At 38.5% G+C, this 123,608-nt stretch overlaps 8 protein-coding genes across 19 annotated transcripts; 2 read left to right on the forward strand and 6 right to left on the reverse strand.

The window, feature by feature from the left end:
• Positions 1-24,454: 24,454 nt before the first annotated feature.
• On the reverse strand, positions 24,455-32,721 carry rhbg (Rh family B glycoprotein). Its single transcript, XM_085291287.1, has 10 exons — positions 32,388-32,721; positions 30,017-30,203; positions 29,098-29,248; positions 28,806-28,953; positions 28,348-28,514; positions 27,236-27,373; positions 26,806-26,939; positions 26,080-26,201; positions 25,714-25,787; positions 24,455-25,155 (listed from the first exon to the last, which is right to left on the reverse strand). Exons 1-10 carry the CDS (start codon positions 32,563-32,565, stop codon positions 25,063-25,065), a joined length of 1,392 nt encoding a protein of 463 aa, XP_085147413.1. The 5' UTR covers positions 32,566-32,721; the 3' UTR covers positions 24,455-25,062.
• A 12,625-nt stretch (positions 32,722-45,346) lies between these two features.
• hapln2 (hyaluronan and proteoglycan link protein 2) lies at positions 45,347-61,673 on the forward strand. 2 transcript variants are annotated; one of them, XM_085291295.1, is made up of 7 exons: positions 45,347-45,526; positions 45,682-45,786; positions 46,475-46,831; positions 47,202-47,318; positions 47,409-47,591; positions 60,209-60,353; positions 60,948-61,157. In XM_085291295.1, exons 1-7 carry the CDS (start codon positions 45,493-45,495, stop codon positions 61,003-61,005), a joined length of 999 nt encoding a protein of 332 aa, XP_085147421.1. In that variant the 5' UTR covers positions 45,347-45,492; the 3' UTR covers positions 61,006-61,157. The 2 variants fall into 2 exon arrangements, with proteins under 2 accessions (XP_085147421.1, XP_085147420.1); XM_085291294.1 differs by lacking the exon at positions 60,209-60,353 and having other exon boundaries at positions 45,351-45,526; positions 60,948-61,673.
• Positions 47,853-58,471, reverse strand: LOC146563914 (uncharacterized). 2 transcript variants are annotated; one of them, XR_014894380.1, is made up of 3 exons: positions 57,795-58,471; positions 48,707-57,563; positions 47,853-48,475 (listed from the first exon to the last, which is right to left on the reverse strand). XR_014894380.1 is itself a non-coding variant. In XM_085291288.1 (2 exons), exon 2 carries the CDS (start codon positions 55,281-55,283, stop codon positions 49,182-49,184), a length of 6,102 nt encoding a protein of 2,033 aa, XP_085147414.1. In that variant the 5' UTR covers positions 55,284-57,563; positions 57,795-58,471; the 3' UTR covers positions 47,853-49,181. The 2 variants fall into 2 exon arrangements, 1 of the variants encoding a protein (XP_085147414.1); XM_085291288.1 differs by having other exon boundaries at positions 47,853-57,563.
• A 1,895-nt stretch (positions 61,674-63,568) lies between the features above and the next one.
• bcan (brevican) lies at positions 63,569-94,544 on the reverse strand. Of its 4 annotated transcripts, none has more exons than XM_085291293.1 (15): positions 94,353-94,544; positions 81,419-81,501; positions 78,468-78,860; positions 76,109-76,283; positions 75,548-75,675; positions 74,126-74,419; positions 73,031-73,903; positions 71,629-72,369; positions 70,044-70,283; positions 68,932-69,036; positions 68,662-68,820; positions 67,029-67,111; positions 66,710-66,854; positions 66,411-66,593; positions 63,569-64,779 (listed from the first exon to the last, which is right to left on the reverse strand). In XM_085291293.1, exons 1-15 carry the CDS (start codon positions 94,355-94,357, stop codon positions 64,664-64,666), a joined length of 3,723 nt encoding a protein of 1,240 aa, XP_085147419.1. In that variant the 5' UTR covers positions 94,358-94,544; the 3' UTR covers positions 63,569-64,663. The 4 variants fall into 4 exon arrangements, with proteins under 4 accessions (XP_085147419.1, XP_085147418.1, XP_085147417.1 ...); XM_085291292.1 differs by having other exon boundaries at positions 70,044-70,286; XM_085291291.1 differs by having other exon boundaries at positions 78,468-78,875.
• LOC146563916 (uncharacterized) lies at positions 89,942-92,915 on the reverse strand. 5 transcript variants are annotated; one of them, XR_014894287.1, is made up of 4 exons: positions 92,545-92,915; positions 91,490-91,632; positions 90,624-90,735; positions 89,942-90,546 (listed from the first exon to the last, which is right to left on the reverse strand). XR_014894287.1 is itself a non-coding variant. In XM_085290334.1 (4 exons), the coding sequence occupies exons 2-4, from the start codon at positions 91,538-91,540 to the stop codon at positions 90,379-90,381; spliced, it is 300 nt and encodes a 99-aa protein (XP_085146460.1). In that variant the 5' UTR covers positions 91,541-91,632; positions 92,545-92,910; the 3' UTR covers positions 89,942-90,378. The 5 variants fall into 5 exon arrangements, 3 of the variants coding, with proteins under 3 accessions (XP_085146460.1, XP_085146457.1, XP_085146459.1); XR_014894286.1 differs by having other exon boundaries at positions 90,624-90,788; XM_085290334.1 differs by having other exon boundaries at positions 90,624-90,704; positions 92,545-92,910.
• A 5,137-nt stretch (positions 94,545-99,681) lies between the features above and the next one.
• isg20l2 (interferon stimulated exonuclease gene 20-like 2) lies at positions 99,682-105,346 on the reverse strand. 2 transcript variants are annotated; one of them, XM_085291298.1, is made up of 4 exons: positions 105,292-105,346; positions 103,355-104,082; positions 102,154-102,354; positions 99,682-101,752 (listed from the first exon to the last, which is right to left on the reverse strand). In XM_085291298.1, the coding sequence occupies exons 2-4, from the start codon at positions 103,958-103,960 to the stop codon at positions 101,633-101,635; spliced, it is 927 nt and encodes a 308-aa protein (XP_085147424.1). In that variant the 5' UTR covers positions 103,961-104,082; positions 105,292-105,346; the 3' UTR covers positions 99,682-101,632. The 2 variants fall into 2 exon arrangements, with proteins under 2 accessions (XP_085147424.1, XP_085147423.1); XM_085291297.1 differs by having other exon boundaries at positions 105,020-105,340.
• Positions 105,347-105,742: 396 nt separating this feature from the next.
• On the forward strand, positions 105,743-112,285 carry mettl25b (methyltransferase like 25B). Its single transcript, XM_085291296.1, has 8 exons — positions 105,743-106,068; positions 107,236-107,354; positions 107,639-107,855; positions 107,940-108,002; positions 108,217-108,354; positions 109,240-110,054; positions 110,916-111,100; positions 111,188-112,285. Exons 1-8 carry the CDS (start codon positions 105,967-105,969, stop codon positions 111,274-111,276), a joined length of 1,728 nt encoding a protein of 575 aa, XP_085147422.1. The 5' UTR covers positions 105,743-105,966; the 3' UTR covers positions 111,277-112,285.
• A 7,793-nt stretch (positions 112,286-120,078) lies between these two features.
• On the reverse strand, positions 120,079-121,250 carry s100a1 (S100 calcium binding protein A1). 2 transcript variants are annotated; one of them, XM_085291299.1, is made up of 3 exons: positions 121,175-121,250; positions 120,527-120,680; positions 120,079-120,418 (listed from the first exon to the last, which is right to left on the reverse strand). In XM_085291299.1, the coding sequence occupies exons 2-3, from the start codon at positions 120,665-120,667 to the stop codon at positions 120,281-120,283; spliced, it is 279 nt and encodes a 92-aa protein (XP_085147425.1). In that variant the 5' UTR covers positions 120,668-120,680; positions 121,175-121,250; the 3' UTR covers positions 120,079-120,280. The 2 variants fall into 2 exon arrangements, with proteins under 2 accessions (XP_085147425.1, XP_085147426.1); XM_085291300.1 differs by having other exon boundaries at positions 120,527-120,677; positions 121,175-121,228.
• Between the last annotated feature and the right edge of the window lie 2,358 nt (positions 121,251-123,608).

The following is a 123,608-nucleotide window of genomic DNA, read 5'->3' on the forward strand; positions in this document are numbered from 1 at the left end:
AAATGCCAAGAAAACATCCCCAACAATGTCGGCCACTGGTACAAGGCAGATGGAGACTTAAGTTCTGCTGAATACCACAACAGAAATCAAGTCTCATCAGACTAGACAGCCCTTGAAATGTTTATGTGAGAAAATCTCAGCATATCAGCAGCTTCTGAAATACTCAGACGACCCCATCTGGTTCCTACAACCACCTTCAAAGTCACTTAAATCATCTTTCTTCCTGATGCTGATGTGTCTAAATGCACTGGTTTGTTCTTATGTGATTGGCTTACTGGATATTTGCATTAACAATCAGTTGAACAGGTGTTCCTAATAAAGTGTCCAGTGAGCATATATATTAGTGTCATCACTTACTGATGCCTGTTCAAGACATGCTTAATAGATTTATTTAGATACATTATATTTTAACAAATGAAACAACTTTTTAATTAGTGTGAAAGGAGCTATTCCAACCCAAAACCATGACACAGTTTCCTAAACATTACCAAACAGTGACTGAAAAGGAAAAATGAAAAATAGATAAAAATCAAAACCAACAGTTCTAGATGGGATACAAACCCATGTTTGTTTGTTTCTGTTTGTTTGTTTTTTTAGTTGGACTGTGTGTGAGATTAAATTTTTCTGATACATCATTATGATACCCATCATGTAAATATGAGTATGATACATGCTACCTCTACAGTTAAGGTGGGTCTCCCCAGCTCACAAACCACGACAGTCAAAGAAAGTTTGTTGGCATCTCCCTTCATTTTCATGTTCAAAAAGATGTCAAGCTTGCAAGCCAGTTCAGACATTGAGTTTAAGTTTGCTCCTACTCTTAGATAACACACTCTTGTGATCCATCCTTTTTTTTTATTTTTTATAATAGAGTACCTAAATTGTCAGCACTCTTGTTGCCATGCAAGATGGTTTGGACAAGCTGCTTATCAGAAAACCTACCCTCACGTTACAGAAACATTTCAGTAATTACTATTATTAAATCTAAACAGTGAGTAAACGTGGACGTAAAAAGCAAGTTTAAAAATAAAAACGTAAAAAACCAGCAACAGAACAGAAAATGGAAAGACAAAATATAACAGAGCATGTACAATTTTTCACTTAAAAACCAGTGACTCATAAGATAAAATAAGATAAAATGTATTTTAAAGGTTAAGGAAATTACTGAGTTACAGCAGCTACGATATGAATAGCCAAACTAGCTCAGGAAAAGAAATTGAACATCACAAAAAAGTTTTTAAAAATATAAAGAGCTCAATTGATCAAAATCTATTGCTAATCCAAGTATAACTGAATAAAGAGATCAGCAAGTTAAATCAAACAGGTTATCCATGTATTTACAGTCAGTCGATGTATTTAATTTTACATAAATCAAAACTGAATTCAACCAGAAACTACAATACAGATTAGAATTTACTTGACAAAAATGGACCCAATCCACCTGTAAAGCTATAAAGCCAAGTGCAGTCACACTGTGGTCCAGCTCCTGGAAATGCTGTGTTCCCTCTGGTCTTTATCACCTTACCTAGCTCAGGAACATGCTGGCATTTTTGGAGGTTTTAGTGTCCTGCCCAAAGGCACAAATAACCGGAGAAGCCAAAGATCAAACCACCAGGACTGGGGGACAGGAAAGAGAAAGAAAGAGAGGTTGGGAAGAAGAAGAAGAAGAATAGACGAGAAGAGGGCTAGAAAGAGAAAAGACACTGAAAATCTGCTTGATTAAACCACCAACTTTCCGACTAGTGGAATCACCTTCACATGTATGCACATGTATGCATGATTGTGTCTTGAAAACAGTGAGAAACGTTGGATGTAGACAAAGAAACATAACCTTGGAGTTATGCAGTGTTGTCTCAAGCATTGCGAGCTGCTCTGCATAAAGGAATGCACTAAAAGCCCAAAACCTAGGACCCTCACCAAAACCCAAGGTCAAATCTACAAGGTTGCTTGAGCTATTTTAAGTCATTACTCTGCTTCTCTCCTTCAAATCGGCACACATATAAAGGTCTTAAGTGACATTTTGCTCTGGGAGTCATGGCAACCATTTTACTCTCAACCCCACCATTACCACCTGAACATATCAGGGATGAGGCACAGAAAAGAAAAAGGCACCCGAGGGTGTGCTCTGTGTCTGTTGTTCCTCTGTGAAACATCCTTAAATTACTGGGACAGGCTGTTAGAAATACTTACTGACCTCAGAGAGCTAATGTTTGCAAGGAATTTGGCTGCTGTGAATCAACCCTCCCAGGTTAGAGATGTGGGGGCAGGAAGAGGAAAGGAGGAAAGTTGAAGCTCGTGAGTTGACCTCTACATGTGTGTCTGACTGTCCCCCTGGGAAAAGAAGAAGGCAGAGGACCTTTTGATGGCCTCCTACAGCCAGCTCTAGTCTTGCTGAGGACAATGAGCAATCAGGACTAAGTGTTGATGATTAGGGAGACACTCAGAGCACACCTGGCCTCCACTGAATCTACTGAACCCCCAAACAACAGACTCCAGCAACCCTTGAAGAACCATGTCTTCCTGTTCTTTCTAAAACTGAAAATAAAGCCTTTTCTTCTTGTTTCCCACTTCCACTTGCTAGTTTCAGACCTTTTTCAGAAAATAACTTTTAAGTTCTCTTACAAGTGGATACGACAAAAACTTGTGCTGGCATTATGATGTATGAGGTAAGGGATTTTGACAGCAATTACATAAACTTGCACTCGATAAAGTGTGTAGACATTTGCTCTTTCTTTCTCACTCCTAATTTATTTTGTCAGGAGGATGCTCAGTTTTAAATATTGATTTAATAAATATCACCTTGCTTAAAAGCATGACCAATAGGCGACGAAGGACCAACAGATCCACTAGATTCAACCAGATGTAATACAGCAGTCTATCTAAACTATGTATGTATTATTCTTGTGAAATAGTAGCTGTAATAATTTAATCCATAATGGAAAGAAAAAAACAAAAAGAAAGAAAGAAAATGAAATACATTCTTTCGGGTCGAGTGTAACCATATATGGATGGGTGGTAAACGCGAGAGACAAAACAAAGTCTAAATCACATACTTGTCATATATAGTGATACTTAGTTCTCTCATGGTATACAACCGGATATTCTTACAGCATCACTTTTCAAGGTGAAGGGCCCCACTACAACATGGCAAAATAGGGATGTATAAGAACCAACAAAACTCCAGGTTAGCAGATAAGTGGGCCCACACTGGCATAAGCCACAGGATCCACAAACACATTCATTAATGTGGAATCTAAAACTGGTGATTATGGATTTCTGTTGGACCACGCTGACTTTTCACGTCTCACTATCAAATCTGCTTGGTGAAGTTTAGAAACAGATCACATTTTTTTGATTTGTTTCACAGCTTTGATCATATATCTACTTGTAAATCCTTCCTACTGGCACCGGGCTTCTTCTTTTTCTTGGTAACAACCAAAGGGAAGCGCAAACAAACAAGATCAACAAGTTAAGAATGAGCTCTCCATCCTTAAACTTAACTTGAAAATATTTAGCTGTTTAATCTTTCTCATGTTTAATTGTTTGACACATGCTTGGCTCCATTTCTAAATGTCAGCCCTTGTGTGAGATCACTAACCTCCTATATTTGATTGGAATAGACCCTTTGATTTGTTGAAGGTGATATTTTGGGCTCTAGAAGCGGATTTATCTATGTGATATTTTTTTTTTTTTTATACATTTTTAGATAATCAGCCTCTTTTTTAAGATTTACTCTCAGCAGTGTGAAAGACTCTGAAACAACATTGAGACCAGAATGGAATATTAACATTTTCCATTGAACATCAGACTAATGAAATTCTTTCATGGTTAGCAGCTCTTTAAAGCTACATGACCCTATGACACTCACATGTATTCAATAGCTGGGACCTGGATGTCTAGAATAAATTACTGCATTTAAATGAAGAAATAATGTCAAAAGATTGTTGTAAATGAACAGTTAAAATGCGGAATAAAGGCTGCCATAAAATACCAGTTCAGTGAAGGATGTCTGAATGTGGATTTAAGATAAATTAAATAAGTAATGTACAATCCTAATTGATGTAGCGTAACAAAAAAAAACTGACTTCAAAAAAAGCAACCTCTGCAACTGAGGGAAAAAAAATCCACAGTTGATCAAATATTAATCTTTGCTGCTCTAAAACATCCTCACCACCTTGTCTGGATGATAATTAGGTACACATTTTTGAAAATAAAACCCACAAAAAAAACACATTTCAATGGTGCTACAAAAATTTAAAAACAACATCATTGCAATCAAAACTGCTTTAGTGTTAAAAGCAGCTGTGGTGATTACCATATGGAAACAGCAGCGCATACAAAGACATTCCTGGGCTTTGATGTTAAAACAGAGGACACCATTGATGCTGCCGTGATTGTGACGCACTCATAATATGCTGCGTATGTTTCTCATCCCGTTGCAACTCTGTGGGATTAGGCCTACAAAGCTAGACACGTGGACGCATGCACACACACATACACAAAGATATACACATGCAACAGCCTTGCAACTCAGGGTTTCCCTAATCATGTTCCTTCCATGGGTCCCCCTGTCTTCATTAAAACGCAGACAAGAAAAGGGGGTGCAGACAGGAGCAGGGTGGCAAAGAAAGGCTGCTGAGACGGAGTCCTCCAGCCTGTCTGGTTAAGAGTGTGGGAGCGTGTGTGACGGTGTGTGTTTTTGGAGAGAAGGGGGTGTATGGGAATTGACTTTGGCATTAAACAACTTGATTGAAAGACACCCACCCACTCTTCTTCCCCGGCGCGAGGACCGGAGGGGCTGTTGAGCACTGAGGGACCCGCCACTACCACCGCAGCAATTTGCCGTCTGGGAGGCACAAAGGGGAGGTCAGAGGTCAAATAAGTGCAGTGAGACGGAGGTGCTTTCTCATGATAATGCACTCACAAACAACTCTGCATCATTCCAAGGCTGTTGGAGAAGAACAGCAGTGCACAGAACGTGGGGGACTCTCGAATATTATGCTGGCCTGATTATAAACGACACCTTTGAGGAATCTATGTGAAGTAACAGACAGCTCTACACCAAGTTAAGCAAGTGACACACGAGCGTGAATCACAGTTACATATTTAAAATCGGCGAAAATACCAGCCGCAGTTTATAGTGGAGGTGGGAAAAACACACTAACTTCACCCGGTCGTCAAAGCCAAGTTATTCGTTTAAACTTTGTTTATTTAATTTATTTAGGTGAGAATAATTATATCATAAGAGGAATAGGTAATACGCAGCAGTACAGTGGTCTTTCAAATACAGAAGGACTCAGAAAAAGAAATGCTTTAGTGGTAGCTGTAGATTTACTCACATGCTGTTACCATTATTCTCTCAAACCAAGCAGCAATACTGTGACCTCCAGATAGACTGCATAGTAAAGAGGACAGATGTGTCTTTATTGAAGTTATGTGGACCCTATCACAGTTTTAAAGACTAAAAATCACAACTTGATCTAATACTCCAGCAGTTTGGACAACTGGAAACTTTTCCTGAAACTTTTGTAGGGACTTTGCCTACATTTCAGCTACAGGCTTTTGGCTCAGCTCTGTTCTTCCTGGCTTTATCACCTCAAAGAACTTTAGACTGTATTATTGTAGGGTCTCTACCTTACAATATAAAGCACCTTGAAGCGACTGTTGTTGTGATTTAGCGCTACATAAATAGAATAGAATTGAATTAAATATTGCTGTGGACATACAAACATCTGAAGTAGTACTACTAGCTTAATTTTTGTTCATTAAAAAAATTGACTAGACTAATATTTCAAAAGCTGAAAAATGCAACCTCTTAAAATCTATTGTATAACTGTTTTCAGTAGACACATCATTATGATAAAGTAAAACTATTGTCCACATCTGGAGACATTTTATTTCAGAAAATGCCGATTTAGAACACGTGACCCCGAGCACAGCCACTCACTTGGTGTTTATTTTCGGGACAGTTACTACTCTCTGTATTCTAGTCGTACTGGACTCAAACAGCTCAACCAGGAGACATCTAAAAAAGCTCAGGGCTAAAGTTCTTAACTAGTTTTCAGTGTAACGTTTATTCAGCACTCAAAGACAGGATTCACTTTAGTTTCTTGTTTGGTTTAGGCAACATGTAATTTAGTTGAGATATTAAAAAGATTTTGATTAAATGTAAATAAAAGTGGAGTTTTTTCCTCTATTAGACGCAACCACAATCTCTCACTAAAATAAACTAAGTGTTTCCAGTGCATTTGCATAACCATAAAAAGGTTACATAATGGTGTAATTTAAAGTGGATACTTTGGCTGAAAAATGTGTTTTTACTGATACATTCAGCGTGTGCTTTAATTTGCCTTATAGGTTAATAATGTTTCCCAATTACAGTGATAGAAAATGTAATTTTGTAGCAATTACATTTTCTTTAGGACATATTTGCGATTGCAGTTTAGTTCTATAGAAACATAAATTGTAGGGGACAAGTTTGAAAAGTGTTAGCAGATCCTTACTAATACTATCTATCTTGCCTGCGTGATCTATACTCTTTCCAGCATATATTTAACATTACAGTTACTCAGCAAATGGCAAATACATGAATGATATCATGATTACTACAGCATCATAATAAACCATTGCTCTTGGCTAGCTCAGTCTGTAAAAGCAGAAATAATTTTTCCAAAATTTTCCACTGCTTCTTAAAGACTCTGAGTGTAGCTCCTGGGACTAAAATACAAAAATACTTACAAGTGGTCCTAAATAAACACAAAGATGCAGCAAAGTCAAGGAGCTGATTCATCCCACCCCTGCACTTTTTCACACACAGAGAGACCTCCACCCTTTTGTTGTTGGCTGGCTGCCTCTCAGGAGGTGGCTGTGGGATTGGGCCTGACTACAGAACCTCCTTCCATCTTGCTCTGAGAGACAGGGAGGCCCCTCCACAAGCATACATGCAGTATTATATTTGCAGCCTGCCTTGTTGTCTGGGTGGAGAGGCTGTTCAGACAGAAGGGAGGAGGCACCTCAGGCCTCATTACAGGGATGTTCATTAAAGCTGTCTCGGGTGTCGACAAAGACTGAAAGCATACTCTCCATACCTGAATACTTGTGTCCATGCGTGCTCGTTTCATGACGTCTCTAGCAGAGGAAGGAAGACATCATTAGAATCAGCCCAAAAATGACAGTATAGGTTAATTGTTTGATGGCGGTTAAAACAACCAGTGTTTATTTATTAAGGTGACCTCTTGTGGTTGTGTGAATAAGTACAGTACTTGTAAAATCTCCAAACCTTTCAAATAAGCGATTTCATGGTAACTCATTTCCTCACAACCATCCATATATTGAATGGGATGAGAGAAGGATCTAACATGTGGTCAAAATTATGAAAGGGTCTGTTTATATCCAAACCATTATCTCCTTCTAAGACTAAACTAATTTAACGGCCCCCAAAATCAAAAAAGCTAATTAAAAAAATATCATAATATTAACTAAAAATAATATTGTTCTCACATGGGGCACATAGCCACCAGCAAAGTAAAAAACTGGTGATCATAGCCTTGAAGCTTGGAAAATGGATTACTCTGGGTTTATTTTGTTTGTTTGTTTTTTTGTTGTTCGCTGATGGTATGGTTTCTTTTTGTTCAGTGCAGTAATCTTCATGAATACAATAAAATACTTTTTAAAATACCGCTTCCCCGAATCCAAGATCTACAGGCTGATCGCACGTGTTTTCAGATCTGTTGATCATGTTTTTTCTTTCTTCACAGTGTGACTGGTGTCATGCTAACATTTCAGCCAGGGGAGGATCCCCGAAAGAGCCTGCCAGGCACAGGCCCAAGGGCCTGAGGTTAAGAGATCCTTGGACAGTTCTTCTGTTGACATTTCCTTTTAGAAGTTTAATCAACCAGCTACAAAGAGGGACAAGATAACTATAGCTGCCTTTTTAACTGCCTCCTTTTAGCCTGGCAGTGCCGTACAAACGTGTAAATGCAAATTGACATTTCTCTTCAGTTTCCATCAAGAGCTGTTTTCACCAGATCAAAACGTATTTGGACACAATGGGCTCAACATACAACCACACAGTGCAATGCACCATCTGAATGATATAAAAATATATACACAGTTCAGCAGGCTGAGATTTTGGTAACAGAACAGTTACGATCAGCCTGGCATAAGCAGAGCAAGTGATTTGTTTTGAGGTACATAAACACGGTTCTTTGAATCAGCGTCAATTAGGGTTATGTGGGAGGAGTGAAGGGCCTCTTACATATCTGTGCCCAAGATCCCATTGTCTCATAGGCTGTGCATGGTGCCAGCTAGATAAAGAGTATAAAGACTTTTTTTCTTTTTTATATGTTGTTAGCGTACAACAATACCTCATTGTGAGTTGTTTTAATAGGAAATAATACTGATTTTTTTTTTAAGAAAAGAAGAAATATAAACATTTCAAATTTCATAAAAATAGCAGTTTGGGGGGGAGGGGGGGTGGAACTTAACTGACTGAAGACCACGCACTATAGAAAGTATACTGCTGCTACTAGGTTATATGGCCTTGTACAAAACACACTATTATTGTTATTATTATAATTTACTTATTTAATTAATTAATGTATTTATTTATACAGAATCGGTTTTGACTCATATTTACCTGATTTTGTCACACTAAAAGACTGCCATCCGTTCGTATTCACATGGGTCCTGTTTTAGCGGTTGTGGCATTCATATGTTGTGAGTCTCTTGAGTCTTTTTAAAGCGTGAACTAATCCAATAATAACCAGAAACACATTCGTTATGCTGATCACGACTCATCAGCAGCACCAACCTGCTCCATCATGCCTCCTTAGCTAAGACGACGGAGGGTCGTACTTTTTGCTTTTGTGGAAAGTTTAGCGTATAATGTTTTGCGCATTCATGACCGGAATTGACTGATTGGTTGATTGATTTCTTTCCCCCCCCCTGTGTTTGTTTATTTAGTTATGTCCTTGACCTTTATTCACTGAAACACTGAAGCCCAGAAGTGATTTGAAGAAGGCATTTAATTTTTATTTATCATTTCAAAATAAAGTACCCGAGACTTTTTATTTTGAAATAAACTTTTAAACGATAATAAGGATTAATTCCGTGTAGCAACCCAAATGTAAGTAGATCTCCAGCCTCCTCGTTTTATTCAGTCTTAATTCCTATTTTGCATCATCCGATAGCTCATGTGTTGGTATAATATGATATCGATACTTCAGAAATATAGTAGCAGGGTACTACAAGTATTAAGATTTTTTTTTAACTTAAATAGAGGAGAAAAAACTAAAAGTTTATCATAAATCAGCTGCTGGGATTATGAAAATTCATCTAGAAAAATGAGTTAACTCTGTCCTCTCTTAGGTTGGGAAATAAGTTTTTGTCCTCCATTTTTCAATCAGTAAATGTGCTTAAACTGAATTTGCGTCACATATTAATTTTTATGATGTTACAGTGACTGTAAAAGATGAAAAGATGAAAAATGAAGAAAATATACATTTTCCAATGAGAAAAAGATAAACTAGAAAATGATCATTTTTTATTAAGAATAATGATGAGTGAAATCTCCTGCTTCGGGCAACAGGAGTTTCAAGCAGCTCCTTGTGTACTAACAGAGCTGATCTGTGTGTCCTGTAATCTAATATGGCTGAAATAATCACAAAGATGTATTCAAATGTTCAAAAACGAAAAAGCGGGCCTTTATTTGTGATGGTCACCGGACAGGAGCTCTTCTCTCAGGGCCTTTTCTTTCTCTTTGCAGGCCCCGCACTCTCCCCATCTCTCTTTCTCTTGCCCTGTCTGCTGAGGGGTGTCTAATCAGGAAAGACAAGCGGCTGACGGAATGACGATGCTTAATTGGCATGGAGTCGTGGGAACGCGTAAACAAACAGCTGCCATTTTCATTTTGCTTGTTTCCCCCTCGTCCCTCTTCCTCATGAATAAAAGCCGCCGCAGAGAAGAAGTGGAACAGCAACCTGGCAGCTGCAGAGAGGCTGAACTGAAGGAACGAAAAAGAGAAGAAGAGGAGGAGGAGGCCCGGATTGGAGATTAGCTTCACTTTAATCCGCCCTCAACCTCTTCCAGTGATGGGAGGAAAAGAACACCGCACAGATATACCTTTCTGAACAACAGAAAAATCTCCTTTTTACATAAAGGGGAACACATTTCCAAGAAAAGTCCTGGATGTGATTATCCCTCTTTTATACAAGCACAGATATGCCCTGTAAGGAAACAAAATACCCCTCTTCCCCCCCCCCCCCCCCCAAAAAAAAAAAATCAAACATTTTTCTCAAGAGCCATAAATTGCTCCATATAAATATAGCGTATTGTCTGTCCTCATGGCGCTATATTCCTTTAATATCTCTGTTATAATGGGACACACAATTTAAGGTCATCTTTTTATACTACACATAAAGATTTTAATTGCTCAGACAACTTCAGTACACAAAAATTACTACAATAAATTAGAAAATAACTATAAAAGTTTAAAGATGCATAAATGAGGTATACATGAACAAAAATGCCAACTTTTCTTTCACAAAAAGAATGTTTTGTATGTTTTTTTATTTATGTATTTTTTACATTGAATACATTTTATTGGCTATTTAACTATAGTGTCCACCCAAAATCTGTCAATTGATTTATTTTGTGCCTGTGAATTGATCACACTAATAAACAACAGCCAAAATGATCCCATAACAGATCAAAATGTACAGAAAAAAGTGTACAACTTAAAAAAAGTTTACATATTACAACTGTTAGATTTAAAGTTCTGCATCAAAGGTAAGTAAGTACATTTTATAGTCCTACATAACTCTTAAAAACAAATATTTCAAAGTGCTGCATTGAAAATAAGAAAAACACCAGACTAATAACAGATGCAAGTGCATTTCACCAAAGAGATATGATGTAAGCCAAAAGACCAAAGAATCATATGAGAAAAATAAGGAATTTAAAAAAATATTTAAATATTATTGTTCATGGTAATGAAGGAACATGCTGACCAGTTCAGCAGTGGACCAAGTGAAGTTTTTAATTGTTCTATGCTCCTCAGGGACAATATATTTCTCTGTGGTATTCACTGGCAATTAGAAAAATAAGGTAGATCACCGATTTAAGTTTTCTTTGCATGACTTCTTGCTTCTGTGAACTGTTGTCCCTGATGTGAACTTTAGCCATTATAATGCAAACATATTAAACTTTACAAATAAATGCATGTTATCCTCCAGCACTGAATATATGAAAAGGACCTGTAAAGGTCTGACCTTCTATACATGTCTCTTTTCTGCTCTTCAAGCTTTAAATCACATTGGTCAGTTAAAGAAGAAACATGCATTATTCATCTGAGCAAAAGTCCACTAACATGTCCTGCTTACTTAAATTTATCAGCATGAAACCAGCGATTGGAGACGTCTTCAAATTCATTATCTCCATTAACAATGCCATTCATTCGAATGGAAGCTGCCTGTTTCTTTTCATAATGTGTTTTGATGGAAATCCTGTAATTTCATCAACTTAACTGAACTCTGAATAAAGCCATAACCGCATATTAAAGTTAAAATGTCACATAAAGAATATTTTACCATCCATGTCTTCTGTGAGCCAAACTGACAACTGCACACTTATGGCACTAATTTATCTCTGAAACATGTTATTCAACAGTTAGTATAAATCTCCACATTAGCTGCTCTTCTTCTTTGAATACATTCTTATTAGCATTTCATTTTCAGCTATTTAATCCCCGCATATGTTCTATCAGAACGCCATATAGTGCCGAGCAGACATTAAGATTAAGCCTTGATTAAAAATGAGAATTAATTAATTCTTTTGAAGTTACACATGTTCTGATTGGCTTTTGTAGTGAAGCAAAACTTCATCCTGAAATGTGAGATCTGCTCTGACAGGGCTCTGCAAAGGTAGTACAAACAGGAGAGCAGTGCACTAACACAAATGTGATATGTAGACTGTATTTATAGAGAAAATCAAAGCAGAAAAGAGATATCCAAAGTTTCTCCTTGCTTAGCAGTTGATGCAGTTTTACACAGCTTGTCTATCTTTGATAGTGCCAGTTAATTAGCCCACTTAATATACACAAAAAGGGAGCTTGTGCAGTGAGATGGTCGAGTTAAAAGTCATCATGACTGATTCCTTTCTTTATTTTCTATCTGGATAAAATCAGAGCGAGAATCTGCACCTTCAGGGTTTGATTCTAATGTCTTAACAAGCTTAATGCATATCAAACTTATCTTCCTCAGCAGATGGGGTTTGCATAGCTTTTACTTTTCTGAACACTTAAACAGCTTCCAATATTTTGTTTGTAGTAGTTAGAAGTGTTTTACACAAAGAAATGTAACGCTTACAACATGCTGCATTTTCTATTACTTAATTTGTATATTACTATTACATGAAATTTCCCCTGTCAGAGGGGGCGATTAGAAATGTGACTGTATGTTTGGGATAAATGCTGTTTGGCTTGTCTTGTAGTGTACTATTCATCTCTGAAAAGGCTTATTGGTGGACATGAGAAATGTTTTTGAAAAGGAGTCCAATCAGTAAGCGAACTCCCACTGCTTGAAGCCAATGATAGGTGGGATGAACGGGGAGGGACCGTAAGCAGAGCTCTTCTTGTAAGGATTTAAGAGTTTGACGCACCTTTGATATGTTTCTTTAAATATAAGGGAGCATTTTCCTTTTTTTGTTTCCCGGAGTCGTATAATTGAGTACGGAAGCAGAAAGGGGACACCTCTGCAGAGACACAAATTACACCATTTGCAAAGCTGTGCTGTATTTTCTGCTCATAAGAACATGAGGTGGTGTTGGGGGTGCAATAGGAGAAGAAAAGCAACACGACCACAATTGGACCAATGAAGCATATCACGCGCATTCACTTTGCATTTGCCACTTCCTTCGAGACTTTTCTTTCTTTGATTTCTTTGATGCACTGCGGCACTCCTCACAAGCTAATAATAGACTTGTCCATCAACTGTCCCCACCCTTGGAGTTAATTGGCGTTGTGCAAAGGGAGCCAGTGTTGCTCTGAAGTCGGGCCATCATTAGATCAGTGGATGCTGACCATCCTCTGCTCGCATACATCGCTCTGATCTGCACACGCTCCCCCATCTCTTTTTCACCACCCCACCTGCTCTCACAGCATGCCCCCACCCCTGCAGAGCTGACCCTCCCTTTTGCCATCCCGTGGTGTCTTCTGAGAAGGTCTTGAGAAGGCCGACCTGGCTCTTTTCACATCTTCGTCTCAGATGCTTCTGATCTGATCTCACTTTAACTAGATAGCTCTCTTACAGTACCCCCACACCCCCCTTCCCCCAAAAAGCTAGAAGAGGGTACTCATTCTGCAACGGCAGCTTGGTTTTACCTTCATAAAATTCTCTGAAAATGCTCTGTGTTCGTCCGTCAAATTTTTCCATTCAAAGTCTTATTGGATCACTTGTTTCTCTTATTCTATTCTCCTTCTTATCTTACATAAAATCTTTTGCCAGTTTGTTGAAATTACTCCCACATATTCTTACTGGTTTGGTATGACTGGCTACTTTTTTTTCTTTTTTTTCTTTTTTTTTTACCATTTTTTTACCCTTTCATTGAAATGATTGATTAAAAAACGGATAGTTAGATTGATTTTTCTTCCCATGTTGAAAAGCAATGCTTACAGAAGTAGCCATGACATAAACACACTGACTGCCAAGTTCATGTGTGTGTGTGTCAGTGGGTGGGAGTGTAAACATGTGAACCTTTGGTGCACACAAATATACACAATGCATATGTGTGCCAGCAAGTATCGTCCTTGTTTTTGGCTTCTACTGTGATGTGTATGCACATCTCCAAAAGTGTGAATCTTCACTGGCGTTTCAGTGATTGATATTGGTGTTTTAGCAGGTTATGGTGGATCATTATTTAAACATAGAAGAGATGTGGTGGTGTCCACACAAAGGCAATGACTGGAGTAGTAAAACAAAACAAAACCCTCAGAAGAAAAACAGGAAAATGTGAGATTTTCATGGAGTGAAGAATTTGGACATCCAGCATAGGAATAAATTGTTTTTACAGTCGTTTATTTTATGATATTTTCTTTTTTACTCTCATTGGTTTATTTTTTGTTATTCGCCTGCCACTTTCATGAAAAGAAAGAAAGGAATTGAATCTATGCCAATAACAAGTATTTTATTTGTATTCAAAGCCTAAAATATCTTGCTTCTCTGTGCCATCGAGCTCCATTGTTGTCCAAAAGCACATTAAAAACACATCAGTGAACCATACTGTTGCATTGGGTGACATGATCCTTCATTACCATGAGAACGCACAAATCTTTTTCTATCCCACATGCACTGCGTTGCACAAAAACACTCCGTAGATCACTAAATGTTGATTAACGCAGCTGATAAACCCAACAAATGTCTTTCTGAGAAATATGTCACAAAAACTGCAACAAAAATGATTTGGATTTTTTCTATGACAATATATAGATTTCTGTAGAAGATGTTGGTCTTTAGTAAAATAGTAACTATTACTGGCTATTAACATGTTGTTGGTCCCTGGAATTTCATTATCAGTGTTTTATTCTTAATATGTGTGAATCTGTGGGGTTGTATTTAGATAGGCGGTTTTTTGAAAAGTTCCATAAGAAATGTGTTAATAAAAAAATTGTGCTGAATACAGAATGAAAAAATAATAATTCAGATCTTTGTTAGAACAAAACCTCTAACAGCTAATGCGTAAAATATTGGCACTAAACTTAAAAAGCCAGCAGTAGCTGAACCCTGCTACATACATGCAAGCCCCAATTTGTGCGTGCAAGAGAATAAATGTGTCCTTTTGGGAGTTTGTGTATGTATATGCACAGCAATGAGTTTCGAACACAAAACACTGCCTCATGCCCTCTTTGTCCCATCCTCCCCTGCCCTGGCAGCTCTCCCAAGATGCCCCTGCCCCCGGCTTCCTGCCTCTAATGGCCGTCTCTGTGTGCCATCTCGGGAAGCCTGACATCCCCTCCAGAGGCCGAGGGCCTGGCGTTAATGAAAGCCATTGACGGGCGAAGAAAGCCTCTTTTGTGGTGCCGGGGGCAGGCGTGGGCACCCGTTTGCTCAAACACAGCTTCCCCTCCGCACACACTGGGCCCACCGCTCAGAACTGAGTGCCAAGAGCGGAGATCGAAAGACAGGAGAAGCAAAGTGCCCCCTTACCAGGGAAATGGCAGAAAGCGATGGGTAAAGCCGAGGGAGAGAGGAAGGGAGGGGGAGTGCTGGTGAGAATGAGAGAGGGAGGGTGAAAATGACAGGGGGTTGCGTTGGCAAAGAAGGGGAAAGCAAAGAGGAAGGGATAGGTGGGGATAGGCCCGAGTGAGAAGAAAGGCCGAGAAAGAGCATTAGAGATTAGCCCAAGAAGACAAATTCAATTGGCGCATAGGAGGAATGAATAAAAAAGGGGAAATGGGGTACAAACCTCGCAACCAAACACAGAACACCAGAGAAAGGAAACCTGGAGAAAAGGGAAACTGAGCAGCAAAAACAAAGAAACGGAGGTTGGACTTGTCCATGTAAATGAAGCTGGGTGGCCTTGAAGGATAAAAAACAGTGGCAGGGTGCTGGAGGTCTCCCTCTGCCACTGTACAGCCTGTCAGCTTCTCACTAGCTCACACCCCTTTTGGTGATTTATAACACCTGAATTGTTCTCCTTTAACAGAGTTGTGAATGGGAGAGAAAGAAGAGAGCTGCCAGCATGCCAAACAGTCGCTCCATTATTGATAACCAAACAGATGTGTCCAGTTTGGATTTAACATCTGACGCTAAATCTGGGCTAACGGTTTTTGTTGTCAGGGAAATACTGTAAACTGGCACCCAGACGCTCAACAGAGATGCAGAGTTATAGTGTGTAATATTGGCTTCATTCAGTTCAAATCAAACCTGTGTTTGCTTGTACATTGCCTTGCAGGTGAGCTCCCTTCCTTGCTTCATTGTTGGCTGTGAAAAGCCTTCAGCAGAAATCTAAAATACACCTTTTTGATTACGTTTATTTAATGACACCTCAGGTTTGAATGCACATTTTGAGGTTTATGCATGGGGAAAAAAGAGCTTTTGTGCAGCTTTAAGCTTCTTTGACTCAACATCGCCACCTATTGGTTTGACATTCACCCCATCAGCCACCTCTTGTCTCCCTGCTGTGCAGCACACAGCCTACTGTATTGTTCAGGCCACTAATTCATCCCAACAGCCCCTGCTGCTAATTTCCAACCACTGGCAAAATGCCATTGGCGGAAGTGGCAGTGTGCACTGCCTGTATCCATGCGCCACCGTGGGAGAGCAGCAAGAAAGTAGTGCCATATTTGTCCCAGTATGTCATCTGTTTAACACGCCTGATTGGCTTTCACACCATAGCCTTCTAATTAATATGCAGTGGCCCCTAGCCCCGCCTCTCCTTGCCATGCCCTAAGACAAAAGCGTATTGTGTGAGCACCTCCTGTTTTAATTACGCTCAAAAGGGAGCTGTGTGAAGGTTTTCAGTGTGTGTTCGTGCTGCATTTATGAATGCATGAGCAGCACTTGTCCACTTGTTTGTGTATATGTGTGTGTACACACGGTATGAAAAAGTACAGTATGTGCACCAAGGGAATCATAAAACAAGCACATTCGTCGTCATGTCATCCTGCACGTATGCTCCTGCTTGTGTGTGTGCGTGAGTGTGTGTGCATACTAAAATGAGAAGAATTGCAATTCCATTGCTAGGGGAGGAGCTGCTGCTGTTCTCTCCCACAGGAGAGAAAAAAGTGTTGTTGCTTGTTGCTTTTATGCAAATAGGCATCCAATAAAGGTTTTTTGGGAGAGCCACAAAGAGGGTTTGTGATCGGAGCACTGGGGAGAATGGGAGAGGTTAGGAGGGGTTATGGGGAAAAGACAGGGACAAAATTCCCATCGGCGTACCCAGACCCATCATGTTACATCTCTTCTCTGACTTTCTTTTTCCTCCTCTTTCTTTTCATCCCTCTTTTCCTCACATCCATGACCCAGTTATTAATTTGGTTGAGATTAGTCACTCGTTAATTAACGCACCCCCCTCAAATCTTTTAGTCTTTCATTCTTTCCTTCTTTTGATTGTATCAGATTCTGGCTATTTTCTTTTCCCCTTTTTTGTCTTTTCGGTGATGAGAATGAGGTAATGCACGGTGTGAGGGGAGTAAGAGAAGAGGCTCCTCGATTCCATCAGGGAGCCTTTCCAACACAGATAGTGAACACTTTAAAATAGGATGGTCTGAACTACTGAATTTAAAATTTGATTTCATAGACAGCTGAGATCTGGACTGATTGCTTAGATCTTCAAACAAATTCACTGAATTTCATCCTGGAAAATGACACACAGAACACGTTTCCACCTCTAAAAAGACCTTGTCTTGTCTTTATTCTTTTGTAGCTCTAGGATTTAGTGAAATTGAGCTCAGGGGTCTCTAATATGAGGCATACAATAAGATATATGCAGTAGTATTGAATAAATCGAGTCTGCTGTGTAAACAATTAAACAGTGAATAGTATGACCAGGAGCAAGATTCAGCTTGGAAAATTTTTAATGCTGTTCTTCCAACTGTCTCAAGCTCTTTATATTCAGGTATTCAGTAGTTTTTGTTAACATGTGGCCAAGTTTGAGGATTAAATGCTGAATACTGAGCGTCATGATAACTTTAGACCGAGACCTGAGGTCAGCATTATTTACTTATATTAGCTTTTTACTTTGTTGTTAAAAGTCAGGCACAATAAAATGTTTATTATCCAACAAGGTGATGTTATTGATAAGGTCTCAACAAGAATGTCTTTACAAAGGAATTTCATTTAGAAAGGGCAGGTAAAAATAAATAAATACAAGAGTTTCTTTTATATCTGGATTCATAAGGGCCCAAATTAACATTAAGCTCAATACTGTAAAAGCAGACAAAACCAGAGACGTGATGGGTTCTGCTGTTCATTCATACTGTCATCTCTCTCTCTCTCTGAGCTTTTCCTGCTCTGCCAGCTAAACTAGCGTGACTTCATAGCTGCTCTCAGCCCCTGGTCTGGACATGCTGAGCCACATGCTCCCTCAGTGGCTCACTCAATTAAAAGGCCACAAAGCCCCCAACCTCTCCGACCTCTGCCGACCCCCTTGTGTCACGTATGTCCACAATGCAGCACAGTGGGATGCGTGCGGTGGAAGTGGCTGATCTGGAGCAGAGGGCTCATGAGGGGGTTGGAGGTTTGTGGTGCTGGGGTTGGTCAGTCCGCTTTTGTTCCAGTGGTGTCCAGCTTGCCCCCCCCTTCACCCCTGGTGTCTTTCATAAGGAGTGTGTAATAACTGCCTTTGTTGGTTTTTCCTCTTGTAATGGGTCCAGTGGGAGGCCTTGTTAGTGCACAGGGTGCTAAGCCAGGGGACCTCGCAGGAACTCTGGGATTAGAGGCTGCCCCATTCTGCCCTAAATGTGATCCTTCTCTGTCAGAATGGTCATTCAACCAGTGGATGAATGTTATTCTTTAGATCTTCCTAATTGCAAAAGCCTTTTTTGTTCTATCTAAAGGTCTTACGTTTCAGTTTACTTAGTTATCTAAGGGAGAATTAAAGGCCCAGTACGCAGCCTGAGGAAGGATAAAGAGAAGTATGAGTTATAGAGTGGCACATCAATGATATACTGACCTCAAAGAAATGAAGTAATAGAGACTTGTGGAATGAGGTCATAAGAAAGCTGTTTAGTAGCAGTAGCAGAAATTGACTTGCTGTTTCTGTGGATTTGAGATAAGACTTGGATGCATTTTGGTGTTGATGGGGGAGGGGGTAATTCCAGCACTTGGGTCTTAGTTTTAAAACAACAAGAAACTTTGGTTTCAACCACTTTTTATGTTTGATAACATTTTTTTCTTTTTTTCCATCTAAGCTTGCTTTAAAATGACTTAAATGCCTACTTTAATTGCATTTTAAATAGTTAGCAACACTCTCAACTCTAATATCTATAAAATGGTGTTGAATTGATACAGTTAATTTAATCGTAAAAACCAAGAGGATAATAGTATTAAAACAGTGCTAAACAATGCATCCCTAACAATTTGCAACACCTCTATTTTTGAATCAGTTGCTATTAAGTTGCAAGTGACACAGTGATTATAACATATATATCAGGTCTTTGAAGCTAATGATAGCTAAAATATTTATCTTGGTTGAGAAAATTTTAAAACACACTTCCCTTAATTTCCAAAATGCCCGGGGATAGGGTGAGATAGATAGCTACATGTGCCCTACAAATTCATGGTGAATTTCTAACCCATGTTTGTATGTAATTTGGGCCATTATGAGTTCAACAAATCTTGAATTTTGTTCAAGAGAGAATATCTTCAAATCAGTATTTGCTCATGTTGGACTTGACGGGAGGTCCAGGTGTGACGGGTTGCACTCTGCTTTCACACGCAGGATTTGTCGACCACAGGCAAGCTATAAAAGAGGCCCATATTTGAGGGGCCCGAAATTAACACTGCCTCTACTTTTGTTGATTTGGCATTCATACAGCTAGCCATTTTTCAGGGAGGAAATTCAAGTGAAGCACTCCCATGTACTTGTGAAGCACACTGAAGGCAATTTCCCCTCAGTCAAGAGGCTAAAACCCACTCAAACTGAACTACTTCCTGCATTTAGTCAACACCCCACCACCGACACTGCTGCTCCATCATCACCCTGCTTAGCTGGCATCAGTCATAACCTCTTACTGGGGCTCTGCTCTTTCCAGAATGGTGACAAGGAGGCTACAACAACAGCTTTGTTTCTGAACCTAAACCACAATCACAGACATAAATCTCAAATGTGCATTTAAGTTTAGTTTTTGCATTACATCCTATGGTTTGTTTTCCCCTGCGAAGATTTTAAGTTGTAACGCTCAAGCAAAAATGTTTTCTGTGGTGTGGTGATTATACACACAGCTGACAAGTGCTGATTGGAGAGCTGATATGGCTTTTGGGATGACTTCAAAATTATAAGTGTGTGTTAAATTAACATTGATGAGTGTACACTTCTAAATGTACCTACAAAGTGTTTATATTTGTACTTGTGAGTGCAAATCGCAGCAAGACGTTTGCTTTTGAGGGTCTCAGCAAAGGCCATAAGCAGATGGAATAATCATGCAATCAAAAGATTATCACTGTAAATTAAGAAGTTAGGTAACCAAAGTGCATGAAGTTTTGCACTTTTAGATTTTACTTTTTCACTCAGGATTCAGAATTCATCATGGAACAAAGAAAGCACTGCGGGTTATGAAGAGACTCATCTCTGTGCTTGTCGTGTTAGGCCTCAATGCAGTAGTGCTCAATATTGTTGATTTTAATACATAGACTAAAATACACTATTGTTATCAAAGTAAATGCACAACAGTGGTTTGAATTATATCCATCATTCACAGTTGCAGAGTTCCACAGGTTTCTGTACTGGGACCAATAGTTTTTACATTATACATGCTTCCTTAGACAGTATCATTGGGAAACAATGCATACACTTTCATTGTTTGCTGATGATGTCCAGCAATGTCTAGCTATGAACCCAGATGACAAAAATCAATTAATTTAATTGAAGGGTGTCTTAAAGACAAAAAGCCCTGGATGTCCCACTATTTTCTGACAAAACTGAGCTTCCTGTTCTTGGCCATAAATATATTACAAACATGATGTCTAACCAGGTACTTACTCTGCATAAAATTACTTTGGCTTCCAGCAACGCTGAGAAATCCTGGAATCATTTTTGTTCAAGATATGTCCTCCAGTGTTTACAAACAAATGTAGGTATCGCTAAAATTAGAAACATTGTGTGTCAGAGTTATGCTAAAGAACTAGTTCATGCATTCATTACTGCTAGGCTAAAGTATTGCAATTCATTATTATAAGGTTGTTCTAAAAGTTCCCTAAAAAGCCTGACAGAGATATACACTTCTCCCATACATGCTTCTCTTCATCATCATCATTACTGGCCAAGGTGGCTAGCAAAACGACACTCATCTGTTACGATGATGTCAATGAAGCTCATTTATTTGCTAATGCTAGCTGTGTTTCCACGCAAAGTGCAGATAACTGATCTCAGAGCAGTGAAAGCTGAGCCAGAGGCAGTTTGCCTTGCACACTTGTCTCCTATCAATTTACAGTCAAAGACAGGAGGTTTATCCACAACATGCATCTACAATCAACCAGAAAAATGCTACCTGCCAAGCAGCTTGCCCAGCTCTAATCACTGTTAACAGGAGACCGACACGCCCATACGACAGAGAGAGCGATAGTTCCTATGAGCGTGAAACACGTGCAGTTTCCAGTGACAATAGCTGACTGTGGCCACATGATGGCAGTATTTTAAAGGATGAACTTTATTGTAGCCCTGTCCGAGATAAGAGGAGAGAGAAATCAATTTACTTTGGTATGTTAATTTATGTCTGTTGTTAGATTTAGCAAGGCAAGTACTGCTTAACTTGCTTGTCCCAATGATTCAGAGAATTTGTAATTAAAGAATGGGAGGTAAAGCCAACAGCTATTAGGCCATTTCCTGTGACGCCAGCTCCCAGTTTGGATTAAAGAGACAGATATTCGTTATAATTTTCAGATTAAACTCAAAACTTTACTTTTTAAAAAAAACAAAAACAAACAACCTTATAGTTAGACCTGGATCAGATAACCCTAAACTATCCCTTGTTTTTCTGCTATAAACTGACCTGCTAACCTGAACCTGAATTTTTGTACAATTTTTGTATTTATTTTATTTTTTAAATTTACATTTAACTACACTGGATTTTACACTTTTACTGCTCTATACTTCTGGATGTATTCCAAATACCACATTATAAAATTATCAAACTCTGATGGCCTTGTTTGCGAAAAACATTTTGAATTTCATGAATTAATAATTTGTGGTTTGAGGTACATTTCATGCTATCCCTTCATAAATGATGTATTTTCTTATAAATCTTATCAGGGTCTGATATCCTGTCAGTGTGTCAGATCAATATAGCAGTGTAAGCCTTACCCCATTATGGCCTCCACAGGACTGCAAGCAGACTAAGGGCTCCCACAGGGGACCAGGAGATCCTGAGGGAGCCTATTAATCCATTATGTTCACCTCCAGAGCAGTGTTAAGGATAACAATCACATACGAGCCGGAGGCAGGGCCACAGGAGGCTACAGCTGCTTAGGATGACCCGTGCTGCCTGGGGGGACTGATCAGCATCATTCCCATGCTGTGTCTTGCCCAGTGACCACATGTAGAGAAGTACAGTTATAAGGTCAAGAGCATATTATTTGTAGAAATTTGGATGAGATGTTATACTGAAAAGTGAAAAATCATGTGTTTTTAAAATTATATTTTACTGCTATATCAGAAAAAGTTAATATATTTTAACAATTTTACCAAAAAAATTCCATCATAATAATAATTATAAAAATGAATGAAGACAAAGACCTAAAATGTCCCAAAAAAGGAGAAAATATGGCCTTTCCTGTCCAGGCTTTATTTAGATTTATTATATATTTATTTATATACCAGCTCCCTAAAGGATCTACTTTGGGCAGTAGAGATTTAGTATCACCATTTTTTTTCTATTATAATGATAGCTTTTGTACAAGCTTGACAACCTCAAAGGATCTTTACTTTTTTTTTTTTTTTGTCATTGTCTTCAACATATTGCAGGTATGATGCCAAAGAAGCACATCACCAGAAGACATATTAGACAATAGAATAATTACCATAATCATGATTATTTTTCCTTGCATTTTAATTAGCCCTATGAAGCTCAATTAAGCTCTTCACTATAAGCGCCTATTCAGTAAACAGCTGTCCACCTGTCTTCTAGTTCTTGGGAAAAGGCTGTGGTGCCTGTTCACGCCAAGGAAACCATCACCAAACTGGGTGGGGGGTAAAACAAGGCCCCTGCAGCCTGTAAGGGGCCTCTTATATGAAGGGTGATTAATGCAATACAGTGGCAGGAAAACAACAGGGACATGGACTATATGCATGTATATAATCCAGACTGAAATTTGATGTGACTGATCAGAAAAAAAAAATTATAGATTGAATTTTGCTTGTTTAAACAAGCAAAAAGTGTTCTTGGCAAAGTTATCGGTTTGAAGAATACAATAAAATAAAATACATATATTAAAAAAGAATTAAATATTTTTTGTGAAATAGTATATAATATGTAACAATATGATCCAAAAAAATAAAAGTTCCACTATAGTGGACATAGTTATTATGATTGGAGCAAAGGAGGAAGTTGGGATGTGGTCAAACATTGGACTGGAGGTGGTCAGTTACCTATGTCACTTCTTGTCTAAAGCATGACATAAAGCATGTTGTTCTGTTTTACTTGTAATGTTCTAACTTGTTGGAATAAAATCAGGTAAAGTGGTTATGTTTCTAGATATAAACCATACTGCTGGAACATCCATACTAGCATCTCTTAAATGTATTGATGCATAAAATGAAGGCAGAAAAAAACCCCATTGTAGCTTCTGTTTGTATTCTTCTTTCCATTATTTGTAATAAACCTGTGTGTGGTTACCATCAATCAGTCCTGCAAAGAAAATATAAGGTTGCTATTTTTGTATATGTGCATTGTGAAAAGACACGCTGCATTAGGTACAAGGGTTCCTCATTGCATTCTAGAAAAAGAAACAAAGATGTGTACAAGTATATCTTAGGCACTGTAGACAAAGTTTGATAGTCACAAGGCAACATTTAAAAACTGATTAAAAACCATACAAATAAGAAGAACTCTGTTTTTTACATGATATACCATAATTATATTTATGGACAGTCATCTCAATGGACAAAACTGGATACCAATTGATAACTGATTCTACTGACTGGGGGCTGATGCGAGGGAATAAGTTATTACAGTATGTGTCCTTTTTTAAAAGTTCTTCATCACGATGCAAATCCTGTCAAGTCTTTGTTGCTGCCAACAATAAAACAAAGTTTGCACACATGCTTTGTTTTTGATAGCGTTTCTGCACTTCTTTAGTGGCATTAAGCACCTCTCATACAGAGGTGACCATGTCTTGTGAGGACACCTGCTTTCTTTGGTTGTTTCATCCTTGAAACAGAAACTGTGTAAATTACTTGTGAGAGACAAATCCCATATGAATTGAAAGCATTAACCCATCCTGTCATTATTGCTATGCAGTCATTAAGCCTTCAAGACAAAAGAACTAATGATGACTGGCCTTCATCATAATAAGCAGAGACTTGATTACATAGCTCCTTGCCTTCCTACCATATTCTATAAAATTACTAAATCTTATAAGAGGCTAAAGAGAGCCAGACCTTTCTATGTTTCATTCTGATGGCCATTTTTTGATTATGATGATCAATAACTGAATGCAATTTGTTTTTATTCCTATTGTTTTTGACCCCATTAACAAAAAAGTGCACCCACGTAGTCATAAATATTAAATGAGACACAATGCACATTTGAAATATTTATTTTGCCAAAAATATTACGATATTGCTTTTCAAAATTATTTAACTTCAGATGTAACCTTCCTTAGGTCAGTCTCGTAAATGTTAAAATGTGTGTCATACTAACCAAATAGATGTACATAACTATAAAAAACAACATATTGTTGAAGAATAATAGTGGTAATAAGTAATGTTCTGAAGGTATTTTTTATTAGATGTCTGTCTTTGGTTTGGATTGTCTGTAAAACTTGTATTTTGTAACAATACCTTGCTTTAGGAAACAATTACAAAGCACCTTTCATCAAATGGACACCTCATTTGGAAATGCAGCCTTTCCGCAGGCCAGTAGCACACAGTGATGGAGCTCTAGATCAACATCTAGTGGTTGAAACTGTCTAGATTAAATGGACACTTGTGTTCTTTTTCGTTTTAGTTTTTTGGGGATTTTTTGAAAAGCAAAGATGTGAATAAAAATGTAAAGCCTTCTAAAACAGCACATTTTGACAAATTTACATTAACATTAGTACAACATAGGTAGCTTTATATATTTTCTTAGAAGGGTCTATAATCTCACAGTGTGTGTGCCTGGTTCTGTCTTTCTGTGTCTTTTTGTGTCTAGTTGAGCTTCTCAGTCTCCTCTGGCTTTGCGAACTCTTCTGTCTTCACAGTGGTCAACTGGCCCTCGTGACCTTCCTCGTCCCCTGGTACCTGACAGATAGCAGGAGATTATTGAGTTTCCAGACTTACGATATCAACTGGTCTCAAACATCCTTCCATTTCCCACTATGTCACGATTCAAGGCACTCATTAGTAGCTGCTTCTTGGTTTAATGGTATTAATTGTCTACTGGTTCACTGTATCTAAATGTCAGATGGATTGCAAAAATGGAACAAATTCTTTTAAACGTGTGGTAATTCAAATATTCATATACACAAACTCAAAAGCACCAAGGGCAACACAAATCTAAATGACGTCAGCCCAAAGTAATCAGATTCTGTGTAATAAACCAGGCTGATCATAAATTGTAGTGGTGAATTTGCTCCACCTGGTGATTCAACAGCTTTACTAGCTATGAACATATAACCGTCTTTGACATCTGATTGTTGGTGAAACACTCCCATCTTGTGGCAAAATTAGGTACTGCTCTGTTTGCAGCAGGGAAGTCTGAATCTTAAACTCCACGTAGCCTGTAGTATAGTTGCAGTGTTTCTTTGGCTGTGGACAGATACAGAGTTTAGAAGTTTCTAAAAGCTTCTTTGAACTTACTTCCCAGTAGATGCTGTCCTCAAAACACGAGGCGTCAGAAGGAGCTCCATAGATGGGCAACTTCATAATGAAACCTAAACAAAAGATTATCTGTATTAATCTTTTTTTCTTAATTAAGATTTTTAAGAAGTTATTAAGATATAAGTTGAAAGCAAGGTTTTGGGTTTCTGCTGACTATTAAATTATAAATCTTGAGATATCGTTTACATAACATTTTTTGTTTTTTACTGATCTGGTACCTCACAGGTCACAAAAGTCCAGTAGATTGTATTTTATGTTTTGTATCAGGTACTTTAAAAGTACCTGATATTCAATCAAAGGAGTATTAAAAAAAAAAAAAAAACTAAAGGAGGGATGTGAACCTACCAACAAGAAGCCCTCCCACCAGGGCCATGCCTAAAGTGACAGCAAGGGAGATGGCCTGAATCCCGCCTTGGGAAGATGCGCTTCTCCCATCAGGTGCCACCATAGGGAACACGTCTTCCAAACTAAAATTGGCACAGAGGAAAAATATCAAGTAAGTTCACATTTAATTTATAGAATGGCTGGATGGATTTTTCACTCTAAAAGTCGCACACCTCCACATCCAAAATATTTCCACCCCATTGCAATCCCCAAGCCTTCAGTTTTCTGCATGATGATTTCTGATTTGTAAATCATCAAAAGAATGATTAATATGTATATATGATTACATTTTATATATATATAACATTTTAAATCAAATATTTTTAATGTTCTTTTATATCCTGGTCTTGACAGTTCATAACTTAGAACATATGCTAAAGTACATATTTGTTTTGTATTTGTTCTTACAAAATTATGTTTCAAATTCTATTTTCACTCGTGTTCTTTGCCATATGCTCTCAACTCAGATCGCTTCAAGATGTTTATTGGTAGTGCTCCTTTTTTCTCTATACTAGTAGAAGTAAAAAATTAGATGTTGCTGTGTTCCTTTAAATCAACATTCTGTATTGTTATTTATGTTCTCCCTTATCTTTTATTGCAATATTCTTTGCGGGGGGAAAGGTCAACATAATATTTGACCTTACACCTTTTTCTTTTTTTCAAACAAATACAAAAAGAAATTTTTACCCGTCGCCATAAATCTCCTTGGTAGCCAGAGAAGCAGTGACCGCTCCCACAATAGCGCCCATAACACCGGGCATACCATGTAGGTTGTGAACCCCACAGGTGTCTTGGATCTTCAGCTTGCTCTCCAGGATGGGCTGATGGAGAGAAAACAAAATGAGAGGATTATGTGGCAGTGTTTGTTTTGTGGATGAAACTGTTTTGTGGATGAAACCCATTCAAGTTAATAATATTTTCAGTAAAAATGAATTCATTTTAGTGTTTTTTAACCCACTTTTTTAATAACCTGAAAACATAAATTAGCACATACATATTTTTGAAAAATTCACCAAAATTGTGTGTTTTAGCAACCAGTTTTTGTTTCTTTCCCTTCCACAAGTACATCACAGTTCCTTGCCTGATTTATTAAACATGAAAACTGAATCATCCTTACTGAGAGGTACTTGTAGCCCAGAACAGAGATGATACCAGCCAAGAAACCAACAATCATGGAGCCAAAAGGAGTCAGCATCATTTCTCCAGCTGTTCCTGCTGCCACTCCACCGGCCAGTGCAGCGTTTTGAATGTGGACCTAAAATAGTGACAGAAGGACTTTTAATAATGCATCACATAATGCAGAATGTAAAGATTTTAATATCTGTAGAAGAGACCTACAAAATAATAAATGAACAGATGAGACCATCAGACGTGAGCACCAAGAACTGTAAGATAATTCATCTTTCTCTAGCATACTGGTTTTGCACCACGTGCTAGTAAATAGGTGGACGATATTACAGACAAGCTGATTCCTTCCAGTGATTGGTTTGTCTTTACTGTCAGCAGGTTGTGTGGCATGTCTGTCCCCTTTGTCAATTTCACGAGCTGTTTATATTTCCCTCTTTGGTTTGATTCAAATCAGCACGGGAATGTCTCGCCTTGACTTCTTACTGTTAACGGATGGGCTTGACAACAAGCACATGTGACTAACTGACAGTGTCATCTTTGAGGAGGGAGTGTACCGTCAGCTGACACGTTTGTCAGTTTTTATCACAAGTGACTCTGTCGTGACCCGGATCAGCTGACTTTGACATTGCTGACAGGAGGGAAAGACCTAGTTCTTTCATTACTTTGTCTTGACCACACCCTCCCTTCACCGTGTTAATACTGATTGTGCACTTCTTCTGACCTCTACAGATGTTAAGAATATTTTTAATTATATTTTTTATTCTTAAACCTTTACCCCATAAAGAAGACATTTGACAACCTCCCCTAAACCATTATAATAAGTTTCACACCTTAGTATGGATCAATAAAAATGTGGATTGATGTCCACTAGACTGCTTTCTGTGTTTTACTAAGGGTAGCTGCATAGGCAGAGACCACCCAGGCTAACTTCTAATGCAATCTCAGTTCCACATCTTTGTTCCAAAAGGAGGCCTGAAATATGACAGTTTAGAAATAAGCTTCAAGGGAAACTCCTATTAGGCTTTCAAGTGGTAAAGAGTTAAGGTGAATTGCTTTTTGAAGCTACAATTCAAGTCATAAATTATAATTTTGTATCCTCACCATGTCCAGTTTGCCATCATGAGCTGTGAGGGCAGACATGGCATAAGTAGACAGAGTGCAGGCTGCCAGGGAGTAGTAGGTGTTCAATGCTGTACGATGCTGATCGTCTCCGTGAGCTGTGATGGCAGAGTTGAAGCTGGGCCAGAACATCCACAGGTAGAGAGTACCTATTTACAACCAGTATAGAAAAGACAACATTTTAATATTTCATCAATACAGTAGTTTTGATTTAAATATACACTTTGAAACTACTCAAAATATAACTGTTCCTGTTTCAAATACTATAGAGTGTTTCTATGTGTTGTTATTTGGGTGATTACAGACAGTTCATGATAATAGCGCCTGGCAAGCACCTGGCAGCACAAGTGACCAAAGAGTTACTATTAAATTAGACAACTATACATATAATAAGGAACATTTAGTATTTGTATTTCACAGAAGTAGTTGCAGGTGTTTACCGATCATAGCAAACATATCAGAGTGGTAGACTGAGCTGTTCTTGTGTTTGCTCTTGTCCAGCCTGGGTCGGTACAAGACTCGAGCCACCATCAGGCCAAAGTAGGCTCCAAATGTGTGAATGGTCATCGAGCCACCAGCATCTCTGGTCTGGAACAGGCCAGGAGTAATAATGATGAAAATAGGTGACAATTCAGATATGCATTGTGCATTTTAGGCCAAAGTCTTCAGTCCCAGTCTTTAATTATGTAGTTAATGTTTTCATAATATGAATATCTTTATACAGTAACTTACTCCAAGAAGGCTCAGCAGGATGAACTCATTGACTGCAAACAGTGTGACCTCAAACACAGCCATAACAAGCAACTGGACAGGACTTGTTTTACCCAGAACAGCTCCAAATGAGATCAGCACAGAGCCGGTGCAGAAATCAGCGTTGATCATACTGAAAGAAACAAAAATGTAAAAAAAAAAACCCCCAAAAAACAATTGAATTCATTCAAAAAATGAATTTCAGAAACATAAACTTCACAGCACAAAGACAACATAACAAAATACAATGCATCTCTTCTAATCCACAGATTTATTTTGTAATTTGCATGATGTGACATATTTTGTAGCATTCCAGTTTTTCTCAGCATTTAGAAAACCTTTTCAGTATGTTCATACTCAAAACTACTCTTGCTACCTAGAGTGAATACCAATTTTTTGTTTTGTTTTGGGGTTTTTTGCATTCATCAAGTGATAAGAGTATTGACAGTTTACTACATCCAGGTAACCAAAGATGTATTCAGGCTGCTTTAAATGCAGGATATGCAATTGGTCACACAGTGAAGGTGAACAATATTTCTAGGAATTGCTTAACCATGAGGCATTAACACTGCAAAAGTAGTTAGCAACTCCTATAGTTTTGACAAAGAATATTCTGTCCCCCTTGTCATAAGAAAAGGCTAAAATAAGACCTTTATTGCCATTATTTTATAGTACACAATGTGCCAGTCTCACAGGCAGAAATCAAGACTAGCTCTAGAATAACAAATGAAACTGATTTGTTTGTACATGTATTTGCACGGGTTAAATTGTTTGCACTCGTGTTTATGATTGTAACTAAGAGGATTAAGCGTCAAGAAAAAATTCTATCCTTATCCTATGTATTTTGCATATTCTGTATGTGTTTGGGTGCACATTCATATATGCATGGTTATCCACATACCTCTCCACTCCAACGTGGATTTTGCCTCCATGCATACCATGGAAGAAACCCTGCATAAGTGTGGCCCACTGTAAGGCTAAAGCTGCAATCAGGAAATTGAAACCAACACTGCTGAAGCCATAACGCTGGAGGAAAGTCATGAGGAAACCGAAACCAATGAAGATCATTACGTGTACATCCTGGAAACCTGGAAAGTGTGGATGAAAAGAGTTAAAAAATGAGAAACCAAGTGGTGAAATAACGAAGTACCTATGGCATTTAAAACATTTTCCCCTCATGTTTTTTTTAAATCAAACTACAATTAATTTTTTGTTGGTCAGAGGAATTTCACCAGCACTTCAGGGAGGATATCACTCGCTTGGATTGGTCTGGAATGTTTTCTTCAATAGCTACTCTCAACAAACTCACTCAATCATTGCCAGCGACACTATGACTCGAGGGCTTTGTAGTCTAGAAAAAAACACAAACTGAATGGCTACTTACATAAGCTTTGGTTAACTGGAACAACAGGTTAAGCTGTGAAACATCCTACTGATTCTTGGATCATCACTTTATCACTTGTATTGTGTGAAAAACTAGCTTTTGCGACAAGAGAGCATATGAAACTGAACTGTCTAAACTTGCACCCGGGTGTTTCCATGTATGTTTATCTATTTGTCTGATATTCCCAAACACAAAATTGCACTGTGCTTTGCCTGCTGTCACTATGGTAATGGTTAACTGGCAGGACCATGCAGAGGTGTTGTCTTCATTGCTGTTTTGGCCCAGATGCAGTTCTCAGTAGTTCCTAGTTGACGCCATACAGTAAAAGCAATAATACGCTTCACTGGGTTGAGTTAGATTCTATTATTTGGCTTCTGCTTAACCTTTAGTAATAACTATATAACCCAGCTTATTTGTATGTTTCCACATTGCATTGAATTCAAAACGCTAATATTGTCACTCATTTATTTATTTCTACTTTGGTTTAAAAAAAAGAAATAGTTCAGGTAAACTATTGCACAAGAGTTTGTTCAATAGCACAGTTCTCAACTATAGTTCCTCAGTTAGATCATTTCTGTTTTTTTTCCAAACCTACCCATGCAAGTGTTTTTCCAGTGAAACTTATATGTCACTGGTTTTCATAAGAGCATATTTCAGAGAAAGTCCACATTAGGTCTTCATTTTAACTATAAGTTGTGACCTGTGTGTTTGTCTTTCTGGAGGACAGTCCAGTAAAACACAGGCTTTGTACAGTGTAAACTTCTATGTTTACTGTACATTTTTTTTCCTAAGAATGAAATAAGGGTAAACCATGTAGGTTTTCCATACACACAGGTGAAGTTTTCTTTCATCTCCCAGGATATTGAGGGTGTCAGACTTCAATACACCACTATGAACCTTTTGTCTCTGCTTATTTTTCTTATTTTATGAATTTTAATCTATTAATCCTGTACTGTTTGAGGCAGAGCTGAAGAAAATAGTTGTTATTTGGTCAAAGCTTTGTTAAAAGTACAGTTTGTAATGTTTCATTTTGTCCTGCGACATTTCACATTGATTGATGTGTCAAAATGCAGTGGCTATGCTAACCAACTGATAACAGTCAAGTTATTAGTTTAGCTCACCAAACACATTTCCCACGTGTGGGACTAATAAAGGTGTATCGTCCAGTGCAAAATTAGAGGGTCATGTAATAACTACGTAAAAAAATATTGCTGACCTTGTGGCTTTATTAGTTCCTGTAATTCAGTTTTGAAGTCACATGTAACCTAATTCTGCTGCAGTGTTCTGAAAGGTGACTTACTAATAGGCCAGGGCAGGATCAACACCCAAGTTAGCTGCCTGCAGGTGGGAGGTGGCTTGTAAAGACGAGGGAATTCATCTCCCCAGATTCTCTTCGCAGAATGCTGTCTGATTTGTTAACACACGCCCAGCCTAACACAAAGCTCCATCTTAACGAATATGCCCAACTGCTAAGCTAGAACTTTGTGCTCCCTGACTTCTAAGAACTTCAGTGTTAAGTTTACCAATGTAAATGCTGCAATTCAGCAGATTTTTCCCCTTTAATGCAGATGAGAACATTTGTGTTTTGTTGAAAAAACAGTTGCATGCAATGATGAATTACGCAACAGTCCTAAAATAAGTGCACAGTGAGGCCATGTCTCAAAACAACAGGTAACAAAGAGAACCACTTTAACATATATCGGCCTTTGAAACTCTTAAATAAATTGCCGATAGGCTTAAGAACAAGGCAGAGGCAAGCTTACTATTACTACAGTATTATTTCGTTTTTTGGTTTACACTAATCTGTAATATGCTATGTGCAAAAATAACGTTATATTAAGTAGGAGCAATGCACAAATTTTCCTTTCCATATCTACAAAACACTCACTTGGGTAGCGGTAGTAGAAATCGTTGTCATATTCACTGTGGTTCGAATGGTGCCACTTCTTTGCATCTGTCTCTTTGTCATACTCCACCAGCACCCCAAAGAGGATGATGAGGATGATCTCCAGGATGAAGCAGGTGATCGGCAGTTTCAGCCGCATGTTGGTATTTGTGTCTGTCATGTTTTCTTTCCGGTGAGATGAAGACGAGAAATTTAATGAGGCTTGTTCTTCATGAAATTAATTACAGCTCTAGCACAGAGCGTTGGACACACTGTCTCTCTCACACTCAGGGGCGTCCTGCAGAGACAAGAGGATGTTTTGTGTGAGAGTGGAAGAACTAGCTCACAGACAAACACAAGCGCTGATGTGTTTTTCATCTCTTGGGACACACCTACCGGACCTAAAATGGCATAATTAATATTATTCCCGCCCCCTTCTACTTTACTTTTTAAGGTGGTTTGAAGTGCTGGAGTTCAGCAAATACGTTTATAATAAGTAATAATCCAGTACTTTTGATAGATACAGCTTGGTAATTTGTGTTTCTAGTGTTTTAGACACTAATTTATGGCTAATAAGTTTAAGCTAGTTTAAACTAGTAGCTTAACACTTAGTTAAACCACTAGTTTATGGCTGCTGGATTACCACATTTTAGCCAGCAGCATGAGATTTAAGTGTCATTTTTATTTTCTGTGTGCACTTGCCATCATATATTATTGCAATTTGGCAGCAGCCACTCCTTCATTCATACAGCATACAGTTTGAGACAGTTTCTGTTCTGTATTTGTGTTTCATGCTAAAAGCAGAGATAATGCATGAACAAGTTCCTGAAAGTTCCTGAGACAATTCACTCACACACTCACTCTGTTTGGATAGGTTTGCCCACAAAAACTACTTTGCTGTGGTTACTGAAAAAATATACCGTTTGGTTATGAAGCACCCCAATTAGCATTAAAAAAATTAAGCCACTGGAGTTCCTGAATTAGCCACTTAGGGCTGACTCATATGTTTACAGATGGGTAAAGAAAAACAAAAAACAACAAATAAGAGGTGACAAAAAGTCCAGACTTAACAAAACTTAAAGCACAGCTCTTTTACTCAGTGTGATTGTTTTTAATGTACTCTTAATTTGATCTGTTATTGTATATTTTACACATGTTTGTATGGGATATTGTATTTGTTTTAAATGTTATATACCTATGTGGTATGTGACTTTTGTTGCTATGATGCCAGGTCTCTCTTGTAAATGAGATTTTTAATCTCAATGAGATTTTTACCTGGATAAATAAAGGATTAATAAAAAACAGTCATCCTGTCTTTGAGGATGCACAGCGGATCTTCTGTTCTCTCAGCGATCAAAAAAACTGTAGCCACCACGGCCTACTACTCATACAACTGTCAATTAAAATCACACAGGATGAGTTCAGAAGGAAAGGGGCAAGAAGCCAGAATCAGCAAATACATATAGGGTTTTATCATTTAAAAGATTTGTAAATGGTAAATGGCCTGCATTTGTATAGCGCTTTTCTAGTCCTTAAGGACTCCAAAGCGCTTTACACTACATTCAGTCATTCACCCATTCACACACACATTCACACACTAGACCATTAAAAGAAAAAAAAACAAACTTATTTGCACAAAGTATTAACACCAATTGCCCTGATTTAATTACAAATCCACTATAAATAAATGGGATCCCACAGGAACTCAACACCTCCCCACTGCAACTGTTGCTAGCACTGCATGAGAAGAAGAAAATAGAATAAGTATCATATAAATAAATTACACATAATTATACTTAGTAAAAAGTATACATGACCTAAAACATTCATTTTGCACCTTAAACCTGTACTGAAAGGTCTGTATGGCAATCAAATCTTCTCTAACGAGTCTCTGTTTGAACACTGCTGAGATAAATGCACATAGTAGAAGCAATAATCGTGATATTCTCACGTGATAAAGCTACAGTTCTTCAGCTGCTGCATTGCTTATCATGACTTTGTAGCATCCCACAAGCACATTTGCGCATAACCACAGTTCTGCATCAGAACAAGAGAGAAACGATGAGCCTCGCTACTACTTCCAATATATACTATTCCTTCTATCTCCTGGTTCCAAATAGAGTCTGTTTTGAAAGGTCACTGTCCCTTTGATAAGTTACAGCCAGGGCTTAAATAAATGTGGGACCATAAAAGTACTGACACCATCAAGGATCAGTGGGTTTCTAGTTGGGCCATCTGCAGTTTTATTTACACAGTGGAAGATGAAACAGATTACAGTGGTTTCCTGCGTGGCGTTCTCACTTGGGGTTGGCTCTCACAGTGGTGTTTTTGTGTCTGCTTAGGTGTAGCAAACTTAATTAAAAACGTATAGATAATATCTTATTTCATAGTGTAATCTTCACATTTTTTTTATCCAAACACAATCTCTGTTGATTCACCCATTAATTATATTCACAGTATGGCCCCTATAGCCAGTGTAGCCAAAGGTAGTGTGGCCACTATTAACTCTTCTCCAGCAGATTGTACCAAGCAGCAGGAAAAACCTGATCACTAGGTGCCCGTGAGGAGGACGTGTAGTCCTAAACAGAGGCCCACAGCACACGACCAACCCATTCATGTCTCTCATCCTTGTCCCCCAGTCTGTGACACACCCACTGAAGAGACGGTAACCATCCTATTTTGGATAGAGCAAAATGTGACTAAATAGTTTAGACCAGGAAGCAAATGTAACAGTGTAGTATTATTCCACTTGCCACAAATGTTACTGCAGCCAGCCTCACCTAACTGGCCACACCCCCTGGTGTGGCCAGTTAGGTGAGGCTGGCTGCAGTAATCGCTGCCAGTCTGCCGTAGCCGTACGACAGTGTGCTATGCGGAGTGGTGTGGGGTCAGCCCTTTGATCTGATACAACACCGTTGTGCCCATTCAGGAAATAAAGTAGCAAGGATTGATCAGAGACTCCTTGTCTTCTTAAAAACGCAACACAACGCAGAGTCGAGGAGTCTGTTTGGGCTGAACTGTTGCAGCGGGGTGAAGCAGAAACCGGTTACACAAAGTTGCAGTCTTACACGCCTCTCTGCAGCTTCGTTCCTCTTGTTATTCCCCTAAAACCATATCCCCTTAGAGACTGTGTCTGCTCTGAATGTGTGCTAAAGAGTAAAACAGTAAAATGTGAAACATTAAGCATTAGGTCTCTTTCTTCTGAGTCCTTGTTAGTACAAAAACGAATAATCTCCTGTTACTGCTGCTTAATGCAATTTACCGCAACACTTGCATGCACGTACATTTCACACTTTAAAGAGGTCTCAAACAAAGACCTGCTAATTCACTTCTTATGCTTTTGGCATCCTACTTATGTTGCCAGACTTTAATCACATACAAAAAGACAAGATAAGGCAAAATGGCAATGTCCATCTCCGCCTGGTGAGACATCTATAAACTGGTGCTCCCTGCTTTGTACTTTTAATGGATTAAAGTTTAGTAGACTGCATCAGTTTGTTGGAAGATGTAATTACACACTAATCAATGTATGTTTATGGGAACAATATGACTGATTGCACCTAAATAGCATCATACCTTAAATTTATGGAGTGACCATAGATATCAGTGCTGATTTTTTCCCCCACAATTGCAAGTTTTCTTCCTTTTACAATAGAATGTCTGATATCTGAAATGAGAGAGTTCAACAGAAACAACAGAAAATTAATTCACCAATGTTGGTATCACTCTTTTTTATGTAAAAATCATTCCCATGAGTGTTATCACTCAGGCATTTTTTCCCAGAATCAGTAAACTAAAACCACAAGAGCATAGACCATTTGCTACGCTGTTTACACTGACAGAGCTGTGACAGACACGAGAGAAAACAGCTATATATTTGTGAAAGGACTGGACAAGCTGAGGTTGTACAAAGCTAAAGGAAAATTTCATGTGCCTTCTCTTCCTCTTGCTATAATGTTTCATAACATATGTCACTCACACCTGTATCTTCATCTTCTATCAGCACAGGCTGCTTTTTCTTCGGAGCTGGCAAGAATGCAGTTATGTTTTTGAAGTATTTAAACTATTACCACGAGACACCAGGAGAGTCAAAGAGAAGCCATAAACTATGCAGATACAGATAACTCTTTCTGCCAGGTTCCTGTCACAAAATCAAAACATCACTGATCGGTATTCTCCTGCATTTCATTCAGTCACATGATGTCATGTGACTAATTCAACATTATATAGTAATATAAGCTTTATGTCAATGAAAATATTTAAATTAACTGTGAATTCCTATGTGTGACATAATATTATTTGTTATTCCTCTGTACCAAAGATTTAATCTAATATGTTGCTTTTTGAGCTGAAGTCATAGAAAAAAATATTATATTCACAAATATGCACTCTTTAATGCGTAATTGAGTTTTCCAACAGCTAATCTTTTTGTAAATTTAGAATTAGTGTCAGTGTTGGCCCGCAATCTTAAATGGAAAATCACCATTCTATTTGGCTTTTATGTGTGTGGCACCACACACATAAAAGTTTTGAGTTTGTGTGCCATGGAGGTCTTTTTAATTCATATCTGCACCTCCAGAAACCAAATATGAAAGATCAGGCTTGCAACTACTGTTTCTATCTGTTCATGTTTCTAAAGTAGAATCACTGTTGCAGTCACTCTGAAGGCTCTTTAGGCTGGTTTCCAGCTTTGCTTTGCATTTTTGGCTTTATGTTCATATGTTAACAAGTACAAGAAAGATCGTATCCCCCTTAAACTTTAACTTCAAGTTTAATGTGTAATACATTCCTTTCTTTAATTTCGAGCCCAACACTGCTCTGAAATGAGCTTCATGACTCATCAACTTGGTTTCCTTTAAAGCCTCCTCCAGAGTAAATACCTAAATATCTCCTTTCGTGCCTTCTAACAAAAAACAGAAACATTTAATTCAACATTCAAGCAAGTATAGTGTTGTTTATGGGAAAAAAGCCCCATTAGATATGTCATGTTTTATGATTTATAATCCCAATGAAACATAAAACTTCAGAGGTAAGGACCTACATGCAGACATGCCTCATCTTGTCTTTGCTCTTGAACTGATCCTGTTCCTCATCGCTTTATCTTAGCCGTTAGAGGTTTACATTTAAAATCAACAAGCTTTCTAAACTTGAAGCTGAAACTTTGATTAAAGTTCACAACTGCTGCTGCTGTTTGCAGGAAAATGACAACATAGAGACCTCTCAGCTATATGAATGTGATGAGTGATGTGCAACAGTCTGAAACAGAAACTGAATGAGAAAGATCTTGTTAGAAATGTAAAAAAGAGAGGGTTGTTTAGATATCACAGGGAAACTGACATCTATCTCAACAAATGCAATCTAAACCTGGGACAGCAACAAAGAGACATAAAAGAAAATTAAAGTTTTATATAATACAAACAAGGAAATTATTTACAACCAATATAGGGAATGAATCCCCTTCTCTAATAAGCATCCATTACTTTAGAGAAAAAAAATCATTATTTATCATGGCAGTGAGATCAATATCAGTAAATCAGTATTTATCACATTACTGTAACTCCTTGTATGTCAGTGTTAGCCAGTCCTCCGTGTCTCAAAATGCTGCTGCACGACTTTTAACTAGAACACAGAAGAAAGAGCATATTACTCAAGATTTATCCTCACATCAATGGCCAGCTTTCCATTTTAGAGTTCATTATAAAATTATTTTCTTTGTTTTAAAGTGTATAAATGGATAATACAACGTGGCACAGAGCAGGTAAACCCAAGCTGACATATATCCACATATCGCTCTTCACAATCAAAACATCTTGATAATCCTTAGCCTTGCAACTTTCAGTGTTTATTTAAATGGGATTAACCTGCAAGTGATGCATGTGTAAATCTCACTCCAACAGGTGAATCTAAAAGTGTTGAGGGAGGGGAGCCACATGTAATGAATGTAATAATCCAACTATATAATGAGCAACAGCAATTATAAAACACAGTTGTTACCTTGCTCAGTCGTGGATCTAGAAAATTTTCCAGGTGGGGGGGCAAGACGTCTAGACAGGGTGGCACATACCTCTTCAGTGAGGTATGTAAAAATCCCCTTTAAGTAAATGGAGTCAACAAAGTACCCACAAAAACACTATTTCTTGAATCATTATCTCATCTAAGAAATGGTAAATGACCTGTATTTGTATAGCGCTTTACTAGTCCCTAAAGCGCTTTACACATTCAGTTATCCACCCATTCACACACAGGTGATGGCAAGCGACATGTAGCCACAGCTGCCCTGGGGCGCACTGACAGAGGCAAGGCTGCCGAACACTGGCGCCACTGGGCCCTCTGACCACCACCAGTAGGCAACAGGTGAAGTGTCTTGCCCAAGGACACAACGACCGAGACTGTCCAAGCCGAGGCTCGAACCAGCAACCTTCCGATTACAAGGCAAACTCCCAACTCTTGAGCCACGATCGCCCAAAGGTTACAAGCGGCATTTGTACAAACAAGCAATTAGTTATTAACACCCAAACACTTTTCTGACTGAAGTGAGTAGTAGCAACAGTGCTGTATAAATAAAAATGAATTGAATTGAATAGCAATAAATAGTAACTTCATTGTCTTCATGAGTAGATTTAAGCTAAATGCTAACTGTGGTGTGACAATGTGCCCACAACCAGCTGGCCAAGTTCAATGCCCTATCGTGTAGTTATAAGTGTAGTGCAGTGTAGAGAAGCTCTTCCTCAACCATGATTTGATCAAAAATGTTGGCCAGTTAGCTTTCCTGTCCTCTGATGTCAAAACAGACAAACCAACCGACAGACAAATGGGCACCAGACTTAAAAGATACCTCCGCTGCACTTCTTCAACGATAAGGCTGAAATGCTGCTGTGTGAGATAAATTTAGAATGTTTGATATCTTTTCCAGATCTTACAGGATAGAAATGCATGTGTGTCACCTGACTCATTGTGAATTAGCGGCAGGGGTTCAAGCGTGCATACCACATTTTTTTTTGGTAGTACTGTGTTACTATTGTCATTCCATCAGTGCAGTACTGGCTGCTCTGATGCAATGATAACACAATCTCCCCATCAGAGGCAGCATAGTAACAGCAAACAGAAAGAGCTCCAGGACCACATGAAAAGAGATAAATGCAAGCCTAAGCTTGCCTGTTATGTAAGACTGAGATAGTTGACAGTGGGAATCTATACTGGTACTTCACACTTTTATACTGTACTCTGGGAACTTTGCCAGGCCTATGTGACCTTTTAAGGTGCATCTATTAATTGATCTTAATAGATGCATAAAGTTTCTTGTTATAGCGTTTTTGTTATAGACACAGACAGTACCTGAAAAAAAAAAAATAGCTTCCTGTACAAAATGCCTTAAAATGGCATGAACACATATGAATTCCTAATGAGTTCATAGTGTCATTGCTGGTTTCACATCTTGTTGAACACAACACAATGTGCAGTTTGAAAAAGAGGATTCCAGTAAGAATAAAATAGTCGGCATAGTATGAAGCAGGGTATGCTTTAGGGTGTGGCTATTTTTGATGGACAATCCGCCGCTGCATGAGCATGCAGTGTTCCTTGGTTTCTCAGTCAGATCCACCTCTCACGCATCACATCCAGCTTTCGAGACGTCAAGGTGGAAATGACCAGAATGCTCAACTTGGTTGACATCACACTGGCTATTTTCATTGTTTAAATTCAGTCCATGTCACTCATCTGGATGTACAATGTCATATTTTGCAAAATCTTCAACGATTTTTTTCTTTTTCATTATAATACCATGTGTTATACCTGCAGCACAAAATGTCTTGTCGCAGTGTAAAAGTGACAAAATATATGTCTTTAAATAGTAGCAATTAGTGGCAATCATTGCAGGAAATACTTAAAGGTTAAAAGGTAAATGATTGATATTTGAGCTGAAAATATCGACTATATATATACTAGTTACCTAAAGAGTGTCCCTACACACACACACACACACACACACACACACACACAAATAACGATTCTGCACTTTGTTGTTTTTGGTTTCCAGTTCTGGCATGAAACAACCTGGAGGTGCTCCATGCTCAAAGGGGGAAAAACATGTATGGGAACGTTAAGTTCTCTCTCTCATCTTTGCTGTGAGATTCATATCTACTTCTATGACTGTCGTATGTGTGTTACACAACTAACTCAGCTTGTGCCTCAGGCTCATTATTAAATCACTCCATGTAAAGGACAAGGGGTCAAACAACTCCTGTCGTTTTTAATATATTTATATTTAATATATTTTTTGTTGTATTATGTACAATGCTGTACAAAAGTATCCCCCCCCCCCCTTCTTGATATAATGCAGATAAAATGATAAAATGTCATTTTTAAATTATTATTTCATTTATGTTTCAGTGGTGAGGCTTCCCAGGAGTGGCCAGCTTATCAAAATTACTGACACTGACAAAATCCAGTGCTGATCAAAAAGAACACCAAGACATATCTCACATTTGTCAAACAAACAAACAAAAAAACCCTTCTTCATCTTGATGGTCCTCAAGACCTTTGGGAAAATATTCTGTGCAGTGCAAAACCAAAATTGAATTTTTTGGAAGCTTTGAGTCCTATTACATCTGGCTTAAGAACATCACACCAACACGCAAACATGGTGCTGGTAGTGTGATGGTGTGGGGTTACTTTATTGCTTTAGGACCTGAATGACTTGCTCTATCAGTGATTGGAAACACATCAGCAAGTCTACCTCTTATTAACTTCAAAAAGCAGTGTTAAGGACTGTAACAGTGTGTGCAGAAACTTGAAAATGTCTTTATATAAATAAATAAATGTGTAGCAGTTTTGTTGAAAGATTTTGTTCATCAAAACTAAGGAATGTTGAAGTGTGATAGGGTATGAGTACTCTCATTAGAATGAGGTATCTGAGCAGCCAACCAATGCATGATCCGCATCAGTGCTTCGAGACTAGCAAGTGTCACATGTCTTATATCGCAATAATCAGCATACCATGAAAACGTGATTTGTAGAAAATAATGGACAGAGTCAAATGACACACCACACCGATAACTTGACAACCATCAGCGTACTACAGAAGTGGCATTACGGGAATGTTTAAATGCTTACAGCACGCTACTTAAATATGACACTATCCTATTGACATTCCAAACGCAACCTTACACAACGTTAATTTGTATTGATGTGAAACAGTAACATCAGTGATAATGTGAAAGGAAAAATAAAGACACAGTCAGCGCGACTGGCACAGAGAACAAATATCCTATTCAAAGTCAATGTCGTTTTTTTTTTGTTTGTTTATTTAATTTTTACACAGTGCAAACAACAAGAAAATGCTGCTAAATGTTCACTGGTAACATTTGAGTCAACTGAGCATGGAAAATGTGAAGGGATGTGAATGGGTGAATGATAAGTATACAAAGATAAGTAAAGGACTGATAATAATGACTGGTGTTTCCATCCGGCAGCCTGCATGGTGTAAAATGTGTTTTGTTTCATGTAAAAACATTTGCCCTTACTGATGAACTCATCTAAAATTACAACCTGACTCTGTAGTACACCTCAGCTCTACATCTTACAAGCTTGTGTTTGTTTTAAGTACCAGCAACTTCATTTTCAGTGTAACAGTCAGTTGACATTTCCTGATAACTGTTTTCTAAGAAACAGTGTGTGCCCATATGGGGTTTATGGTTACAAGGACGGTGAAAGTTTACAAGGACCTCTGAAAGTAACAGGGAAAAAAACCTACATTATTTCTCCTAACAGCTGTCTGTGAAAAAGAGACATGTCACTTTTGGTCTCACACATTTCTGCTGTAAACTTATGCACATTACTTGGTGTAAAATTATACTAGCGCAGGAAAGGAGTGGAAAACAGCTTTCACATTTCTTATAAAAGATCATTATGCATTATGCCTCATAAGAATCAAAAGGTCAAAAGGTTTTATTTCAGACTCCTGGTACTTAGATGAAATGCAAAGACAAAAAAGCCACCTACACACAAGGAAGACACGGGAAACCTAGTCAGACAAGGAAGTGCCTCCAGTGACTCCTTAGCATTGGATTTTTTTTAAACTGTAAGGAAGGTAAATCTGTCACAAACTGTCACTCTCTGCAGTGGATTCAAGAAGAAGGGTATTTGTAAGTATGTTAGAAGTTAGGATGATGTGTCTTTACATGAAGTTTCAGAAATGTTGGCAAAAAGTACATACTTTTACCATGAGGCACTTTCATGACCTCAGCACTTTTTCACAGATTTTGTCAACAGAGTCACGCATCAGTACTACATCAGGGCTGCAGGCAGGTCGACCAGCTCTCATATTAGCCCCACTCATCAACTCTAGATGGACTGAGTGGTTATCAAATGTGTAGAGATTAAAATGTTGAATGCTTTTAACTGACTCTGTGATTTGCAGCCCTGCTTAGAGCTTCAGAAGTAAATTGCGAAACACCAAAAACACATCCATCAACAAAATTGAAATGAACTGTCACAGAGTGCAAGAGCATTTACCTGCAGGCTTTAATAAGTAGCTTTGAGCCTTAGGCAGCTGCCGAGTATAAGAAAATGAGCCAAACAGTTGAAAAGTGAAAAAAAGAACAAAAATAGTTTTGTGAGGCTTTTTGAACTGTATATTTTTCAATAAAGAATAATTTAAAAAAATGTTGAAAAATATAGATCACAGTTTGGCGTAAAAAAATGTATTAAAACTACCACATGATGGCACTATGACAAAATAAAGTTACTTATTGTCGTTATTATAGTTAAACTGCAGAGGGCAACATTTCTTTCTATGCAACATAAATTCACACTAACAGCACAAAGCCCTGCAAGCAATATTCAGCTATCTGTTACAATGCAACCAGAATCTGAAGAACAAATATCCTGATGATTTTTGATTTTCTGTTCTATGATAAATTGGTGTAGCTGCCCCAAAATGGCATAACATTGTGTTTCTATTCATAGACAGGAGATCAACACTCACAAAGACCATGAAAGGCTGCATTTTCATAGGAGTCCATACGCTTGATTAGCTGATCATCAACAAGTGTGATCTCCTATATATACTGTAAGCAGGAGTATATGTAGTTTGCTGATCTGGAACATTCAGGTCTGTGTTAACACAATGCAAGACTCTTCATAGGCAGTTCACCCAAAAGAGGTTCTACAGCAGCGGTCCCCAACCCCTGGGCCTCGGACCGGTACCGGTCCGTGAGTCGTTTGGTACCAGGCCATGAGAGTTAAGGCTGAGGTATGAAATGTATGGTTTTCAGGGTTTTTATCGGTTTTCAGCGTTATTTTGTTATCGTTTTTATCGTTAACTCGGTTTTCCTGGGTCTTTTCACGTGTGTTATGAATAAATCTTCTTTTTTTCGGTACCGGTACTAGTTTTATTTTGTTGTATTTATCCGTGACACCTTAAAGGCCGGTCCGTGAAAATATTGTCGGGCATAAACCGGTCCGTGGCGCAAAAAAGGTTGGGGACCGCTGTTCTACAGGATTTAGTTTGAATGCTAAATATTAAACCTATGAGAGAACAATTATAAAACAAGCCTGAATATATTGGACTTGTTGGAAGGGTTACCAGAAGAAAGCTTCTCTCTATTAGGAGCATGACAACATAGCATAGATTTGAAAACTTTGATTTGAATAAATCAAAAGACTTCTGGAACAGTGTTGTTTGGGGACACCAGCCACAGGACACATTGAGTCAACCATGAACTCTTCTGTATACCAGTAGAATGTGAGGCCAGGTAAAGCTTTTTTTTCAGCAGGCAAAGTTACTGAAATAAGAAAGAATCAAAGAGTTGTAATCATCCAATCAAAGTGCAGAAGATAGCTGTGCACAAAAGAATACCTTCAAACCTTAACAAACTGAAGCAACGTAATGAATGCATTGGTACTGTATATGGAGAGAGTTCTGTAGAGCCACTTGGTTGTTGTCACCTAGAGGTGTTTGTGCGAATACTAATTGGAGGACATGAAAGAGTCCCATTGATGACGGAGCACAATAGGGAAGCAACACCAGCAAAAACAGAAGAATCCCATCATTTAATCTTTTTTTCCACATTGGACGCTGTTTGTGTGTCTCCTGCCTGCTGTCACTGTGTGGAGAACATAACCCTCACAATGCCGCCCTTGTGCCGAGGACCGTGGTGGAATAGGAAACTAGGTCCGACACAGCTTCCTCTCCCACTGCCCCCAGAGCCATGTGGGCAATAACAAAGATGGCTCAATGCGCACTATAGTGCTCTTTGGCAACGACCTTATGGGAAAGGTTAGAATACACAGGCTAACTTGTTGTCTACAGGGTTCAGAGATGGCTCATCACTCGGTGCACTTTATTGTACAATATGTTTTTTGACAGCACAAGAGAATGTAAGAAAAGTGTGCAGATTTGATCAAAGTTAATACTTTTCTTTGTTTTAATGTGTAATATTAAGGTTCTCCTTCTTAAGTGTTCTTAAGAAGCAACACACAAAACTCATCTTTGTATATATTCATTGTTTCTTCAGTCATCTAAAACAGGAATTGAATAAGATTATAGATACTTTGCTATCTGGTAATTGATCAATCAAGACATTGATGGACAATTAATAAATAATTCATTTATTCATGTTCTAAAGGTAACGTCTACCACTGACAGATTTAGTATGTGTCAGCTCGAACAAATCAGATAATGGCATGTTTTACAAATCAGTGTTTGCACCTTGACCTGCAACACCAAAATGTAGAATTTTAGGTGCTAATGCTGGTTTCATTCATAGTTATAATCCTCTGAGAAAACTTTTTGTTTTTCATATTTTGTCTCACATTTAATAAAAACAAAGAAAAAAAGACTATAAATGAAAACAAACACAAAAGCTTGTGAGTATCAGATCTTCGTATGGTTACAAGAGTCCAGTTTACACACTGTCGATTACAGAGTGGACCATATGACCAGAGCGAGGGAAGAGAGGGAGTAAGAGTTAGAGACCGATGACAGCTGAACATTTGATGATTGGACAGAGAACCCAACAGAGATAAATAGTAGAGAAACAAAGTCAAGCTTTATCCAGAGAATTTTCTGATTGGACACTGAAAACATCGTGCTGGAGGATGCTGGAGGATGACCGAACGGCTGTATCTTCTCAATTACGCAGGTTTTTGTCTTTGTCTTTGCCAATTTCTGATTTAAAATTTGGGAAACATATTGGACTGTAAAATGTACCACAATTTTTCTTAACTTAAAGTTTTATTGATGATGCCAGGCCATCTGTGACAACAAAATATTATTCTGTTTTCTCATGAAACACAGGAGGAGGAAGAGTGACACCCTTCATAATGAACTGTGCAGTGATTCTTTTATTGATATCAAGGTGCTTCACCTGGTCTTCAGCTTTATATACACCGGAGAGAGCAGGTAAAATCCCATTACTCTCACATGATGGGTGATGTTTTGGCAATGGTTTGCAGTTACATATTCATGTACTGACCTGAGATTACTTTACATACTTGTTAATTTACTGCCTAACGTACGTCATGTTTAATGATGCAATCTGTGAATTTATCTGTGTAACAGAAGAAAATGAATTCATATTTGATGATGTTACCAATATTGCCCAGTATTGAACTCCTGATTGGTTTGTCTTATGTAAAATGCAAATATAGGCTATATTTCATCTTCAGCACAGTATTTATTATGAGGAGAATATTTTTTATCAGTGCAGTGAAGTAAAGAAAAGAATATATGTTACTGTATACAATGTAGACGGCTACTTCTAGTCATAGATGGAGTGGAACTCAATCAGAGCACTTAAAGTGCATCAGGGAGAACTTGGGGGTTTAGTATCTTGCTCAAAGATACTAAACTTTCTGGTTGGTACTGACACGCTATCAATGCAAATATTTTTGCCAAAAAAAGTGTCTTGTGAAGAAAATTTTAAAGCTTTAACCTGAAAGGGTAAAAATCTAACTTTTGCACTGCAGAAAAATTACACTGCACTGCTCGGTGTAGTGCAAACAAGTTGTTCTTTTACCCAAAAAGGTTGTCACATGGGAGGTTGATGTTAGTGTTCTATTTATGATGTTCGATTTTCTTTTGCCCACAGCTTCCAAGAAACTAAAGTATCTTCTTGAGCCGCCTGTGTCTGCAGACGTCACTGGTCAAAGAGGAGATAATGTCACCTTACCATGTATCCTCAGAACCAAACCCAGCCATTACAAGGTTAAATGGACAAAAATTGAACCAGAGAAGGTTGGACCAGAAAATATTATCATGATATCCAATGCACATGCATTCAAGCCATACGGCCATCTTGGACAGCGAGCTTCTCTGCGGAAGGCTCATGCCATGGACGCCTCCCTGCACCTCGGCCGTCTTGAGCTGGAAGATGAAGGCACGTATCGCTGTGAGCTGGTCAATGGCATTGAGGATGAGAGCGTCACCATTACTTTGAGGATTGAAGGTAAAATATTTTTTGTATCTGCTTTTCAGGATTTCGGCACATGTCTGATTATTCAATTATTCGTGTGGTATACACTAGCTAAAAAAGGCTATTTCTGGTAAAATAGTGGTTTGAGCTATTGGTGGGTCATGGGACAAAAACACACACATGAGAATAAAACTGATTTTTTTGTAAAGAAAATAAGGTTTACCCATGTTTTTATGGTTCAGCTTGGATATTTTTTTCTCCTGCTTATCAAGAAAAATAGTCTGAGAACCACTGATGTGAAAGATATACAGGCTATTTTGAAATGTTGTCATAGCTTCATAGGGGCACTCATTTTGCATGGGCAGAGAAAAACCAGCACTGACAGCGGGCCTTCTCTTTGTAGGTGTGGTCTTCCCGTATCAGAGTAAAGATGGCCGTTACAGATTCAATTACCAAGAAGCAAAAGAGGCTTGTGCTGCACAAGATGGCACATTAGCCACATACAGCCAGCTTTACAGAGGTACCCCACAAACTGTTCAAAGCATTTATTCCGAATCAACAAATGCAATCTACTGCTTGTCCAGCTTTATTATTTTGTCTCTTCCTGCAGCTTGGACTGAGGGTTTGGATTGGTGCAACGCAGGTTGGCTCCATGATGGCACTGTTCATTATCCGATTATTCACCCACGACCAGTTTGTGGAGGCGAGTTGCCTTCAGGCATCCGCAGTTATGGCCCAAAAGATAAAAACAATGATCGGTTTGATGCTTTTTGCTTCACTTCGCAGACATCTGGTAAGTTAGGAAACAAACTTTTCTACTCTTCCAGTTTTTTGTGTGGTTAAATATTTTTCAAATCTCAAACTGTTTGAAATATAGAATCACTGATCCAAATGCTATTATTTATTTATGTTGTAATACACTTGTGTAACCCAGGTCCCACGTAGCTATGGTAAAGCTAGAGTATATAGTACAATGAGACTGGGCCTGGGTTCGTAGTGCTACTAATAATAATACCTGATACCCTCTAATTGCTATAATAAGGACCACCACAACTGTATTTTACACAAATTTATCCCTCACCGGGTATTTATTTAGACAAAAGAAATGAATAAAATAAACAGTTACTTTAATAAAATGGATTGAATTCAAATAAACAAACAAAAATACTGTAAAAATGACTACATGGATTTTAAATAAAAGATTATCAACCCAAAATACCTCCTTTTTAGGTATTTCAACTGTTATTTCAGCTACAACAGCTCACACCTTTAACATGGATGAATTTCAACCTTTGACAATAACTTTGATCAACTACACACTTACTCAATTTAAACCGATTGTGTAACAGTGGGCCCACACACACACACACTTTAACCTGTCCACACTACACCTGTAGCACGGTGCTTGATGCAGGCCTGATTCGAAGTTCGGGTGCGGTGAGGCCTAAAACTGATGGCCGCTTCACTCAAACTGAGCAATAAACAAAATATGTGCACTTTAGTTCCAGTTAGTACTCACGAGTCCAATGAGTTTGTTAGTGGGGCAATCAGAAACGGGCAGTTAGTTCACCAGTAGTGAAGACAGTCAAGGGTAAGAAAACAACAGTCAGGGGCGAGGAAACAGCAGGGTCCATCCGGGCAGAAACCTCTCTCTCCTTTCAGAGCGTCCCTCGGCTTCTAAACACATTAAAACACTTGAGCTACAATACCAAATGCTATCACATAACGATTTAGCATTAGCATGCTTTGCTGAAAATCACAGAGCTAAACATACAGCATGGTATCACAGCACATAACGCGGTAAGTTGCGCTAATTAGCAAGTCGCTAGTTAGCATCACATATCACGATATTATATCACTATAACGAATAGTTACAGTACAAATGTCAAGGCACACAGTCTCATTTACCTCTTGCAGATCACAAATAAGTACTATCAGGACCACGGGTAGTCGACCTCAATGACACACTTAGATGCAAAATCCACACCACGTTTGCCTTACGACATCTCTCTCTTCGGACTTAGCTTCTGTGTCCGCTCCCACAGATTCACACAAACCTTACCACTTGTCCCGCCCCCATAACAGAGAAGAGTGACATTGACTGGCTCGTCAGCACAACAACCAATGACAATACCATATTGAGATAACTGACACTAGATGGGTAAATAAACTTAGGTTACACCCCAACATATTTAGTGTGCACAGAAAATGAACTCTAAATCATGAAACCCTTTTACTTATTGGACTCTTAACTGTAAATGAAATACATTTGTACCCAAGCATATGATTTTTAAACCTTTTATCAACTATTTATATTTTAACCATTTCTTATAACAGTAGACTTTTTCTTTTATACTGCAAGCCCGAATAATTGCAGACAGGGCTACACCCTCCCCCTTCTAACCGTGTAGATGTCCTCATCACACCTCTGACTTCTCTTTAGCTTTACAGGGTGATGGTCATCCTCACTTCCTAAGAACTTCTTCGATGACTTAGAACGTCCCTTTGTTTCACTGACGTCTGGAGGGTTTAATTTTAGTTGAATGACCATACCATGGTGCATGATGGTAACAGGCTCACAAGATGGGTGACCTGGCTTTTCATAGGTCAATCTCAAGGGTGGTTTTGGTTTCCTGAGGGATTTTCGGGATGTGGAGAACTGTTCACTCTCATTTCTTGTACCTCTATGAGAATTGTCACTTCGGGTTCTGTTTGAAAAGGGTGAACTTGTTTCCCGTTCCTCCTCTTGCTCTCCCATAGACTCATTTGTCTCTTGAGCATCATATTCCAGCATAGTAGGTGTATCATCTCCAGATGAGTTTTCACTTTCTCTTACTGGTTGACTTTCTGCTTCTTCAAAATGTTCCTCCTCAGAAGTGTCATCCTCTTCCGAAGTCTGATGTGGCATTGCCAGTTGTCTCCTGACCTCTTGCACACCAAAACTTTGCGGATTATGGACAGCTTCAAACATTTCATCTGAGGATGCTGTGTCACTTTCTTCAACTGGATCAGGCGGTTTAACTGCTTGACTTTTCTGGGCACGATGTGCTCTGGTTACGGGTCTCCTAATGTGTCCTGTGTCATCCGATGGATTAGGCATCCTGACCATGTAACCAATGGGCAACAGGTGGTCTCGATGGAGAGTTTTGAGTACACCTGGACCATGTTCTGGTTTTACCTTATAAACAGGCAGGTTAGGCAACTTCTCCACTACAACATACGGTGTAGATTTCCAACGATCCTGCAGTTTATGCTTGCCTTTTATTCCAACATTCTGAATGAGAACCCTGTCTCCCTTCTCCAAAGGCAGATCTCTCACGCGTTGGTCATAATGTGCTTTGTTCTTCAAATGATTTTTTGTAGCTGCATTTGATGCAAGTTTGTATGCGTCCTGCAACTCTTTTCTCATCCGTGAAACATACTGTTGGTAGGAGGATTCACTTTCACCATTTGGCGAGATTCCAAAGCAGACGTCGATGGGCAGTCTAGCTTCTCTCCCGAACATGAGATAATAAGGTGAGTACCCCGTGGCATCACTCCTTGTACAATTGTACGCGTGTACCAGGTGGGTGATATGCTGGCTCCAACACTGTTTCTTTGCAGTGTCCATGGTACCGAGCATTGCTAGAAGGGTTCTGTTGAATCTTTCCGGTTGCGCATCACCTTGCGGGTGGTAGGGAGACGTTCGTGACTTCCGAATCCCCAACATGGACAACAGCTCCTTGATCAGTCGACTCTCAAAGTCTCTGCCCTGATCAGAGTGTATTCGTGCAGGTAGACCGTAGTGCATGAAGTACTTCTCCCACAGGACTTTTGCAACGGTAATGGCTCTTTGATCTTTGGTAGGAAACGCCTGTGCATAACGTGTATAGTGATCTGTCACAACTAACACATTTGCAACACCTTTAGAATCCGGCTCTATCTGTAAGAAATCAATGCAGACCAAGTCTAGAGGGCCATTGCTTGTTATCTGATTCAAGGGCGAGGCACGCTGAGGGAGCGTCTTCCTGGAGATGCACCTTCCACAAGTGCGAATATACTGCTCAATCTCAGCTGCCATACGAGGCCAGTAAAACCTCTCTTTAATCAGTTCTGTTGTTCGCTCTGCTCCCATGTGCCCACACTCATCATGCAGAGACCTTAACACCATAGACCTGTATCTTGCTGGCAAGACAAGCTGCCGGCTTTGTTTTCCAGCCATTTTTTCTTTTACTCTGTAGAGTATTCCATCACTCAACTCCAATTTGCGGCTTTCACGGAGGAGCATCACAGTCTCTGGCGAGTCAGTTTTAGAGCGAGCAAACTCTTTATTGCTCTTGATGGCTTTCTTCAATGGCCCAATGGTAGGGTCCATATCTTGTGATGTTTGAATGTCTTTTGGGCTCAGCTGATCGAGGATGTTTACGCTGAGATTCACAGGAAATGCATAGGCTTCTGGTACTGCAGAGGCAGGAGCACCAAGTTGATCCACCAATCTGTCAGGTACAACTGCTCCTTCCCTGATGCAGGCTCGTTTACAGAGAGCTTTAATGCCAGCAGGCGGGATGGAAGTCCATTCTCCAACTTCCTCTTGGGCATACTGTCGAGACAGCAAGTCAGCATCAATGTTGTGGCGCCCAGGGCGGTACTGTATGGTGAAATCATACGTGGCGAGGGCAGCGAGCCAGCGATGCCCTACAGCACTGAGCTTAGCCGAGGTCAATACATACGTTAAGGGGTTATTGTCAGTCCTGACACTGAATTTGGCACCATACAGGTAGTCGTGAAATTTATCCACAACGGCCCACTTTAATGCCAAGAATTCCAGTTGATGAACTGGATAGTTACGTTCTGAGTCTTTGAGCTTTCGGCTTGCGAAAGCTACCGGCCTTAGGCCCTCGGGGTGTTCTTGGTTCAAGACAGCACCTAAACCATTCATGCTGGCGTCCACATGCAGGATGTATGTCTTGGTGGGGTCAGCAAATGCCAATACTGGAGCATTGATCAGACATTCACGGATCTGTTCAAAAGCAGCCTGGCAGGCTGGAGTCCATCGTTCCCCAAACGGCTCGGATGCTTTAAAATAGGTGTGGTTTGGGTCTACACTCTTCTTGGCTTTGGGGTCTTTCCAAGTGGGTGCATAACCCTTGGTGAGTTCTGACAAAGGACGGACAATGGCGGAGTAGTTGGCTATGAACCTCCGATAGTAACTACAAAATCCGAGGAAAGACTTGAGAGGTTTCAAGTGAGTGGGCACTTTCCAGTGTTTCACCACCTCAACCTTCTCTGGATCGGTGGCTATTCCATTGGTGGATACAATGTGACCCACATACTTAACTTGAGGACGACAGAATTGACATTTGTCAATGGAGACTTTCAAACCAATCTCCTCTAGTCTGTCCAACACCTTAAAGAGGCGTTGCTCATGCTCTTCAAGCGTTCTTCCAAAGACAATGATGTCATCCAAATACACCAGGGCTTCCAGAAGATGCATGTCCCCAACAGCCTTTTCCATTAAGCGTTGGAACGTTGCAGGAGCTCCAGTGATCCCTTGTGGCATGCGCTCAAATTGATAGAAGCCCAGGGGGCAAATAAATGCTGTCTTTTCCTTGTCCTCCTTAGCCATTTCTATCTGATAGTAGCCACTACGCAGATCTAGGACTGAGAACCATCGGCTGCCTGACAAGGAGTCCAAGGCATCATCAATGCGTGGCATTGTATACTGATCAGGTGTAGTGCGGTTGTTCAGTGTTCTGTAATCAATACAGATTCTTATGGCCCCATTCTTTTTCCGCACAACAACAATTGGGGAGGCATATGGGCTACGGGACTCTGTTATAATGCCAGCAGCCAACAGCTGCTGTATGTGTCGCCTCACATCATCAATGTCGGCTGGGGCTAGTCTCCTTGACCTCTCCCTGAAAGGTCTAGGGTCATGTAGACGAATGTGGTGTTCAACACCTTTAGCCAAGCCAACGTCCCACTCCTGCATTGAGAAGACATTTCTCCTCTCAGCTAACTTCTGCCGAAGTCTACTTTTCCACTCCTCGGGGATAGGGGAGTCCCCAAAGTCAAAGAGGTTTGGATCTATTTTCTCAGTGGCCAGGTCAGAGGGTTGGACTGGGGTGACTGTATCCACAGCAAACATTTCAGCAATGACAGATCCCACTGGTATGGAGACTGTCTTGGTGGACTCATTTTGGAGGAGCACATTCAAGCTATTGCTGTCTATACCAGCATCTGAGAGCACACCTGGCTGTACCAGCACGCCGGCGGGGAGTAACTGGGTAGAGGGTGCATCAATCAAGATAAGGTCTTTGGAGGGGGCACTGTGCCTGTCTACTTTGCAGGTGGCATAGCAATTTGCTCCTGGGGCGATAGAAAGAGGGCAGGGCCCTTTCCATTTTATCTGTCCCAGCACATCATTTTTTGGCAGTTGCTCCTGTGCCCTAATGGGGGCATACACAGACTGAATTCTCATGGAATGAGCTGTGTTCTGGTCACCTTTCATTTGCACCAAATCCCATAGGCGGCGGAACAGAGACGTATTGGTGCCCACCAACACGGGGGTTTGTTGCTGGTTTTTCGGGTCAGGACAAATCAATGCGAGCACTTCTACTCGCCCAGAGACACCAGTGATCTCCTTGGTAAACTCCATCTCTACAACAACATAGCCTTTGTAGGGATACTCTGTGTCAGCAAGTCCCCAGAGTCCCAAGCGGGAGAGAGGTTTTATGGGGACATCTGCCAAGTGTTGGTTATACCAGCTTTCAAAGATAATAGTCACGTTAGACCCACTATCAATAAGAGCATCACAGGCCACATCATTGACTTTGACTGTGTGAATAAATGACGGGCCTACAAGACCCTCAGGCAGGCCTGTGTCAGTTTCTGGGACTTCAACCTTGTTGGTCCGAGCAACGCATTGCTCTTCTCCTGTAGGATTTGGGTCCTCCTTGTTAGGACCAGATACTCCTCGTACTAATCGTATGAGTTTTCTTATGACTTTCTGCGGGTTCTCAGGTGCAGCGCACCTTGTAGCTATGTGACCATTTTCTCCACATTTATAGCAGAAATATTCATCACTCTCTCTAGCAGATGATGCTTTAAAAGAAGCAGGCTTGGGGCAAGAAGCTGCTTTGTGTCTGCGAGACTGAGTTGAGTGTTCTTGTGGGGGGTCACTTGTAGACTTCACCGCCATCACACTCATTTTATGTTCTAGTACTTTTACTTGCTTTCTGAGTGACTGTATTTCACTCTGTGAATCACTTTTCTGTTTTTGCTTCTCTGTTGGGGGTTTGAAAGTGCAATCAGACAGTGGTTGACTTCCTAAGTGGGTTCTTTCCTCTAACTGTGCTCTCAACTCTTGAATCTGAGCTTGCAGTTCACTCTGAGTGACCGCTTCAAACTCTTTCTCCTTTTCCACCCGAACTGTGCGAACCCTTTGGTGACACTTAGATGTGGTCTGGCTTTGTTTGGCTGCTTGACGGCCTTCCTCTTCCATCACCTCTCTTAACAAGTTCAGGAATGAGGGAGGATTTTCCATTCGCTCCCTTATTTTCAACTGAAGCAACATAAGCTCAGAAGTGGATCCTTTAACTAACTGCTCTAACCGAGCTTTGTTAGCAGCACTAACTGGTAAACCACCTCCCTGGACTACTTTAACAAGAGACCTCTCTAATCTTCGCAGAAACTCAGACAGGTGCTCACCAGGCTGTTGGTGAAGGGCTCTGAATGACAGATAGAGCTCCTCTGCGGACTCTACTCTGCCAAAAATGGTCTCTATGGCCTCTATGTAGTCCTGGGAACTAGCATCAGGTTGAGTCAGACGCACGGCCTGAATGATCTCCAAGGCAGGCCCTTTGAGACTTTCCAGTATGCGTCTACGTTTTTCTTTATCGGAGCACTCGCCTTCATCTACTAGGAGTCTCGCTTGCTCCAACCAGGTATCCAAGACTTCTTCCCCAGCTGGGGTGGGAATGACCCCGGAAAATGTCCTTAGGCGTCTATATGGATGGCTTTCAGGCTGTTTGTTTGTTCTGACCATTAACTCACCTACTGCACGGATGATGGCTTCAGAATTACCATCCACTTCCCCTCCGTGGGTGCGTAACCCTTGGATATCCTCTAAGGTTTTCCCTTCATTCTGCAGAAAAGTGAGTAACTTTCCCTCAAAGTCATCTGGCTGAGGTTCAATGTAGTACACTGCTTTCCAGCCACTTCCACCACTTATTGGCATTATCTCAGGGGGGATTGTCGTGGGGTTTATCTCCTCACGACACTCACACAACACCATTAATGATTTTAGTTGAGAGTTAAACATTTTTCCCTTAACTACTACTTTTCCCAAAGCTTTGATAGTCCCTGCTGTTTCTTCTATTTCATCTCTCGAAACACCTTCCGGTACCCCATACAATAGTAGAGCATGTTTCAAATCTATTGATTCCCCTTTGCACCAGTTGACCAACTCAAGTTGTGATGGTCTGCTCCTTTGTTGTGTCATCATTGCTATCTGGTTTATTTTTTTTGTTGCACGTTTGACTACTTTAACAATTTGACAGTTGTGGGGTCGACCTGTTATCCTCTTGGTCCAAAAATAAATTTAGTTTACTTTAGTTAAATATCCCAGCGGTGCCTCCATTTATGTAACCCAGGTCCCACGTAGCTATGGTAAAGCTAGAGTATATAGTACAATGAGACTGGGCCTGGGTTCGTAGTGCTACTAATAATAATACCTGATACTAGAGATGGCACGATACCACTTTTTTATGTCCGATACCGATACCGATATCATAAATTTGGATATCTGCCGATACCGATATGAATCCGATATAGTGTTTTTAAATCAACAAAACTGTTTTTTTAAATATCTTGCTGCATTTTGCAAGTCTGCAAGTTCATACTCAAGTTTAAAACAACAACTACACTAAAGCTATTCTGTTATACCTGTATACAAAAAAATATTTCATAGTTCAGCAATACTGATCAATCTAATAAACTTAGACCTACACCATCCTCCCTATTCTGGTATTTTAAAGAGTACTTAGCGTAAATATTAAGCAACCTAACTAATAGGGTTCCAACTCCCAGCAACAACAAAAATAAATAAATAAAAAATAGGGAACCACCCCTCACGCTCCACCTCATGATGCTTAATCGACGTAATCAACCTTAATTTGATGCAGTGTGAAAAAAATGCACAGAAATCAATTATTTTTCAAGAAATATTAAATAGATTCAACATCTTTCTTCAACAAAATTGCAGACTGCACAGATGGTACCTTCCCAAAGTAAAAAGTACTATAGCTTACTAGGGTATATATTAGACTTAATAGTCACTATATACAGTAATTGACTTCTATTCATTTTACATCAAATTAAAACTTTGGGTGTCAGATAATTATTTATTAAAAGCTCGACATTTTAAATGAGAATAAGAAAGAAAAGTATGTCTTTGTGCCCCCTTTTCCCTGTTCATGCCCTATCGGCCCCCCTGGCTAAACTTTGCTAGATCCGCCCCTGCACAGTTACCAGCGTCAGCTACGTAGAAAAAGATCCTCGAGTAGAAAGTAATATTAAATAAATTCTAACAACAGCTTATCAAGCTTAAACGTGCTGCTGTTGTTCAGCCGCTGGTTTCCTCTTTCTGGTGCAAAGTGGGCCAAAAACAAACAAGAGAGACGGACTCGCGACAGAAAAGCCGATCAGCTGATCATTTAAGCAGTTTCACGATTGAAGTAGCAGCCGGAGAGCGAGAGGCAGTCGCTTGTTAAGCTTAACGTGGGAATGCTTTACAAACATTCAGAGATGGACTTACACACTTGCTTTACTTCTCTCGGGATAACTTTATCGGAGATGAAATGCCGGGTTGCTAGCGAAGCTCCACATGCTATCCAGACCACCGACAGGTCCGGCATGCCACAGCCGCTCTATCACGTGATGCATACTGCTCCGACTGCTAACGTTCTGAGGTGAGTTACGGCGTGTTGCAAGTTTTGTGAGGTGCTTTCGTGATATTTAATGGATCGGATTACATTTTTTATTTTTCTCCGATATCCGATCCAGTAATTTAGGTCCGTATCGGACCGATACCGATACGTAATATCGGATCGGTCCATCTCTACCTGATACCCTCTAATTGCTATAATAAGGACCACCACAACTGTATTTTACACAAATTTATCCCTCACCGGGTATTTATTTAGACAAAAGAAATGAATAAAATAAACAGTTACTTTAATAAAATGGATTGAATTCAAATAAACAAACAAAAATACTGTAAAAATGACTACATGGATTTTAAATAAAAGATTATCAACCCAAAATACCTCCTTTTTAGGTATTTCAACTGTTATTTCAGCTACAACAGCTCACACCTTTAACATGGATGAATTTCAACCTTTGACAATAACTTTGATCAACTACACACTTACTCAATTTAAACCGATTGTGTAACAGTGGGCCCACACACACACACACTTTAACCTGTCCACACTACACCTGTAGCACGGTGCTTGATGCAGGCCTGATTCGAAGTTCGGGTGCGGTGAGGCCTAAAACTGATGGCCGCTTCACTCAAACTGAGCAATAAACAAAATATGTGCACTTTAGTTCCAGTTAGTACTCACGAGTCCAATGAGTTTGTTAGTGGGGCAATCAGAAACGGGCAGTTAGTTCACCAGTAGTGAAGACAGTCAAGGGTAAGAAAACAACAGTCAGGGGCGAGGAAACAGCAGGGTCCATCCGGGCAGAAACCTCTCTCTCCTTTCAGAGCGTCCCTCGGCTTCTAAACACATTAAAACACTTGAGCTACAATACCAAATGCTATCACATAACGATTTAGCATTAGCATGCTTTGCTGAAAATCACAGAGCTAAACATACAGCATGGTATCACAGCACATAACGCGGTAAGTTGCGCTAATTAGCAAGTCGCTAGTTAGCATCACATATCACGATATTATATCACTATAACGAATAGTTACAGTACAAATGTCAAGGCACACAGTCTCATTTACCTCTTGCAGATCACAAATAAGTACTATCAGGACCACGGGTAGTCGACCTCAATGACACACTTAGATGCAAAATCCACACCACGTTTGCCTTACGACATCTCTCTCTTCGGACTTAGCTTCTGTGTCCGCTCCCACAGATTCACACAAACCTTACCACTTGTCCCGCCCCCATAACAGAGAAGAGTGACATTGACTGGCTCGTCAGCACAACAACCAATGACAATACCATATTGAGATAACTGACACTAGATGGGTAAATAAACTTAGGTTACACCCCAACATATTTAGTGTGCACAGAAAATGAACTCTAAATCATGAAACCCTTTTACTTATTGGACTCTTAACTGTAAATGAAATACATTTGTACCCAAGCATATGATTTTTAAACCTTTTATCAACTATTTATATTTTAACCATTTCTTATAACAGTAGACTTTTTCTTTTATACTGCAAGCCCGAATAATTGCAGACAGGGCTACACTTGTTTAAAATCACAGCATCCTGCGTTTCATTTACAATCCTTCACATAAATTTCTTTTTGGGACACTGTATCTTCAGAAAGAACCAATGAGCAGAAGCCGAGAGAGTCACATAACAAGGCGTGGAAGTATTGAGAGGCTAGTGTGTGTTTGGTCTTCACATGGGAGTTCTTCAAAATAGAAAAGGAATCAAATAATACTAAGTCTTTAAGAAATAATTTAACACCAGATAAAGTACAGAATGTCACACAACAGACTGTTTATAAAAGATGGACATAGACATTGTGACCATACCCAGTGGTTTTATATCCTCATTAGCCTTTTGACTCCTGGAATGTTGGTTTTGTGAAACCTAAAACAGCCTATTTTATTTGTGAGGGTGGAGTGTGAAGTTAATTTAACTCACCAAAACTAAAAAACAAGCTTCATGTACCACACAGCAACAAGTTATATTTTGTGTAATTCAATAAAAATGACCCAAGTTGTCTATATCAACACTTAACAAAACAAGTAAATTACTAAAATAGAAAAAAAAACTGTCACTCATCTTACAGCTGTTACCAGTTGAGAAACGGCCTTGTGTGACTTTTCCAAGAAATGCAGGTTTTAGCGCTTTTAAGCTGGCTTCCTCATCCTGCCTTAGGCACTCCTGTAGGCTGTATGCACTCTTGGTTACACTCGTAATTATGAGAAAACAATTCTGAACTTCTATGAGTCAAAGTGACAAAATAAACTGACTCAACCCACAGTACTTTTGATGAATCCTTAGAAAATATAATATTTTTTGTATACAGTTATACAGTGTTTAACAAAGTTATTAAACCACCAGAGAAAAAGTCATAAAAACAAGAAAATTCAAAAATCTATGCAGTGATCATTTTAAAAAAGAGTTCCCCCTTTAGAAACCCGAGCAGTGCACCTCAAACACACCCAGATCCCAGAAAGTCACCACACTTTGGATTTCTTGGTGACGCCAGTAGAGCCATGGTCTACAGGGTGTTGCTTCTTATTTTTTTATTGATGATTGTTTATGTTTGAGTGCAGTGATACTGAATCCAGATTCTCAGTAGAAACAATCTGCCCTTTAATACCTACCACACAAAAGCAGTATTGATAGTAGGTGCTGTTGTGACTAGTGATGGGTGAATGAAATGGCTCTTAGAGCCGGGTCTTTGAAGTGAACGATGCGAGCCGGCTCCTTATTGGGAGCCGTGGGTTTTTTTCTTTCTCTTGCCCTCTCTTTCACTTTTTTTTGCTTTACGCTGCAAGTCACCCTTGTGTTTGCGCTGAGCAGAGACGCCAAACAGGGACTTGCGTTTGCGCCCCTCTGCTCAGCGCTGAGCTGAGCTGAGGGGGCAGGGACGGTAGTTACACTCGCAACAGCAGTAGCACACAACAAGAGCAGGAGGGAAAGAAAGACAGCCGGGAGCAACAACAAGAGACAACACCGTCACATTGGAAAGGTACAGTAAAGTAAATGAGTGACACCAAGAAAAGAAGCAAAGTCTGGAACCATTTCAATCGTATTGACAAAACAAAGGCAGAGTGTAGAGTCTACAAGAAAAGGATATCATATAGAGCTCCACAAACAACATGCACAGGCACCTAAGAACTGTCCACCCATCAGTGCAATGGGAAGATAAAACGCAGTCAGTTGAGTGTGATATTAATATTTCTAAATGCCAACCTTTCCCTTAATTAAAGATCTGGGCGTTCTTTTTTCCCCCCTTTTTTCCCATATTTTAATTTATATTTTACTGTGTTGTGGTTTGCAGTGTTTTGTGTTGTTTCACTTTAAATTTGTTTAAAAGGAAAAAGCTGAAAATTTAAGTAGTTAAAAGTTGAAATGTATGAAATGTAAATAGTTGGTTTTTGTATTTTATAATTTATTTATTACATTTTATGTGGAGTGAATAAATAAAAGTATATTTACAGTGACCCCTAGAGACAAAGCACGTACAAACTCCAAAACACAACGGAAGTGCTCCAGGATGCTAGGAGCTGTGTTGAGCTTTTGTTACCTAGTGGCTACACAAGCCAGGAAGTACCAACAATCGGATTGGGTGTGTGGTAGTAACAGGTAAATGAACTTTTTTTTAAAAATTATTTGAATATATATATATATATATATATATATATATATATATATATATATATATGTGTGTGTGTGTGTGTGTGAGTGTTTGTGTATTAATATTGTGCTTTGGAGTTTGTACGTGTTTCGTCTCTAGGGGTCCCCATAAATATTTATATATAAACATACATAAAGAAAACCACGTTTTTTTACATTACTAATTCCTTTTGTGCATAATTTTATATTGTTGTTGATAATTAATTAATTAAAGCAACAAAACAACCTGAAGAGCCGGTTGGGAGCCGAAAGAGCCAGCTCTTTTTAGTGAGCCGAGCCGAAAGAGCCGGATCTCTAAAAAGAGCCGGAAATCCCATCACTTGTTGTGACATGATGGAAACATGTTCAGTGGGAAAATGCTTGTTTGTCTCTCCAGCTGGAAAGCCCTACTGATACTCCCACTCTTACTGTTGAAAATATGACAGACATGTTTGGACTTGTAAAACAACAAGGACATTTAAATAGTTGCATATTTTCTTTTTGTCAGCATTTAAATAATTACTTATTCTCTATATCTCCTACAAATGTTTCCTGCTCCCACAGGCTCCGTCTTCTACATAGCTGGGGCTTTCTCCTTCGAACAGGCCGGACACACTTGTAAAAATCAGGGAGCTGAGATGGCATTGGTCGGCCAGCTTTATGCTGCCTGGCATTTCCATAACTTTGACCAGTGCAATGCCGGTTGGTTAAAAGATGGCAGTGTTCGGTTTCCCATCAGTAACCCCAGGGAGCGCTGTGGAGGCATTCCAGAGGCAGGAGTACGGTCATTTGGATTCCCAGACAAGAACACACATGTTTATGGGGTCTATTGCTATAGGTAATCCAAAAGCACGAGCAAGAAAGACAGAGAGACCTGAGAGACCACAATACATGTGTATACAGCTTTATATACCAAAAGATTGTCCCAAATAAGAAAGTTCATATCTGAGGCTACAGACACGTTGCACTATTGTTATTTTCAACATTATAGTAAAGTAACTATGAGTGGGTATAATAATGATTAAAAATAACTAAAAGAATGAAAGTTCAAGGAAAGTTCAACAACTAGTAGATTGCAGGTAAATGTTATAAAATAATGTTTATATGCACAATCATCTATCACTAAGCCTTTAATAATAACAGCTCTGCAAACACGTGATGTGTCTACTTAACATAACTCTTGCTTTTATATGAGCATACTCTAATGAGAATAAACACAAAGGATAAACTGATTTATGTGTAAATTAATGACACATAATTTAATTTGCTGAATAAAAAGATGACCTGTTATCAGTTTGGATGTTTTTGTATATTTTTTTCCTTACTTTCCAAAAATATCTCAGCTGCTGGAGCCTCTGTCCTTATTTATCATAGAGTGCCTGGATGTAGCCTAACTTTAAAATACTCATTTTTGACATGCATCTAGATGCCATCAGTCGTTGGAATATAAATGAAGAAAGGAGTAGCCTCTTTCTAAACTGCACAGATAAGGTCATGATGTCAAGTTGTTAATGATTTAAAGTAGCAGCAACCAGTTAAATTGCAGTTTACTGTTAAGTTTTCAGTTTCAGTTTAGCTGCTAGGTTTCAATGTGGGTCCAAGGGTGCAAAGGAAAGCTTCCTGCCTCAACAATGCATTGAAAGAAAATATTAAAGCAAGGAGGGACTTATTTAATGAGCCTTGCAATAGAAGTTAAAATAACAGGAATTATACATTTTTACACATATTTATGAAAAATATATAAAATAAAATAAAATATAGCAGTGATCTGCTTTCCTATTAAATCTCTAATGAGTACCGAGACAACCTGGTAGCTTTATGCATTTGTCTACATGAAATTTCTCTCATTTCAGGGTTGGTACTTTCCCTCATCTAAAGAAATACCAAAATTAAAGGGAATCACTGATGTCCCCTTCAAGAAAACGTTAACATAGTTTCCACATGGTGTTTAAATCAGTTAGACATGTTAGAAAACAAAACAAACTGCATCTGATTAAATCTGGAGCTAGTGTGACTCACGCTTTAATGTGACCTTATCTACATGTAAACTGTATCTATACATTCTTAAGTGATATAAAAAGAAATTTCCAAAGAAGTTCCCACCTCTTCCTCTTATCTCTGCCTTCAAGCAAGAAAACAACAACAGATGAACCAGTCCTGTGAACACAGAAGAAAAGGAAGAGCCCAAACAAAAGGGTTACTCCAGGACAGTCCCACTGTCCTGGAGTAACCCTTTTGGCCCACAACATATTACCCACAACATAATCGTGTCCCACAACATATTACTCCATATTGTTTGGATCAATGGATAAATTTGTCATCAGTGGGCAATCCTATGGCTACAAATGAGAGAAACTTAAATATTCACACTGTTTTTGAGACATAACGTCTTTAGCAATAAACCACTTGACAACAACGCTGATCATGTTTGGGGGTTTTTTTTGTTGCTTTTTTATGTTCACTGTATTTAATGTTGTGGTTAGTTTCGTTTGCTATTATAACTAATATTACATGGAAGATATTTCTCAGTTGCAAGATTCTTCAAATTCAAATATTGTATCGCAAAATATACAGTTGACTCACAGTCAAGTGAGTAGCCAAGTCTAAGCAAAGAATTTCCAAATCTTCGTTGCAATCTTGCTTGTTGTGTTGACAATTTAATCACATTGTCTAAAGACTAACACTACACATTGCCTTGACTTACCATTTTTAAGTTTGCTTTTCAAGCCCACACATTTTTTTGTAACCTATAAGGATCTTGCTACAGAGTATACCACATAATTTCCTTTTATCTGAGATGCACTGCAATTTGAGATCTACTACCCACTTTCAGTGAAAACAGAACGCACATGAAATCCCTTTTTTAATAAAGGTGAAAGGTGAAACAAGATTGTGTGTTTGGAAATCAGCAAAGTTATAGCTTCAAGAGCAATTTATAAAAGTAAAAAAATGTGTCCATTTAATGAGCAGTTACATGCTCTTTCTCCCAGTAAAGAAGCATTGTGCTATATTAGAACAGAATAGCAGCACTTCCTCGAGTGCAGCTACTCTAAGACCTCATTTGAATTTCTTTGATCGTTAGATATGTGTGAGCTATCTTAGGTTTGACACATCAGGTGGAGTTTTCAATATTAAAATTCACAGAAAACCTTCACTCATAAAGAAAAACAAGAAATCCATCAGACTGTAAGAACAACAGATTTTAGTGAATGTCAGACCAGCTGATGCTGACAATCAATTCACACTTTGCTACATTTAACACCTATCAGAAACTCATCAAACTATCATGAACAGCAGTTTGTTACAAATATGTTAAAATTACAGTGTGTGGTAGCAGCAGTCAAATTCAAGAATTCAACATTGTCAACAGGTTGATTTCAATGTCTGCTATCGTCACCTAAAACACAACAAAGGCCAGCTACAGAACGGCTGATTGTGAAAGTAAGTTACATCAGTAACAGTGTTACTAAGTCATAACTGGCTACAGTTACTGGTTCATAAATATTCCTTGATCTCTTAGCCGCCCATATCGTATTAACAGCTTGGGTCAAAAAAAATCTTTCTATATCATCTACTTGGTACTTGGTTTCCATTTGATTTGGTGTATTTCAGGTATTACAGGCTAATCATCATACATAGATACGCAAGACCTAATTGTTTCCATAATCTACAATTATTGTTCTAATTATACAACAGATCTCTCATCTTCTAACTGATTCTAATTGATTTGTATAAAAGTTGTCCACCTGCTTAAAAGTTGTCCTTCTGTATTAAAAGTAAGAATGTATTTCTTCCATACATACGCTAGCAAAAAATAGATTTTTTTCTTTTCTTTTTAAACAGAAACCCATTTATTCAAAAAAGGAGGCGGATGATTGTTGCACCAAAGTGTCGTCTACTGATCCAAAATGCGTGTTGGATCCTACTTTATCTTTTGATAAGGTTCACTGGAAAATTATTCTGGGAATCATATTTTTTTCCATGCATGTCTAGATCGAACTGCATTTTTAAACAATATGAACAGATTTTCCTTGATTTCACAAACATTTTAGACACGCTTTGGTCAACACTGTAAAACGCATATTTAGATTAGAGCACTTTTCCAGAATTGTCCATTATTGCAGGAACTGTAACCTTGAGATGATGTTAAAATGAGCAACTTGTTTTATTCGGGGCAATTTAATGCAGAAACTGGGCAGGACTAACTTATAAGAAACAAGAAAAGTGTGAAAACAGGAGAAGGAATGTTTGATTTTTGCTTTAAATAAGGCAGGGTGGCTTTAAACATTCCAGTTAATGTCCCAGTAGAGCGGGGCTGCTTTCTCTGTGGCTGTACCCATGGCCTCCTCGCGCTGCTCAGCATGTACGGTAACTAGGTCCTCTTCTTCTGAATGAGCTAAATGTGTAAGGAAACAGGGAAAAAAGAAATGATTGCAGAGATTAAAAGACTGATTTACCATATTTTTAGGACTTTTTTCCATGTAAGCTGCTTTAGATTAGTTTGCTCTCTATAATCTTTGTATAAATGAGCTTCCTGTACTCAGCTGACACTCCTACAGCCTCATAATTAGGGATGGGTATCAAAAACCGGTTCTCGTTGAGAACCGGTCCCACTGTTTCAATTCCTTGGAATTGTTTGCCATTTTTGCAAAGGATTCCCTTATCAATTCCAGTCGCCCCAAATGACGTCACCACATTGCGGAGCATCATTTACCTGGCAGGAAACATGGCGGCTCAAACGCTCAAAAGTTTGATTATGCTTTACGAGAACAGATGACATCAGGGCAACTTGCAATACTTGTAAAGTAGATATTTCATTTAAGGGAGGAAACACTACGAATATGCAAAAGCATTTGCTCACAAAACACGTGATGACCTTAAATGAATGTCATGTTTTTAATTCCGCTCCGGACTCGTGAATCTCAACCCAGCAGCAGCGGTAACGTTTGCACGTCCTCTCCCGTTAATGTGGCAGGTAAATAATCAACTAACAGTGCATATTATGTTAGCGCGATCTGCCTTATTACAAGACCTGCCATTACTGTGCATTTAGGTGACCATGATGAGAGAGACAGACAGAGTCTGGCTCAGATGCTGGCAGTTCTCGCTGCAGTCTACCGGTAGCGTCTCCTTTCAGGCCAGGATAGACGAATGTCACCGAGCAGTGACTAAGTTTGTGGTAAAAGGCTTGCACCCATTTGCCACAGCAGATGCCCCCGATTTTCGGTAAGTGAATGTGTTTAATTGTAGGCAGGGACATTACTGGATATTCTTGTGTAATTGCTACAAAATAATTTATGTTATACTTTGTTATTGCTACAGAAGAATATTTATTTTATTATTTTACATTTACAATTTTTTTCCTGGGGACCCTGTGACACCCCATTGAAGAGCCACAGGCTGGATCTCTTAAGATCTCACTGTTGGGTTTGTAAGGCCATGTTACTCCTAAATTTCTATCTTATTCAAAGAGAAGATATAAAACAAAGTTCTAAGCTATTCGACCTTAGTGTTCTCCTTTTTTAAAAAGAATCGATAAGAGAATCGATAAAGAATCGAATCATTAAACAGAATCGAAAATGGAATCGGAATCGTGAAAATCTTATCAATACCCATCCCTACTCATAGTGGACAGTCTCAGCTGAATCTAAGATATTCTTTCTTGCCCAAAGTTGGTATGTTCAGTACACCTTAACACCTGCAGACACTTTCTTTTAGTCCCACTCTTGGCCATTATGTCACGTTACTTCTTGTACTACAGAGGTCAATACATGCATGTCTGATTTTCTATTATATTGTTCACTCAGACTGAAAAAATATCTTTTTTAGGGACTAAAAATAGAGCAATATTTCACTGATCTGATATCTGAAGATATTCTGTTGTAAGGCTTTTAGGTAAAAAAAAAATATCAGAAAAGTGCTTTTGTATGTAATTTACATTATAGTCACATATTACATTGCAGAAGCACGTGACTGTTTTATAGTAATAGGTGTAACTAATCATGCTCAGACATATGATGGACTTACTTGGCATGCAGGTAATTTGAGGCTCTTCCCACTGGCCACCTGGCAGGCATTTAATGACAGGATTCATTTTCTGGACAAAATCCTCTTCACAGTAGTATCGCACTTTGGTGTTTGTCTCGTAACGCAACCGCTTTTTCCCAAACACCTTGGCATGGGGAACATGGGGGGGCTCACCACAGGAGGCTGTTGGAAACCACTTTGAGTCTTAGATCTTTACTCTTTTTTTTTTCTTTTTTTTTTTTTAGAAAAGGAGTTTAAAAAAGAAGGAATTAGGGGAGATTAAAATGAGGTGAACTCACTGACGCCCTTCTTGCAGGTGTATGACAAGTGGTAGTTGCATGGCACGTCGCTCCAGCGGCCTCCATCATGCCACACCATCACCGCACAGTCCTCACCAGACAGGAAGTAGCTGTCAGGCTGCCCTTTGTACCAGTTTTCATAGAGCTGACAAAGAGAAGTGAGCAGATTTGAAATTACATAGTAATCTGGTTGATTGTGCTCTCATTCTCACAGTCATAAATCAGGTGACTAAACAAACCAAATGTAAGAAAATCATGTTAAACAGCTGATAAATCCTCTGAATCTCAAACATGTCAGGTCAAAACTAATAAAACTCACCAGTGGGTTTCCATCTGACCAGCGGAAATCTCCCTCAATGGTTCTGTCATTTAGTCCAATCCACTGATATTCTCTGTATTTTTCTAAAATTAGCATAAGAATATATGTATTATATATATTGTTTATTAAGTCATTGCACTTTTTTAGGACAATTTGTAGACAGTTTTCTGTTTGTTGCCATTTTTTTTTCAAATTAGTAAACCCTATTTTTACTTCTGAGAAACACTGCCACTCTAAGATGCTCGTCTTATATCCAATCACCTTTTGCCAATTAACCTAATTAAATTATGTTTGTCCAGCTGTTTCTGTGTTGTACTGTGAATAATGCACTTTATGACATTTGCAAATCATTCTGTTTTTATTTACATTTTACACAGCATCACAACTTTTTGTTGTGATAAAAAAAATGCTTCATGTTCCCAATGTAACATTTATCCACAGCATGTAAACAATATACTAATATATTTTCACACTTAAACTGTTTGTCAGCAACAATAATTTGAATTAAAGTATGTTTTGTGAGAAAATTATGAAAGAAAAAAATCTTTTGTGGTACACATTCCTGCTTTAAAGTTCTCTGCTGTTTTGGGAAGCCGGCTGCTTTTCACATCCTTACATAAGAGTATCAGTTAATAGGATCAGTGCCCACTGCCTGCCGAGCACAAGGAGCCGCCACCACAGCGATGTCAGATAACGATGTCATCGCCCCTTAGCAAGACAAAATACCAACAGCAGCTGTGAGTCACTGCCATGTTCTTGGAAAGAAAAACAAATTCCAAGTGATGAAAGACACGAGAGGTTATTGTTGTGTCTTGTCTGGAGAAAATCTCAGCGTCTCGTTCCTAAAACAAACTCATGACTTTTCATTTTTTAACAGTTTGACTCATGTTGAAGCATGAAAAGTGACTGGTTTGACACCTGCCTCTGCATGGCAAGGCACAAAACCCAACTGCACAAAACCCAAAGAGAACTCAGCTATTAGAAACAACAAAATTCATACTGTCCTTTGATTGGGAATGTGACTGTTTTTTACAATGAATTTTAGATTTTATGCGTGGAGAACAAAATATATTATGCATTACTGACCACTGTGCCAGCATCTACCAACGTTTCTCCACCTCGATTAGGTTACGGACATTTGAAACAAATGAACAAAAATATTTGTACTTATTTCAGTAACTAAACTTAACAAGTACCATTAAGTTTTTCATGGGAGCAACCCTCATACTCAACTCTGCTGCTCAACCCACACATGTGGGGAAATAAACAGGTTTTCCAACTGTATAGGACTTACTGCCACAAAGCATTATTACAACAAAGAAATAAATGACCAAATACATACTTTCTTACTTTTTGTGACAGGTTTATTTTTTAATGTTGTGTAATTCAGTGTATGCTTCTTAGACATGAATTGCATTTTTCAAGTAAGTATTTCAAAGCTTTGCAAGATTACCCAGTGCAAACATTAAAAATATACAGACAATCTAAAACTTTGTCATCATTATTTGTGTGATATACTTGACGTTTCTTCAGCTTCAAGAAGTAACATTTAACTCGTGCAGTCAAATGATGTTTTTGCTTCCTGATTACAAAATCTTTGATAATCATATGAGTCACTTGAGTCATGTTTTACCATTGATGTAGTCCTGCTCCTCAGGAGTCATGACAGAGAGCAGATGCCCGCCGCACATCCGACAGTGCTGCTCAGCTGCCTCCCAGCTCTGCCGCTTGCTAAAATGACGATAACAATATCCTTGAAATTTCTCCCAGCCTGGCTCACACATCTCCAGGTCTGAGACAGAAGAAAGGACAGAAAAATATCAAGAAATGTATTAAGTCTGAATAAGTAGAAAGGTTGGCTTATGTTTGGAAGATTGTACATCTGTATTTTATGGTGCTATACCTTTCTGGCAAAAGTCTCCTCCATAACCAGGTAGACAAAAGCATCTTAACGATTCACCGTCAACACAAGTGCCTCCATTCAAACAGGGATTCTCCAAGCAGGAGTCTGTAGATATGAGAAATGACAGTTATAACAGAGATCCAGAAATATTTCAGATGTGTGCATTATTCTGTATCTGTGAAACTAATATTTATGAAATTTAAAAAAACGGCATACTTTATTCATTGTATTAAATTGTCAGAGTCCATGTATACAAACATTAATTTCCCAGCTGTTTTCTATGTTAATGGGGATAAAATTGCATATATGTGTCTTATTTTATTGACAATTATACAACTTATTGCTTAAAAACTCAAAATACACTTAAAAAAAGGAACAGATTATAAAGATAAAACTGCTCAATTGACTAGTAGGCTGTCTGATTTTCAAATGTAAAACCCCTTCAAAGACACACCAGCAGAGGGAGCTGTTGCCTCAAACATGGTTTCTCCAAATTAGTTTCCAGTATTTACTCTGTTAGTCAAATTTTAATATTGCAAGTCATTTAATGTCATTTTAAAAATGGGTTTCTTTTTAAAAAACAAAACAAAAACAATCTAACATTTTTAATTCCCTGAAGTGATCCTGCACATTAAGAAAGAACATCCTTCATTCCAGACTTACACATGAAATACAATATTTGAACTATAACTACAACAAAATCAACTCAAGGGATTTATGAGTCCGTGATGACATGACCTGGCTGTTCTTTACACTAAAATAACGAAATTATGTAAATAACAAATCTAATCTAAACTAATAACTGATCCATCCGTTGAGTTGCGTCAGCCTGAAGTCTTAAACCAGCAGTATAGGACTGGGCTATTTGATGAAAATCTAATATCGATATATTTTGGGGGGCTCTATCACAATGCACGATATATATCGCAATATGTCTTGAGCCGCAGTGCCCCTGGTACCGGGAGCAAGCGGGAAGCTACAGTTTAACCCTCTGTGCAGTATAAAATAAAACTCCACATTTGGCATTTTCCTAATCACACCTTACTCTTCCCAAAACACTGATAAGCATCAGCTGCTGTTTCTATTTGCACTTCTTTCTGGAGTACAGATACCTGAAAAGCCTCCTTGTCCTGCAGCTGAAACTTTGGCAGCAGGCAGGGAGGCAGCCATGGCAGTCTGCTCGTTCCCTTCAAAATACACAGGGTATATGGTGGGAGCAATGATAGTCATATCACTGTTGTCTGTGGTCAGTGCTGAGCTGGAGATCTCCTCCTCTTCAGGACGCCATGTGCATATTTTAACTGAAGGCTCGTCTGTGCCGGTCACCTCCATACTACCATGGGATCCATGTTCTGCTGAGACATTTCACAACATGTTCACAAGTTAATTTTAAAATCAGACAACAACTTTCTTGGAGTTTGTGTAAGTTGTCTAGCTCTCCGTGAGTAAATAAATATGTGGCTTATTAGAAACAGATATGTCCAGACTTCAGTACAACGCACTATGTAAGACGGTAGAAGAGGTTACTGTTAGATAAACAAAATATTTTTTGTGAAGTATCTAATTAAGACCTTTAGAGGAGACATATTATTCACAATCTACTTTGCCACTGTTGTGTGCATAATTAGGTATCCCCAATGTGTCAAGACACATAAAACATGAGAAAATAATATTTCTTTGATTTCTTTCATTTGGATCAGCAATCATATCTGTGGACCAATAAAATTTGCAGCTGTGGTGGCAAGCACAGCACTCCATCCATAAATAGATATGCCTGAAAAGCAAGAACTCATAAATGAAAGACAAACTAAGGCAGTTTGCCACTGTTATTTCACTGCTACAGCCACCAGAGCATGTCAAATGCTGTGCTTTTGCTGAACGAGCAAAGCTGGGTCCAAGTATTTGGAGGACATTTGAAAAGAACAGAAGATTCATTGATTTACTATTATTTTGATAGAAAATGGAAAATCTTAAGTGTGCCATTACCTTGATAGGCCGAAGATATGCCAAAAGAAGTCAAGAAGCAGGTTGCAAGTTTTTGCTTAATAGGTTAATAGGGCACAAAGTCCTGCTGTTAGAGTGATGTTACCAAGGACGAATGACCCTAAGGTTCATTGATGCTTAGATAGAGTGGCATATGCAGTAGTCACATCCACATGAATGCCAGTATCTGAACTGTCAGAGCAGAACATTGCTTGATCTCTTCTAATAGAGGTTTTCTCATCTACATTTTTTTCTTAGTTTCTTGTGACTGAAATGTGACATATGGTCTAATTAACCACCCAGAAGCCGCTTTCCATTTTTCTATAATAATACTATGTCTCACACATGACTTATGAATGACAGTGATTTCATACAATGGTCACTTAAAAAGTAAAAGTTCGTCATTAAAAGGTTACCATTTCCATCAATGTCAACTGACTCACAGTCAACTGAAGGAGCTGTTACTCCCGTTTGCAGCTCTACTGTGTCTGACAGAGATGTTATTGTAACAAACAGCAGCTCTTTTGGAGTTATAGCTAAAAACATGTTAAAAAAAACCCCAACAACAAAAACTGGATGGTACAGGCCTATAAACAAGGGTTTATGAATGATCTGCATGGTTTCTTCAGCTAAAACTTACAATACACATACTGGGAACATGTGCGCCCTACATTTATTTGTTAGAAAGGGGTGTCGGACCCTTTTAAACTTTACCATTAATGGTCCCGGTGTTGATCTCTTGCTCGTTAGAAGCATCATCAGTTTCCTCAGGAGCAGCAGGAGGCTCAGCGCTATATTCTCGATCAGACCGAGACTCCTGTGGTGTGGCAGGAGAAAGCTCAGGTTCCCAATTGGGTGTGAGTGTTAAATGAGGGATCAGAGTGATTTTTATCTCTGAATGAGGTGCATTCGTGCCAGCATCACCATTAACTCCTTCTGAATTGGTGTCCCCTGAGTTTTCTGGGTTTTCTCCTGACGATTTACCTGGTCCTTCTGTGACATCTTTATCGGTCTCCTCTGGTGCAATATTTGTGATATTTTGGGCTGTATGGAGGATAATCACTGAGCTGTCTCCTAATCCCTCCATTTCGGGTTTATCCTGAATGTCGTCCAATGGCTCAGCCCCAGATGAAACGTTGCTTTCTGGTATGTAGGTTATTATCTCTGAACTGGCTTCAACTTCAACAGGAGGAGGAGATAAGGTTGCAGAGATTGGGGATCCCAACAATAAGACAGGTTGGTTTTTTAGAACAGGAGCGTCGATGCTGAGGCCTGTGTCGTCTGAGAAAGTGATGACCTCCGCAGTTGAGATTACAGTTGGAGGGTTGTGTCCACTCTGCTCTGCCAGATCATCTGTTGCCACGTCTCCTGAAGTGCTACTCAATTCCTCAGCGCTATGCTCAATTGGGATGGAGGACTCCGTTACATCTGAGTGGGCTTGAGTAGGATCGTAACCTGCAAACAAAAACAAAAAAATCTCTACACTTCTGAAGCAATTTAGACTGATAATGGGGAAACACAATGCATGGTATAATGCTAAAAACTAGTAAAGTAGCAAAGAAAAGTAGCAATTTGGGTATTGGAAATATAAAAACCGTTTACAGGCCTAGACAGAAAATTGTGTTTAAGATATACATAATGTCACTGTGGGTCATTTGGGCAACTTTTTGTTGGATGCAGATGTGGACAGGCAGGTGGGCTGACAGTACCATTTAATGGTGCTCAGAAATAATGTAGCAGTGTGCAGAACAACATACACACACACACAATCTCTACCAGTAGATGAAATATACAACCTTTAGAACTCTAGAAACTCTAGAAAGAGTAACTCTTAATGAAAATAGACTGCCATTTACTCTGAATGACTAATCAAACAATTTAAACTACAGCTCTTATTTAACCATGTACTATTTTTTCTATATTTTACATATTTAACCACATCTAATCCATGGCTAGTTTTAGAATCACTAGTTAACACTTTTGGGAAGAAACCCCCAGACACAGATGGAGAATGACTGCAGCCAGGGTTCAAACCTTCCTGCTGTGAAGGCACAGTGCTAATCACGGCACTACGACCCGTCTTATGGGCTAAATTTCACATTTAAATCTCACTTACTTGAATCAAGGTTTGACTTAGTGACCACTTTGGTTATGGCAGTGGTGTCCAAATCGACTGTCACAGAATGCTCCTGTTCTTCATCTGGAGAATCATCAGCTGTACTTTTATCAAAAGCAAAAGCTGGCATCGGTGAAGTGGCAAGAACATCTGTTACCTCAGTGTGGAGTGAAGTCATTGCCACTGATATCTCCTCACTAGTACCAGTGCTGGCTTCTTCTGGCTGTTCTGAAGCATCATAAGAGGTGCTCACATAGACAAGCTCAGTCACTGAGGCATTTTCCTCAGGGACATATGGAGTGTGGTCCTTTTGCAAAACAGGTAAATCCCACTCTTGATGCACCTCATCAGCTCCAGATGTGGCATTACTAACTGGCACATCTGGATTTTCAGTCATAGAAATATGATGCTCTGTGGGTTCTCCACTTTCTGGATCTGCCACATCAGTTATGGGTATAATGGAGTAATAACCAACTGTAACTACATTATCTGTGTTTGGAGAAGGGGATGAAATTATATACGACTCCTCGTGATCTGTGTCTGGATCCTCTTCGGGTGCTGGCTGATAGGACTCAGGGTAGTTGGCTTTCTTTACCAGTTCCCAAGTGTCATTGGTGGACATGTGCTCTTGGTGATCAGACAGAGGAGTTGCAGTCTGAGGAATGTCTGCTGTCAATTGTGATATTGTCACTGTGTGAGCATCGACAGTACCCTGCTTTATTGGATTTGTAGTCTGGGCAACTCCATCTGTCATTGCTTCACTTTTGCTGACATCCTCCTGCGAGGACGTAGTTACAAAAACAATATCTTGGCCAATATCCTCTGGCTCAGTGGCTAAAACCTGGGGAGAATCTGTGTAGGGGCCATTATCACCTGGAGAAAGAAACATAATTTGAAAAAAAAAAAAACTGAATTCACAATATCCTTATGTTTACTGGGATCTTCATGGCAATAAATGTAAAATACCAAGTTGAATTTTACGTAATAAAGCTATATTTCTTTTCTGTCCTTTTATCCATGAAACTACCTACAAAAGCACCGGCACTGAGGGGACAGAATAAACTCAAATAGAAATTACACGACTTGCTCTCTTACTTCTGAAGCAGTAGACATCATGTCGAGAGTGGGTCTCAGGAAAGCCCGTCTGGTTGCTGTATCTGTAAACGGTTCTGACCCCAGGTTCACCACCTCCACAGCGCTCTCTAGGGGTGACAATGGGGTACCGCACACTCCCGTCTGCCAGCCACCCTGGGCTGCAGTGATTTAGTCCGTCATTCCAAGCTGCATAAAGCTGAGCAGTGGTGGCCAACTCTGCACCATGACTGAGACAGTAGGCCTTTGCCTCACCAAAGGTGAAACGCTGGGGGGTGGAGCCATGGAACACCTCACCTTTCAAACAGAGAAACAATAATGTTGACATGTTACTTTTGCTACATTTTTACTAGTGATGTGCGATACCACTATATTTCCTTTCCGATCCGATACCAAGTAAAATTCAGGGTGGTATCGACGATACTGATCTGATACCGATACTCTGTACAAAAACTTAATGCTTCATTGTATTTCATAATACAATATATAATTGTATTATGTAATTGTAATAATAATATAATAATATAGCTTCATAATGATTACAGGACATCAGACTACTTGTTCTTATTGCTTAATAATGCAGAATTATCATATAGAAATTCAGTTCGACTCAACATAAGCTCATCATATTCTGTGATATGATTTACTCTGAGGTGTTTGACGAGGTCAGTGGTGTTGCCACAAAACCTCACTGTCTTGCCACATATATCGCAAACCATGTCTTGGCTGTTTGTGGCGGTAAAATACGTCCACACATAAATCAGTTTACGCTCAGCTATTGTTGCGAGTGCGCACGACAGGGGCTGTAACACATTTATACAGCCATATTTCGCATATGACTATGAAAGGTGTAAGAAGTAGTTCCTTCCAATTTAGACGATCTGAATGATATAGTTTCTTTTCACTGTGTTCCTGTTGATGAAAAACTACAAATTTACCCCAAAGTACTAAAATATGAATATTTTAATATGAGAATCAATTCTAGAACATAAATTGTTGGTATCGGAAGAAGATCCGCACACCACTAATCTTTACATACTATGTCTAATAAAGCGGGCAATTGCCATAAAGGTATTTTTGATCATTAAGGGTTTCAAGGCATGCTTTAAGTGCAACTAGGCGGCGATATGCTTGCTCAGATTTAGCAAAAGTTTTTACCAAAGTTTTGAGAACCCCAGTGATCCTCTAAAAATAAATTGTTACTAATCATAGAAATCGCTTTTATGCTAAAAGGAAAGAAACAAGCAGGTTTTACACATTTAACACATCACAGAACCATATCATATTACTGAATCTGCAGTTATTAAAACTGGTGACAAAATATACAAAAAGAGTACAAAAATAAGACACAGGTTTTATCATAAAATACATTTAACATTAAAAACTTGTGAAATGCATTTTACAAGTTTTTAATAGTTGTATTACCATGAATATTCTCCACATAGCAGTACACGTCATATAGCTCATCGGGCTCTAATAGTCCATAGTTCCTCACTCCTGGCAAGCCATCCATGTCTCCAAAACAGCCCTCTCTTGGCATCTGAATGGGGTATCTGTGGATGGAAATGCCAAACATCACTGAAGCACCTCTTCTTCTCTAATGGCAGCACTCTAAACATGGCACTTGTGTAAGTACATTTGTGAGTAGGTCTTGAAGAGCTGAAATGTCTGGTTTGAGATCAGATGAGTGACTCTCAGGTACTTGACAATCTCTGTGTTATAATGTGGAGAGCATATCAAATATTAGCTATCTGAGTGGAGCACTATCATCCCCCGAATGACTGACCTCTACACTAAATGCTCTTTTTTCTACATAGAAAACAACAAGTCAATCTACAATGTCAGGCCTGATGTTTGTTTGGAGCTGAAGAAAGGATTTGGATTGATTGCAAATGTACGCTGAAAACAACCTTGAATTAATTCACATAAAATGCTTAAAAGGCCAAACATTGCCAAGTAATGTGCCCTGTCCTCTCAGGTCCTCACCTCACAGAGTGGTCTGAGAGCCAGCCTGCATCGCACTGCTCATATCCGCTGTTATAAGAAGCAAGTAGCTGCTCTGGGGTAGCGATGTCAGCCCCGATGTCCTCACAAGCCTCTTTAGCCTGCTCAAAGGTAAAAGCGTAGCGGCTGGATGCATCGCGGTAGTGAAACACCACACCTGCAAAAAAAAGAAAAGCTTTGTGAAATCTGTGCAGATCTTGTAAAACATGTAGTACTAAACAAGCACTCACATAAACAGATATCACAAAGAAAAATACATTATTGCAGAGCACATTATCAACATGATAAAATCAAATCATAAAATTATAAAAAAAAATAACTTAACTAACTGCGATAGAATGCACTTTGCAGTTTAATCTTTTGACTTAGCTTTAAGATTCCTGTAATGGTTTCATTACTCCATCGGTGGCTGTTCCAAAACACAAGTATTTTTAAGCTTAATTGGCTTCAGCTGAGCATATGCTGCTTGGCTACCTGCTGAGAATGTCACCACTTAAACAAAAGATGGGCTGCATGTTGTATTCACCGTGATTGGGATTCGTCTTGTATATTAGAAGGGGACATGAAACGCTATACATATAAAGGCTAATATACACCATTGAGCCTGCTCTTGAAAAACAGACATAGGTGTAACATTGTCTGTGAAGCTGGATTTAAGAAATAAGTGCTTAAAGTTTTAAAAACATGTTTACGACCATCTTGTGTCTGTGAGTGTGTCATGACATCATGTGTTTGGTTGGTTGCGGCTAACAGACTTAGTTTAAGCTAAATAGTGATAGAATCAATACCTCAGTGGAAAACAAGGACTAATGTAAGTCTATTAGCCGCAGCCAACCATTCAACCACATGACGTCACGTCCCCTACTGACAGAAGACAGCAGTAAACTTTGGCTTCAAGGACTTTTCCAGCTTTAATCCGGCATTACGTCTATGTCGGTTTTTGAGAGCAGGGCTCAGTGGTGTATATTAGCCTTTATATGTGTAGTGTTTCATGTCCCCTTTAAATTAATTAAATGGAATCTGAAATGAATTCCTTTCTTCTGTTAACTACAAGAAGAAGTTGGTTTATTTCCTTAAATTTACATCCCAACAGCCCAACCTTATTGTGACCTTAGTGAGCAATACAATGGAATTCTTGTCATTATTTAATGCAAACTTCGTGAAACCAGCATTCAGAGCCTGATATATTAGCTCACAAATTACTGTGGTCAGAATATCCATATTGTATTGCTTTGAGAGGGCAAAGTCATTCATCACACATGCTGAAACTGTGCATACTATTGATACAGAAACAGGAGAGAAACAGCAGCTTTTCTTTTGTTCTTTAGGGAACGGTTGACCTTATTCCTTTTCATCGTATTGACTGGGACACTTTTCTTTGACTCGGAGTCAAGACACACCTGACTTACACCACCGACTCACTCATACCTGGGCAAGGCCATTTCACTATTTTACTAAGTCATTGTGACATTATTGCTTGTGGAATAACTACATGATGTGGTTCGCTCTGTTTATTTTAGTACGAAAGGTGGCACGCATTGCTTTTTTGTCTGTGTAAAAAAGTTGTGCTTTGAAAAGCATCACGCACAGCAAAATGCACTAAAAAGACATTGGAGGAGATTTTGCCATTCATCTAAAAGAATGTTGATATTTATTTGAAAAGGGAAGGTGAAAAACTTTCAGGTCGCTGAAAACATCTCTTTACATAAAGTCAAACTCCACTACAGGCCTGTTAAATAAACTCCCAGTGCACAGATTTCTTGATAACAGCTAGATATAAACTCCAAATCTGCTAAACTTTCACCTCTGAACCAAAGTTAACCTGATTCTAGCCTTAAATGATTGGAATTATGTTGAATTCAATCGTTCCCTGTAGTGTTTCAGACTAAAGACCAGATTTAGCCCAGAAAACAACATTCATGGACAAGTGATGCTGGAGGTACAGTATATCTGTGTAGTATCTATCATTATACTGTTAACAGTAGGAACATTTCACAGCTAAACAGATAAAAACAGATGTTTTAAATCTCAAGTAGCAAAACCTTGACCATCAGATGTATAAATAAGTCAGTTTCTAATAGATTCACAACTATCATTGATAGAAATTACATTTGCGTGTTATTCACTGTGTGAAAGCAGCTAAGAGTAAAGTTTCTAAAATGATTCCGAACTCACTGCACATGTTCATAGTATTTGGTCCATGGCCATTAATTCATAAACAATTTAAGTGTAGCTTAACTTTAAAAGGGAAATTCTTAGTATGTTCATTTATTGACCACATTATATTATGTTGTTGACTGACAGTCTGATAAAAAAAAAAATATATATATATATGTCTCACCTTTGACCTTGACCTGCACAACATCATTAGCATCCTCGAGACCTTGCTGCACCTCACAGCGGTAAAAACCAGTGTCGTTCTGCCTCACGCTCTCAAGACGCAGGGTGAGGTCAGCGGGGGAGTAGGCATAGTTGAACAGAGAGGCCCGTTCCTTGTAGGCCTCACTGACCCTCACTCTGTCACCACGGGCCACCAGGATCTCTGTCTCCATGCCATGATTCAGGATACTCCATTTAATCCGGGGGACAGACAGCACAGCGTGGCGACCACTGGTAGAGGGGGATGGCGGCGGGTGTGCCAGAGACACCAGGCAGGGTAAAGTCAGAGAGCCACCGAGCACCGCAAACACAGGTTGGGTGGCTGGGATGGTTACATGGAGAAGCTTCGAATCATCTGAGAAGAGGCAAGCTTTAAAGTAACAAGCGACCTTTTGTAATGCACTCTAATTTTTTATAAGAATCAGATGAGAAGGTCAAGACCACTGTCATGTTTGTGTGTTAAGTACATATCCAAACCCTCACAACCATGCCTTTCTAACTTTCTCTCTAAAATGCTCAACCTGAGATGCCCCTTATATACATTCATATCTGGTCACTGTACAACTCTGCTACCTTTAGTTTTACCTCCTGTCTTTTTGCTACCATATCCAAACTAGGCATCATAGTGTAGGTCTCACTGCCACCTTCTAAACTGTCCTTTTTCACACTTGCTGCTATCCTTCTGTCACATATCACCCTTGACACACTCTCTTCTTCACCTCTTTTATGCACCGGCTGACCCCAGGCACTCATTCACCTTCACTACCACCATATTTGCATTATCTACCACTGAAGCAGTAGAGAGCAGTGATGTGGCTGTAGTGAACACGTATTTCAAGGTGGATTCGGGGGGAAATGTAACTAGGCGTAGGGTGACCTTGGACGGGAAGAAGAGGTAGTGAGTGAAGGTAGATCCAAGGATGAAATGGTGGAAGTTGAAGAAGGAAGAATGTTGCAGGGAATTCAAGGAGGAAGAAATTGGGCGATATGGTAGAGTTACCAGATGCATGATGAAGGAAGCTGCCAAGATGGTGTTTTGTATATCCTATGGACAAAGGAAAGTGGATAAGGAGACTTGGTGATGGAATGAGAAAGTACAGATAAGCATTGAATGGAAGATTTTGGCAAAGAAAAAGTAGGATAGTGAAGGAGTAATTCAAGGCTGTGGTTTACAGCAAATAGAGAGGTGGTAAAAAAATGAAAAAGGCTTATAGTGATTTGTATGTGAAGCTGGAGACTAAGGAAGGAGAAAGAGACTTGCAGCATTTGGCTAGATAGAAAGACTGAACTTGAAAGGATGTGCCGGAGGTTAGGATGATTAAAGATATAGGTGGTAACATACTAACAAGTGAAGAGAGTGTATTGAGAGTGTTGAAGGAGTCGTTTGAGGAACTGAGGAATGAAAATGAGAGAGAGAATAAGGCAGATGGAAAAAACGGTTCCTACAAAGCAAGTGAGGGCAGCTTTGGAGAGGTTGGAACTAGGAATGTGATTTGTCCAGAGGATATGCCTGTGGTGGTGTGGAGATGTCTTGGAGAGAGCGTAGTGGACTTTTAAACCAGATTTCTGAACACAAATTTGGAGAGTGAGAGGATGCCTGAGGAGTGGAGAAGTGAACTGGTACTGATTTTCAAGGACAGGGGTGATGTACAGCGCTGTAATAACTACAGATGGGATAAAGTTGATGAGCCATATCATGAAGATATGTGACAGAGGTGTTAAAGCTAGGTTAAGCAGAGAGGTGACGATCAGTGAGCGGTAATATGGCTTCATGCATTACAGATGTGATGTTTGCTTTGACAGGAGCTGCGCTGTTTCTTTGCGTATCTAGTGAAAGCATATGATTGGGTGCCAAGAGGGGAACTGTGGTATTGTGTGAGGAAGTTAGAAGTGACAGAAAGGTATTTGAGGTTGGTGCAGGACATGTATGAGGACAGTGAGACAGTGCTGAGGTGTGTGATAGGAGTGACAGATGAATTTCAGGTTAGCACGAGATTACATCAGAAATTGTCTCCAAGCCCTTTCTTCTTTGCGATGGTGATGGACAGGCTGACAGATGTGGGCAGGCAGGAGTCTCCGTGGACTGTGATGTTTGCGGACAATGATGTGATTCAGTCACTGGTAAGTTCAAAATCAAACTCTGGTGGGTAAAATATGAAACATGGCTGAGGTTTTAAATAACAGTGTCGGTGTCCAAAGCAGAGGAAAGTTGACTTAAAGAGAGGGAGACATTACATTTAATTCATGTTTGTCAGACAGTGGATGAACCGAGGGTGTGCACCAAAACGCAGAAGGAAATGTGAATCACATAAAATTACTCTAGAAGAGCCCAAGAATAAGAAAGAAATGAAACTAGAAATGAGCATAAAAGGTCAATTTTAATTAGCTACTTCTTGGGTTATTATACATACTATTCATTGATGACAATTGTGTAAATATTTGTGTTTTAGTAATATTATATAAATTAGGGACACACAAACATGGCTCAGCCACTTCTCTTAAACGTAGACACAATGATGTTTCAACAAAATCTAATGTTAGCTAAATACAGTTACAGCTTTCATCCTGATGATGGTACTAGATGAAAAGTTAAGGGATTGCCTGTTGATATACAAAATGAGCCATTTGATTACTTTTTCTTTAATTTTCTTATTCTTTTGCTGACACAACGAAAGAGCTACATTTACATAGCGGTATCAATTAACCTTGATTTTTAGCTGGAACACTCAGATACCTTTGAGCATGGCTTCCACAGGGTGCATGTCAGCAAAAACAATAGATGACATCAAATGATTTAAGAGGACCCTACTGCCCTAAAATGTTAGAGGTCAGGTGTGATTTAATGAAGCTGTGGATGTCAGTAGTGGATGGCAGTGGTGAAAGTGACGGAGATAGAAAGGGAGAGGTGCATACCAGGCTCATGGAGGGAAGTAGAGGGCGATAGCAGGACAAAGAAACAGATGGCGCACAGCAGCGCACGCAGAGGCACATCCAGCCTGTGGGTAAAAGACAAGAAAGGAGACAGAGGGACATAATGTGTGAACCTGAATATGACAAGGAGTTCTCCAGTTTGAACAACATGTCTTTTAGGCATACTACTTCCTAATACCCTATCTTCACTTTCAGTTATAGTACCCAGTGCATTAAATTTAAATCCCTTTTCATCAAACAAACAAAGAAAAAATTCTAATTAAATTAAAAAAAATAAATGATGAGTTGAAGTGCAAAAGAAGCAAAGGTTCTGTCACAGGAAGGATTATTGTCATTATTTTTCTTAATAAAAACAAATAAAACATATTTTTTGTGTTACAATATTGTGAATTAATCTAATGCTTTACATGTTATCATTTGTTTCTCAATTTTTGTCCAAAACCTGCTAAAATACATCACTGAGGCTTCCCAACAACAACAGTAAAAACAGATAACTCTTCTCTCTGGATGATGTAACATTCAGAGCTACTTAGGTGCTTGCATGTCTTTGGTAACTTCAATTTCACAAGCCGATGAAAAGCCTTTTTTTTTTAACATTGACACTTTTTCAGTTTTCTTTCTTGTTTCTATTTTGTTTGTTGTTAGGTTTTTATTTGTTACTAAAAATGACAACTGCAGTCACCCGTTTTTGAAAGGGTCAAACACTTTTGATGTCAGCCGCTGAAATGCAGCTTTTAAAGAACTACAAAACAGTGTGAACTTGACTTCTTGTGCCAATAATGCAGCCTCACTGAAAAACTTGAAGGCAACTTTTTAGAGTGCACTACTTTTATCCTTTTTTAAGCATTCTTGGTTCATGACATTGTAGACAGCTGCAGCTGCTGTTCCACAACACCTGACAGCAAGTATCTGCAAATATGAGTGTCTCACTAAGGAGAGAATAAAAAAGACACGCACTGATTTGAGAGATTCATCAAACTCAAAGCAGACAGGTAGTGACACCTGCTTTCATATCATGTTTAAACTGTCTAATAAAGCCAGTGAGCGGATAACATGAGCATCTTTGCAGGAAAAAAATGAGAGAATGATGAGCGTAGCCATCAAAAGTAATGCTGATACAACCACAAAAGATACAATTTAGAACACTGCAGATAGGAAACACAAAGGACTTTTTATAATATTATTAAAATAACACCTTCAAGAATAAACTAAAAGCCACGAGAGGCTAAGACTGGGCCTGCATACTTCAGTGATGCATTCTCCAAGAATAATGATTCACTGAGATAGAACAGCTTCAGCTGTTTCACCTTACTGACTTTTAGTTAATGATTTCCAGCTTTTTTCATTACTTTAGCTAGCCAGATTCATTGTGTTTATAACTAATAGTTTTATTTGTTTACTCTAAGAAAATGATTTTCAGCTGTTAGCCATGCATTTAGTGAAATGCTTCAACCATTATTTACAATTTCTGACTACATTTTCTATTGACTATGTGGGAAAAAGAATCATGCTATTTGTGGATAGAATCAGAAAATACAGAAAAACAGAACAAATTTATTTATTATTTAGCTCATGATATTCATGGGAAACTACACCCAGGTGTTCTGAGAAAAAAAACACAACCTTGAGTCATGATAAATAATATTAAAACAAGTAGTTGTGCAGATTAAATTTTTATATAAATTAATTATGAACAAGTTTGTTCGTGACCGGCTGTCACAATCAAATATTTTCATCAGCACTGTTGTTTGTGTTACTAATTTTTAGTTATATTGGGTAAATATTTTGAACTTGTATGTGTGGGTGTGTGTGTGTACAATTATCATTCTTATTCTTAGTTTGAGCTTGATGTGAGTTTAGTCTTCAAATTACAATTACAATGGCAACCTTCTCACAACCCTTTCGAGGCCTGTTTGAGAGTTAAAACTTGGTTTTAGGGTTAAAGTTAGGATCAATTTTTAACAGACTTTTTTTCAAGTCACGGTTAGACTGTTAGGTGTGATAGTTAAGGTTATTTTAAGGGGCTATACAATGTATTATGTGAATGAATGTTCCCATAAAGCTAGCTTTTCAAACATACCCGGGTGTTTTCGCTTTTGTGTGTGAGTCTGAGTGTGTGTAGGAGACAGAGAGAAGGACTGCCTGTGTGTCCTTGGAGCTTTGTGGCTGCTGTGAGTCAGACTTCAGGAGCTGTGGAGTGTGAGCTGAATTCTGATTTCTAGAAAACTCCCCGGAGGGTCAGACTGAAACCCAACCTCCAGCTAGAGTTACCATTATTAGCACCCATGTTACCCTGAGCATATTGTCTTTTGCTTTTGGTGTCCTGTTTTCCTTTGTTGTATTTTTTGGTAGTCCTAAGGGTATGTTACACCATTTTATGTTATCTCCTATCTGCTTTTTCTTCACAATGGCAACTAACAAACAAAGTGTGAAAGGCTTTTATCCAAGAGGAAAAGGCCTTTATATTACGAAGAGTTGCAGACAGGCTGCCGAGCTATAATATTACATTCTTTCCTCAAGAACTCGTCATGCAAGTTAAGACCAAAACTCAGTCAGTTATTGATTATACTTTAATTTCTACTGTAACAGCTTGTGGCCTTAGGACTTAAAATAGTCTTATAATCTGATTTTTAGTAAAGAAAAACCTTCATGAGTTTGTAATTTATTTCTAAAGCTACGTTGAGAATAAAAAGCAACAATTAAATTCAAAACCTCTTCTATCTCTTTTTTCTTTTTTTTTTAGTTAGAATTATCAACAGATGGCAGATTATTGGCCAGATGATTCAACCACAACCAAGCAAAAACCGAGCAGGTCACTCCTTCCCACAGGGGACAAAACCTGACAACACCTCGCCGGTGGGTCTGCATTAACGAGAGGTTCAACAGGAGGAAATAAATGAGGCTGAATGAGAGTAAATGGTTCATTCAGACTCTTAGATCTTTTATGCAAGCTCTTTTTACAAGTTGCCTGTGGAGAGGAGAAGAAGGTGGACTGTCTGTCTGCCTTAGCTGAAGATGAATGTGCAACTCTGGAATCAGACAGTTGTGTCAGTGAACGTTTCCTTTTGACTGAAAGGAGTATTAAACACGTGATGACGAGAGAAACTGAAGTTTGTTTTATAGTCTCAGCAGAGACAGACTTCTAATCAAAACAGGATTAATAAATAATCGCTCAAAGGCTCTTATAATGGACAAATATGAAGGCTTTGAAGGCTTTGAAGGGAGAAATGCCACATGGGATAAAGCTGGCCGTTCAAATCAATTTAACCGAACAGAGATTTAGACTGACAGGTACCGATATCCACTAAACTTAAATGGGAACGGGCTAAAGAAAAGAAAAGTGAAATTCACTAAAAATTTGTCATATGAGAAAGAGTGCCCTTGAGAAACATTTACATGTTACATAAAGATTACCAAAGTACAGCTCAGCACATAAAAAGGTGTGGGTAACAAAATAAATAAATGTAATTTAGACAATTCAAACAAGTTTGATTTTACATGAGTATTTTTATTTTATGCAACTTAATATTTTACCACAGAATTTACACGGTCCCTTCCCCTGCTTTTGTTTAGCGTACATCATCACTATAAAAGAGGGTCTCCAACAGCTGCTCCTCAAGAAATCCCATCTGTCGCTGGCATCAGCATTGAAGCCTGGGCTGGCTTCAGTGTCGATGCCAATTACGAAGCACGATACTCAGTTCTGTCTATTCTATTGCACCAACTATTGCACTTTTTACAAAAAATAAATATGTGGACTGATTGTCTGCTTGATTACCAGCTATAATCTTAAAAAGTTTAAACATAGTTGCACAAATGAAATGCTGATGTCTGATGTCTGACACCTTTTAGTCAATTAGCTTATTTGACTGGCTGACTTCAATATCTCCTGGCCAAATAGATAGAACTCAATTCTATCAATGGGAATTTTGCATATGTAATATTACTAAGTGTTACTGTTAAAGAGTTCCCACATTTGATGAGCAAAGTAACCAAAAGCAGAACACTTTGCATGACACCTTAAGGCTGTCAAAAGCAAATGCATTTCCAATTTCACCCACAATCTTACTGGTTGCTGTTTTTTTTTTTTTTTAATATAACTGGGATGTCAACATCTCATCTACAAAACTAGGATTTATTAAATGAGCACAACACCAGCTAGCTTGACTTGCTGATAAAATCTGAGACGCGAGAGATTTAGATGTCTCACATAGAGTATCAATGAATAAAAAGCAGCATACAAATATGAAAATATTGTAAAAACAAAAGAAGAAGAAGAAGTTCTTACACATAAGTATTCACACAAAGAGATATTTTATTAAGATCATTTCAAATTCTAACATTAATAACTTCTATAATAGTTGAACAAGCTTGAGTAAATAAGACAGTAATTGCATCTTCCATGCTCATTTTATTCATCTTCAGGTCACACTGATGTGAAACTTTCTGCAAACTATCAGCTATCTGTCTCCCTCACTTGATAATTCAGCTCCTCTGTGGGCGTAGCCTCCCACCATGACCACATTTCCACAGGGCATGAAGTTTATAGAGACACACAGAGTGAAGGAGAAATAACAAGAGAGAGAGCTCTTTTTTGCCAGGCAATGGATGCATTCTGGTCAACAACAGAAGTGCAAAGTCAGGCATCACAAGTGACTGAATAGTCAGTGACTTCACCTTAAGGGAAATGCAGTGAGGGCCAAGAGAGAGGATGTTTGACCGCTAAGTATGCCAGGAAAGGTCATTTGAGGCTGGAAGGGAGGTAGAGGGGGTGAACTACATTCTTAAGGACTGCACCAGCTTTGTGAGAGTTTGGCCCATTTGTCACTTTACCCAGGATGTGATGAGAGGGCTGATGCTCCAGCAGAAAGCTAAGTGCAGCACACATGCTGACATTTCTGTAAACGGGTTGACTGCATTACTGCATCTTTAGAGCATCAACCACAGTTAAGTGTTTGCAAAAAAGAAGACATTGGAGTTCTGTCATTGTGAATTTCAAGGAAAATCTACCTTTAGAATTACACTAAGCTTGACACACTAAAGGTTTATGACAGCAGTGCTAAGTTTACAGTTTTTAGAATTATTTCACACTTTTTCACTTTTTGGAGTTTTTTTGAGTGTTAGGTCTTAGAATACTGCCTCAGATATTTGTAAATTATGTGATGCTCTTAAGTTCATCAGTGCTCCAGCCTGATAAGATTATGAATACGAGGGGTAAAAATTAGCTTCCAAAAGGTGTCTTAGTCTCACCCTTACAGATCGTTTTCACTTTGGAGAAAGAGTTTGTATTTCCCGAAAAGAACTGGAGGAGTTGGCTGAGGAGAGAGCGGTCTGGGCTTCTGTGCTTGGACTGCTGCCCCGGTGACCCAGATCTTTACTGGCAGTACAAAGGGGATGGATGGATTTAGCTTTCCTTAGCTCTTTTATTTACAGTAAGGAACATGCAAATCTACTTCTGTTAGTTAGCATCAAAGCTGTAAGAAGAATTTACACAATAGTGAAGATCAAACAATTTTTTCTCTTACTGAATCATATTAAAGCTGTGGTATGTGTGCTTTAGTGACCAGTAGAAGAAGCTACACTTCTGAAAGACACTAGGACCTTGAGTTGTAATACAATCAAAATCAACTTAGAGGTTGTTATTTCATGTATCTATATAATGTCTATTTTACTACTGTAAAATCTATATTTTACTACTGTATTTTTACAGCAAAAACATCCTATTGTAATAGCATTTACAATAAAGTCGCTTTAAATTTTTTTCATTGTACTGTAATTTCATTTGCAAGAATTGTATTAAAAATAAAAACATATTAAAAACGTGTTAACATTTTTTTTACAGTATCTTACTGCTATCTAGCCTCCAGTAAGTTACTGCTGAACTTATGATAACCTGTTCACAGTTTGTGTACAGTTTAAAGTTACTGTCACTTTTTTTAAAAAAGTATTTTCATATATATATATTTATGCTAACCGACATCAGAAATTAATTATGAAAAAAGAAGAAGTTTAAACAGAATTTATAAGTACTTTTATTAAAGGATTCGAAAATAATAAATGCAAAGGAACTCAGTAGCACCGAAAGCCTTTCACCACACAGTCTAAAACTGCCTCTTTTTGCTGCTGTCATTCAGATTTAAGAATGGATTCAAAAACTACTTGCCAGCCCATCATTGGTCAAACCTGACCTCCACTGTACCCCTCCATTTTCTCTAAGAAAGGACCCCCACAGTAAACTCCTGTCGCCCCTCGGCAGATCCTCACTACCCCATCCCACCAGTCCCACATCACACCACCTAGAATGGATCAGCCTGCCCATCTCCAGGGGCAACCTGAACACCCCCACCTCCCACCCCGAATAGACACAATCTGACAGGAAGCAAGGAGCAGCCAGGGAGGGCTGGAAGCAAGAAAAACCTCAAAGAGAATAGGGGAGGCAGAAAAGAAGAAAGAGGCTCCATACAGCATGACTGAGTGCTGAGAGAGATGTTAAGTTCACAGGAATGATTTGGAACAGCTCACCAGGCAGCCTCAGGCAGCAGTCATGTCTTGTTAGCTGTTAGCCGCTGACTCTGTGCGCTGGAGGGCAAAACTTTTAAAGCAGTGACAAAAGCCATAAGCTACAAGTCTCTGGGTGTTAGCTACAGCAGCCGTTAGACTTGTGTGAGTTTGTGTGTGTGAGTGTGTTGTAGTCTGTGTGCCACAAGCCGATTAGGCAGATCTGCTGTGAGTTTTAAGGGCTTATGCCTCAGACAAAGTGAGAAAAAAACAACAGCACTGGTTTCATTATATACTTTTTGGAAGAGATAGAAACTTGCTGCTGCTTTAGAGAAGCAACACCTTTTGAAGTTATGGGAAAGGGCAGTGAACACAATAACCTGATTGCTTATGGCCCCCACAGAGAGCCAGCTGTATCATCTGTTGCTGAGAGCCCACAACTAATTGATTGAGTTAAAATTTACCCTATTGGAAAACTCCACTCGCCACATGCTTAAATAGAAATTAACAGCAACATTTACATTACATTTACCATATCCACTCAAAAAATGAAAGGAAGTGATCAGATATGCACCAAGATGTAATGCCTTTTACGATTCTAGAATAAAGTAAAGCTGATCAATACAAACAGATTAGCCAAGTCAAACCTTGGTCCTTACATAAAAGTGGTTATATAAACATGGAAGGGTTGTTACATTCTCTAAAATCTATTATGTGCTGGGTTTGTACAGATGCAGTAATTCCATTTGTATAACAGCCATTTCCTTGAGGCAATGTGTGAACATTACATTTAAAGGTCAAAAGAATAAGTTTCTTAGTGACTCCCATATGTGCAGAGCAATCTGCATATCAAATTTAAGTTGATGAGTTTCTGCAATGTTCAGAGATCAAATTGTTGGTCTTAATTTCTCTGCAACAGGTTTTTAAGAACAGTGCGTAATATGGTCTGTGATCGTGTAAGTATGTGAATCAGTATGTAATGGATTTTAACAGCGCTATAAATTGTCTTTCCAGAACTCTGTTGATCTACTGAAACCTCTAAATTTAAACCGCTGGATCAGGCTTCACATATAGAAGATGAATAGACAGAAGTAAAGTTCACAGATTATGATACTGTACACTTTAGATGTTCAGAATTTGGAATGAGAAATAGATTCTGTATAAAGGATTGTTGGTTACACAGAATTCAAATGAAGGACTGTTTCTTTTTATTTTTTAGTTATCGAAAAGGTTTGACTTTGGAAAATGAACTTAGTAGTTTGTTAATATGTAAATTGGCCCCTAAAATAAACAGTAGATCTGCATGAGTTCTGGTGCTTTTCTTTTCCCGATTGCAAACGTTCACCTAACTGCCCAAGTTTAAATCAAAGTTTTTTCCATGTGGAACAGTAATAATAATACCCTATTTGAATTCCTATATATGAGACTGACAAGAAAAGACATTCAGTGATGCTGTCTGAACAAGTGCAAGCTGACTTATATTATAGAGAAAGGTATTTTCAATTATTATATGAATATTCAAATTAAGGCCTGTATAAGTAAACAAAAGTGGAGAGCTGCAGGATAACAACCACACTCAGAAAAATAAAGGTGCCAACTGGAACCAAAAGTGGTTCTTTAGACTGATGCCATAGAAGAACCTTTTTTGGTGCCACAAAGAACCTTTCAAACAATGGTTCTTTGAAGAACCATTTCTTTCAGTGGTTCATTGAAGAACCTTTAAAGGTGCCCCAAAGAACCATCAAGAAATGGTTCTTTGGGGCACCTTTAATGGTTTTTCAAAGAACCTTTTTAAAAATGGTTCTTTAAAGAACCATTTTTAAAAAGGTCCTTCAAATGGTTCTTTAAAAGAACCATTTTAAAGAACCTTTTTTGAGTGGTTCTTTAAAAAAACCATTTTAAAGAACCTTTTTTGAGTGGTTCTTTAAAAAAACCATTTTAAATCTTTCAAAATAAAATGCATCATAAATTGAATTTGAGTAGGGCAAAATAAATACTAGCACAGCATAGACATATATTAATGGTTTATTGTCATTTTGTAGTTACCAAAAGACAAAAAGGCATTTTAACCCTCAGCACAACATCACTACTAATACATGTCACATATTAGTGTTTTAAACAGTAATAATTAAATATATTTGCTATACTATAAATAAATATATATAAATACTATAGCTACAGATAACACAACAAATAATACATGTATTGTTTAATTAATAAAACATCAGAAAGTGATAAAACACATTAGAAATAGCAATAGCTTCATAACAGACCAATAAATCAACACATTTTCATCAGCAGATGTTTGCATGTTCAGTAAAAATATTTCATGATTAAAATGATCAATGAACTTCAGCCTTACGCTATGTAATGTACATTTCATGTTGTACTCATGGTCCTTTGTTAGTTCAGTTTAGGATAATGTCTCTGACGTATGTATCATATCAAATATATGTCATATCAAAACAAGCCCACACCTGCAGTTGTTTCAGTTTTTCACTGGTGTTTCCTGTCAGCTGGTCAACCTCACTCAGGCAGACATCCATATCAGCCAACCAAACGACAAGTTCCTCCCTTTGTGCTTCAAACCCCTCCCACTCTGAGACAAGGAGCTGAAAGAGAGAGAAAAGAGTCAATTATAAAGAAGAGAGAGAAGTGAAACCCTCCTCAGAAGGTCTGACTCGCATACCTGCAGTTGACCTGTGATGGACTCCTGTTTGGCGTTCACGTCATCCCTCGTTGTTGCCAACAGCCGAGTCTGCAGGGTGCCCTGGAAGAGCTGAGTTAATGTTCGACTCGTCCTGGTCAGGCTCTCCAGCTGGATGAGCCGAGGTCTCCCCTCTCACCGCTGCCTCTGAACACAGAAACACAAATTTCATCTGAAGCAGGAGGTGCAGATTTTTTGTGCTATTCTTTTCTAAATCCAGGCTAGATCACATGGAGGTATTTGGAAAACTTTTTTGGCCAGTGGACGACTGTTGTCTTGCAGAAAGTCAAATCAAACATATGCGATACACAATTAATTCACAAGAACACATTATAAAAAATAAGTCCAGTTCTTGCCTGATTTCAAGTGAAATCTGCATCAAAACAGGGTGACAGAAGTAAAACGAGTGCACAAAGCCTCACTTTGTAAAAGCCTGCTATTACAGTTCTCCTCTATGCAGACGACTTTCCTGTTTTCAAGGCACAACTTGGATCTGCTGTACGAATCTTATGAATACACACTAAATGAAACAATAGTGTGCATGACTCCAGATTCTGATCCCTCATCCTAATATGGTCCCAACATAGCAACAGCAATAAAGCAAATGTTGAGGCTTCAAAATACAAAGTCCATAAACCAATGGCTGACGTGGGTTTTATCATAAGGGTGATAAATATACAGATTTCAGTCTGTCTTAGAGATTTGATGTTCATTTACCTGCAGATGCACTATACATACCTGCTCCATGGTTTTTCACAACATTTTGCACATCACTATTTAATACAGGAAGTAGGTGAACTAAAACAAGTCATCTTTCTTTGTGAGAGGACCATATTAATGAAACAAACCTCATCATAGGGAGCCCTAAAGATGCTCCTGCTGCTTCTCTTCCTCCTCATCCTAAGCTTCCTTCTCCTTGTCCTCGCCTTCCATCCAATTGTAATTCAACCTAATTGTGTTTCTCCCCCTCCTCTTCCTCATTTTGTTGGAGCTGTGAACACAATTAATGTGAATCTGGATTAATTTGTGCAAACAAGAAAAATCTACAGCTTTTTGGTCAGAGGTGCTCTTGTGATTTAAGCCGGGTAGAGTGGATTTATCTGTTGATGCTACCTGCTTCAGCTCTGGCTGCTGAGTGATATTTACACCCTGGCTGGATTACAAACTTTAACCATGTGCTGAACTTTGGCCCAGCGTTGATACCTCTTGTTAGTATAACGACCTCTTCTTAGCTTGTATGCATGATGGTGGATAAATGAAATATTAAAAAAAATTAACTATATTACAAAAGAACATCTATCTTGGAAACATCAAATGACCGGAGCATAACTTGTCAACTAGTCCGAAACTAAGTTATGCAGGAACAGTCAAAGACACCTTCTCATGTCACATTTCTATTCATTTCTATATAATTTGATTAGACAATAAAGAGTTATCTAATCGAATTATTCATTCAAAACTCTTATGCATAGCTGCATTTTATACAGCTCATACAGAATTCAAAGTACAGGTTCATGTGAGTATTTAATGTACGGCTCAGATCTACAGAATTTCAGAGTTTCTAGAGCAGACACAGAGCTCACGCCACAACAGGCTTCAGGCGCCATTTTAGTGACTTTAACAATATATTAAATTTTAATTTCGGTCTAGCTGACATTAGGTTATGTACGCAGCATGCAATTGAACCACATATTTTAGAAGCCAAAGGTTCAAATTAGCTGGGAGCAGCTTCACTTAATTATAACAGTGGTTTTGTTAGGAAAACAGTTGGATACTAAATTGCGCTGACCTCAACGGCTAACGTATCTAGCTAATCGCTACTGTTAGCACAACATTAACAGCAAGCTACAATGACGAGTAACAAAAACAAAACAGTAATAAGGTTTTAATGAAAATGTTTTACCTTTTCCAACAGTCCCAGAATCCACAGCTTCAAAGTCCAGCAGGTACTGAAGACTGTTATCCGCCTCACTGTCACCGTCCGTGAGGTTTTTTTTCCCGAAAGGTCAAGGCCCGCCGCTCGCACACTCTGTCTGCGCATGCGCATCCCAACGACGGACCCCTCCGTCCGCTCCCGGGAGGTTATAGTATGACGTGTTCTGACGTCACTCTCTCGCTCCCTGTCATTTATTTGGCTCGAAACACATATTAACAAATTGCTCAGTGATGAACAACTACTCAGATCATTTACCTAAGCAGTGCGCTTTGTCAAAACGAAGTGTGTGTTCATTACACTGACATTCTGTTCTGCAATTGTTATTTACTTGTATTTTATAATTTGACTTTACATACTGCTGGGTGGTTTGTAAAGTTTACAATAACTAGTATTATCATTATGCTATATTTTCAAAAATATATAATAATCTCAAAAGCAATGCCTTGGAGTAGAAAATAGTAATGCTTTATTAAAATTTAAAACTAAAGTACAGTATTTGAATGTGTGTATTGTGTCTACTGTTTGCAAATATTTCTAACTTTTATTTGAATATTCAGCTTCCTACCATCTTCTCTTAAAGGGTAATTGCCAGGTATCCCGCCCTCCCCCTTCGCACACACATGCACACAAAGAAAACACACAGTATAATTCACAGCCTCATTATAGTGAATAAATATTTATGCCATTTACACCATCAAACTTAGATTGCTAAGGATGAAGAACCTTTTGTTCTTTAAAGAACCATTTGTAATAGCTGAAGAACCATCCACAAAATAAAAAGGTTCTTTGACGTATGATGGTTCTTTAAAGAACCATGAAGACATCTGAAGAACCATTTAAGAACCATAATTTTTCTGAGTGCAGGTAACAATTCAAACTTTTCTCATTGAGTGTGAATGTAAACCCAAGATTCAGCACTTTACATAAATGCTGAATTTTGTATTTTTGTATTTGTAATTTCTGATGCAGCACTGAAAATTGATGCATACACTTGTACATTGTGTTGAATATATGTGACGTTTTTACAGCTAAATGAGGAGAAAACACATCTCAAACCTGAACTAATTAACTTTGAAACTGTTTCTCCAAAGAGAAAATAACAAAAAAGGAAATACATCAATAAATAAATAAATTTTTAAAACTTTATTTCTATTAAGGTATTGATTGCATGTTAATGGCACAGTTATTTCCACTGGCTTATACTTTTTTCTTCTTTTTTTTTGTGCCATAATTGATTTATTTACTTACTTACTTACAGGTTACATATATTTATATCTACCAGGTGCAACATAAGGATAACAAATTTGGCTAAATATATAAGACACAAAACCCTGAAAACAAGTAATTCTGCAAGATGGGCATTTCACCTTTGATGCCTGATGCACAATGTGCTGATTCTTTTCCTTCTATTTCTAGTCTATTTTTAAATTGTGCTATCACTACTTTTTTCTTTACAACATCCGATTATTACATCTAGCTCTGCACATGCTATCACTAAACATCTCTGGGGTAACGTTGTGATGCTGAGGTTGTTAAGTGATGCTGTTAGCGCACTACTTTGTATTACCAAGCTGTATCACTCATTGTTCGGCATTTCAAGTGTAACGATCCCAAAAATTCGTTCCATAGAAATGCAAACGGTGTTTCGAAATAAAATGCATGCGTAGCAAGGTCAGAGGCTTAAACAAATATCAAACACGGCACAAAAAGAAGTCGAAAACCTAAAAGCGCGTTTTACACTAATGAAATTCGCAAAACAGATATAAAGGACTTACTTCATGTTTAGACTTCTCGGCTTGGTTTTGCAGAAGTTAATCGGCGTCTCTTCTCGAAGAAGCCTCGGCACAGGTGCAGGTGTTTGTATCTATTTCCCGACCGAAATTCCTCCAGGAGTCTCTCACTGCTGAAGCGACTGCAGATGAGAAGTAGAGATTTTCACTCCCGTCCTTCCCCGCCACCAAAATGAGAGGAGGTGGAGAGAGGAGAAACTGGGATGTGAGCACTTTTAAAAGCCCAAGAACTCCCTCCTCCTCCTCCTTCTGCTAAAGAATGAACAAATGAGGATACTTATCATCAGTATCATAAGCGGATCGTCCCCATAGCCCATAATTTGATGCTGGTAAACTAGTTCATGCATTCATTACATCTATAAGACTATTGTCATTCAGTGTTATCTTTCCCCCCCTAAAAGTTTCCTAAAAAGCCTCCAATTAATCCAAAACGCTGCAGGGAGAGTGTGACCAGGTGCAAGAAAGAGAGGTCATATTTCTTAAATACTGGCTTCTCGTCATTGGCTCCCTGCTAATTCCAGAATATATGCTAAGTTTAAAATAGTTCTCCTGACATATAAAGTGTGGTCTCAACTTTTAAGACTTAAAACTTTCCTTTTGATAAAGTTTATAGTTAGGGCTCAATCGGGTGAGCGGAATCATACCTTACTTATGCGGGACTTCACGTGATACACCATGCAATTATTCATCTCTTACCTCTTTTCACCCCACTGCAGCATGACATTAAATGTTCTTCTTCTCCCATAGCGTCGACGGTTAAAGAGTCAATAATTGACATTTATGGCCACTAGGGGGAGGAACAATTCCACAAGAATCTGACAAAATGCTCTAATATATAATGCCCTTATTAAGGGCTAATGCCTGCAGTCTAACCCAGATTTCCAGCAGACTCAATAAAATTAGCATTCAGCTGTAGTCTCAAAACATTACCACTCACAATCATGTCTGGATCTCCAAAGAAGGAAAAAAGTGACACATTTTCTGATGATTTATGCTAGAATCTTGGGAGATCTGCATCTCATTTCACAAACTGTGTGTCACATAATTACAAGATAACATCTTAAAATATAATTAGTCAGTATTCTTGCATAATGATATTGTGGTTATCTGACTTCCTGTTGTTTGTTTCTTCACTTTGGACACAAATTGATGTGACTAATTCATCAGTGGCAATTTGAATGTCAATTACAAATTGCAAAGTCCGTCTATGTGCTCACTAGCTAATTTGGTGTTTAATAAATATTTTTCTCTGAGCTTTTGTTTTGGCAAAGAGCTCAAGAGTAGTGATGTTGAGCCATATAGTAATATGTGTATCAAAACGAATGCTGTAAGAGACTAAAGCGCCACAAAGCTGGAATATGATTGTAAATGTAACTTTAGCGACCAAATATTGAGGTAAGCTAGTAGTTTTAGCATGTTATAAGTGCTTGAGGTCATGAGATCACCATCCAAAAATTAAGCAATGTTCATGGAATTTGTAATTACTAAAAATAAACATGTTTGTTTATTAGTTTATTTATAAGGAACCCCATTAGCTTCCACAACAGTGGTTGCTAGTCTTCTCGGGGCCCAAACCATCAAATACAATCAAATAAAATATTACACAAAAAGTGGATGCTAAATATCTGCAATAAACAATAATAAACTGTTAAATAAGAAAACAATCCAAGGGTCATACTGTATAAACCAGTTTTTCCACTCACAGGTTAGCTCTTTGACCCTAGAGTGTCCTAGTTCATGTTGCATATTTATTAGCAAAGCTTATACATTTAATTATTCTATGAGATCTTTAAATGTTACAGGGGAGCAGCAAGAACAACTTTGTATTCACTGCTGGGCACTTGAGTGTCACTGGACACAGTAAAAACCATTAATGTGAGATAAAGTGAATGAGTGAACGAATTATAGGGGATTCAATATGCCTCTACCCTATTTTATAGTGTATTTTAAACAGATTTGTAATAAATCTAGAAAGTTGCTTATTCCAGAGATTTCTATTTCCTCCCGCATAGTTTTCATAACCCACATGCATGACACTATAAGAACTTAAGCTTCCACATATCCTGACCCTTCTACCAACCCACTGTATGTACTGTAGGTTAACTACTGTAGAAATCTGCAAAACAGACAAATTCCTGATGGCTTGGACGTGAGCAATAAAAACTGATTATGCACATAGAGCTGAGGCTGGGCCATGACTAATATATTTGCTGTGTGATATGTCTGAAAAGGGTAATCTGCAGAGTCTAGCTCCCAATAACTTGACCGCGGGGCAATAAATTCCATAAAATCCATATTGTATGGCATAATGACACACACCGTGGTCTTGCATGTATTCCAAGGTCTAATTAATCCAGCAGGTAGTCACTTAATCTTCTTTAATTTCAAAATTCAAGAATAATTTAAATCAATAATGTGCAATCACATTTAACAAAGGGAAATGTTGACCAAAAGAATCAGTGAGCCAAAAGTTGTTTCTCATTTGAAATGGTCAATATAAAAAAGATTTCAAAAATATTAGACTTAATACAGCTATAGAAGAAAATCCAAAGCCTCTTTAATTTAAAGCTCTGGCTTTCACTTTTGAATCTAATAACAGGGAATAAAATCAAAGTATTCACATTATTGGCCAGATGCAAAGAGATTAAGAGGGGATAAACAGCATGGGATAATCTAGAGAATGGATTAAACCACATGTTGCTTCACAGCAACAAAGGGGCTGTACGTGGTCTGCAACTATATTTACAGTAGATGGATGATAGTGTCAAAGTTAAATCCACATGAAAGCCAAGGCCAAAAGTTTCCCAGTAGAACAAGATGAGATGAACGATAGTCATTCCACTTGTCAATTATTTTAATGTTCTGGCTGACTGGTGTACTTAATTACAGTGGTCTGTGGGGGGCACCTGCTTTTTGGGACATTGATTGATTTCCTCTCACGACTTCTGCTGGTTAAACACTGTTATCCTACTCTGTAATGTTACTTATGTGCTTTTTTGTTGTAGCAAGTGTCTTAGCCTCTGTATCTAAAACATGTTGTGTTAATATACACTCATTATATTTGGAGTATTGTTTCTTGGTTGGTTCTGGCCTTCTGATATCTATGTATCAGTTTAATATATTTGTTGAAAATAGAGGAGAGAAATGTTATGTTATATTACTTTCATGATTTAAATAGTTGTGTTACCAGTTGCCTTTTTAACAGTCTTACATTTGTTATTTCAAATGTAAATTTCCCAGCATTGCACATGAATTGAATAGCATTAAATTTGGCAGTTAGGTCAGCAATAGTTGTCTACTATACCTACCTTGTTTTGCCAGAATTTTCCAGATACAAAGTTACGAGCTCAGTTTGCCAGCTGAGAAGCCAAAACAGCTGTTAACAGATTATGAAAAGAAGAGCAAAGAAGGACGTGAATAGCTTGGTGTTAACTCGTCTGCCATGGATGAAGTGTTACATCCCTGCAAAATTATCGAGATAAATTTGATTAAAAACCTGTTAAAAAAACACATAACATTAAAATTTCAAGTTAGGACATGATTCTTCAAGGCTTCCTGCTCCTTGTGAGTCCCCTTGTGCTACCACAATCACATTAAACAGATCTGACCCACTGTTGCTAAGAAATTACCCCAATTAATACCAGTATAAAACAAAGTGGATGTGTGCTGAATCCAATAAATCTGTGCAGCTCTCAGGGTGTGACAGCATGGTGTTTTGGTGTATGTAGAGATTTTCTAACAAAGACCTAGAAAGTGCTGGTGAATCACTGTTGGTGTTTGTGTGCAGTATTGCCTGTGACGTTTGGTATGTTTTTACTATTTTAATGAGCTTCTCTGCTATAGCAGATGTGTCTGGTGTTGCTTTCTCAGGAAGGATGGCATTCTGTATAATTAATTCACTACAGCTGAATTCACAGTGGGGGAAAAATGCTGATACGTTCACCTTTAAGGACAAACAGCTGCCAAAGGGGACATAAAGTGGAACAGTATGAGACTGTGGAAGAATCGTATGCTTACACCAGCAAAGTGGTGTAAAGTTGGAAGAGTAGAAATATGTTGATGCAGCTGCTGATGTGCTCTGTGGAAAGGCTAGCCTTCAATAAAACAGGGAATTCATACGCTTTGTGCCATTTGTCAGATCTGACATTTGACCAAGGTCTGTTCTGTCAAAAGACTTTTAAAAAGGGGTGAATTCTGAGACGAAAAGCAACACTAACAATAAGTAATCTCAGAACTCAGCTATCAGGCCATTGGAGCCATAATGATTGCTGTTTTAGATATAGACATCAATTCTATGCATCTGCAGGATGTACCAGAATGCACTGGAACATACAAAAAAGAATAATTATTTTAAATTTTGTCCTTCAATCTTTGTTTTGGTAAAAGCATCATCAACTGGCAGCGATTATACTCTTGTAGACCTTTGACATTCAGCATGCAATTTATTGAAGGAATCTGGAACAACATAAGTTAGAATTGCTGTGCTCTGCTTTTCATTTTATGAGTTTTTTGTTTGTTTGTTTTTTTCAAATTAAAAGCCAGGATATGTGGAAAACAATGTTATGCATATATATGACTATGCCGTAGACACTAGAAGTCCAGACGCTTTTCTTTTCAAGCTCCTTAGACTACGATGACCTGGACTGAGAACCTTCACAGACATACTGTAGACACTATTGACAGAACATGTATGCACTATATGGTGGGCTGGTTGCCAAAAGTGCTTAATGGGGTTGAAATCCAGTGACTTGACTCCAATACAGAGTACCAGCCCACAGCTTCTTTACATACTTTTTGCATCCTTTGGAGCTTTGTCATTGTCCTATTGGAAAACAAACCTGCTCCAATCAACTAGTATCCACACTGAAAAATAGTCAAACTTTCCTTATCATGATGCCTTTGATCATGCACAAATCTCTCACTTTGCCTTTATATTTCCCCACCAAAAGGAACTGGAAATGTAAAGGTATTTCCTGACAAATGGCATCTAGTCTTATAAATAAACCCGTTAACCCGAAATCTTATTTTCTTCTTGAATTTGCCTTGCCCAGTGTTTGCACATTTTTGCCCATCTTAACCATTCCCTCTATTGGCTAGGGCCAGACAGGTCTTTTTTTTTTTCTTTGCAACTCTGTCTACAAGGCCAGTTTCCCGGAGTCGACTGCTCACTGTTGATTTTGAGACTAATGCTTTGTAGAGGGTAATGAAGCTGCCAACAGAGGACCTGTGAGGCATCCGTTTTTCAAACTGATGTACTTCCTATTCCTCAGTCGTGTATCAGAGACTACCATAGGTGCAGACATCAACAGACACTTCCAGGCACCTTTTTTGGGAAGCAATTTTAACCTTTAATTTAAATAGGTCATGAATTCACTGGGACAGGAAATCTGCATTCACAGACTCACTAGCTTCATGGTCATATTTGGGGCTCTTTATGTGCTGCAACTTATGAAGTACAAAGACATCTTTCACTACCTCAAATGGCCACAGATGGCACTGTTGCTTGTTTTTTTTCCACATTAAAAAACGAATGTGGAAAAAACAGCGAGGAGTGTTTCAAACTGAAAAGTTAAACAGTGTTTTGTGCACATAAGTATTTGAACGTTATCTCAGTTTTGTTGGTTTCTTTACACCCAATTACAGTAACGCCACAAAATTACTGCTGTAATGATTTATAGATTTTAAAATCAGGATGACAGTAGAGTGAATAACATATTCCAACAGACATTGCATAGAAAATTGCACAAATTCAGAAAGTCACCACTTATGTTTCTTGAACTTGGTGGAAAAGAAGTTGAAAGAGGGAAGATGATTAACTGGGCACTCAGACCACTCCTGTAACAGGAGAAATGGAAGATCAAACCAGTGGCTAGCAGTGTGGACCCTGAAGTCTAAACAGAAGTATTTTGGGGAATGGGAATGAAGTTGATCAATTCTTGATTTTTGTGTTTTTTAATGATAACTAACTCCAATAAATTTAACAATGCACGCTTTATAGATGTCTGTGATATTAACAATTCGGTCCTTAAAACATATTAATAAAGTCTACACAGATGACTCAGGGGTTAAGTCTTTGTTCTATGGTCCTGAATAAAATTAGATGTTTGACTAACGCTCTTTTAGTCAGGGCTCACTTTCTTTTTCACTGGCGTTCACATGGTAAGAATATAAGACCATTTATTTGCAGTGTTTACATGACTCTTGATAAAATGCGGTCCTACTACAGCCCAGTGCTGATTTAGTAAAAAAACAACAAAAAAACAAAAAACATGTGAAAAGCTAGAAACTGTTTACATCACATAATAATGTTCCAGCAAAGACATGACTGCCCCCAAGTGGCATGAGCACCATTTGAACACAGTGTAAAACCCTGACACAAAATGTAACTACTGCAATTAAAGCTTGATTTATAGTCCTGCACTGAATCTCTGCAGGACCATAATGGCCATTGCAGCTTTTGCATGTTTACTTTTGGAGTTTGGACAAATGCGTCTTCATTACTCTTCCATTAAGGATGACACTGAGCTCATCTTGTTGGACTTGCAGCAAATACATATAAAACACTCATCTTTACTGAAACAGAAAAGAGAAGTGTCTTCAAAAACACCTGCCTCTATACCAACACCAACGTCCTTCTAGAAAGTCCCAGCAGTGAGCAGACTCCTCCTGGAATTTACTTGTGCAATTATTTACAAGCATGTACAGAATTACTTCTTACATCTGATTAAACTTAATTTAAAAGCCTTGGTAGTTATACTTCTACCAATATTTCTGCTGCAGTGCTACCATATATTTCAATGTAGGCTTCTTTAGGTCGATAATATATCTGTCTGTATACAGACTTTCATGGTTTAAAAAAAAAACACTGGCTGAAAACTGGCAACTGTGTTAGCTTTTTTGAGAAAGCCAGATACAACACATTGTTTCAATGAAACAATATCATTGTGTGACTCACATATTTTACTATCAAATGGACCAATCTAGATACACTTCTGGGACGATACAGATGTAATGGTAAGGCATAGATTTCATCAAGTAGTACAAATCAAGCTTAAATTGATGTAGAAGAAGTTTCAGCTCCAACAGATATTCACATTCTTCCCCTCCACTGACAACAGTACAGTTTTATTTAAATTCAGGCAGCTGGTAGAAGGTTATCCGGTTTGTTGAATGAGCAATTGCAGTTCTCCTGGTTTGGTTATTCACACAACAATGGGACAGCTAAATTCCGCTGTCCAAACTGCATGCCCGCCATATCAAGTGTTTTACCCCAACATGGCCGTTGAGTTAGCAGCAAGTTGCGTCTCCCACTCATGTTCCACCACTTTGTAAAGCTCCATAGTGGCTCTAGCATCCTCCACAGAGGAGTGGCCTTTGTTCCCAGTCTGAGGACACAAGAGAGGACATGTTAAGCATTATGTTGGTCACATTTATATAATCATGATGACATTACATGATATTAACCTTTTAGTTGAAAAACTGGTTTTCTACCCAGGTTTCAGTTTAAATTTGTCATTGACAACAGCCCACTACATGAAAGAGGATTCCAGGGTAAAAAAAAAAAGAAGAAAATAATTCAAAACCAAAAATCTTCTATGGTAAATATTTGTGTTGAATTCGATATAATTCTGTGAGAAAAACACTGCTGTTAGTGATTCACATAAAAAAAATTACTGGTGTCCTGGTGTGTAATTAATGTCAATTATTATAATTTCTAATAAACTAGCTCCACTAACTGTACATATCTTCCATTTTGTATTCAACCAAACAGAGAACTCTGTCTTACCTGAATGTCACGGTTGAAAATGGCCTTCGTGAGCGTCTTCAGTGAAGTGCACTTATTCCCTTCAATGCCGGCCATCTGGTTCAGGAGAGGAATTCGAGAAGTGTCCCTGGTCAGCTCGGGGGGATGACAGTAACCAATCACCTTGAAGTCATTGTGGATGGCATGGCCAACCACCACCTTACCCTTAATCAGCGACAGTATCTGTAGTACCAACGGATAAAAAAAACCATCTTATTTACTAAACTCATATGGTTTATACAGAGTAATGGACGCTGCAAAAATCAAATCCTACAATGGAATGAAATAATGTCTAAATTAAAGTTAATTTGGACATCTTAACCCAGTTGTGATTCTTTTTTCAAATTAAGACCATTAAAAGGAACCAGTAAATAAATTTAAACAGTAAAACATATATAAATTAACAGTTGGTTTACCTAAACAAATTAATTAATATTAGCACCGGTCTGCATGAAACTGTGAAGTTCGTTTCAAGGATACCTTACCTGACCATAAGTGTGCTCCCTTTTTAACAACAGCTTTTTATAAAACTAACAACAAATACATTTAACTACCATAAGTGTTAGGAAACTTAATTATCATTTCATTTTATTTTTGTATTTTTAATTTTCATTAGTGGGTCCATACTCCAAACGCATACATGTTAGGTCAATTGGAGATTGTATTTTGTGTGTAAATGGTTGTCAGGCTCTTTGTTGTTAGCCCTTTTAAAACCCTGTGATAACCCTGTGATAGCAGCTAGACAGCTACAACAGGCTCCAGACCAACTGTAACCCAGAACAGGATAAACGGACAAAAATGGATTAGGATGATAAATTATTCCTGCAGTTGTCTTTAATTGCTGTTATTTACTGTGTCTTTACACTAGCTGCAACTTGTATGGTACCTCACACATGTTGTGCGTTCATCCGGATTAAAATGTGTTTTATCTGACAATATATTTTAGTGCTGGTTAGCTGTCAAATTAATAACTATATTAACTATAACTATATAAATTATATATTAGCTATAATAACACTGGTACTTACATATCTTCCAGCATCTTTGCAGTTGTTGAGTTCTCCTTTACATTTAAATTCAATATTTTTGCCCAAATCTCTCTCTCTTAACTCCTCTGATGACAAGCATTTTACAATGTAAAAGAACATGCTAAATCGTTTAAAAAAAAGTACACTTTTCTCACCTCCATCCTGGCCTTGGTGAATGGCATGGCATTGACGAGGTCACGGCGTCGGATGCCGCTCCATCGAGTGCGATAGTCTGTGACTCGTGCAGAGGGCTTGATAAACTTATCGTAAATCACATCTCCTTCATAGGAAACTATACTGCAGCGTGCAAGCTCACTGAGGCTCTTTGGTCCCGTGCCAACCATCTCACAGTCAATAGCGACATACTTAGAAGGGTTCCCTGATGACATGGTGATGGGCTTACAGGTGCTTGATACTGAGGAACCAGGGCTGCTGGCTGATGATTTCAGGGGCTCCTTTGGTTTTTCACCACATGGAGGCATGGAACTACTGTGTGCACTGGCCAGATACGATAAACTTTTGCTTTGTGTGGAAGTGGAAGCTGGTGGGCATTTAATGGACGCACCATTCTGAAGTGGTGTTTGGCTCTGTCTGAAGTCTTGCCTATACTGGTTGTTCTTTTGTTTACCTTCCCTGTACCCCTTTGCTCCACGGTTGTGCCTCTTTCTACGCAGCCACTCTTTTTTCCTGTTTACCTTGCCTGCTAGAGCTTTGTTCGGTGCAGTTTCATCATGAGATAAATTAATCCAAATGTCTGACATGTTTACATCAAATTAAATAATTTCAAAACACACACGTTCCCACAAAACAATCTCATAGATCTGCTTATTTGTAATCCTTCAACAGGTCCTTGTTGGGTTTAGTCCAGTTTAGAAGTCTCATCCTGCAAGGCAAACACAATATTATCAAACTGTGCCTGGATTTGCAGAATTATAACCAATCAGACCGAGTGCCTGAAAATGCCTGCAAATTTTCAGATACTTTTCTAGGCAAAGAACACTTCAGGAAATCATTGTTACTGTTCTCTGTGGAACTGTCCAATAACTCTTCTTTCTGTGAGGTGAACACACTTCTCAGGCACAACATTTTACAGATATATCTCAGTATTTTACTGTTATACAGTCGTTTGTTAGATTTGGAGTGTATATATCATTCACTAATATAATTTTCACTAATTTCTTGCACAATCTAAGTCTTATCTTTACTTTTTAACTCATTTCATTTCTTAAAATGCTCTGTTTTTAATCCCTGTAGTATATATAAAAATTTGTGCACTTTTTTTCACTCAAGTTGTAAAGTCATCACTATGAGCATGTAGCATTTTGGCTTCAACTATGTTGCTTATAACTGTAGACTGTACTATTTTTATTCTTTATCCTGTTGTTATAACACAATAATTTTGCACGTAAAATTGAATAAAGTATCCATATATCTAATTATCTAACCAATTTGGGGACGTAACATCAATCTGGACTTGTCCGGGAAACTAGAAAACATTGAAGTTGCCAGATTGACAATGTAAACATTGGTACTGTTCCATCCTTTCACAATAGATGTTTTCTGTTTTAATTGTTTACTTTTTGCGACCTGATAGTTTGTGGTCGTGGATGGAAGGGTCAACACTTTTCCCAACTTAACATGGCAACCTGAGGGATTCTGGAAATATAAAATCTTAAAGCTAACTTTATACGGGATTTATAAGCAACTGGTAAATGAGCAGGCACAGTAACTGTCCCATCGTGTCGCAGATTCAAACTTTACAAACCGTATTGTTTATAAAGTTGGGGAAACCTGAAGGTAAGGAAACCTGATTTCCTTACCTGGATGACTGAGCAGGCATCAGGAAACCTCATCAGCTGCACTTGGTGGATGCCACTACTGCTAATACTGCTATATCTTCTAATACTAACATTAGCTAATAACTGCTAAGGTTAGCCCGCTAACGCTAACGTTGAACACCAAACACTGTTTATTGACAGTCTCTCTCAATGGACAGTTTCTCTTTCTGCTTGTGAACATTTGGTCGGTCGATAGCGATATATGCCCTCAAAGGAAATGTCTAAAATTAACTTTTAGAAACATAAAACCAGACCTGCTACACGTGAACCGAACGAATCCTCCTGCCCAGAACAGATGATCTACATCCGGGGCATGTTGCCTTTGGATACCCTTTGTTCATCTTGAAAATTCCAGATTGGTTTGAATACTTTTATCTCTGGTATCTCAAAGCCTCTCTATTATATTTCTTTGAAATCATAAAATATTTTAAAACTGACATGCACAATAACTTTGAGTAATATACTAAACTAAAACTCTTTAAACGTCTTTTGTAGTATCCTTTCCACTAATTCCTAAATAATGTACTATTTGCTCACAGTAGGGAGTGATTTATTATAAGTTATTAATAAAACCCCATATCAGATGCATATAAGGAACCAAGTAGAAGACTGTTTTCTAAAGTTTAAAATTAAGATTCTAATTTTAAAAAAAAATTGTGCACTTGTGTCTAAAATTACGGCGAGTACCTAAATGCATCACGATTCTATTGAAAAACGTGAAAGTTGTAGGTAGCGACGGAAACAAGCTAGTGGCTAAAAGCAATTATCAGTTCAGACATTTAAAGGAAATACTTTTAACGTTAAAATTGTATTTTATAGAGATGGTTGTAATAGTTTTGGTATTTCAGACACACTCGGTCTTAACTAGAAAAATAAAATAAAACGACGTTAACGAGCTAACTTGTTAGCATTACCTTCAGGATGTCGAGATGTTTACAACACGTTTCACAGCGGAGCAGCAGAGGGAACTAGCCAAGCAACTGGCCACCTTTCTGTCTCAGTACAGCCACCTCTCCGACTCCTACATAATTGTGCGTATCGATAGATATTTCTGAAGTATGCAGCTTGCCCAGTGGTTTTGTTTTTTGTTGCGTTTGGAATAAGTAAATAACCAGGTCTCTAAAACTAAATGTTATTGTGCACATTTATTTACTTGTTTTGTATATGTCAAAGCCAATAGTGCCAGCTAGTGACGAGTGATTGTTTACCTTTGCGAGACAAGTAGATCAGTGAAACTGGGGTTTGCAAGAATTTCTTTATGCAAAACTCTCTTAAGGCTCTATCACAGCATTTCATTCAGGTTGAGGTCTGGACTTTGACTGGACCATTGGAACACATTGATCCTTTTCTTTTTCTGCCATTCTATTGTAGATTTGCTGAGGGCTTGAGATCATCAGTCCCTTGCATAACCTAGTTTAACCCAGGCTTCAGCCGTCAGACAGATGATCTGATAGTTGGCTGTAGAATACTTTGGTATACAGAGTTCATAGTCGATTAATGACTGCCCAGATCCTGTGACAGCAAAACAAGTCCAAATCATCTTCCCTCCAGCACGGTGCTTAGTAGTTGGTATGATGTGTGTTGTGCTGATAATCTAATGTGGTGCTGTTCATTAGGGCCAGCTATCTCCACTTTGGTTTCATTCATATGTCCAAAGGACATTGAGGAATTTTGTAGAGATCCAGTTTTGTAGAGATCAAATTCTGCAAAATTAAGTTGTTAATTTTCAAAACAAGTGAAAAAATTACTTGTTTTCAAACAAGTTAATACTTGTTCAGTCTTTTTCTTGTCATACTGACATGAGCTTTAACATTTAACATCTTAACTGAGACCCGTAGTCTCACTCTAAGATGTAGCTCTTGGGTTTTCTTGGGAGTTTCTCTAAGCACCGACCTCAAAGTGAATTTGCTGGAACGTCCACTCCTCGAAAGAATGTAGATTACACCTAAATGCTCCAGACGAGCAAATTGCCAAAACCTCTGCTTTATTAAGGGTGGTCATGCTTGCTGATGATCAGTTAATCAAGTGCATTTAATTAGCACTGAGTGGCTGTTGTGTACCCTCCTAATTTCTGTGGACGTAGTAAGGGTTTACTTAGTTTTTCACATGACTGTAAAGTATGGTATATGAATTGTAATCAAGCCTTATTTACACAGTGCAACAGCTGGATTCTTATCAGTTTGTTATCCCTTCTACAGGAATTTTTCACAGAAGATCTGTGGCACACATTACCCAGCAGCTGGCAGCCTGTGTTGCAGGACCTGTCATATCCACAGATTGCAGACCTATTGCTGGATGCCACTCATGAAGACAGGAGGTACTACTGGATTGTTATTAGGCCCTTTATATATCCTTAAAGCAAGGTTGCAAATATCCAAATCAAACTCAAAAAAACTAAAGAATCAAAAGCAAAGTTGATTTTAGCAAAGCCCAGAAGGTTTGGTTGCCTTGTTTTACAAAATTGAATTAATTCATACATTCATTTGTTTATTTAGGCAAAGTAAGCATAAATTAGACATCCTGTGCTCTTCATATAATATCATATCAATAAAAACATCCCCTTATTAGGTAATTAATTGCCTAAAAACTTTCTCATTACAGATATCCTTCAGTGTGGCCTCTGACTCTCTTGGCTTTCCGTGCCACAGCCCATGCCCTGGCATTTCCTAGGGAGAGCAGGAGTGAGGGATGCAGAGTAGGTGGGTCAGTGAAGCCAAAGGAGTTCCTGGAAAATCACAGTCAGAGCTCCCTCCTGGGTCACATTTTCAGGAAGCATGTTAAACCCAAGAAACAGCATGAGATTCGCAAGCTCGGCACAGTATGTATGCTTACAGGTGGCTGCTTTAGCACGTCTTGGCTTTTCTGCTTAGAATGTTTTTAATATATATTTTTATATTTGCAGCTGGTTAAGCAACTTTGTGAGCAGACTGATTGCAACAGAGTGGTCGATGTGGGCTCTGGGCAGGTATCACTCATAGTCGCATGATTTTAACCCATAAGCACATCAATACATTTTTTAAGGTAGCACTTTAATGTTAATGGGAATGGAATTAGATTTCATGCTTCTGTAGTAAAAGTCTATAAAATCAATTTTCATGCAAATTTTTAAGAGTTGAAATCAAAAATAAAGCAGTAAATCTTGCCACAGTAAACCCTGAGTTCCATTTTTGCCTAACCAGGGTCACCTGACTCGTTTCCTGTCCTTTGGACTTGGACTTTCTGTGACTGCTATTGAAGCTGATCCAACCCTGGTTACTATGGCATCCAAGTTTGATGGACAGTTGGTGTGGGCCTTGGAGAAGGAGAAGCAGAAAAAGGTTAGTGATTTTCTAATATTATTGCACACCTATAAGTTTCTAAATAAAGTTTGGATCTCAGAGAACTCTAAATGTCCTGTAAGGTTAATAGAATACTTAAGTATTTTGTGTAATGCTCTACCATTGACTCTTCCTTATTAATTATTATTTACTATTTTCAAACATAGTTTTTCCATGTTTTTCCTCTTTATAAAAAGCTTGTTGTCAAGAAGAGCATTCTGGGTCCAAAAAGTCCAAACCTATAAATAAGAACTGAACTGTGTTGAGTTGACAAAGCACTGTGAGTTAAAGTCGGCATCCTCCGTGATGTCTGTTCAAAGGCAAGATTAAGCCTGACACTTCCATTTTTGCCACTTGGGGGCAGCAAATACAAAGTGTAAACACTGGCATATCACCCTTCTGGATAATTTGTTGACCCTCTTAGCAAACGGTGGGCTTTTCCACCTTTAGCAGACGCAGGGCAACATTGCCATTCACCTGGAATTTGTTTATTTCTACCTGATAAATGTAAGCACAGTTATTCACTCTTTAAAGTTGTAGTTTCCTCTCTATCAACTCTTGGAAAAATATGAGCTTCTTTACCTGTTAGATACCCTCTTCACTAGCTAGTCTCAAACAGTAGTGGTTTCTGGATGCTTTTTCACTGAAAAGTAAGACTGGATAAAAACACAGTTAATGATCAAGCTTTAAGTTTGAAATGTTGACCTCAGATTTGCGTAAACGCTCTTTAAAGCCTAGGGGAATAACATAGTGATGATTTAGTGATTTACCAATCAGTGACAGTTTTAATTATGATTATATTTAATGAATCCATTGTATAGACATTTTACCTCCTACTATAGTGCATATCAACAGAAATATTAATGAACATCTTTTGCTTCCTAGAACTGCTCCTCTCACATTCCAGCACAAAATTTTCCTCGCCACATCGCCGGTTGGGTAAACCCGAAGGCATCGTGGGAGGCTTTCATCGGACAGCTAAAAGCTGCAGATCATGTCAGTGAAGGTCCCCCAACTCCATCTGGACCCAGCAAAAAGAAACTGCGAGGCTCTGTGCAACAAGGAGGCCTCCATGTAGTTCAGACTTCTTATGCTCGTTCTGATTCTAACTCTCAAGAGTCTGAACTGTCAAAACAACAAAAGTCAAAAAAGATGTCCGGAGTGGAATTCATTGATGAAAAATGCTGCTCATGCATCCACTCTGACAGTCACGAGGGGGTATACTCTGAGGAAGACAGCCTTCAAGGCTATCCAAACTTTGTCCTGACTGGTCTCCATGCCTGCGGTGACCTCAGTGCGACCCTCCTCCGCCATTTTGTCAAATGCCCGCATGTGCGCGGCATCACCTCAGTGGCATGCTGTTACATGAAAATCACAACCAAAGAAAACCCCACCCCTCCAGGACTGGTCATACCGCCTGCTCCACCAACACTGGATCAAGAGTCAGTTCAGTCAGAGTTTGGCTACCCGATGAGCTCCTGGGTGTCAGGGCTGTCGGGACATCAGTTGTCCTATAAGGCCCGAGAGGGGGCGTGTCATGCTGTTGAGGACTATGTGCGGCGACTCAGGGAAGAAAGCGAGTTGCTCAGGTCGCACTGTTACAGAGCGATGCTTGAGACCTTCATCAGAGACACAAGGCCAGATCTGCGCAGGGCAGGAATCCAGACCATCAAGAAATCCCACCTATTACCTTTTATAGAGTGAGTAAAAATTGCATCCATCAGGTATTTACACAGGTCTTTCATTTCAGCTGATATGGTTTGTCAGTTGTCTGAAAATGCAGCAATAATTGGTACAACAGGAGGAGGGTCACTAAATTCATAATAACAGTGCATGCCCATGTTATAGCATTGTTTGGCCTTTCAGTGCGTAAATGCTAAAATGTGGTCATTTTTGCCCAATGCTAGGTGGTTGCTAGGCAACATGATTATAATGTTTTACTATATGAAGTGTAAATCCACTTTTGTGGATATAAATAAGATGTTATAGTCATGAAATGTAAGTAATACATTGTGCTCATATTGGTTTGTAAAGGCAAAGTAAAATTTATTTATACTGCACATTTAAAACAACTGTTGACCAAGGTGCTGTACAATTAAGATAATCAAGAAAAATAAAAACATAGGAAGACATTATAAAAGTTAAGAAAAAGAAAAGTAAAGCCGTGAAGGCTAGAAAATTTTAGCCTGCTACTAGATGGTTGCCAGAGAACATGATGGCGACATATATATCTTGCATAGTTCAACTTTTGTGGATGTGAATTATATGTTATTGTGAAATTAAAGTGACATGAAGGTGTTATACAGGCCATGAATTGGTAATTTAGCCCTGTTTGCTCAGTAGTTGCTAGGCAACTGGATGATATCATAATATGTGATATAGATAAAAACCTCTTAAGAGGCACATGTGTTTGGTTGCTCTGCCCCTGGAGGAGTACTGGACAAAGACAGGCAGAGATTTGGTGTCATTTCTGCATGTATAATTTGCGTTCTGTAAGAATCATTTTAGTTTCTGACTTAAGTATCCTGTCCTGTTTTGTCTACATTTGTTATCCCTCCCAGATATGCTCGTTTGGGTCTGGCTCGGGTCGGACTGCCTCCTGAGTTGCCCCTGGACCTGGGGCGAGTGGAGGCCATGTTGAAGGAACAGGGCAGGGTGGTGGTGTACTTCAGCTTGTCCCTGCTGCTGGCCCCTGTGGTGGAGACAATGGTGCTGCTGGATAGGATGATCTACCTCCAAGAGAATGGTTGGACAGTTGATGCTGTCACATGACTTAAATATTATGATTGCGTGGTGTAGCCATTTATCTCAAACCTCTACTGTCTCTCTACAGGTGTGAACAGTCAGCTTGTTCCTCTCTTCAACCCAAACTTCTCTCCAAGAAACTTTGTGCTGGTGGCTCTGAAGCGTTTTGGACAATGACAACAAAAGGAGAATTCCCACTTAACCGCTCTTTGTTTTTAGGAATTTTAAATATTAAATATTAAGAAAGGTTTTAAGCTTTTAATCCATCTGAACATCATGATCCTGACACATACATGTACCACTGTTTATCACTTAAAGCCTCTATGACAGCTTAGAGACATGCATGTGTTAGGTATCAATTTTCTCTGTATAGACAGACATTGTGTTTGTGGTTTGTTTTTATTTATTTTATTTCTTGCGCCATTTTTAGTAAAGGAGAAAGGGAACATCATATTTTACTGTGTGTAAACAATATATCCATCCATCTTCTTGTGCTTATCTAATCCAGGGTCATGGGGAGGGATTAAGGATAGATGTGGGCATCGTCATCACCAAGAAATGTTAAATCCTAGAAATTGTGCCAATAAGCTGCTTTAGAGCAGGTTATGTTCAGGATAAAAGATCAACAAGTTGCAAAATCACATCTTACCATTTCAAAAATAGAGTCACCATTCTTGGAAGATCACTTTGATCTTGGTGACCAAATAGTAACATGACCTAAACATTTTTACAACCATATAAAGCAGGGACACTAAACTGATTTTACATTGTGGGCAACATACAGCCCACTTTGATCTGAATTAGGCCGAACCAAAGAAACTCTTCTTGCTTTAAGTATAAAGAAGTTAAACATACTGCATTTAATCCCTGCAAAAATTGTAATATTAAAAAAGAGCAATTTCAGCAGTATATCTCAGTTTTTCTACATGACAAAAGAAATGCGCCTATAAATCAAAAACAAATCTGTCACGTTTGTAAAGTGTTTAAAATTACAGAAAAAGTTGTAATAGCTCAATGCTAAGAAATGTTGGGTTTTTCTATAGTAGACAGTGAAAAAATAGAAATTTTTCTCATATTTATTATTTATTTATTATGTAATTACTTTGGTGTATTAGTAGGAATGGGAGAGGGCTTTATGAGTTATGTTGTAAAGCTTGTGAAAATACAGTAAAAACTTCAAAGTTTATGTCCTCCTTAATATTTCCAGTGGGCTTGATCAAGTCTTTACCTGGCCAATTCTGGCCACTGAACGTCTAAGAAATATAGATATTTTTTGGAACAGCTTTGTTGATTTTTTCCCTCCTGCAAGCAATTTTAAAACAATTTTGTTTTTCTGTAGAAGTTAATATACAAAAAAAAAATACCTGCAATACCTGTTCTTACTGTTCGTACTTAACTTTACATTAGATTTGCACTAAATTATAATTTAATTTATATTTATTAATTCTATATGTATTCTTTACTTTTGCTCAGTGCTGAAAGTTTGAAACTGTCTTACACAAATATAACCATTAATTTAATGGAATAAGCAGGTCTAATCTGTCAGATTCTCCCATGTCTTAATCGTAGCGCTGATACTCTACTCGCCCCCTTGGCGTTATCAGCACCTGCAAAGGGAGTTGTTGTCTTCAACTATTGAGGCTGAAATAAGTTCATGTAGTTCTAGACTGTTCAGTGGAAGTTTACATTACAATGCCACACCTGAGCATGAACACAAGCATTTAAGCAATTTGAATGAGAATAACAAATTTTCCATTACATTTCCAACCTTTTGATCAATCACACTAAATCATACAAAGGTAATTTCTAGTCTAACATCATACAATATCAACAACATTGCATACTCAGAGAAGTTTCGCGATGTGCATCATTCTACAGTATCAGATACAATTTTACACTTAATGTTCATCCCACTCTCACTATGACCCTTTGGTCATTTATAATCGTTCTTATAGTCTAAAATTTGTATGCAAAATAGCAGTAATGATCCAAAAATTCCAAAAATATCAGATTACACATGGAAATATGAAATAGCATTAGTTGTTCAGCTTTATCACTTTAGTTAAATTAAGTTGTTCATTTATGAGAAACTGTTGTTAAGATAAGGAAGCCATTTGGTCTGAGACATGTTTCTCAAACTTCATCATTAAATGCATCAGGCAATGTTTGTAATTTAGTGACTGTTTCTGTAAAAGAACCATTTTCAGCAGTATTGTTAGGGATGGAGTTACACATGCATCACCAAATATCACACACACTCCTTTGTGCTGCTTTATCAATCACATTTAGCTCTTTAAGAAGAAGTTCATTCTCTGGGTCCTCAAAGCATGTTCTAAGCCCAATAAAATTCCTTAATGAAGTGGAATGTCTCCAAAATCCTATTTTTAGGGTTTCAGGTAATGTGTCAGAATTTAGTAGAAATGTCAAAGGAACTTAGAACTGTTGCTGCTATATTTACTAGGGTAATGAGGATCGAATGCACTTAGGTGTCAGGAACTGGCTTACTAGAGAAGTGGTCTAGCTGCCATACAAAATGTGCGCATGTCAGAGAGGGGTCTCTCTCTTAATCGTCCCCTGATTGTCTTCAACTTACTCACAATGGCTTAACTGTGTGTGTGGAACAAAGCACGAAACATATGTGATGTTATCCTATATGTATGTAACTAAGTGACAAAAAAGTAATATTACTATTACTAAAGTGATCATTTCAGAAAATGAAGAAATTTCCACACTGGCCATTGAGTTGGCAGCAAGTTGTGTCTCCCACTCATGTTCTACCACTTTGTAAAGCTCCATAGCGGCTCTAGCATCCTCCACAGAGGAGTGGCCTTTGTTCCCAGTCTGAGGACACAGGAGAGAACATGTTAAACATTACGTCGTTCACATTTATAAAATGAAAATGTGACTGAGCAAAAAATGAAAAATCTTAAATGTTCACGATGTTGAGTAAAACTGAAGGACGAATGAAAAAAATCAAGTGCCTTTCTTTTAATTTTAGGATCCACTTCTAATAAACTAGCTCCACTAACTGTACATATCTTCCACTTTCTACTCAACCAAACAGAGAACTCCGTCTTACCTGAATGTCACGGTTGAAGATGGCCTTCGTGAGCATCTTCAGTGAAGTGCACTTATTCCCTTCAATGCCGGCCTTCTTTTGTTAATTTGGCCATCCTCACCCACTTGTGATTCTTTTTCACATTAAGACCATTAAAGGAACCATTACCGTATTTTTCAGACGCACTTTTTAATGTAAGGATTTTAAGGTGCACTTCAAATCCTTAACCCCTTTTAGCAACTGTAAATGAGGACGGAACAAATTAGTTTAATTTGACCGTATTCACTTGAAAAACTATTCACTCGTCAGGACCTGTTCATGGAAAGAAACAAAACACTATGTTGTTACCAGTGTTGGGCAAGTTACTTTGAAAAAGTAATTAATTATAGTTACTAGTTACTTCTTCAAAAAAGTAAAGTAAGTAAAAGAGTTAGTAACTGAGTTACAATATTCTAAAAGTAATTAATTACTTGAAAAGTAACTATTGCATTACTTTAAAAAAACGTTCACCCTCTGGGGTCCAGGGTATAATTGGCCATTTTTAACTACTTTTGATTTTCCCTTCACATTTTACCTTTAAAAACGATTTACTTTGCCTTGTTTGGTATCTTCCTTTTCAGCACAACCTCACGTGTCTGAATTTACAATCATGTTTTCATTTTTTACATACTGTATTAACACAATTGATCTAAAATCAGACAAATAACATAAAATCAGAGTAGAAAAAGTTATATTTTTTACTGTAACAACCACAAACATGTTTAATGAATCATATTTCATAACTTTAAATGCAAATATAAATTGTCAATTTTAAAATCATATGCACAAGTTTTACAAACAACAAAGTTATTTGCAGCCATTTACATTTTACCCTTTTTTTTTTATAACCACTTCAAACTATTTACAGAACAATCAGCTGTTCTGCATTCAATAAGATGCCACACAAATTATTTGTGCCACTCCAAATATTTCTGTCCACTATAAAGGAGAACATCAGCCTGATACCTGCAGGTCTGACAGCAGCAGGTGTATCACTCCTGTTTCTACCTGGAGACAGCAGTCTCCTCATTGTTCTGACACACAACACAAAACTATCCACAACACTACACACTAACTACACAAGACAACACATTAACTACACACCCCAAACACGCTAAACGTCACAAATCTCTCACATCTCAAAACTCCCTCTCTCTCTCTTTTTCTGCTCTCTCTCTCTCTCTCACTCTCTCACTCCTAAAACGTCCCCTGTTTTGTTTTTTGTTTTTTTGTTTTTTGTTTTGCTCATAAGCAGAGCGTGCTTGCTAGCGCTGTCCTTAGACAGTAAACGTGATGAAACTATTGAGGAAAAAACACACGTATATATTGTTTATCATGACTCTGGTTTTACGTGGCCTATCAACACAGTTTAAAAACTGGTATATATCACCTTGTTGCTTTGTCTTTAAGTGGCCGTGTGATTGGCTTACCACGACTACTTAATTCTTCCTCAGTCAAACAGCAGCACTCATGCCATTGTTTTGCCCCCTTAGCTCCAGGTGTTGTGCTAGACAGTGATTACCGTCCGCAGGAGCGTGCGCAGCTGCTTAAAGCTGTAGCATCCAGATTACTTACAGCTACTTCCGTGCAACTGATATAAGATGCTGAACCAGCTGAACACAGCTTCAACCGTTTGTTTGCTGAAAAATAGTAACGGACCGCATTTTCTTGTTAGTAACTGTAACGGCGTTGTTACGATATAGTAATTAGTTGGATTACTCTTTAGTTACTGAAAAAAGTAACGCCATTTTTCCCATCACTGGTTGTTATATCCTGCATACTGGAATAGGTAACTGAAATCTCTGATTATGCTTGTGTAAGCTTGACCTAGGTCAAAGCTAAGAGACAGTCTGGTACATCAGGGGAGAACAGAAACTGAAAATGGGGAAGATCTTAGCTTGACCTTGTTCAGTGGAAAAATACCCTCTATTCAACAGTGTGAATGTAATTTTGTATTGCAATGCAGTTTAAAGTATAAATGATTGTAATCCCAATAAAATCTAGGAGGCATCCTTGCCTGGCTCCCAAACCACTTCAACTGGCTTCTAAGCTTTTCCTGTGTGGATCTGTCCTTCACAAGGGAGAGACCAGCTGCCCTTCAGATCAGTCCTCATGGCCACCATAGCTGAAGATAAGAATGTCGACTCATCTGCAAATCTGCTGATTTTCAAATATGGACATATTGTCAAAGTCAGCCAATGCATATGGTGTTGGTACAGAGAGAAGTGTATACAGTATACTGAAACTAGGTGAACAAGGGAGCCTTCTCTTCCATAGGGCCACCTTAAGTGAGATAGTATGTGACAGCTGCAACTGTATAAGTTTAGACAGGAGAGTTTGCCTTTATTCTGTGTTTTAGCAAATGAGAACCCACACGTGTAACAGCATCATGGACCGACTGGAAGTCTGTTTCTTTATTGTCTCAAGGATGGAGTAACACACAACACTACAAAACAGGACAACTGGATACCTGGTGAAAGAATTCAATTTTTTCCCTCTCCTGGAAAACAGCATGCAGAAGAAATCTTGGCAGTTAAGCTCAGTTCAGAAATGCAGAAAGCAAATAGGACATTTGAGAGGAAGCACATTCCTGCTGCTGCTTTCACTACCCACACCTCAGAGTCACAGTGAAAGTACCCAACTGAAAATAGCACTAATCATTTTTTAGTTTGCTTTATTAGAAGTACATTAAGTGTGCTAATTAAAAAAGCAATGTTGATACAATGCCAAACTGTATTATTGGAAAATTGTGCATATAATACCAAAAGTAAAACTAATTAAAAAAAGAAAAATGTTTCCCATCATTGTTGAATGGCTATTACTGCTGCACATGTTTACATTGCGTTCACTGTAATACTTTATATTATATCCTATTTATTATATTTGATTTCAAAACAATTTTATTTATATAAAGCTTATCTTTAAGTTCAATAAGGAAGATTTGTAGTCACACATCTGTCTGCTTCCCATGTGTTGGTGGCTTATTTATGCCACATCACTTCCACTTTCCCATGCTGTCAAGCTCATTGCGACATCACTGGTGTAGTCCAATCATCTTTCCACACGTCTTCTTAAAGGCATTCAGAACTTTTCCCTGCTGATGTTTTTTAACTAGAGTATTTAATAATTGAAACTATAACCCATGTTTCCAGAACTCTGGTGTCAGTCTTCATTTTATGTGTCATGACAAAGTGATGCACTCTGGAGATTTACTGAGGTCTTTCAATACAATCGGGTCACAGGGGTAAATTCTTTCTGTGTTCCTAGTGCTGTGTTATCTCCAAAAGTCTCTCCCCTTCTCTTCCAGAACAAACTCATTTATTTTCTGTAGTTGTGTAACTCTACTCTGTCCAACAGAAACACAATGTTGTTATAATATTGTGCAGCATTCCAGCTGTCCACCGGAAGTGACAGCTGGAATCTCTCAGATTCCCCTGTGTTGAAGCCACAGAGATATCCTCCTAAGGATTGGCTTCAAAAAACCCTACTATGACTATCCTTTCCAGCCTTACTGACTAAAGTGCTCAAACCTCACAGATATAACATGTGCTATCCTAAAGCTGTTTGGTTGGTTTTTTTGTACAGCTTTTGTAAAATTACACATTAAGACTTTTTTTTTTTTTTTACTTCACTTCAGTCTTATATACTAGACATATCATTCATACCGATTGTGTTTTTCTTTTCAAAATACACATTCTGTAATGTCAGTACATTGTTTTATCGTGTAACTATAGTCTGACACAATCACAGGCCAACAAAACACAGTGTTAGCTTCAACCACTTGCATAACCACCTTTAGCAGCAATAACTGGAAGTACTGGTTTTCTGTATGGCTTTATCCATCTCCAACATCATTGTAGAGGAATTTTGTCCTGCTGTTCTTTACAACATTTATTTTTTTCACTGAGGTTTATTCATTCTAGGTTCTGCCACAGCATTTCATTTAGGTTCAGGTCTAAACTTTTACTTAACCACGATTGCAACTATTTGATTTTTTTTAATCTTTTTTTTTTTTTAAACATTCTGTTGTAGATTTCATATTCAAAACAAGTAGAGAGACAAGTGATGGAGCCACCAAACAGCAAGAAAAATAGAAAAAAAACCCACATGACAGGAATTAATGTTGTGAAGGAGGGCAAGCATAGTTTTTATGTGGCAGACGAGGGCAGGTATGAGGTGTTTTCGTTGATATGCAATGATTTTCTCCAAATATGGCACTGGCCAAACATCTCTACTTTGGTCTCGTCTGTCTAAAAGACATTGTTCCAGAGGTCTTATGGTGTTCTAAGTTGCAGCTTTGCAAACCAAAACTGTGCTGCCATATTTCAGAGAGAAACAGTCTTTTTCTGGCAACTCTACCAAACAACCCATAATTGTTCAGTCTTTTTCTGATTGCGCTGTCGTGAACATTAAGCATGTCTCCTAAAACCTGTCTGAGATGTAGCTCTTGAGTTTTTTGCCGCTTCTTTGAGCACTGCACAACTTGACCTATGTTTTGAATTCTCCTGGGAAGACTGAAAACTGTCATGAAGGTTTTGGTGAACAAAATCTTGTTCTTCTGAACAATCTGCAGAACGATGAACCCTATAACACTTTCGAGGTTTATGCAATTCAAGGTCGTTGTTGAGGTTTTTCCTCCTTGGCACTGCAACACAAACATCAATGCTCCAGACTCGCAAACTATCAAAGCACTGCTTTTATATGTCTTGATGGATGCTTAATTATCAAATATGTTATTTTCATTCAGTACTTTAAGAAGCTTTGTCCCACCAAACCTGTCATGGAAGTTAAAGCTATAATTTGTGAGGGTGTGTGTGAAACGGCAAATATGATCACCTATGTGGTTTATTTTGTTTTTTTATTTTGTTGTTTTTGTTATAACAGAATTATATTCATTCCATCAAAATCATTTTTTCACATAATTTTTTGCACTGATCTCGTTTTTTGGTTCATATTGCAAGAGACAATCCGACTAATTCTCTTAACGGTAAAGCAGCGTGCACTTGTCGAAATAAAAATCCCATAGACCCAGCTGTTTTTGTAAAGTATGTCAACAGTTATATGTTGTGTGTATGTATATTTCAGCTCAAAATCTAATTTATTACAGCATTTTTATGCAGCACATTCTCAGCCCCCCCAAGAGACCAATAAAGCACATAATCATAACCACATGTTGTTCTTCTATAGCTCTTAACCTCTACGATGTAAGACTGCTGCTCTGAGACCAGTTTGGTTCTCATTTTGTGTTGAAGTTTCACATGTGGTCTTGGCATTGCTCCTAAATCAGTTTTGTTTGTAGAAACTCCATTGGTGGAGTCGTACAGAGCCATGATCTGTGCTTAGCACAATGAGATCGAGAGGCAAACCACATATAATTCATTCATTATTTATACCCTTTTACTTATGGGCTAAATTGGACCGCAATGACATTTTTAGTGCATGTGGTTGTGCTCATAAAATGGAAAGTATAGAGAGTTCTATTAAGTGCAACAAAATATATTATAAACATATTCATTACAAGTACACTTCTGTTTTGGTAAAACCTAAAGGTAACTACAAAAACTGTAATAATTTAAAGTTACATTTAAATTAACAATTAGTGCATTGCCAGAGCATATACTTGAAACAAGTTTAAGCCCAAGTTCCACTGAGCCTTCAGTCTCAGGATCATTAGAAGAGCTTTTATCAATATTATAATATTTATTAAATATTTGTTTGAGGTTTTACCCTAATCCTCTTCTTAATCCAGTGTCATAGCACCTCTTTTGATCAGCAACAGCACTGATTTATTATAAAAACACACAGTAGAAAACATTTCAGAGACTCGTTACATCAACATGATTAAAAAAAAAAAAAAAAAAAAAAAAGACACACCGACCAGATTTAAATACACAACTATATAAACTCTGAGAGTTTTAATAAATTCACATTTATGTTATCAATCAGTACAAAGGTGAAAGAGTTGCTGTAATGACAAAAAAATGATATTAACTGGGTTGAGAGGACGATATTTTCTACTGAACACAGTCAAGCTAAGATCTTCAATTCCAATTCCTGTGTTAGAAACAAGCTGAGAGTTACAGTCTATTTTTGTAAGAAGTAATGACCGCACATCATCAGTCGAGTCACATAGTAAACAAACTCCTCAAAGTTCACACAGTCGTGTGGGTTTTCATCCAGCTCCCTCAAGATGTTGTCACGTTCTGTCTTATCCTTGCAGTTCTGAAAAACAATGGTGGAACAATGAAGACTCAAGGACTGATAAGTATATTTTTCACATCATGACTAGATTTGGATTTATGGTGGATATACAAAGAGAATGAGTTGTACCTGCAGCCAATTAACCAGCTCTGCTCTCAGGGTTCTCTTCAGATCATTTTTCATCATTGTTTTGCTCCGTGTGCATTCCTGTTTAAATATGCCAAGAACTTCTTCCATTGCCTCTTCCAGTTTGCTCATTTGTGTATCCATGGCAAATGTCCTACTGAGAAAGTCCAAGGGAAGTGAGGTTAGACACATTTGAATGTGCCTGTGTTTAAATTCATCCACTGAACACTGAAAGTTTTACAATGCCTGAAGTATCACTTCTATTTGTAACTGAATACAAAAATGATTTACATTAAACTCCATTTATGCCATATTTTTTTCAAAGGATATCCACACAGCACATAAATAATATTATATATTCAACAATATTGTGAAAACAAAAAAAAATAAGAAATGCAAAACACAAGGAGAGTGAACGATAGTTTCAGTATTAACATTTACACCTAAACACGAGTCTGTAATTTTGTTCTGAATATTGTTGACGGTAAACTTTTCTTCACATTGAATTTATTTTACTGGCTGAATAGACAAATAACCCTCATCCCCAGTGATAAGCATTTCTGGACATGACTAAATGTTAACTTTTAAAACTTTTAATTAGTAATCTGGTGATCTAAAGTGTCATATATTATCTCAAAATGATATACTCACCTCTGCAAAGATGTTGAGGAAAATCTGAGGATTTGAAGATATAATGTTCAAGGGCATCTCACTGTTTTTATAGAGGGAGATAAGAATGAGGGCCGTCCTTTTGGGTGTTGCTCTAAGTGTCATCATCATCATCATCAGATGTAAGTGTCATATTTCAAATGCAAAGTTAAATTTATTCATATAACACATTTAAAACAAGGGCTGTTGCCCAAAGCGCTGTACATCTAAAATAATCAAGTAATAATAATAATTAGGATTATTAGGACTTTACTTAAACGTACTTATTGATAATTTGAATTGACGTCTAAGCCAGATTGATAAAAGAATAATTCAACAATAATAAAATATTTTTTGTTTATACTTTATTAATCTTTTATTTATCTTTTACTTATAAATAAGTAAAGAAATACCATGTTGCAGTGATGTGCAGTGACATTTATTAAAACTCAAGAAGAGACGATCTATTTTCAAACACACACAAAAAAAAAATCTTGGTAAAAATAAAAGTGTATTATAGGAAAATTGTGCATAAAATATAAAAATATATTTTTTATAATAATTCTTTATATTATATTCTATACATTATATTCAATTTCAATTCAGTTTTATTTATATAGAGCCAAATCACAATAGTGGCTAAATATTGTAAGGTAAAGAGCTTACAATAAGAGGGAGAAACCCTAACAATCAGATGACAGTGAGAAGGGAAAAACCTTTTAATTGGAAGAAATCTCCAACAGGACAAGTCTCAGGTTAGGTGCAGCTATCTACTGTTTGGGACTATGTGGGAGTTGGGGGAGAGAGACAAGCCAAATACATGATGTGGAAGGGTTGGTGGAAGAGAGCTAAAGGTCTATAATAACTCATAATTCCATACAGAGTAGTGTATATACACATAATGTGTGAAAGAAGAGGAAATGTTCAGTGGACCATAGTAAACCCCCAGCAGCCAAAGTCTATTGCAGCATTACTAAGGGTTATGTTGCAATCGCAACTTTATTCTAAACAGGATCATCTGACCCACTTCCTGCTCTTTCTTTCCCATTCTTTATAAATAAGTTCCATTTATTACTTATTACATCCCTCTGAAAAACCCCTCAAGCTGCTGTTACAACCAAATTTCCCACAAAGGGAAATTTGGTTGTAACAGCAGCCAAAAAGACACATATACAAACAAACAGTACACAGGACACGGAACAGAAACATACACTATTTTTCTTACATATTTACATACAAGAAAGTATTTAGTCAGCCACCGATTGTGCAAGTTCCCCCACCTAAAATGATGACAGAGGTCAGTAATTTGCACCAGAGGTACACTTCAACTGTGAGAGACAGAATGTGAAAAAAAAAAAATCCATGAATCCACATGGTAGGATTTGTAAAGAATTTATTCGTAAATCAGGGTGGAAAATAAGTATTTGGTCAATAACAAAAATACAACTCAATACTTTGTAACATAACCTTTGTTGGCAATAACAGAGGTCAAACGTTTACTATAGGTCTTTACCAGGTTTGCACACACAGTAGCTGGTATTTTGGCCCATTCCTCCATGCAGATCTTCTCGAGAGCAGTGATGTTTTGGGGCTGTCGCCGAGCAACACGGACTTTCAACTCCCGCCACAGATTTTCTATGGGGTTGAGGTCTGGAGACTGGCTAGGCCACTCCAGGACTTTCAAATGCTTCTTACGGAGCCACTCCTTTGTTGCCCGGGCGGTGTGTTTTGGATCATTGTCATGTTGGAAGACCCAGCCTCGTTTCATCTTCAAAGTTCTCACTGATGGAAGGAGGTTTTGGCTCAAAATCTCACGATACATGGCCCCATTCATTCTGTCCTTAACACGGATCAGTCGTCCTGTCCCCTTGGCAGAAAAACAGCCCCATAGCATGATGTTTCCACCCCCATGCTTCACAGTAGGTATGGTGTTCTTGGGATGCAACTCAGTATTCTTCTTCCTCCAAACACGACGAGTTGAGTTTATACCAAAAAGTTCTACTTTGGTTTCATCTGACCACATGACATTCTCCCAATCCTCTGCTGTATCATCCATGTGCTCTCTGGCAAACTTCAGACGGGCCTGGACATGCACTGGCTTCAGCAGCGGAACACGTCTGGCACTGCGGGATTTGATTCCCTGCCGTTGTAGTGTGTTACTGATGGTGACCTTTGTTACTTTGGTCCCAGCTCTCTGCAGGTCATTCACCAGGTCCCCCCGTGTGGTTCTGGGATCTTTGCTCATCGTTCTCATGATCATTTTGACCCCACGGGATGAGATCTTGCGTGGAGCCCCAGATCGAGGGAGATTATCAGTGGTCTTGTACGTCTTCCATTTTCTGATGATTGCTCCCACAGTTGATTTTTTCACACCAAGCTGCTTGCCTATTGTAGATTCACTCTTCCCAGTCTGGTGCAGGTCTACAATACTTTTCCT

This window comes from Mchenga conophoros, linkage group LG11 (assembly GCF_057382185.1).
Source record: "Mchenga conophoros isolate Kocher_MC1m ecotype Shallow Benthic linkage group LG11, M_conophoros_male_GT1.1, whole genome shotgun sequence".
Taxonomy (NCBI): Eukaryota; Metazoa; Chordata; class Actinopteri; order Cichliformes; family Cichlidae; genus Mchenga; species Mchenga conophoros.

Bases quoted from the DNA above. Each gene is read 5' to 3' on its own strand.
- hapln2 (XM_085291294.1), top strand. From the start codon at position 45,493: ATGACCGAACGGCTGTATCTTCTCAATTACGCAG. The intron at 45,527-45,681 runs GTTTTTGTCTTT...CATGAAACACAG, and splicing joins GTATCTTCTCAATTACGCAG to GAGGAGGAAGAGTGACACCC. The intron at 45,787-46,474 runs GTAAAATCCCAT...TTTTGCCCACAG, and splicing joins ATATACACCGGAGAGAGCAG to CTTCCAAGAAACTAAAGTAT.
- bcan (XM_085291289.1), bottom strand. The intron at 67,112-68,661 runs GTAAAACATGAC...TGCTAATTTTAG, and splicing joins GGAGCAGGACTACATCAATG to AAAAATACAGAGAATATCAG. The intron at 66,855-67,028 runs GTGAGTTTTATT...TCTCTTTGTCAG, and splicing joins GGTCAGATGGAAACCCACTG to CTCTATGAAAACTGGTACAA.
- mettl25b (XM_085291296.1), top strand. From the start codon at position 105,967: ATGTTTACAACACGTTTCACAGCGGAGCAGCAGAGGGAACTAGCCAAG. The intron at 108,355-109,239 runs GTTAGTGATTTT...TTTGCTTCCTAG, and splicing joins AGAAGGAGAAGCAGAAAAAG to AACTGCTCCTCTCACATTCC. The intron at 111,101-111,187 runs GTTGGACAGTTG...GTCTCTCTACAG, and splicing joins GATCTACCTCCAAGAGAATG to GTGTGAACAGTCAGCTTGTT.
- rhbg (XM_085291287.1), bottom strand. From the start codon at position 32,565: ATGACAGACACAAATACCAACATGCGGCTGAAACTGCCGATCACCTGC. The intron at 30,204-32,387 runs GTGAGTGTTTTG...CACACTTTCCAG, and splicing joins TTTCTACTACCGCTACCCAA to GTTTCCAGGATGTACACGTA. The intron at 26,202-26,805 runs GTAAAAATTTCT...TGCCAATTTTAG, and splicing joins AAGGAGATTTATGGCGACGG to TTTGGAAGACGTGTTCCCTA.
- LOC146563916 (XM_085290331.1), bottom strand. From the start codon at position 91,540: ATGAGGAGGAAGAGAAGCAGCAGGAGCATCTTTAGGGCTCCCTATGAT. The intron at 90,714-91,489 runs GTTTGTTTCATT...ACATTAACTCAG, and splicing joins TTAGGGCTCCCTATGATGAG to CTCTTCCAGGGCACCCTGCA. The intron at 90,547-90,623 runs GTATGCGAGTCA...TCTCTCTTTCAG, and splicing joins CCATCACAGGTCAACTGCAG to CTCCTTGTCTCAGAGTGGGA.
- LOC146563914 (XM_085291288.1), bottom strand. From the start codon at position 55,283: ATGATGACACAACAAAGGAGCAGACCATCACAACTTGAGTTGGTCAAC.
- s100a1 (XM_085291299.1), bottom strand. From the start codon at position 120,667: ATGGATACACAAATGAGCAAACTGGAAGAGGCAATGGAAGAAGTTCTT. The intron at 120,419-120,526 runs GTACAACTCATT...ATTGTTTTTCAG, and splicing joins AGCTGGTTAATTGGCTGCAG to AACTGCAAGGATAAGACAGA.
- isg20l2 (XM_085291298.1), bottom strand. From the start codon at position 103,960: ATGTCAGACATTTGGATTAATTTATCTCATGATGAAACTGCACCGAAC. The intron at 102,355-103,354 runs GTGAGAAAAGTG...TTGGTACTACAG, and splicing joins TCACCAAGGCCAGGATGGAG to ATACTGTCGCTGATTAAGGG. The intron at 101,753-102,153 runs GTAAGACAGAGT...TTGTGTCCTCAG, and splicing joins TTTTCAACCGTGACATTCAG to ACTGGGAACAAAGGCCACTC.